This window comes from Podarcis gaigeae (genome assembly GCF_964106915.1).
Source record: "Podarcis gaigeae genome assembly, chromosome: 14".
NCBI lineage: Eukaryota > Metazoa > Chordata > Lepidosauria > Squamata > Lacertidae > Podarcis > Podarcis gaigeae.
Window position 1 is genome coordinate 14,120,618 of NC_139690.1, and position 125,265 is coordinate 14,245,882.

At 43.7% G+C, this 125,265-nt stretch overlaps 1 protein-coding gene across 1 annotated transcript; it reads right to left on the bottom strand.

Annotated features, from left to right (window-relative positions):
• Window positions 1-376: 376 nt before the first annotated feature.
• ATP8B4 (ATPase phospholipid transporting 8B4 (putative)) lies at window positions 377-114,351 on the bottom strand. Its single transcript, XM_083712493.1, has 29 exons — window positions 114,145-114,351; window positions 109,471-109,575; window positions 107,011-107,079; window positions 104,150-104,208; window positions 97,852-97,965; window positions 95,496-95,594; window positions 89,171-89,232; window positions 76,174-76,246; window positions 74,185-74,255; window positions 70,964-71,046; window positions 58,858-59,016; window positions 57,427-57,515; window positions 50,278-50,474; window positions 48,287-48,495; window positions 46,840-46,871; window positions 40,334-40,499; window positions 32,637-32,825; window positions 30,084-30,199; window positions 25,420-25,584; window positions 23,879-23,990; window positions 20,108-20,213; window positions 17,502-17,643; window positions 12,985-13,168; window positions 9,160-9,383; window positions 6,977-7,060; window positions 4,999-5,244; window positions 4,690-4,828; window positions 1,569-1,699; window positions 377-761 (listed from the first exon to the last, which is right to left on the bottom strand). Exons 3-29 carry the CDS (start codon window positions 107,036-107,038, stop codon window positions 483-485), a joined length of 3,558 nt encoding a protein of 1,185 aa, XP_083568619.1. The 5' UTR covers window positions 107,039-107,079; window positions 109,471-109,575; window positions 114,145-114,351; the 3' UTR covers window positions 377-482.
• Between the last annotated feature and the right edge of the window lie 10,914 nt (window positions 114,352-125,265).

Genomic DNA, 125,265 nt, shown 5'->3' on the forward strand with positions numbered 1-125,265 from the left:
GGGTCAGAGACAGAGGGTTGTTTTAAAGCAAGTTGAATGTGGTACAGATAAGCAGATGCAACAGCGGAAGAAGGAAATTGTATGTGCATCTTGTGGTGGAATAGATTTGGCAGGTTTTTGAAGCATAATGAAAACTTGCAATATCTAGTAATCAGAAGTAATAGGAATATGGGTGTAGATCCCCATATACCTCTCTCATATCCCCACCAACCTTCTGAAAAAAAAAAATACACCAAAGTATTAGGTCAGTGGCACACCACCTTCCTTGCCAGCAGAAGGTCCCAACTTCAAATGGGATGCTGGTGCTGAGCCTCTTGGGCTTGCTGATCAGAAGGTCAGCGGTTCGAATCCCCGTGACGGAGTGAGCTCCTGTTCTGTCACAGCTCCTGTCGATCTAGCCGTTTGAAAGCACGCCAATGCAAGTAGATAAATAGAGTGTAAATATTCTGTGCAACAATAGCACACTCTTTTGTTCCACATACTCAATGATTTATAGTCTTGGAGGTCTTTCTCAGCTGAATTTCACACTCCGATGTTCTCTTCCGCAAGTTCTCAATCCAGCTATTCTGCATCGTTTTTCCTATCCCAAATACTGAATGTATATTATTGACACGCATATTCTTTCCAGATGTTATAAGTTCCCCAAAGCCTTCTTGGTGAGAAAAAGCGTAAGCCGATCTCCGAGAGCTAGCTCTGTGCGTTTGGTGAATCTGGATCGGTAATGGGCTCTGTTTCTTCTGAGCCCTGTTCAAAACCTGTACCTTTAGGAAGGAGGGGGGAAACAGTTTACATTGATATGGAAAATAATCTTCCTTTTGTAAACACTGGCTAGTTTTCAGATCTGGATTATATTGGCAAATCCTTGACAAATCAGTTTCCAGTGAAAAGGCCGGCACCCTGTTGTTTGAGGAAAGGCCTAGGAAGCACAACTTCTGATTTCAGCCACACCTTTGCCAAACCACAATCCCTAAATTTAAATGTATGTTGTTGCCGCTGCTGCAAGGATTCCTTTCCCCAAATACACTGTTTTCACAACACTTCTGAAATGCGAAAGGATATTTTTATTAAAGCCGTTGGCATATTCTCTGCAGCATTTTCACCACTCTGTTATATATGTTCTGTATGCTCCAAAATAATATGCAATAGAGGACCTGGTGCACACATAAAATCACCACTGTAATATAATCAGGGTTCTCAAAACTATTTTAGGAACATCCCCAGACTGACATTAAAGGGAGGGCTTGAACGTGCATAATGTGGGAACCACTCCATGCTGGAAAATACGTCCACCACACTGTTGATATGAAAGCAATCTTCTCTTGGGCACCAAACTCAAAAGGGTCAAGTCCCCCCCCCCCCCCGTTTGAAGCAAAAGGGACTAGGCAACAATGATGTCACAAAGCACTTTTCTTAATCTTCCTGGAAAAGTTTTTCTGATTAAAAATGGTTTGGGACTTAAAAAAAAAAGTACTGTGTGATTATTTAATGCAACATCTGCCAACTTGAACCCAAAAGGTATACATAAAAGGGACTGGAATTGCTTTAAATGTTCCACTGCTGTGGCATACCTGATCACTCAACGTTGGGTTCAAATCCACCTTTAGAAAACGAAACGCTATCACGGGCGCAACGGAAGCCACAGTGGTCAAGAGAATGATGAGCCAAACGTTTATCTGCGCCAAGGAGTTCCAAGCATTTCCTGCATCAGTACAGAAGAAAAAAATATTTTGGTAGGAATACCAGTTGGGTGGTGACAGCTTGCAGTTGTGGGACAATGGGACATGCTAAGCAATCTTTAATTCCTTAGGTTAACACATGATTTTAATTCTGAAGTGCTTAGATTACACGAGCTATACAAAAATGCAGAGAGAGGGAGAGGGAGAGGGAGAGAGGGAAAGAGGGGGAGAGAGAGAGAGAGAGAGAGAGAGAGAGAGAGAGAGAGAGAATAAAACAACATGTTTTGGCAACATCTAAAAATGTGACATCATACAAAATACCACACATATTCCAGAGTATAATATAGATTTAGAGTTGGCATTGAGAAATATGTAGGACAGGGAAAATGATGTACACTCTGCTCATCAGCTTGCTTGCAATTACTCACTGCCAGTTCCATTTCTGTAGGAACGGGCAGATTTTCTCTGTGTTTCTTTTAAAACTTATGAAGACACATAGAAGAGGGCTACAAAATTATATCGGGATGGTGGTGGTGTTTTTGCCAGTTTACCTCTCACAGCTTCCTTCAAGGAATCCTGGGAATTTATGGTGCGGATATTACTGGGCTTAGAATTGTCTCTTAAATTCTCTCTTAAGAGGTCTCCCTCACAGAAATAAATTCCCTGAGTGGTTTAAGAGTCAATCCCTCTTCAAAGGGAACTCTGGTTTTTTTTTTTTTTGACTTAATAACAACACTTAGTACCCTGAAGTAACTACAATTCCGGGATTCTTTGAAGGAAGCCATAACTGTTTAAAATGATAAAATACAGTCATACCTTGGATCCTGAACGCCTTGGTACTCGGACATTTCAGCTTCCGAAAGCTGCAAACCTGGAAGTGAGTGTTCCAGTTTGCAAACGTTCTTTGAAACCCAAACATCCGATGGGGCTTCTGATTGGCTGCAGTCAATCAGAAGCCACACTTTGGTTTCCAAATGTTTTAAAAGTCGAACGGACTTCCGGAATGGATTCCGTTTGACTTCCAAGGTACGACTGTATTGCTTTAAATGCAAAGGGCAGGTGTGGCCACTGGGACTCTGGCAGAGGTGCCAACTTGAATTAAATATTGTAATATAACACGTGACGCGGGTGGCGCTGTGGGTTAAACCACAGAGCCTAGGACTTGCCGATCAGAAGGTTGGCGGTTTGAATCCCCGCGATGGGGTGAGCTCCTGTTGCTTGGTCCCTGCTCCTGCCAACCTAGCAGTTTGAAAGCACGTGAAAGTGCAAGTAGATAAATCGGTACCGCTCCGGCGGGAAGGTAAACGGCATTTCCATGCGCTGCTCTGGTTTGCGAGAAGCGGCTTAGTCATGATCGGCACATGACCCGGAAGCTGTATGTCGGCTCCCTCGGCCAATAAAGTGAGATGAGCGCCACAACTCCAGGGTCGGTCACTACTGGACCTAATGATCAGGGGTCCCTTTACCTCTACACATACACCATTTGAATGGGAATGGCCAACAATTTTGGGGGGCCCTGGCCCCTCAAATATTTTATTGTGGTGGCCGAAGCGCCCCTAGCCCCTAGGAGGTGGCTCCTATAGATCCTGGCATTGCATTCCCTGGCACTGCACTCACCTCTGGGTCCACCTTTGTTTCTGTTGCCCCTCACTTCCCCACCTCTCTTGCCCTGCCTCACCTTGGCTTTGGCCCTCCCACACCCCCATTTGACAGAACCGGGTACGCCATCCAACAGTGACCTCTCTCTACCATGGTTTCAGCGCACAATGAAAATAAAGCGTTTGGACACATGTTTGGACCCATCAGCCTATTTATATTTGTGTTGGGATGTGGTAGATACACACTTCCTAGCCTCCTCGGTGATCAAAGTCTAAGGGGAAAGGGAGAATGCATAAGCAAAGATGGACTGGAAGTTGTTTAAGGGAGCTTGGTCCAAGGTTTAGATAATGACAGGTATCCCTGTTCTGGAGGGTGTCCAGAAAGCCCCAGCTGTTCTCAGTGACATAAACTTGTTTATCTCAAGGCTTCGAATGGTAGGAGACGGTTCCAGGCATCCTCATTTTAAGGGAAGCATCTTTGCTTCCTGTTGCTCACTTTTGGCTACCAGAGCTACTTTGTGAAGCAACGGAGTCATCCTCTAACATCAGCCTAGTCCATCTGGGGCTTAGCGATTCCTGGCAGTGCCTTTTGCAATAAAGCTTTCGGGTGAATGACATTCTCCAACAGCATGTGGTCCTGACCGCACTGTATGCAGTCTTACTGGGCCTTTGGAGAAGCCTCCTCAGTGGCTGCCTCTCAGTGCTGGAAAAATTATCTTTCCTCGGGGACATGCCAAAATACAAGCCCAGGAACTTATTTATTTATTTAAACAAACCGGTGCCAACATCCAAGGATATGATAGAGACTAAACCACTGAGCCTCTTGGGCTTGCCGATCAGAAGGTCGGCGGTTCGCATCCCCATGACAGAGTGAGCTCCTGTTGCTTTGTCCCAGATCCTGCCAACCTAACAGTTCGAAAGCACGCCAGTGCAAGTAGATAAATAGGTACCGCTTTGGCAGGAAGGGAAATGGCCACATGACCCGGAAAGCTGTTTGTGGACAAACGCCGGCTCCCTCGGCCTGAAAGCAAGATGAGCGCCCCAACCACATAGTCGAATTTGACTGAACTTAACCATCCAGGAGTCCTTTAGGAGTCCATCCAGGCGAGCCAGTGTGGCGTAGTTGTTAAGAGCGATAGACTCGTAATCTGGGGAACCGGGTTCGCGTCCCCGCTCCTCCACATGAAGCTGCGGGTGACCTTGGGCTAGTCACACTTCTTTGAAGTCTCTCAGCCCCACTCACCTCACAGAGTGTTTGTTGTGGGGGAGGAAGGGAAAGGAGAATGTTAGACGCTTTGAGACTCCTTTGGGTAGTGATAAAGTGGGATATCAAATCCAAACTCTTCTTCTACCTTTTACCTTTCTATGGTTACCTGCATGAGCATTCCCCCCCCACTCAGTGCTTCTTTACTCACCTACGAAAGGGAAGTGGTTGGGAAATAAATAAAAAATGCCATCACTGTGCATCGCAAACAAAATGGCAAAATACACAGCGATGCTACCCCAGATGAAGAAGTGATTGATTCCTGTCCAATAGCTGGTATCGAGTGCAATCTGCAAAAGAAATAGTATGCATTTAGGCATGGAGGTAACAGTATTAACACATAAGGTTATTAGAGGACATTGGTCGTACATATTTATCTCAGCACTGTAATACCGCATACAAATTTGGAGGGAGGGGGAGTCTCAATAATTAAATGATTATCAGCCGTTTTTCTTTTTACCTGAACACTGACCACTATGATCAAGGAGGTTGCGACTGTGACTGCGAAAGACTGGTAGTCAGCAATATGGTTCCCATCTTCTCCAATTGCATCATAAAAAGCACCATAGGGGATGAAGAAAAGAACAACCGACGTGTAGATTCCATGCGCTATGCAGATGAAAAATCTGCGCTTGTTGAACAGGAGATTTAATTGCCCAGGTTCATACAGCTTTGGAAAACGGAGGCAGCTCTGCTCATTCACATCCTGCAAAATATGCATCGACTTGAGTTTTAACAGCATCATGACGTCCAATGATAAAGGAGTGTCTCCACCCCCATTGTTCTGCCTGGACGCTGAGGTCCAGCGCCGAGGGCCTTCTGGCGGTTCCCTCATCTCGAGAAGCAAAGCTACAGGGAACCAGACAGAGGGCCTTCTCAGTAGTGGCGCCCACCCTGTGGAACGCCCTCCCACCAGATGTCAAAGAGATAAACAACTACCTGACATTCAGAAGACATCTGAAGGCAGCCCTGTTCAGGGAAGTTTTTAATGTGTGACATCTTAGTGTATTTTTGGTCTTTGTGGAAGCTGCCCAGATTGGCTGGGGAAACACAGCCAGATGGGTGGGGTACAAATATTAAATTATTAAATTATTATTATTATTATTATTATTATTATTATTATTATTATTATTAATTTCAGTAGTTTAAAGGATGGGCATATCAGAGGCAAAAGGACTTTCATTTTCAGTAAGACCCCAGAAGCAAACCCCAATACCTTTTATTTACTCTTTTTAATATATCTGTCTGTCTGTCTGTCTGTCTGTCTGTCTGTCTGTCTGTCATCTAGTTATAATTTTTTATTGGATTTACAATTTAATTTTACATTCACACATATAATAGAATAAAAAAATTCTCCGAATTCTCGGACTTCCTTCCTCCCCTCTGTGGAGTCCGCCAATAACCATTTTCCACTGCATATCATATTATCCTCTATTTGTTCATAAAATTCTATTTATATCCATAGTTCTTTTCACACTGCAAGTATTATTTCAAGCCTGCTAATGTTTTTAACTGTTTACAGTGTTCCCTCAAATAAATTACAACCCCCCCCCCCAGTCCTTGTTAAAGTTTTTATCATCCCGGCTCCTGATTTTTCCAGTCATTTTAGCCACCACAGCATACTCTTTTTAATATCAATGTGCACATCTGATGGTCAAACTGGAGATTACATTAAATGTGTGTGTTATGTACTGAGCCTGGGTCCTAGAACAATAGGCTAGTAGGATTCTAGAAGGCAGCAACCTGATTGGCCTGCAGGAGCAACCCAATCAGGCCACAAGAGGAAGTGAATCAGCCTATCACTAGAACAATAGGCAGGGAGGACCCTAGAATGCTGCATCCAATTGGCCTGCAGGAACAGCCCAATCAGGCTCCAGGAGGAGAGCAGAATCAACCAATCACACGGGACCCATTGTGAAAATAGTGTATATAAAGCCAGAGGTCTTTGGAGGGGAATTCAATCACTGTTCCTATGAGCTGGAATAAAGAGTGAGGGATGGAATCTATTCTACCCAAAGCAGTTGCCATCAGCAGAGACAGATTTAGGGGAGCACAACTGATTTCATAACTGAAAGGAAAGGGAGACTGTGCTATACAGATCTCATGAGGCACGAATTCTTGCAATTAGACTTGCAATTGCCAGGTGCCAAGAACCTTCTGTTCCTCTGGAACCCAGACACCTTTAACAAACTGGCTGCATGCTGTATCCTTAATATCTGAAGCCTTCCACCACGCCAGATTGTTGTCTTAGTTTGTAATCTCAGCTCTTAAGGTTAGGCATAAACTGGGACTGTAACACCTGAGTGTTGACTCCAGATTCAAATCAAATCGGGCTTCTTTCCCTTCCAGAGCGATTGCTATATATATTCCTGGGCAGAGAAGTTGCTGGATGGTCTGTGCTGAAGGCAGATTAATCTAGAATATGCCAAAATGTGTACCTGATCAAACAATCCCATCGCTAGTACAGGCAGAGAAGTATATACAATGTTGAAGAGGGTGATAAACCACTGGTCATAAACAGTCTGAAAAGATAACACAAATAACAAGTTAAAAGTATGCCGAGAGATGTCACCTTTCAAATAAATAAATAGTACTGCCCCTTTCATATTTTATTCTTTTTCTTGTAGGCACAGAAGCAGAAGGGAGCCCAGATCCCCAGGCTTTGAGTTCTCCTACAAAGTTCAGCATAGACTTATGCCTAGGTCTTCTTAGCGTTTTGGTAAGCAGGGAGCCTAGCAGATAAAGTTCTACAAATCGCAATTTGTGATATTCTCTACTTTAGACATTCCATTCTGCGAGACGGACCTCCTAGGAACCAGTCTCGTAAAAGTCACAGTTACTCATATCTTTTACATTCCTGAAGTTGTAAGGGGATTTATAAACACATAAGAAGCAGCATTTCCATATAAATGGGAAGTGCCCTAATCATCTGTTTCCCATTTGGACAATTAGCAAAAAAATGCACTGGAGAAATGAACAGAGTTGAACAGCAAGTATTCTTTCTGAAACATTAGCCAGCCACTGCATTAACCAATGGCTTTGGGGAATAACACTGGGTGGGGTAAATGACTATTTCGCAGATAATCAGAATCTAGAAAGTTATCACAAACCTCTGAGAGTAGACAAGAACTCCCATGCTATTAAAATAAATAAAATAAAATAAAATAAGCTTTTCACCATGAGTTTTTATACGGTTTGGCTTTATTGCAATTAAACTAAATTAAATTAAAAACATATTCATGGACAGGATAATTGTTTCCACATTTTGTTAAGGAAACTTTTCCTTCAAGCCCTCTTTGACAATGGCATATTGTCGTAAATAAGATAAATAAAGCTGGGAGACAAAATACTTGTAATTGGCTTGAGACCTTACTTTCTGAAGATGCAGACAAGTGTATGGGACCAGGCAACTGATAAACTCTCATTAAGTTTAAGAGCATAGGAGGCAGGCAGGAGCACGTTGACACTACACATGTATACTGGTTTTTGACTGGTTTTAACTCATCATATAGTGATGTATGGAAGTGAGAGCTGGACCATAAAGAAGGCTGATCGCCGAAGAATTGATGCTTTTGAATTATGGTGCTGGAGGAGACTCTTGAGAGTCTCATGGACTGCAAGAAGGAAATCAGCCCTGAGTGCTCACTGGAAAGACAGATCCTGAAGCTGAGGCTCCAATACTTTGGCCACCTCATGAGAAGAGAAGACTCCCTGGAAAAGACCCTGATGTTGGGAAAGATGGAGGCACAAGGAGAAGGGGACGACAGAGGATGAAATGGTTGGATAGTGTTCTCGAAGCTACCAGCAGGAGTTTGACCAAACTGTGGGAGGCAGTTGAAGACAGGAGTGCCTGGCGTGCTCTGGTCTATGGGGTCATGAAGAGTCAGACACAACTAAACAACTAAACAACAACAACTCATCATAGCTTCTTCAGTGAACCAGAGGATTGTAGTTTGACAAGTGTGCTCCCAGCCTCTCTAGGTAAAGCTAGGAGACCCCTGTATGAGAACTGCTGCCAGCCCATGTAGGCAACACTGAGTGAGATAGGCTAAGGCAGCTTCCTATGTTCCTAGTCTGAGCAACAAGCAGACTCAGATCATTACTATTACAGTGGTACTTTGGTTCTCAAATGCCTTGGTACTCAAACGCCTTGGTTCCCAAACGCCAAAAACCCGGAATTAAGTGTTCAAGTTTTGGAACATTTTTCAGATGCTGAATGTCTGATGCAGATGTCAGCTATTGTTTCCTGCACCAATCAGAAGCTGTGCCTTGGTTTTTGAACATTTCAGAAGTCAAGCGGACTTCCAGAATGGATTAAGTTTGGCACTTTTGTTTTTGCTATTTATTTTGAGTTTTTGAGGCTTTTTCAGTTCATTTGTTTTTGTATGGAACCCAGTTCAGCTGCTGATTGATTGCAGGGGGGTGTCAACGCATGCAGAATTATTTATCTTAACATTACAATGTTATCTGAGTTTCAACGAAGCAACTGAACAATTAACTGTGTTTGTTTTCTGTCATCTACTAAAAAACCAAAAACAGGCTTTAAGAAACTAGTGCTATTAAACACATAGGAGGAAACGTTTTGTTTCCTGCTTTGTGAAGCTAAGCACTGAGAACCTACCTGGGCTGAAAAGCCACAGAAGAAGCCAAACCAGAAATGGACCAGAGTGAAGGCAACGTTTTTGTAGAAGAAGTAACACAAGAACTTGCACATCCGTAAGTATGACCACCTGCCATGAACAAGCAAGAGTCTTTGAAGGTATCTGAACTGAGCAAAAGAATAATCACTGTTCAGAATCGCCTGACTGCCTTCCTGGCCGCTGATGCCAACACCTATATGGGCACCTGCAAGCAAACAAACAACCAACAGGGAAATAAATGATAATGTGTAGCAATAAAAAAACCCCCAACAACCTGATACGCTGTATCTTTCTACTTTTGTCCTTCCAGGCTGTAACGTCTTAGTCAATTCTGTTTTCTTTATTTATTTATTTTTATCTTAGGCTGGCACCTTTTTTGGTTAAAAAATCAATTTAATTTTTTAAAATAAACAAAAAATGAGAAGTTACAGATAGGTAGCCAAGTTGGTCTGCCATAGTCAAAACAAAAAAAATTCCTTCCAGTAGCACCTTAAAGACCAACTAAGTTAGTTCTTGGTATGAGCTTTCGTGTGCATGCACACCTCTTCAGATACACTGAAACAGAAGTCACCAGACCCTTCTATATAGTGAGAAGGTGGGGAGGGGTATTACTCAGAAGGGTGGTGGGAATGGGTGATTGGCAGTTAAACAGCAGCCCCTGAACATATCTCAGGGGGTGGACCAGCATCTGCTTTTCCTGGGGAGGGGGAGAAATGTAATTCAGTTTGAATTTACACGTGAGCCTACCAAATTCATCCTTGCAAACCGAAACACAGCTACCCTTCAGAATTCACTCTCATTTTTGTTTAGCCACTCAACCATTGTTTACAAAAAATGCACATATTAGAAGGAAGTGTGAATAAAAATGAATATATTAGGGAAGATAACTCATGAAAAATACATTTTATTAGGAGAAATTGCTTGCAAGAAAAGGTGGATATTAATTCAAACATGCATGCAAAAATATGTTTCTTAGGAGAAATTCACACTACAGTGATTATGAATCTTCATGAGGATTCTGAAATAAGAAAAAAGATTGCTACAAAAATGTGGGGAGCTGAATTTAAGATCAGAAAAATGAGAAACTGACAGATCCTACCATCCTTACCTCCAGGTGGGGTAGGGCAAAGACTTCCTATCTGAAATCATGGAGAACAGTTGCCAGTCAGTTTAGGAATCAACACTGAGCTAGCAGACTGGATAAGTATAATACAGCTTTCTATGTTCCTATCTTTGTACCAGCAGCAAGCGGAATATTGCAAGCCTGCAATCTTATACCCACTTAGGGAAGGAGGATAAATCCTATTCAGTTCACATTTAAAGGTGAAACTCCCTAATTTGCCCTTTCTGAAACAATACAAGGACTGAAACACTGACATCCAAAATTTGCACTTCTTTGAATTTTGCTATGCAATTTTCTAGCCAAGTAATGTGCATGGAAATGTATGCACTGAGAAAGGTGCACATAAAAATGCACGTTTTTAGCGAAAATAACATACAAAATGCCATAAGGAAAATTGCTTTGCAAAAACTGCACACAAATGTGTATATTAGGACGAATTTTGTAGTAAATCACCTATGGATTTTCCTGAGGGCTTGCCTAAAAAAACTGCAAAGTGATGTTCTGTTTTTTAGCAAGAGAACAAACCATATTTCAGGAGCATTATCAGTGCTGCATATTAGGGGTTATTCTAATGATGATTACTTCCCATGGTACCTCATTATACTTTGGAATACTTCACCAACTGGAACATTAATCCCGTTTAATTTGGATTGCTTGTGTACAACTAGATGATACTCAAGAGGCTAGAGGTCATATTTGTAATGTTTGAAGTCCTATAGTTCACTAACATTCCTTTAGTTCTTGCCAATGTTGTTTTAGATGCCCAAGAATTTAAAGAACCTCTTTCTGAGCATTCTAACAGGGCAGATAATTCAAAGGAAAGATCACGTAGAAGAAGAATACTCTGTGGCAACCTCTCCATTCAAATCCACGCTGAAATTTAGATTTCAGAGGTTCTTAGTCTTCTCCTTGAGGTGTTAACTTCCCAGATATATAAGACTCATTTGACATGGAGGGGCATTCTGAATGGCACAATCCCAATTCCTATACATCCAACCAAACATATAATAATGAACAGAAAATAATCCTGAGGGTGTCCTACACATGAGCCCTTTAATTGGCTGTTTGATACCTTTATTTGCACAAAATGGCTATTCTTATTTGGTTTCATCAGAATTTCTCAGTTGGCAAACCCCATTAAAATGCATTTCAAAACCCACTTTAGGCAAAAAAAATTGTCAACTCTAGCAAACTAAAAACATGCGCCAATGCTTCCTTCATTCCCTACACAACATGCATCTCAGTCTGCCATATCCTCGCTAACTAATGGCATACCAATCCCAAATGCATTTACTTGGAAGTGAGTTCTAGGGCCTAATAGGTAAAGGTAAAGGACCCCTGGATGGTTAAGTCCAGTCAAAGGCGGCTATGAGGTTGTGCCGCTCATCTTACTTTTCAGGCTGAGGGAGCCTGCATTTGTCCGCGGACAGCTTTCCAAATCATGTGGCCAGCATGACTACATGGCTTCTGGAGCAACAGAATACCGTGACAAAAACCCAAGTATACGGAAATGCCGTTTACCTTCCCGCTGCAGCAGTACCTATTTATCTACTTGCACTGGTGTGCTTTTGAACTGCTAGGCTGGCAGGAGCTGGGACAGAGCAACAGGAGCTCACTCCATCGCAGGGATTTGAACCCCCAACCTTCTGATCGGCAAGCCCAAGAGGCTCAGCGATTTAGACCACAGCGCCACCCGCATCCCTAATGGATGCATATCGACCCAAGTTCTCCTGTGCTTAGCATCACTCCCTTCGAAAGCAAAGCAGAAGGGATTTTCTCCCCCAGAGTTTCACTATTCTTCACATGAGGGGATACTTAAGAAGTTTGTTGTGATAAATCTGCTCCACTTCCCAGTGGGGAGGAGTTGCGGTGGACCACGTGGCCACCCACTCCCCACCGGGGGTGGGGGACTTTGTTCCCTGTTGCCTGGGGGATCCCGGCCATGTCAGAGCCCGGCCAGTCAATCCGCTGGCTGAGGGGGCGTGGCCAGGGCCGTTTAAATGGAGGAGCGAGCCAGAGGACTTCCTCTTTGGCTCGCTTCCTCAATCACCCGCCCTTCCTCCCTATTCTTCAGGTTAGGCAGTGGCCTTGCTATGGACTTCGGTTGGTCGCCTTGGTTGTCTGAGGGGCCTGGTAGGAATTTTTCCACTTGGCAAATTGGCACTGGCCACTTGGTTTTCACCTACCTCGTAGCAATCGTCACAACTTTGTTAGGGTTGCGGTTAGGTATTGTTTGACCTTGTGTGGGGGAGGGGAGGTGTGGCCATCACCTGGCCCTCCATGCTTAAGGGTATTCCATTAAAGGAATCTGGGGGTGTTGTTCTAGTTTGAAACCCGGCTGGGGGGCTAAGGCCTGGACACGACCCGGACAGGAACACCAGGGGGAGCTTGAGTTGGTCCGCATCGACAGGGCTCCCCCTACCGGTGGCTTACCCTTACTGGGGACTTCCTGCACAACGGGCAGGAGTCAGATATAGTCAGGTCCAATCAATGCCTAAGCCAATACCGCTCCCATTCTGTAATTTCAATAAAGTTGTGGCCAAAATTTGCCCAATAAAACATAAACCTAATATCCGTGTCCTTGTGTGAGTTATTTCCAACGAGGGGGTGGCTGCAGGGTCTCGACACGCAAATAGCTGAACTTTCTCACCATTCCCAGCCAGGATACAGAATATCATCTTACTTTTTATCATGCCAATATCGTTGGCTCCATCTCCTATGGCCAAGGTGATGGCTTTCCTGTGCTTTTTAACCAGCTCCACAACCTGCGCTTTCTGTAAGGGAGTGACTCTGCAGCAGATCACAGTTTTACAAGCACATGCAACTTCCACGAACTCATTTTCCAGATCAGCCTCAAGTGCATAAGCCTGCAAAAAGAAAAGGTTACCCATAAAACAGCTGCAAATCAAGACCCCAATGACTGCTGCCACACCATCTTTTATTATTATTATCCGACATCATCATCATCATCATTGACCTGCATCTCCCCCACATATTTCCATGGTAATATATAGCAAGAAGAAATGGATGATGTACAATCATTGCAGAAAACATTTCCCTGCTTCTGGTCAAAGTCCTTGGCTGCCAATTTGTGCAGACACAGAAATGATGGGTTTGTTGCTGGGCCAGATTAAGACCTTTAGAGGCCCCGCACACTGAAAAGATTATGGCGTCTCTCACACGAATAATTCAAAATACTAAACCCTAAAATTCTAACGAATAAAAATAAAATACAACACATGGCAGGGTCTGATTTCCTTACATTATTTTGATCTATGTTAGTAGGACATCGCCAGGTTCACAAAGGGATAAGTTGCCGTATTGGCCTGAATATAAGCCTCACTTTTTTTTCAAATTCTGACTATGAGAAGTTAAATTCGCAACCTTACAAAAATTGGCTGCTGAAACAGACATATGGTAAAACAGAACAGGTGTGAGTGTCTGCAGAATTTTAAGGGAGTGGCTTATATTCGGGTATTGTCTTTTTTTCTCCCCCCCCCCTTGAATTTTAAAGGTGCAGCTTATATTCAGGTGCAGCTTATAATCGGGCCAATGTGGTATAAAATGAACATAGGAAAATGGGGCAAGATTGTGCAATGAAGTGAAAGGAAGTTCTGATTTTTTCCATGATGACTATTTGATTTTGATTTTTTTGAAATACCAAATGTAAATTAGATGATAGATAGATGATAGATAGATAGATGATAGATGATGATAGATATAGATAGATGATTGATAGATAGATAGATAGATAGATAGATAGATGATAGATAGATAGATAGATAGATAGATAGATAGATAGATAGATACCGTATTTTTCACCCTATAGAACGCACTTTTCCCCCTCCAAAAATGAAGGGGAAATGTGTGTGCGTCCTATGGGACAAATGCAGGCTTTTGCTGAAGCCTGGAGAGCAAGAGGGGTCGCCGAAGTCGCACAGCTCTTCCACGGCTTGTGGAGAGCTGCCTGTTCTGGGGGCTGGGGAAGCTCGGGCTTCCCCCGCCCCCGCCCCACGCCTGGGGGGGGGATATTTTTTTTTCTTTATTTCCCCCCCAAAAAACTAGGTGCGCCCTATGGGCTGATGCATCCTATGGGCTGAAAAATACGGTAGATAGATAGATGATAGATATAGTGCCCCTGCTTTGCTGGTGGCTCTAAGCACATGCTTTGCCTGCTTATTGGGTAATCCAATAAGTGATGACACTCCCTCCCTTATTTTTTTTGTTGCTTAGGGGTTTTTTTGCTATATATTGCTGGGGCTATGTGGGGGAGATATAAAAAGGCAAAGGACCTGGATGGTTAAGTCAAGTCAAAGGCAACTATGGGGCTGCAGCGCTCATCTCGCTTTCAGGCCGAGGGAGCCGGCGTTTGTCCATAGACAGCTTTCTGGGTCATGTGGCCAACATGACTAAACCGCTTCTGGCACATGGAGGACCGTGACAGAAACCAGAGCGCATGGAAACACTGTTTACCTTCCAACCACAGCGGTACCTATTTATTTACTAGTACTGGTGTGCTTTCAAAGTGCTAGGTTGGCAGGAGCTGGGACAGAGCAACGGGAGCTCACCCCGTTGCGGGGATTTGAACCACCGACCTTCCGGGACACAGGTGGCACTGTCGTCTAAACCACTGAGCCTCTTGGGGGAGATATAAGCCTCTAACAGGCACACATCCCTTGCAATGTCTCTCCAAGTAAAATCCAAGAAAGCCATTTCAGAGCCGAGGACCTTTAGCATAAGAACATGCAATGGGGCATTCTCGAAGTGAACATTACAATCAATCTTCTAAGCAAATGAAGTTAGATACTGAGTATATCCATGGAAAAGATGATAACAAAACATAATGATAAAACACATGCATACAGTGAAGACTTCTCCACTCTAGTCCACACACACCTTGCTTGTCCCTGATAGGGCAAATTCAAACTTCAGTTTGGTGGCCGGTTAGGGAGGCAAAGTCACCACAGTGAAGTCATTTCGCCCCCTGGGTTTGTGAGCAACTGCTGCACCGTGCCACAACTGCCACCCACCTCCTGACCAAGTAAGTGGCCATTAGAAACACACACACACAGAGGAGAAAAGAGCCAACCTACATGTTCAAGCCAATGTTCTTTTCCAGGTAGCAAAATATTGGTAGCAATCAGCCAAGCCATGCCTGATGCAGGACGCTGGTGTGTATTGTACACACTTTTCACTTTTATTTTTTAATTTTTTGGAAATAATTTTTATTTGATTTTTCAAGTATAAAGTTATAACAATACCAAATACATATCCATATTTCTCTGAATCTCCAGACTTCCTATTGTCAACCTTTTCAATTGCATATTATTTCATAATCCATACAGTGGTACCTCGGGTTACATACGCTTCAGGTTACATACGCTTCAGGTTACAGACTCCGCTGACCCAGAAATATTACCTTGGGTTAAGAACTTTGCTTCAGGATGAGAACAGAAATTGTGCTCTGGCGGCGCGGCGGCAGCAGGAGGCTCCATTAGCTAAAGTGGTGCTTCAGATTAAGAACAGTTTCAGATTAAGAACGGCCTTCCGGAACGAATTAAGTACTTAACCCGAGGTACCACTGTATGTTGTATCCATCCATATTGTCCATAGTGTTTGTTACATTACAGGTTTTATTAAAATCCTGCTAATGTTTTCATCTGCTTACAGTAGTACACTTTTCACTTTTAAAAGGCGTGCACAGGCAGGGTTGGAGCAGATTCAGATTGTGGAAATTGCATGAGAGAATGTGCAAATAACACCCCCCCCAAATCCTTTTTTAATTTAAAAACAAAACAGGATCTTGAGATACAAATTTCCTTCATCAGGTGTGGTTTGGCCTTCAGTTTGCCTACCACAAACACATAAAGGTAAAGGACCCCTGACCATTAGGTCCAGTCGTGACCGACTCTGGGGTTGCAGCGCTCATCTCGCTTTATTGGCCGAGGGAGCCAGCATACAGCTTCCGGGTCATGTGGCCAGCATGACTAAGCTACTTCTGGTGAACCAGAGCAGCACACGGAAACGCCGTTTACCTTCCCGCCGGAGTGGTACCTATTTATCTACTTGCACTTTGACGTGCTTTCGAACTGCTAGGTTGGCAGGAGAAACCGAGCAACAGGAGCTCACCCCGTCGCAGGGATTTGAACCGCCGACCTTCTGATCGGCAAGTCCTAGGATCTGTGGTTTAACCCACAGCGCCACCTGCATCCCTTTTCCACAAACACATACCAAACTGCTAAACCAGAGGTAGCCAATGTAACGGCCTCCAGATTTTGGCCATGCTGGCTGGGGCTGCTGGGAGATGGAGTCTAACAACATCTGGGATGCAGAAATGTAAGTTATATTTGGGGCTCCCATCTCCCACGCCTTTGTCATAACTCCTTCTTTTGGGTGCTTCTCGTTGGGTTGAGACCTTTTCCTCATATTCTGTTATTCCAAAGTGCTTAAAGAGATGCTTCTTTTATAAGTGTAAAAGGGAGGGCAAAAAGATCAAAGTGCTTGTAGCAAGTCCCCACCCCCGCCCTATAGAACAAGTTACATTCAGAGTTCAACTGCAGCTTTTTATGGTCTTTGCAATTCAGAAGAGCATTTCAGATATTTGTTCCAAGATCTGGAAGCTTACCAGCGTACAAGAACAGCTATAAAAGTAAGCTTTTCTTGTGTTATGACAAGAACCAGGTTTCTTAATCAAAGCCAAGTGTTTTGGTATCCCTGTAAAAGCTGATATTTAGAGAAACCACTTGAGGCATCTTAATGACATTAATTTGGTACAGTAATGACTTTCAGGTCAGTCTGTGCTCTCAAATAGCAGACATCAGGAATATATTCATCCTTACGCCCTTTTGCCTCTGCCTGTTGCTTTTTTTTTTTTTAAAAAAATGTAATTTGCAATGACTTGTGATATTCCCCTCATAAAAGTACTTAAAACAATACCAGTGGGTCAATTTCTAATCAAGACCATTAAAAAAAGGGGGAAAAGCTGCACTAAGTTACTAATTTGATTTCCATTACAAAGCCATCCAAAAGTTAAGATGTCATATCTAATTGGTCCTTACAGCTCAGTCAGCCCTTGTGTTTAACTTTCTTGTGAAATAATTTTGGAGTTCGGAGAGGAATCTGTCATGCTTAGAACACCAAAAGCACATGATTATTAGCAGCGGGAAAGAAAGTGGAAAAGTCCAGAAACGATTCACTTACAAGGCTATGTCCATTTATTACTAAGGCATAATCAGAAGCGACAGTTTCTTCCAAGTTTTGTGTTGCTTCTTGGAGCTTTTCATCATAAGCATGTCCATCAGAAATGTCCTTGCTCAGCCCCAAAATAAGATCTTTTGCTTTCCTTTAAAAAACAAAACAAAAAAAGCATCTATGAAACACATAGCCAGTGTGGTGTAGTGGTTAAGAGCAGTGGACTCGTAATCTGGTGAACCAGGTTCGCTTCCCTGCTCCTCCACATGCAGCTGCTGGGTGACCTTGGGCTACTCACACTTCTCTGAAGTCTCTCAGCCCCACTCACCTCACAGAGTGTTTGTTGTGGGGGAGGAAGAGAAAAAGAGATTGTTAGCCGCTTTGAGACTCCTTCGGGTAGTGATAAAGCGGGATATCAAATCCAAACAACAAACAGATACTTAGTTGCATGGGAGACTCTTGAAGACAGCCAGAAAGTTGCTTGATATTTTTGTCAAAGTAGTCTCCATCGTGGAAGAGACAAACCTTTGCTCAGTTTAAAAATGGCTTGCCTTTTTAGTACTAGGAACTGTGGTGAGAGAAAGAGTTAGCAGACATCTAGATAGACCACTTTCTCCCAAATTCACTTTTTTTAAAAAAAGATTCTAGTCAAGGTCAAAGTCTTCAAAGCAAAAACAGTAGAGGAATACATGCAAGTAAGCACTCTAGTGACATGACTAGATCTACTGAAGGGGGTGGGTTTTGTGTCAAATGGCAGGCGGAGGCCTTGCCTATCAATGGATCTATTCATGAACAACATCCCACAATATTTACACTCATTAGATTCTTATGTTACTTATATCCTCCACGAGCACATTCACTGTTTATTCCAATGTCTCTAACACAGGGCTTGAAATGAACTAATTCAGATTAACTAATTCAAATCAATTATATCTCAGTTGCACCTGAAAGCAGTTTCCATAATTTCCAGGTGCACTGAACATGAATTAAGTTTCTTTTATGGTGGAACTTTTGGGATTTTGATTCAAATTTAATTTTAATTCAGTTATACACACGTACACACGGATTGCATTGTATTTAACTCTGTGTTTGATTTGGCCACTGCATTTACCATTTTTACTTATCTGAAAAGTGATGCTGCTGTTTATGCATCAAGATTATAATTGTTGAGGAAAACAAACAAAACAATTGTTCATCTTACACTGTGGTTCTCTGTGTGTATGTGTCGAGTCCCACCCACCCCCCGCCTTCTTAAGTATATTTTATACTTAGCAGAGCAGCTTGTAAAATTCAAAAGGCGGAGGCAGGGGAACAAAATGCCAAGGATCATGTGAATGAATTGTGAGCTAAACTGTCAATTGAACTGAGGGTGAATTGGAGCTGACTCCTTTCGAAAATGAACTTCTCAAGCACTGCTTTTCTTACACTGTTGCGGATGATTATGAGAAATTGAGTTTGAGTTCCTCTGTAACCAGAAACCCATTTCTGGCAAAATTGGAAGTGGAACACCAATTAGGGACACAAACACCTTGACCAGATGTCCTACTCCACTAGCATTTTTTCTCAAGGCATACACAAAGAAAAATATGGTATGATAAAAAAAAGTTGGCCACAGCCTCAACCTTTGCAGCTATAGCCAACTTCATCAAATATCATAGAATTAGTTTGAAAAATCCACCATTAAACTATTGAAACTCAATATATTGTATATCAAAGTAAAAGCAAAACTAAAATCTTTTCTAGCTTGTAGCCCCAACCAACGGCCACTTAAGCCCAAGTCTGTTTTCCAGAAACCAGCAGGTCAGCAATTGCTGGCACAAGGAGAGGGAAGTTTCAGATACTGCAGCACGTGGCAAAAGTTAAATATACACGTGGATTCACGCTTCCAGTTTCCACCAATGTTGTTCTTTCCAAACAAGGAATTTGTGCATTTTGCACATGGAGAAATGTGTGGGCTCTCTAAATGTTTTAAGCCTGCATATCTCCCCATAAAGGATACATGCAATGATACATTCAATGATCAAGCAATGGTTCTTCAACATCAACTTAATTGGACTGGTCATGTTGTGCGGATGCTTGATTATCATCTTCCAAAGCAACTACTCTATTCTGAACTTAAAAATGGAAAGCGTAATGCTGGTGGTCAACAAAAGAGGTTTAAAGGGTCTCTCAAGGCAAATCTTTAAAAATGTACTATAAACACTGACAACTGGGAAACACTGGCCTGTGAGCGCTCCAGTTGGAGAACAGCCTTTACCAAAGGTGTCATGGGCTTTGAAGACACTCAAACTCAGGACGAAAGGGAGAAATGAGCTCAGAGGAAGACACGCTTAGCAAACCCTCACCATGATCAACTCCTGCCCGGAAACCTATGTCCCCACTGTGGAAGGACGTGTGGATCCAGAATTGGCCTCCACAGTCAGGAAGACAATCTTACTCTGCTACAAGTGATTGCCAAAGAAGAAGACGACATGCATTTTCCCTTTTCAGCTGAAGTTATTGTAACACCTGACACCACGTTGAACATTTAGGATTTTCTAGTGAGGAACAGGAGAACGAAGAAACAAATTAGATATTTTGAGTACAACCCAATAATTGCTTTATAATAGTTTTACCTTAGTTCTTCACATACTTCTGCTTTTGTGTGACCCTCTACTATGAAAATCTCATCCATGGCATCAGTAAGCATGTTGCAGGAATAACCAATGTTCATCGCCGTTTCTAAAAAAAGCAAGAAAGATGGGCAAGAAGAACTTGACTTTGGACAACATGAGAACCTGTGCATGTGTTTATCCTGATGCGTGTTATTTCATATATATATAAAATTTCAGTCAATGACCAGTAGAGAAGAAAAGAAGAAAACAAAGTACATAGAACACAACAAAATACGTTAAGAGTACTATTAAAAGTGGAGTTAAAAACAATGTAAGATATTTTTTAAAAAATGAGAAATATAAAATAATTATATTAAAATGGTTAAAATCAAGATAAGGTGTTGATAATTCTAAAATTAAGACAAGAGCCTGCACCGACAAGCTATTGCCACCACACAAAAACTAGTTACCTTGGCAGTGGTCTCTGGAAACTGGTCTGCCAAAAGATAATTGATATAAAACACTTCAGATCTTCCTGACATAGTTTGTAAAATTGGATTAATAAAATGGTGGCGGATATCACAGTAGGAGGAACAATACAATAAGACTTCACTGTCTGACTGACTGGAGGAAATTCTTATTCACCCCCAGGCAACGCAAAGAGTGCTGATCTGTAGCCTAATAATTTACACAGGATGAACAACCACATTTCTTTTTGTTTTTATGACTTAAACGGAGCAAGGAAAAAATTCCACCAGTTATGTGTGTCAATCTCCCCCCTCTTGTGAACTAATGGAAAGTGTAAATTCCGAGGGAAGTGTAAACCAAAAGGCTGCCAAATGGGACCATTTATGTGGTGGGACTCTGTATGCCAGCCCATAAAAAAATACAATGGAACGCACGAGAAGGTTGCAAAGTGAAATTCTAACCGCCAGCCTCTCTCCCTTTCCGCTGTGATGATTAACAGAATGAGACAAGGGAAGGAAGACGAGCAAGTGTTAGGACAGGTTAAATAATGTCAAAAATAGTTGGCTATCTCAAACCAATCTTAGCCAGTAGCCCCTAATATATCATGCCAGTGAGTGCCGCAATAAATGGTTGAAGGACTGGTTCACATGTTACTTTGGGCTCAAAGATCTCAAATTCTTTTGCCAGAGTGGGCTATGGATGCCCAGATTTACCAAAGATCCTTCCATGTTGTTGTTGGAGCACAGTGCTCACAGAAGGTGATAGTCAACTAAGGTTTACTCAAAGCAGACCCACTGAAATTAATGTACATGACTAACGTCAGTCCATTCATTTTGGTGGGTCTACCTCTGAGTAGAACTAACTAGTTTAAGTTTGCAGTCTAGATACACTTAAAAGAGAAATGGAGAAATGGCGAGAACAGGGTGTTTATTGATTTTTGCAACTGCTGTTGAAGTTGCAAAACAATGAACCACGGGACGGAGCAATGGAGAACTTTTGAAACAACAATAGGATATTAGCTCTGCCCAAGGCATGATGGATAGCACCAACAACCAGGAAGAGATAGACATAATATTTTACAAGGACAGGAAGAAACATCATGGACAGAATAATTGCCACACACAGGAAGAACAAGGATATTGTTTGAATGCTTCACCTGTAGTTTTATCAATCATTTAATGTGTCAATACAAATGGAAAGCGTGAATATTTCAGTTGTTGTATAAGGGGTTGTTATTTTGACTGGAGTGTAACTGAAATTAATAAGATTTTGGAATGCAGAATTAAAGTAAATCACCAAACCATCAATTCTAGCACCCAGGGGGCCACCTAAATTATATCATTTGGCATCTGAATGATTGGTATTAGTAATTGTAATATAATTTGGCATTGTTATAATGAGGCTATTATTGGATTATTGTAATTGAAAACTAATAAAAATTATTACAGTGGACCCTCTGGATATGTAACTTTCGGGTTGTGAACGCGGGAAACTCGGAAGTGTATACTTTCAGGTTTTGCTGTGTGCGCATGTGCACAGAAGCAGCGCTTCCAGTTACAGACTTTTCAGGTTAAGTACTGACCCCTGGAATGGGACGTGGGTGGCGCTGTGGGTTAAACCACAGAGCCTAGGACTTGCCGATCAGAAGGTTGGCGGTTTGAATCCCCGTGACGGGGTGAGCTCCCGTTGCTCGGTCCCTGTTCCTGCCAACCTAGCAGTTCGAAAGCACACCAGTGCAAGTAGATAAATAGGTACCGCTCTGGCAGGAAGGTAAACAGCGTTTCCGTGTGCTGCTCTGGTTCGCCAGAAGCGGCTTAGTCATGCTGCCCACATGACCCGGAAGCTGTACGCCGGCTCCCTCGGCTAATAATAATAATAATAATAATAATAATAATAATAATAATAATAATACTTTATTATTTGTACCCAGCCCATCTGTCTGGGTTTCCCCAGCCACTCTGGGCGGCTTCCAACAAAGATGAAAAGTACACTAAATTGGCACATATTAAAAACTTCCCTGAACAGGGCTGCCTTCAGATGTCTTCTGAATGTCAGGTAGTTGTTTATCGCTTTGACATCTGCTGGAAGGGCGTTCCACAGGGCGGGCGCCACTACCGAGAAGGCCCTCTGCCTGGTTCCCTGTAACTTGGCCTCTCGCAGTGAGGGAACTGCCAGATGAGCACCGCAACCCCAGAGTTGGTCACAACTCGACCTAATGGTCAGGGGTCCCTTTAACTTACTGACCCCTGGAACGAATTTAATTCGTATCCAGATGGTCCACTGTATTAAAAAGTTACACTTAAAAGAGAAATAGACCCTATTGCTCAAACTCTGCCCTACTCCTCCCTGTATTTTGTTCATATATTGCATTCATAGCATACCCCTGTTTCCATGGAGCTCATGTCCACACACACACAATACCCTATGTCAGTGGTTTACAACCAGTGCGCCATGGCACCCTGGGGTGCCTTGAAAGACAGTCATAGATGCAACGCTGGCCTCTGTCCCTCTTTCCGTCCCTCCCTCCCTCCTCTGTCCTTTTGTGTCTCTGTCTCCCAAAGGCTTGCACAGCTGTTTATTGCAGCAGCCCTGGTTATAAGCTCCGCAGGCGAATGATGCCTCTGGGAGGCAGCTCTCTTTGGGGCGGGGGGGGGGGCGGGGGGGCGGGGCAGCTCAGAGACCAGGCATGGCAGCAGTGGCTGCCCAGGGGAGTCCCAAGGAGAGGCGAGAGGAGAGGAGGCTGAGGGAACACTCCATAAGGGAGGGTGTTCAGAAAAGGGCGAGAGGCTGCCAGCTGCACAGGCAAGGGGTGAGGGTGACATAACTGGGCTCCTGAGCCCCACAGGGGTGCCGCAGAAAAAATGAAGTTGGTTAAGGGAGCTGTGGACTCAAAAAGGTTGCCCTATGTGTGGTTTAGGCTAAGAAATAATGAATAGCCTGTCTTCCAGTGAGCTTTATGTCCGAGTGGAGATTTGAATCTCCTTGGTCCTAGTCTGATACTCTAACCCTGTGGTTCCCAATGTGGGGCACCACATTTGATTTTTAAGGGGGGCAATTTGAGAATGTGCTATTCACACTGAATGGCCTTTTAGGCTTCCTCCACGTGAATAGGAGTTCACTTTTTGAATAATAAGAATTATATGTCAGAGGGTGGGGTGGGGCATCAGGATTTTAGAGATTCCTAGGTGGGGCATGGCCAAAAATGGTTGGGAACCACTGCTCTAACTATTGCACCACATTGGAAAATGACCACGTTCACTGAATTGAAGCCCTTCTGGTACCCCTCCACAGAGAATCAGTTGATACATAAAACTGAAAACCTACCTTGTTTGTCTCCCGTTAGTACCCAGATCTTAATGTTTGCTAGCGATAAGCGTTCAATGGTTTCTGAAACTCCTTCTTGCAATTTATCTTCTATAGCTGTGGCTCCCAATAGCTTCGTGAGGAAGCAGAATAGATCAGTTGAAAAAATGTTAACAAACAAGCATAAGCTCTGGGCAACATGTCTTTCATTCCTGATACAATTTCAAACTTCTCAGCATAATGTAAATTCCCATAATAACACCTTGAGTCTTACAGGGATATTTTATCCAGGTCCCTTGTATCTATATGTGGTGGCGTGGGGACTATTCTGGGTGACCAGAGGAGGTGACATCTATGGTACTCACTCAAAAATCCAAATGTGTTGATGGGCCTAAGATGATTGGCACCTCCTGGTTTAGATAATATTGAGCTAGGTGGAGCAAAGGTTCGACTCAGTGCAAGGCAGCTTCTTATACACAGGGACATCCAACTCACAAGAGACTGCAATCTACTCACAAAATAAAAAACTGGCAGTGATCTACCCCTTTTGGGGTGGGGGTGGGGGGTTCAGGTCAAAGTTGTTGAGCTTTTCTTAGTTTTAGGGAGGAAATTCAAACTTGCTGACCTTTTGTGGGGTTCAGGTCAAAGTTGTTGAACTTTTTTTACGGGGGAAAGAAAAAGTTGTTGACTTTTTTTAAAGAGACAGGCCAAATAATGATGAGCTTTCTTTAGGGGGGAAAGAAAAAGGAAGCTCACCAAAAGATCAGTCAGGAAACAAACAGCCTCGCAACGGAGACTCCGTCTTCCGTTCTAGCGATCATGAGCGAATGGAGAGCGGGGCGAGGGGGCGATCACAAAGGAAAAAGAGCCTGCGATCAACAGCGATCGACCCCAACCTCCTGGGGATCAACCAGTAGATCGCAATCTCCACAACAGGGTGAGCTCCCGTTGCTCTGTCCCAGCTCCTGCCAACCTAGCAGTCCAAAAGCATGCCAGTGCAAGTAGATAAATAGGTATCACTGTGGTGGGAAGGTAAATGGCATTTCCGTGCGCTCTGGTTTCCATCACAGTGTTCCGTTGCACCAGAAGCAGCTTATTCCTGCTGGCCACATGACCTGGAAAGCTGCCTGTGAAGAAACACTGGCTCCATCAGCCTGAAAAGCGAGATGAGCACCACAACTTCATAGTTACCTTTGACTGGACTTAATCGTCCAAGGGTCCTTTACCTTTTTTTTTTTACCTTTATCTTCTTACATTCTTAACCCAACTTGGAAATAACCTGTGATGCCCTATGTAAATCTGATGTCCTTTTTATTTGTTAAATATTTTCCAGTCCAAGGTTTGCCTAATAGGTCATGCCCATTCTGGACTTTAAAGTGATGATTCAGTGTTTTGGATGTTTATTGTTGTTTTGATTTTTTTAAATGTATTTTAATTGTTTCATTTATCTAAAAGAAATGTCACCTTGATCAATTTTTCTAATGGAAAAGCATCAGGCGGATAGAATAATTAACTCAAGTAAATACACAAAATATTTCCCCCTGCAAATTGACTTGCAATACCTTCAGGTCTCTCTCAATGCTTTCATATGCTGAAGCGAGCAGTTCATCCCTATTCTCTTGCAAACTGCTGGCCTTCTGATAAACTTCAAACCACTCCTGAAATTGCTCTTCATCCACATTTTTGTAAGCCAGAACTAAAGTCCGAAGGCCTTCTCCAGCAAACTCCTATTATTTGTCCAGAACAAAAATACAAACATGTTGTAAGATGTCTGCTAATTAAAACAGCCTTTTATTCCACACTCTTCCCTCCCCTCCTTTTAAGTAATGAAGTCACAAAAGATGCTAAATTTCAAGGCAATATCCTAGTTTAGGTTATTTTGATGTGAAACTGCAAAGACTCGCCCCCTTCCTACACCTACAGTTCCTTCAAAGTGGAACTTCAATGGTTGATTCTCGTTTTCTGTGAAAAACCGCACACGCAAAATTATGCTTAGTTCAGAACTGGGCTGCTAGGATCCAGATTTCAGCAGTCATTTGGGAAAGCTGAAGTCCCAGCAACTTGATTGGTAGAAACTGATTTATGTATTTATTTAATAAATTTCTACCCTACCAGTCTTCCATTCAGGGTTTTCCAGAAGTCAATCGAGACCGACAATGGAGACCAGTGACTAGTGAAGCCAACTAACTCAAGGTTTGTCTTCATCTCCCTCCCTACTGAGTTCTACCAGCGCAAAACTGTCTCCTGTTTGTCCTCGTGGACCAAACTCCACTGCTTCAATTAGAGAACTTGGGGAAACATACACAGGACACTCATTCAAGCAACAGCTAGCCTCACACCATCTTAGCTTCATCAAGGGATCGGCATCACATGCAAGGCCCTAGGTTTGCAAAGTTGGCTATTGCGGAGACTGAACTGTGAATCAGGAAGTCATCGGTTCATATATCACCTCTGCCACAAACTCTCTCAGTGGCTTTGGGGAAGGATGTCACATAGAGGATAAAATGATGTCACATAGAGGATGAAAGGATGTCACATAGAGGAGGGAGAAAGGTTGTTTTCTGCTGCTCCAGAGAAGCAGACACGGAGCAATGAATCCAAACTACAAGAAAGAAGATTCCACCTAAACATTAGGAAGAACTTCCTGACAGTAAGAGCTGTTCGACAGTGGAATTTGCTGCCAAGGAGTGTGGTGGAGTCTCCTCCTTTGGAGGTCTTTAAGCAGAGGCTTGACAACCATATGTCAGGAGTGCTCTGATGGTGTTTCCTGCTTGGCAGGGGGTTGGACTCGATGGCCCCTGTGGTCTCTTCCAACTCTATGATTCTATGATTCTACTCTCCTTTAGCCTCTCCCCATATCTGCAAAGCCTCTCCTCCTGCAGGAGGGGAGGGATTGTGAGCAGGAACAGTTTCCCGCGTTATGCAGGGGGCATGCCGGCCCCTGCCCTGCTCCATCGCTGGCACGCCATGCCTCCCAGAAGAACACCCAATCGGGTGGCAGCTTGGGGGCGTGGTTTAGCTACTCAAATGCAGCCACGCAAGCTCTCCCCGCCATTGCACTGCCGATCTCTTCAAGTCACCCACCTCCCACTCCCTTTAGGGCTTAGCTGTTCGCTTGACCTTGCTATGGACTTGTGGTTGGTCGCCTAGTTGCCTAGGGGGCCTGGTAGGAGTTTTTTTTCCAATTGGCAAATTGGCACTGGCCTTTTGTTTTTTTTCGCCTATCTCGTAGCAATCGTCACAACTTTCTCGGTATTTGGCGGTTAGGCATTGGAAAAGGTTGTTGGTGTATGGAAGGGCAAGGTGTGGCCATCGCCTAACCCTTCATTTTTGGGTATTCTGTTAAAGGAATCCGGCGGTCGTGGATCCTGTCCGATGCCCTGTGCGGCTGGGGGCCATGGCACGACCCTTGGTGACATCAGGGGAGAGCTTATAGTTGTATTTGCATCAACAGGCTCCTCCTACTGGTGGTTAGCCCTCATCAGACTCACCCCTGAGTGGGTGGAGTCAAAATTTGCGGTTGTCCAATGCCTAAGCCAATACCTCTCACATGCTGTAATCAATAAAGTTATGGCCTTTTCTACCCCATTAACCTAATATACTGTGTCCATGTGTCTTTATTATTCCCAAGTGGGTAACGGGTCCTCGAATCACAATATTAATATAATAATACTGACCTATCTTGCAGTGTGGCTGCAACGACTATGGTGAGATAAGGTACATGGAGTGCTCTGCACACTGTAAAGTTAGTGATTTCTATCCAAAATATTTTTTGTTTTATTTATTGAATTTATATACAGTGGTACCTCGGGTTATGTACTTAATTCGTTCCGGAGGTCCGTTCTTAACCTGAAACTGTTCTTAACCTGAAGCACCACTTTAGCTAATGGGGCCTCCCGCTGCCACCGAGCCGCCACTGCACGATTTCTGTTCTCATCCTGAAGCAAAGTTCTTAGCCCGAGGTACTATTTCTGGGTTAGCGGAGTCTGTAACCTGAAGCGTATGTAACCCGAGGTACCACTGTACTGCCCTATACCTGGGGGTTAGGGATAAAATCAAGATAGAAAACCACAAAACACCTAATAAAAACACCTAATAAAAATAAAAACAGAAACCCAATACCCCCCCCCCCCACAACACATTTTAAAAGGGCATAGGATGTAAATCGGATCAACCGAAGGCCTGGTTAAAGAACTTTTTGCCTGGCGCCTAAAGGTGTATAATGAAGGGGCCAGGCAAACTTCCCTGGGGAGAGAATTCCACAGATGGGGAGCCACTGCAGAGAAGGCCCCGTTCTCGTGTTGACACCCTCCGGACCTCTCGAGGAGGTGGCACATGAAGAAGGGCCTCAGAAGATGATCTCAGGGTCTGGGTAGGTTCATATGGGAAGAGGCGGTCCTTGAGGTATTGCGGTCCTGAGCTGTTTAAGGCTTTATAGGTCAAAACCAGCACTTTGAATTGGGAGCAGACACTAATTGGTAGCCAATGCTGTTGGACCAGGATCGGTGTAATATGCTCAAACCGTCTTGCTCCAGTGAGCAACCTGGCCGTTGAATTCTGCTAACTCACACATTCTGTTAGTGCAATGATTTCTGCTTGTGCAACAAAACCTTCCTCCAACTCTCCTCCCTCCGTCTGCCCTCTAAATCTGTTTGGGTAGTATCAACAAAGCCTTGGGAGCAGGTTTGGGGAGGGTGCACAGTGCATGCAGGGCAATGAGTTAAGTTTCCATTGTGCAAGCATTAACAGAATGATGGCACTGGATACCCCTTATCATTATCATTATTACAATAACTATTTCCTAAACATAAGAAACTTAATCTGAACTTGACAAATAGTATGTGAAAACTACACGAAGCAAAACACACACACACACACACACACACACACACAAACACCAAAGTCATGCATACAAATGTAAAAATCTGAACATCTGGTGCATTAAATGCTCAGAGATGCACGCCAGCTAATTTAGACCTTCTTCTATTGTATTTCCATTATAAAATTATGAATTCCCATAAACACCCATTCCTTATTTCTCGAACGCTGAGGTTTATTGTTCTGACAACAGTAATTTCACTTGGAGCCATCTTATAAACTGCAAATAGCAAGTCATTTTGTTTTATTATCCAAAATATATTTTGGCTAATTTAGATATAAACAGTATGAATTTCTTTCAAAACCTAGCAAATTTGGCTTTTGCTATGAAAATTGCAAACACATTGGATTTTGACCTTGCAGAGCTGAAAATGTGAATGGTTTGTAACACTCTATTAACATTTTTAGCATTTCTTCTTGTAATATTCAAAATTAATAATTATAAGAAAAGAGGAATCTGAACAAGGTAAAATATTATGGGCTAGAAAAAAGCCACAGAATCAATTTAGCTGGCTATGAAAACATGAGATGTCTGGAAGAGTTGATCTGTTTTCACAAAAATCTATTCCATAAACTTTGCTGGGTCAGTGTAAGAAAATTCAAGGTCTCTATATTTTAAATGCAAGATTCAAAATGTTTGTGATTTTAACCTTCATTAAAAAAAAATCCTGGAGAAGATTAAAACAAAGCCAAAAGAACTCCATTGCAGAGGAAAAAATGGTTCTGTTTGTAACCAATATTACTAAATCCACATATTGTATATTAAATGTCAAAGGCTTATTTTGGTTATAGAATTGTGGAATGGTTCATGTTAAATGTAGACACTTTAAAAAAAAATCCTTTTTCCTTTAAGAAAATAAGAACTTTTCAGGGGGGTTCTCCTTAAAAGATCATTTTAGTTCAGAAGAACTGAGCAAAAGGTGCTTTGAGGGGTATACTGAAAAGCAATAATTACAAATAAAAATTCCTACTCCAGAAAATCTTCAAAACTGTGCTTATGGCTTACTCTACTTTACCTGAGAATGCAGCAAAACTAAGTCTGGTCTATGCCACTTTAAGCTGAAGGCAAATAATTGTATGATTTAATGTCCCACAAAGGAATCCTGCACCTAGGAAGGATTTCTGGGAGAAGAATTCTAGGCTAGCCTTCTCCATACTATGCTAGGTTTTATGGACAGGTTGGACTGAAGGGGACAGCATTCAATCAAGTTCCTTCCCACGCCGGTCAGAAGAAACATGACCCAAAGATATTTTACCATCGGTTTGGGTGAAGCATGCCAAAGTCTTTTTCATTTATACTTAATACTTTAGAAGCCCTTGCATTGGCTTCTAAACAATATGGACCTACCGCAAGATGGTCTGAAGTTAAAGACTTGAGAGATTTGCTAGATGGATGAAGCCTTTCATATAAAATAGTATCTGCTCCCTTTGAATAAAGCATTATCTGTCCATCGGGGTTTCGAACTGGAAAATGAAGAGAGAACAACAAAAATAACTGTGAAGACTTTATGATTACCGTGGTGTGAGGAATATTGCATTGATCAGTTCATAGGTAAAGGTAACCCCTGACCATTAGGTCCAGTCGTGGCCGAGTCTGGGGTTGCGGCGCTCATCTCGCTTTACTGGCCGAGGGAGCCAGCGTACAGCTTCCAGGTCATGTGGCCAGCATGACTAAGCCACTTCTGGCGAACCAGAGCAGCGTACAGAAACGCCGTTTACCTTCCCGCCGGAGCGGTACCTATTTATCTACTTGCACTTTGACATGCTTTCGAACTGTTAGGTTGGCAGGAGCAGGGACCAAGCACAGGATCTCACCCCATAGCGGGAGATTCAAACCGCCGATCTTCTGATCAGCAAGTCCTAGGCTCTGTGGTTTAACCCACAGCACCACCTGCATCAGTTCATAAAGGTGGCTTAAAAAGTCACCATCTTCTATTCTTAATTTTCCTTCTTAGAACAGTAATTTTAATCAATTCCCACAAGTGGTTACTGTAAGGCAGGGGTGGGTACCCTACTATCTAAAGGAACAACCCCCCCCAAACACCATTCAGTTCAGAAACTAAAATTACCTAACTGCACCGTTGCAGTTTGATATGGTGCAAAGTTGTAGTTTTATGTGGTGCTAATTTACTGCTGTTAAGGGAACTTTCTCGATGTCGGGGGAAGAGAGGACACAAAGAAACAAGGGTGGGGTATATTTTGAGCCAGGCCAGTGTACAAAGATGCTTCCCCACTGTCAGGATAAACAAAGCAGCTGTTGGTTTATACAGAAGAGTCAGAGCCTGGCTCAGTATGGCAGTTTTCACTCTATATGCTATTTTTACACTTTGTTCTTTAAACACCACCAGCCATCAATTTGAAAGGAAGATTTCTCAGCCGTGACAGTTTGCTTGTATAGTTTATATCTTTAGGATAATTATCCAAACTTTTTCTTTCTTTCTTTTTTAAGGAAACAAGGACAACTGTGAGGGGTTTTATTATGTATTTATTATTCGTAAGAGATGCCTGTCACTTCTCTGCTATCACAATTCGGATAGCAGCGGAAAGCTTCCAGCATATTGCTAAAGAAAGTAATATGTCTTATATTATTATTTAACCCATGTGAATGATCTTTGCCCAGCTGATGTTTAAAGGCTTCCAAGATCCCAATGGTGGGATAAGAAACATCTGATGTGTCCCGTTTTTGTAGCCAAAAAGTCATGCTAAATGAAAGTCCCTTAATTGTGTACTTGTTCCACCAGCGAACTCTTTGCACCAGCAGAACATTGTTGTGCAAGAGAATCCATAAGCAGGTTTCTGGTAACTTTGCAAAGCCTAGTGTGCAGTTGTGCGGTTAAAGGGAAAGCAGTAAAAATCGAGGGCACCTCAAGAGCATTTTTGGGTCCAACTATGGCTTATATTATTAAAAGGGATCAAAATATTTAAAATGGAGGTGCATGGCAACTGGCTAGGCTCTCTCCAGAAACAGCAAATACATGGTTTAATTGCTGAGGCTTTATTTTGTATTTTATAAGATAAAAAAGGTAAAGGACCCCTGGACAGTTAGGTAAAGGTAAAGGGACCCCTGACCATTAGGTCCAGTCGTGGCCAACTCTGGGGTTGCGGCGCTCATCTCACTTTATTGGCCGAGGGAGCCGGCGTACAGCTTCCGGGTCATGTGGCCAGCATGACTAAGCCGCTTCTGGCGAACCAGAGCAGCGCACGTCCAGTCAAAGGTGACTACGGGGTTGCGGCGCTCATCTCACTTTCAGGCAGAGGGAGCCAGCGTTTATCTACAAACGGCTTTCCGGGTCATGTGGCCAGCAGGACTAAACTGCTTCTGGTGCAATGGAACACCATGACAGAAACCAGAGTGCACAGAAATGCCATTTACCTTCCTGCCACAGTGGTACCTATTTATCTACTTGCGCTGGCGTGCTTTCGAACTGCTAGGTTGGCTGGAGCTGGGACAAAGCAACGGGAACTCACCCTGTTGTGGGGATTCGAACCACCGACCTTCTGATCAGCAAGCCGAAGAGGCTCAGTGGTTTAGACCACAGCGCCACCCATGTCCCTATTTTATATTCAAATGCTGAGTACTATGAGCACCCACTTGTTGGAGAGTGATCTACAATAACAACAACATAGCCCTGCCTTGTTCCTGCCACCAAGTAATGCTACTCCAATAATGGCAGCCCCACTCCTTTGTCTCTCGAGACAGACAGATGCCAACAGTTCCCAGCCAAGTCAAGCCCTGCCCAACCTCTTTCATACGAATTAGGATCATGTCCACAGCTCTCATGTCATGCGCTGAGCAGGGAAATCACTCCTGGAGAAGTCAATGCTCTGTTTCCACCACCATGCTTTCAAAATACAAATATAAAACAAGGGGGAAGGGGGAAGGGGGATTTGCATTCGGTACCTATCACAGACATTCTTTTCCTGGTGTTATTGAAATCCAAAATTGCCAACAGCTGGTAAGTGACAACTTTGCCCATTTCTTCCACCGTGATGGTCTTAGGAGTTCGAGACTTGAAGATGAAACCAAAGTTCCTGGCAGCAGTCACCAGAGCGCCTTCGTCTGGCGATTGTGCTTGGTAAATCAATTCATCTAAAAGAAAAAGAAAGAAAACTCAGCCACTGTTAAAGAACACAAAAGACAAATTTTTAGCAAATTATTTTTTTTAAATTACTTATATACTGCTATCTCATTAAATATCAACATGGCACCTACTCTATTGCTGTTTTGCTGACATTCCTCTTTCAACCTGCCTTCTAAAAAATGTATCCGAGTTGGTATCTATCTTGTAACAGAATTGATTTTATGCATGTGCTGTTGTTTTAAACTGTTTTTTATATATGGAATTATGCAACTGTTTTTACATGTGCAACTGTTTTAAAATATGTTTAATACAGTGGTACCTTGGGTTACAGGCACTTCAGGTTACTGATGCTTCAGGTTACAGACTCCGCTAACACATAAATAGTACCTTGGGTTAAGAACTTTGCTTCAAGATGAGAACAGAAATCGCGCTGCAGCGGCAGGAGACCCCATTAACTAAAATAGTACCTTCAGGTTAAGAACGGACCTCCAGAATGAATTAAGTTCTTAACCTGAGGTACCACTGTAGTGGTATTTATTGATTAAGGGAAAATGCATTCAAGAATAACCATACAGGAAATGAAACATTCCCCTCCCCCCAAAAAAACCAAACTATTTAATAGATAAAAAATGGACTTAAGAACCTACTACTGACAGAGTTATCTGGGGTGAGGGACTGATTATTAAACCACTCTGGGAATTGTAGCCCTGCAAGGGGAATAGGGGGTCTCCTCACAACTTTCAGCACCCTTCACAAATCACAGTTCCCAGGATGCCTTGAGGGAAGCTGTGACTGTTTGAAGTGCCACTCTGGGGTCCCTCCAGGAGAAAGGGCAGGATATACATTAAAATGAAAATAGTGTTGATGGAGATGGGGCTTCAGTTGGCTAAAGCCCTCCTTTATGGTCACATAAAGTTTGACCAAACTGCGGGAGGCAGTGGAAGACAGGAGTGTCTGGCGTGCTCTGGTCCATGGGGTCATGAAGAGTCGGACAGGACTAAACGCCTAAACACCACCAACAACAAATGGTGGTGTTATGTACTGAAGTTCTCACCCTGGGCCAGCAGGGGGATACTGTAGATAGTTTTCACTCAGGTCCACATATGCAAATAAGGGATTGAAAGTGATGTTATTGATTGGATAGTTACAGAAAATGGTTACTGTTGCGTTCTAGTGGAGCTCTATATAAGCAGGCTGGCTGAACCCTTCAGTTCAGTTCTGTTCTAGCCTGTGAATAAACAAGGCCTGTGAAGAATCGCTGTGTCGTCTGATATGGTCACCCACAACTTAACAGGTCACATTTTCATATATATGTTACAATCACTTGAAGGGCATGTCACTATAAGAGAACTGCAGTTGCTTCCAGCCAGAGGCTTTGAGGGAAATGACTGGAAATGACCAGAGGACCTGTTCATTAAGCATTCGTCCTGATCTGTTTGCACAAAGGTTGGAGGAAGAAATGACTGTTAATGTTGCACAATAGTGTTCTAAATGCATGGTGCATATGTGACCAAAGTCACAGGGTGATTCTCTACCTCCGTCCAATCAAGCTGTACTGTAATTAATGGGAATTGTGGTCTTTTAATTTAAATTTAGATGCATGAGAGTACAAAGCACAAAAAAGAGTATCTGACTGATATTCAATGTGCAGGAACTAGGACGGTTCCAAACCCCACATGTGGGCGTCTCGCTATGTGGTAAAAAAACCCAGGCATGTGTTGCTGCAAGACGCAGAGCAAGATTTTTGAAACCACGCACTCTGATTCTACTGAAGTGATTCAGTAAATAAGCATAAAAAGATATCCTTTTATGGCTGAGAAACTGCATCTGTTGAAAGGTCAGGAGATTTCGTCTGAGATCTCGCCAATAAACAGATAAAAATGAGTAATTTCCTCAGTATCAAAGTTTAGTCATTGTAATATAAAATGTCGTTCTCAAGCACATTCATGTGATGGGCTCGGCAGTAGGGATTAATTCAAGCCAGGGCTCAACCCTGAAACTTATTTTGTTGCCAGGGCTTAATTTAACCTCGGTACATGTCAAATGAAATATAAATGAGTTTTTGTTTCGTACAGGGCTTCTAATCTGCAGCTCGCCTAGGGTGAGAAGGACACGTTGTCCAGGCGAGCACTCAAGCAGCAAATGGAACCTGTACTCTTCCTGCTAAAAGACAGGGCGAGAGAAGCCATGGAATGTATGGATGTGATGCATGGCGATGCTGGCAGCGCTGAAACAAGGGCATGCACCCACAGCTGGATTTCCCTTTCTTTCCAAGTCTCAATGGGCTACTGAAATGGGAGGAGTACTAACAGTAGAGGCAGACAGAGCAGGGAAGGACAACGGCCTCCTGAACCATTACAAAAGGACAATGGGTTATTATACCCAGTGTATTACTGATTTAGCGCGGGTGACGCTATGGGTTAAACCACAGAAGCCTAGGACTTGCCGATCAGAAGGTCAGCGGTTCAAAGCCCGGCGACAGAGTGAGCTCCCGTTGCTCGGTCCCTGCTCCTGCCAACCTAGCAGTTCAAAAGCATGTCAAAGTGCAAGTAGATAAATAGGTACCGCTCCGGCAGGAAGGTAAACGGTGTTTCCGTGCGCTGCTCTGGTTCGCCAGAAGCGGCTTAGTCATGCTGGCCACATGACCCAGAAGCTGTACGCCGGCTCCCTCGGCCAATAAAGCAAGATGAGCACTGCAACCCCAGAGTCAGCCATGACTGGACCTAATGGTCAGGGGTCCCTTTACATTATTACTGATTTAAAGTCACTTAGTGGTATACTTGCAATTGCAGAATGTGGTTTCACAAGAGAAAACAAAAGTGCATTCCCAAAGACTGTTTCACAGCAGATTGCACAAAACAATACGCTGTTGCACAAGGGGAAAACACAAGTACGTTACGAAAGATTGCACAACAGATTGCACAACAAGAATCAGCTATTGCACAACAGGCTCCCCCAACTCTGTGTCGGATTCTTTTGTTGTGCAATGTTTAAACCCTGTCATCCACCGGTGCAAGGGCTCTTGCGCTAGTGGATAGAGAATGTGGGCTGCAATGTGGCCAGAGGCAGGCATGGTGCACATGCAATTACACAATGTAAGACACAGCACAGCAATTTTGGGACTGGATAAGGCCACAACTTCATTGACTACAGATGTCAGATGGTTTGGGTGTAGGTATCAGGTGTGTATCCTGAAATCAATTAGCCTGACTGTTGTTGGTTGAATGGGGTTGACCAAGGTTTAGGGTCACCTTGTGACATGCACCGCATCCAGATGATTCCCATGATCACCAGGAGAGAGTGATAATAATAATAATAATAATAATAATAATAATAATAATAATAAATTTATTTATACTCCGCCCATCTGACCACAGCACCACCCGTGTCCCCAAAATGCTGAAGAAAATATACTGGAAAGTGTAAGAGCACACACTTTGACACAACATCATCTAACTTCCCGCAAACAAATAAGAATGAATGCTTGCTAAATAGCTGACTTTGTCTAAACTCTCTTGCAAACAAGTCAGGATGAATGATCAACAAACAGGTTGTCTGGAAGCATCCCATATAAGTACTGTATCTCCTTCTAAAGAATAGGTATCTTACTGCTACCAACTGACATGGAGGCTCAATTGTTTTTGGTAACTATTACCATTATTTTGTTACATTTATCTCCTGCCTTTGCTCCAAGATGCCCAAGATTGCTTACAGGGAAATGTCTCATTTTAGGCCTATGAGCATCATGAATGTGTAGACATTTGAATCCAGGTTTCCTTGGTCTAAGCCAGGGGTCAGCAAACTTTTTCAGCAGGGGGCCGGTCCACCATCCCTCAGACCATGTGGTGGGCCAGACAATATTTTGAAGAAAAAAAATATGAACGAATTCCTATGCCCCATTAATAACCCAGAGATGCATTTTAAATAAAAGGACACATTCTACTCATGTAAAAAACACGCTGATTCCCGGACCGTCTGCGGGTCAGATTTAGAAGGCGATTGGGCCAGAACCGGCCCCCAGGCTTTAGTTTGCCTACCCATGGTCTAAGCCAGGCATGGCCAAACTTGGCCGTCCAGATGTTTTGGGACTACAACTCCCATCATCCCTAGCTAACAGGACCAGTGGTCAGGGATGATGGGAATTGTAGTCCCAAAACATCTGGAAGGCCAAGTTTGGCCATGCCTGGTCTAAGCGTTACACCATATTGACCATGCTGTATTTTGAAGAGTGAATATAGAGAAGAAATTTGCACCACCCTACCACGGGCAAAAAATATGAGTCTGATCTGCAATGAGTGTTTTTAAAAGAGATATAACACCAAAGCACTACTACTAGCCAGCACAGCTCATTTATAATGGCTCAGTTTTTTCAAACTCAAAGACCCTGACTTTTGTTGTAGCCAAACATATTCATCAACTTCAATCAACTTCAAATCGGCAAGAAGGCTTTTAACCATGAATGGGAGACTTTGCGCTGTTTGAAGTGAAAAAATCTGCATCCATACAAACCAAAGCAAGACAATTACACATTATGAGATCATGTCTCAAAACAGATACGGGCAAGGGCAAGCCAAGACGTGTTGTATCTGAGTTAATCACTAGAGTACGGCCCATTTCTTTCTTGTCAAATCTTGTCATAGCAGCGGACTGCACAATACGATCCAGCCAAAGCAAAATATTCCTTTGTAGGCAGGCTTCAATCATCATCGCCAGCAACAACCCCACAATGCATGAGAATATATCAGCCATATTCAACACCAAAATAGTATGTTAGGGTTTGCATTTAACTCATGGCTTTAGGCACCAGGCAAAAACATTCATCTTCTTGCAGGCCTTTGGCTAATTAAACAATCCATGACCTTTTAAACTGGTGTGTGTGCATGTGTGTTTTCTTTGTTATTATGTTATGCATTTTTTGTGTTTTTATACTGTCAACTGCCCTGTGATCCTCTAACGAAGGTCTATAAATTTAATGATTAACATATAATTATTAGTAATGCATTGTGTGGGTTCCGAAAAGAATACAAAAATCCGTAACCATCTTATATTACAGTACCCCACTCTTTTGAGAGTCTCTTCCCCTTCCCCTTCTTTCTCCGAAATGCTTTTGGGCCACTTGTACCCGGGAGTACAGGTTAAGAGCAGATTTGGGGCTTTCATACTGCCGCTTCAACTCCCTTCTCGTTTTTCATTTGAGCTCAGAGGTTCTCTGGACCTGCTGGAGGAAGTCTACTTTTTAGCAGGGTCGCAAAATATTGTGTTCATTCAAGCACAGGATTCCCCACATTCACTTGGTACCTTCTCTCCATGATGAATGGAGTAGGAGAGTTATGGAGTAAGCCAAGAAGCCTGAGGGGAACCCACAACAGAATCCTAGGAGAATCATCTAAGCCAGTGGAGGCTGGGGACCTTTGAGGCTATTGGAACAGAAGGCTAGGAGGTGAACATTAGGTGGCACCAGAGAGCCACCTAATTCTGGTTTTGTTCCATTCTCCTCCTAGCTGAGCTCTACAAAGGTAACACAGAGATATTTATTGGAACAGTGTAGTTTTTGCAGCTGCTGTTGAAGTTGCAAAACAATGAACTACGGGACAGAGCAATGGAGGACCTCTGAAACAACAATGGGATATTAGCTCCGCCCAAGGCATGATGGAGAGCAGCAACAGCTGGGAAAAGATAGACATAACATTTTACAAGGATAGGAAGGAAAACCATGGACAGAATAGTTGTCACACACAAGAGGAATAAAAATATGGTTTGAATGCTTCACCTATAGCTTTATAAACCATTCAATGTGTCAAGACGAATGGATGTCGTGGATATTGCAGTTGTTGTATTGTTTTGTTCTTTAGTTATTTAGTCGTGCCTGACTCCTCGTGACCCCATGGACCAGAGCACGCCAGGCACTCCTGTCTTCCACTGCGTCCCGCAGTTTGGTCAAACTCATGCTGGTAGCTTCAAGAACACTGTCCAACCATCTCGTCCTCTGTCGTCCCCTTCTCCTTATGCCCTCCATCTTTCCCAACATCAGGGTCTTTTCCAGAGAGTCTTCTCTTCTCATGAGGTGGCCAAAGTATTGGAGCCTCAGCTTCAGGATCTGTCCTTCCAGTGAGCACTCAGGGCTGATTTCCTTCAGAATGGATAGGTTTGATCTTCTTGCAGTCCATGGGACTCTCAAGAGTCTCCTCCAGCACCATAATTCAAAAGCATCAATTCTTCGGCGACCAGCCTTCTTTATGGTCCAGCTCTCACTTCCATACATCACTACTGGGAAAACCATAGCTTTAACTATACGGAGCTTTGTTGGCAAGATGATGTCTCTGTTGTTGCATAAGGGATTGTTATTTTGACTGAAATGCAACTGAGAGATTTTGGGATGCAGAAACAAAGTAAATAATCAAACCACCAATTCTAGCACGCGGGAGGCCACCTATATTATATAATTTAGGATTTGAATGATTGGGATTAGAAATTGTATTCTAATATGGCGTTGTTATAATGAGGCTACCATTGGATTCTTGTCACTGAAAACTAATAAAGATTACTGTCAAATAGGTAACAAAGGAGGAGATGGTGACTGACAGCCAACACCAGCACCTGGACGGGATGTAAGTAAGGTGGAAGACAGGTGGAGGCTGACTGATGGCAGACTGAGTTTGGTGATATAGTCCTCATTTGCCCCCGTGAGCCAGACTCCAAAGATCTGAGCAAACCCCTCATCTTGGAGGACAAGGCTATCAGTCATTACAAGCCATGATAACCATGACCTGCCTCCATTATTGAGGGGCAGTATACCTCTGAATCAGTGATGCATGGCAGTGAGAGCTGGACCATAAAGAAGGCTGATCGCCGAAGAATTGGTGCTTTTGAATTATGGTGCTGGAAGAGACTCTTGAGAGTCCCATGGACTGTAAGAAGATCAAACCTAATCCATTCTGAAGGAAATCCGCCTGGAGTGCTCACTGGAATAACAGATCCTGAAGCTGAGGCTCCAATACTTTGGCCACCTCGTGAGAAGAGAAGACTCCCTGGAAAAGACCCTGATGTTGGGAAAGATGGAGGGCACAAGGAGAAGGGGAAGACAGAGGACGAGATGGTTGGACAGTGTTCTCGAAGCTACCAGCATGACTTTGACCAAACCGTGGGAAGCAGTGGAAGACAGGAGTGCCTGGCGTGCTCTGGTCAATGGGGTCACGAAGAGTCGGACACAACTAAACGACTAAACAACAACAATACCTCTGAAAAGCAGCTGCTGGGGATCAGAAGTGGAATGCTGTTGTGCCCCAGTTCAGCTTGCAAGATTCCCATGGACATTGTGAGAAGACGTTGCAGAACTGGTTGGGTCATTAGCCTGATCCAGCCAACTCTTTTTATGTTCAGATTTTATGATAAATATTTATTGTTTTGTTCCATTTTCTGTGGATTGTCTTTACATAACACCGCTTCGAAATCTGAATCACCAAGAGATATACAAATGTCCCACGTAAATTAAAGCATACATATTTATCTAGGTTACCTGGGGTTTTCTCTTCGGACATGACTGTATGGCAGAGAGAAAGCAGCCTAAAGAATTCATGGACTTCTGGGTCTCCCATTGTAATGGATTCAACTAGGCTGTGGTCATAAAAGCAAAATTTTCTGTCTGCTAGCCGATTGAATGAGAAATCCACAGGCGTTTTCTTCTGCGAAAGAAAAGCACATGGGGAAATGATAAGAAGAAAGTAAGGCTGGGGATCTTTCTTGCAGGAAACTGAAATACCTCAGCATTACAGTGGAACTTGCACAGCAAGATACAGTGGTGCCTCGCAAGACGAAATTAATCCGTTCCGTGAGGCTCTTCGTATAGCGGTTTTTTTGTCTTGCGAAGCAAGCCCATTGACAGCTTAGCGGATTAGCATTATTAGCAGTTTAGCGGCTTTTAGCGGATCAGCTGATAAGCGGCTTAGGGCTTAGGAAAAGGGGGGGGAGGGAAAAAACCCCGCAGGAACTCGCAAGACATTTTCGTCTTGCAAAGCAAGCCCATAGGGAAATTCATTTTGCGAAGCGCCTCCAAAATGGAAAACCCTTTCGTCTAGCGGGTTTTCCGTCTTGCGAGGCGGTCGTCTTGTGGGGCACCACTGTATAAAATAAAATATCTAGGGATCAGAGTGAACCTACCTTTTTGGCAGGTGTCACTGATGGGGCATGCAAGCAAGCAGGAGTCCCAGCAACTGTAAAACACTTTAAGTGGGGCTGCCATTGTATCTGGTCTGGAAGCTGCAATAAGTGCAGAATGCAAAGGCCAGACTGCTCAAAGGAGCGCATTACTAGTAACATGTCACTCCACTGCTGAGAGAGCAGCACTAGTTGTTAGAATTCCTGCTCCATGACTGCAGTCATGGGATTTTTGTCTATCACAGTAATGGAGTGATGGAGTGATGGAGACGGGATGTTTGTGTTACTGTGTTCCGTGAAGTGGGACTATTGTCTTTTTTTTCTTTCTCTTTGCTGTCTGATGCTAGAGAGAGAGGGAGCCATGTTGCAGTGCTCCATGTGTGTTTATATGTAAATAAAGTAGATTAGCTAAAATGCTGAGTTGCTGAAGTCTGTCACGCAGGCTGTGAAGACTCTGCAGATCCCTAAGTGTGCTGATATCTGTTGGCATTGTTCACTGTGATGTTCAGGCTGAAGAAAGCTAATGAAGCTCCCGAACGATCGACCAGGAGGGCATGTGTCTCTGCCAGGGTCCTACTAGAGTGTAGGACAAGCTCCTGACACTAGTTGCCCATTTGCTATGAGGTTGGGTTCAATGTGTAAAATTCACAAAGTCCTGTGCCCAGAGTAGCTTAAGGAGCACCTGATTCCTTATGCTCCATCTCAATAGGTAAAAAGGGAAAGGGAAAGGACCCCTGGATGGTTAAGTCCAGTCAAAGGCGACTATGGGGTTGCGGCGCTTATCTCGCTTTCAGGCCGAGGAAGCCAGCGTTTGTCCACAGACAATTGAGTTGAATTTCAATTCGCCAAGAGTCCTTAGCAATCCTCTAAAGCAGGAGTCAGCAAACTCTTTCAGCAGGGGGCCGGTCCACTGTCCCTCAGACCTTGTGGGGGGCCAGACTATATTTTTTTTGGGGGGGGGATGAACAAATTCCTATGTCCCACAAATAACCCAGAGACGCATTTTGAATAAAAGGACACATTCTATTCATTTAAAAACACGCTGATTCCTGGACCGTCCACAGGCCAGATTTAGAAGGTGATTGGGCCAGATCCGGCCCTGGGCCTTAGTTTGCCTAGTCATGCTCTAGAGCCTAAACTAAAGCAAGGGTGAGGAACCCTTTCGGTTAAGAATCAGCCAAATTGGACAGGTTGGGAAGGGCAATTAATTGATACTGCAGTGACATTAAGGGACCCCTGACCATTAGGTCCAGTCGCGGACAACTCTGGGGTTGCAACACCCATCTCGCTTTACTGGCCGAGGGAGCCAGCGTACAGCTTCCGGGTCATGTGGCCAGCATGACTAAGCTGCTTCAGGCGAACTAGAGCAGCACACGGAAACGCCGTTTACCTTCCCACCGGAGCGGTACCCATTTATCTACTTACACTTTGACGTGCTTTCAAACTGCTAGGTTGGCAGGAGCAGGGACTGAGCAATGACATTAGATGTAGGCAAAAAAGGTAAAGGACCCCTGGATGGTTGAGTCCAGTCAAAGGCGCCTATGGGGCGTGGCGCTCATCTTGCTTCTGGTGCAACAGAACACCATGAGAGAAGCCAGAGCACACGGAAACACAGTTTATCTTCCCGTCAAAGCATACCTATTTATCTACCTGCACTGGAGTGCTTTCAAATTGCTAGGTTGGCAGGAGCTGGGACAGAGCAACGGGAGATCCCCCGTCACGGGGATTCGAACCACCGACCTTCTGATCGGCAAGCTCGATAGGCTCAGTGGTTTAGACCACAGTGCCGCCCACGTCCACCTCAATAATGGAGATGGGGCATTTCTTGTGGTTCCCCCACTTGCCCCCGAGGTTAATTTGCCCTTCACTGGGTACTTTCATGTGGCAAGCCCTTTCACCATGAACTTCCACTTCCTTCTTTCAGAAGTCATCAGAAAACTGTACTGTTTAGACAGGCCTTCACAAGATGAAATTCTCTGTTTAACCAGCCAGTATTTACTGGTGTTTTCAATTATGTTTTACGGATATTTATGGATTGGTTTATTACATTTTTGCAGGTTATAAACCACCTTACTATAATTTATTAAAGTGGTTTTAAAAACCAAAACTAAACATTAAATAAACAAATAAAATAGACAGAGAAAGCTGGTTGTTGCTACTGGACCTGCACAGGAGAACAATCTGCCCTGGCAGGGGATGATTAGTAGTAGACCAGGTCAGAAGAGTAAATCAAACAGAGAACAAAGGCTAGCTATGAAAATGGATTAAAATTAATAGAAGAACGAGAAGGTGATTAAAGAAGAAGAAGGAAGTAGCCACATCAGGAAGAGATGGACATATGTTTGTAATAGGAGTGGGAAACCTAATTATCTTTTTAAAAAAATGTATTAAATTTAAATAATTTGGATTGAATTCTTAAAATCTGGAGAACTAATAAAAATTAATAATAAAAAGAACAGTAAATCATACAGAGATGAAGCAGGAACACTCATACATGCTGTGACTGGGTAACATTGCACACCAGCAGTTCTTTCCCAGCACACAGTTTGGAAATGACTGAGTAAGCAACTGAAAAATTACTGTAATTCTGCAAGAAGCAAACAAGACTTGGGAGTTTTTCTTTCCCCTGTGTCTACAAATCCAGGAAAACTAATCATTGGTGATGTGGCCGGCTGCAAAGTCTTGGCATCTGCGTCGTTGCACTTCACTTGATGAAAAAGATCAAGTGTTTGTTATTATCTTGCCTTTTAACATTTAGCCTGAAAGCCTGTACAAATTGCATCAGCAGTGACAACTTATTCCATTGGCCCTAGAAGTATATAAGTCTCTTTTCCTTGGCAGTTTTCACCCTGGTGGTTGATGGGGAAAGGGTGCCCTGGGAGCATATCTTTTACAGTAAGTTTCATCAGAGAAACGAAACACCCATGGAATTTCTAGTTATTGTTCCCAATAATGTTTCTCACTAGTGATATATGGAAGTGAGAGCTGGGCCATAAAGAAGGCTGATCGCCGAAGAATTGGTGCTTTTGAATTATGGTGCTGGAGGAGACTCTTGAAAGTCCCATGGACTACAAGAAGATCAAACCTATCCATTCTGAAGGAAATCATCCCTGAGTGCTCACTGGAAGGACAGATCCTGAAGCTGAGGCTCCAATACTTTGGCCACCTCATGAGAAGAGAAGACTCCCTGGGAAAGAGCATGATGTTGGGAAAGATGGAGGGCAGAAGGAGAAGGGGACGACAGAGGACGAGATGGTTGGACAGTGTTGTCGAAGCTATCAGCATGAGTTTTACCAAACTGCGGGAGGCAGTGGAAGACAGGAGTGCCTGGCGTGCTCTGGTCCATGGGGTCACGAAGAGTCGGCTAAACGACTAAACAACAACAATGTTTCTCACCTGCTTTCCATCGGCATATGGTCTGCCACTTTGAGAACAGGATGGTGGGCAAGCCAGGCCATTCGCCTGAGCCAAAACATCTTACGTTTTTGTGTTCCCATAAGTGAGCAGGATGCGGGAAAAGAGCTTTGAATAGTGGCGACCAGTGGGTTCAGGGAGTTACGTTGGCGGGTTTTACTCCTGTCCTCTACCCCAAATCTATTCACATCAGTTTATTGTTCCCTATTGTGGGATGTAACCAGTGCTTTTTTCAGGGGGGTACACAGGGGTACACATACCCCTAAACATTTTGTGAATCTAATGGGAGAAGAAACTATTTTTTAAAAAAAATTAATTTCTTCTCTAACACAGTGAACCGTCAGTTCCCCCTGATGGCGGCCTCCTTTCCTTTCCCAGTGTTTCCTGAGTCTCAGACAGAAGCGAGCATTATCAGGGGTCAGTAAACTTTTTCAGCGGGGGGCCAATCCACTGTCCCTCAGATCTTGTGGGGAGCCGGACTATATTTGGGGGGGGGGTGAACGAATTCCTATGCCCCACAAATAACCCAGAGATGCATTTTAAATAAAAGGACACATTCTACTCATGTAAAAACAAGCTGCTTACCGGACCGTCTGTGGGCCGGATTTAGAAGGCGATTGGGCCTTAGTTTGCCTACCCATGATTTAATGTGTCAAAATGAGAGCACCTCTAAACTTTTTTTAAAGAAAAAGAGCACCGGATGTAACACCACTCAAGCAGTCAAATACAACATTTCCTGTTTGCCCAGAGTGGACACACAGGGGAATGTTGCTCCAGCCAAGAGGACTTCCTGTCACACCTTGTCTGGCACATTCTCCTCCTGCGTGTGATCAGGTAGATGGGCGTGACCCTGGTAGACCCTATGTCTCACTTTCTTGACTATCTTGATGCCTTTTGCTGTGTGCTGGCTCTCAGGCAGCAGCACATGGGCGCATCCCTCACAAGAGGATGAACCCACACCTTTCTCTGTAACTGTAACTAAAAGCTAAATCCTGCCTTTGGGATCATACTGTGAACTGAACGTAAGTAAACCTTATCATTACTTTTAAAAGAAGATTGTTGTGTCATCATTGTTTTTAAGAGGGAACTAAAGGGGATTTAGGAGACACGGGTGGCACTGTGGGTTAAACCACAGAGCCTAGGACTTGCCAATCAGAAGGTCGGCGGTTCGAATCCCCGTGACGGGGTGAGCTCCCGTTGCTCAGTCCCTGCTCCTGCCAACCTAGCAGTTTGAAAGCACGTCAAATTGCAAGTAGATAAATAGGTACTGCTCCGGCGGGAAGGTAAACAGCGTTTCCATGTGCTGCTCTGGTTCACCAGAAGCGGCTTAGTCATGCTGGCCACGTGACCTGGAAGCTGTACGTCAGCTCCCTCGGCCAATAAAACGAGACGAGCACCGAAACCCCAGAGCCGGCCACGACTGGACCTAATGGTCAGGGGCCCCTTTACCTTTACCTAAACAGGATTTACCAGGAACAATCCAATCTGGACAAGCCAGACTGGACTGATTAACTCAAATGGTTCTAACGAATCCATCAACTAGCTTCTTGCTATGTACAAAGGAATGTACTCTGCTACTAGCTCACTAGCGTGAGTAAGGAAGGATAATATTTAATCAATATATCCTCTCCTACTATCCTCAACATTCCCACACCTATGAGGGAAGGTTGAATGAACTGCGTATGTTTAACCTGGAAAAAGATAAGCAGAATGATTCAAGCACTCTTCAAGTCTCTGAAGGGGTCATGCATAGAAAAGACCAAATATTTCTTTTCTGCTGGTCCAGAGGGTACAACTAGATCTAATGGACTTATAAGAAGGTAGATATCCACTGAACATTAAGAGAAACATTGGGATGGTAAGAGTAGTTTGACACTGGAACAAATTAGCTGGGGAGGTGGTGAGTTCTACCTAGGGATAAGGGAGAAATCTGACCGAGTTCACAGTTAAGGGCAAATCTACCTAATTTACCGTTTCTGAAACAATAGGACCAAAACACAGGCACCATTCGAAATTTGCACTTCTCCGAATTTTGCAATGCAGTTCTCCAGTCAAGTAATGTGTGCAAAATGTATATATTGTACTAGGGCAAATTGTCCATAAAAATGCATCATATTTGTGAAAAGTACATACAAAGATGCATTATTTTAGGGGAATTTGCTGTGCAAAAATGTGTCTATTAACTGAAAGTGCATACAAAAAGAGAGGATTTTAAAATCATATAGGGATGCAGCAGGGGCAAGAGGGAGAGAAACAGAAGTTGGTGCTTTAGGAACAAAAATTACAAAGCCTTGACGTATCTATATTAGGGCAACTGTTTCTGGTGTTGCTCAGATGGAAATGAAAGTTCAGTTTTACTATACCATTTAAGTAACTAGCAAAATAATATTTTACTTGCTCTTTTCACAAATCAGCAAAATTCCACAAGGCAAATAAAATATTGTACCACTGTACCTCATCGATTAGTGTTTTCTGGCCCACTTCACCTGGAAAAAAAAATATCAATTAGCAAACGCCAGAGAACATTCAATTTAAGTTCAAAAAGTGTCCAAACTAAAACCCCAACCCTAGTCACGTCTACTGAGAAGTAAGTCTCCTTTAATTCAACAGGGTCTGCTCTCAGGTTAATGAGGTTAGGGTTGCACCTAAGGCTGCAATCCTGTGTGTACTTATTTGGAGGTGAGATCCATTAAACCAATGGAACTGATGGAAAGGACTGGCAGAATCCGAAACCAGGGAGAGGAGATGGTGGAAGAAGACTGGAAAATTTAAAGTTTATATTTAGAAATATTGTAAAAGTAATGACTGTTAGAAAAATGGTGGAATGATATTTTATGGATTTAGCAGAAATGTTATAAGAAGTTAAGTATATATAAGTATTTTAGTCCTAATGGGAAATAAGGTTAAAAATATGTTATTTATAATATGATAGAAAATAGAGAAAGATGGAAAGGATTTGCTGAAACAATTAGTAGAAGTGGGATACAAAAAGGGAGGTGAGAGGAGGTCGAGGAAACAAGGGAATGAAGGATTGAGTATGGAAAAGGAGGGATGTTTTTAAATTGTTCTTGTTTTTGCTTTCTTTATGTTTAGTTTAATGGGTTTAGGTTGTGTTTTGTATTGTTTATATATTGTACTGTATTGTTTTTCTTTTTCTTTTTCTTCTCTTTTGTTTTTTCTTTTCTTTTTCTTCTCCTTTTTTGTAACTTTTAAAAGTAATAAATATATTTTTTTTTAAAAAAAGATCCATTAAACCAAATGGGACTTACTTCTGAGTATACATGTATAGGATTGCACTGTGAATGGCTTTCCTTTAGGGGGTGGGTTTCAGGAGGGTTAATACAAGACGGAATCAGGCACCTCATCAGACACAGAGCTTCAAGTTCAAAGTTGCACGTTCAAAAATATTGCGCTCAGACTAGTACTAGATTATTGATAAATCCCCGATAAAGTGGCAGCTGCCAATACTTTGATGGTCTTGTCATTAAGCCCCCTTTTGGCAGCTGAAAAAACTGTCCGTGTTGTGAACTACTTTATATAAAACAACCTTGCATTGGGTATTAGGACAATTATACAAGCAAGAAGGAGGCATACCGATGATCTTTCCCCATTTTTATTTAAAATAAACTTTCTTTTCATAAGCCTTTTTCCCATTAAAAGTTTGTCTAGAAATTTTATATTTTAACCTTTAAGTTTCATTAAAACATCATCACTGTCATTGATTACTGTTACACCATATGAACCCTTTGCACAAGTGCTTGTGAAACAGCACTGGTGATTATTTCCCCTTCCATTTGTGGTCTTTGGATCAAATTCAAAGTAATCTCAATAATACGAGCCTGAATTTGATGGAAATGCTATTAAAACGAAAAGTTGCCAGAATCACGAAACAGTAACTTACCATATACTTTCCCATTAATAGAGCACTTATTAAAAGTCATTATGTTTTGAGTGAGGGTCCCTGTTTTGTCTGAAAAAATGTATTCAATCTGCCCCAGTTCTTCACTGAGAGTTGTGGTCCGAACTTCAGCGGGTGTGTTTTCTTTGGAATAATACATTTTATTATCCCAGTTGACAAAGTAGCTATGTCCAAGCCGAATCACTTCCACACTTTGAAGGCAATGCAGACAGAAAGTGCTCTTCAGGAGGTTACAAAACTTACGCAAAGACAAAAACAGGTCAAGCAAGCAGTTGATTTCTATTATCGCTAATATCTGAAGTGAGTTTTTAACCGAGAGCTATTTTATCTCTTTGGTTGTTGGACAGATGTTATTTTATTCTGTTTTATTGTAATCCTGTGGTTTGTCGCTCGTTTGCGGCCCTGAACATCTAAATAAAATAGCAGGGTAAAAAGAATCTACTGTGTGTTTTGGAAAGTTGTTTGTCTGCTTATTGTACGATTTGAACGCTTCATTGCTGAGACCTAGCAGCTTTTGCCTATGTTTAGATTCAACGGGGTACCATTTTGAATCAAGTTAGTGGACTGGACCAAAACTGCACTCATTTTAAGCACTTTTTAAAATCTGCACTGACTTTTTTGGATTCTTTTTTAAATTTCCGAGCAACATCAGGTACAGGACTGCTAGCAATTAATAAATAAGCCCTTAAGCACTGCCGAAGCATTATGTTTCAACTAGCCAGAAATGGAATAAAATTAGGAGGTTCAGTGTAGCACTTGATATGCCATGTTAACTGGCAACACCCTTCCTTTTGGTCCAGATCCTTCTATATCCACATAGTTGCTTCAAAATAGCCTATTCTTACCACATCCATAGCAATTTGTGGTGGGGATTACTGATGCCAAACACTGTTGCAGGAAGCGGCATTATTCACTGTTTGACATTTTCAGAGTTTGAACAGGCAAAAAAGGGGAGAAACTTATACGGGGTTTATTCTGCCACGCAGCTGATTTTAAAAGTCAAATGTAATATAAAACAAATATAACTTTGCGTTAGATATTATAATCTGGCAGTTCTAACTAACAAGATGCCGTTGCTCATGAGTCAATGTCAGATGAATAAGCAATAATTTCGGTAAACCCATTATCATTGACCTAGTTACACAGACCTCAAGGTAAAACAGAATTCAAACTTCAATGAATTCTGGGGGGTGGGGTGAGGAAGGTTCTTACGCCAAATAAGATGGGAAGATGTGCTTCATCACTCATTAAGAACATACACTGGTATTCCTGGTACCTCGATGTGTCATCCAGAAGGCAGGATTATGCTTTTGGTTAGTATGAGATGCTATAAGTTTTCTTCAAGATTCAGTTCTCTTCTTGATATCTCGAGAAGTTACCGTATTTTTTGCTCTCTAAGACTCATTTTTTCCCTCCTGAAAAGTAAGGGGAAATGTGTGTGCGTCTTATGGAGCGAATGCAGGCTGCGCAGCTATCACAGAAGCCAGAACAGCAAGAGGGATTGCTGCTTTCACTGTGCAGCGATCCCTCTTGCTGTTCTGGCTTCTGAAATTCAGAATATATATTTTTTTTGTTTTCCTCCTCCCAAAACTAGGTGCGTCTTGTGGTATGGTGTGTCTTATAGAGTGAAAAATACGGTAAATCTTTTGAGCGGGGCATCAATGCATCTTATTTCATCCTTATAAATATACTCATATGAAGGCAAAGCTAAAGGACCCCTGGACAGTTAAGTCCAGTCAAAGGCGACTATGGGGTTGCGGTGCTCATCTCGCTTTCAGGCCGAGGGAGCCGGCGTTTGTCCACAGACAGCTTTCCAGGTCATGTGACCAGCAGGACTAAACTGGTTGTGGCACAACAGAACACCGTGATGGAAGCCACAGCACACGGAAATGCCATTTACCTTCCCACCCCTAACTGTCAGGGGTCCCTTTACCTTTACCTTATACATCATGCAACAGAATCTGACACCTTACCTTACATATAAGGAAATGGGCACAACCGAATTTAGTATGATAACGTATGACCAAAATGTCAGAAATCCTGAAAATATAGGACTTTTCACCACTGCACTCCAAGACAGGTAAATTCTGAAATGGGTGCCAATCTGATGCTCCCAAATTGAATTTCCTATTGCCAGAATGATTCCCATGAACACCAGTAGTCCAAAGATCTGAAATCAGAGCAATAAAGGAGGTTAGATAAGTTCACCTTCATCTCTCAACACTACTGTTTTGCCTCGAATGTATATGTGCAGTACTTGGACACAAAATCACCTTTCTACGTTGTGCATGCGTGACTATGAATAGAGCTATTGTCTAGGCTTAACAGAGCTTCAGAACAATAGGATTGCATTATAAACATTCTTATAAGAAAAAACGGCTGCTTTTCCCTTATGGCGTATTCCAGAGCCCGTATAGAGTTAAGTGAGTTCCCTATCGGTAGGAGAAAATAACAGAGGCCAGCCAGAGAATATTGAGAAGCAAAGCGGCTAGTAAGCCTGATCTTTATTCAAGGAATTGTTGCAAGAGGGTCCCCAGTCACCACATGCAGGAGGGAGGAGAACCCCGAACAATGGTGCACAAGCCCTTATATAGACTTTTGAAATTGCCCACCCTGTAGCCCAAGACCACTCCCCAAAACATCATAAATATGTGCAGTAAGAAATAATTAAGGGGAGGATAAGGCAAAATTTATAAATACATTTGAACTGGATATGCAGTAACAAAAAGATATGAAATAAATAACGGCAGAAGTGAGGGGAGGGAAGTTGAGGGGAAAGTAAATTAGATTTGTTGAGAGTTTGTTTTTCTGGGTAAAGTGTTGGTAAAAGTTGAAAATAAAAAATAAAATTCTTATTGAAAAAAATGGGTCTTGGGAGACATAGGGTACGTCCAGACTGTTACTATATTCCGTGGGATTCAATGGCACCCCACACATTCAATCAAATTCAGGCTTTGCAATTAAAGCTGATTTGGAATTCGTACAGAGCAAATCCACTTCCCCAAAGGACTGGACTTTAAATGATCAGGAAAGTGACAGAAAAATGCAGTGGAATGTGTGGGCCAACACTTCATGCAAAGTGATCTACCCTCTTGGCAACAAATTGAGAAGAATATTCATTAAATAGCAGGTGCTGTCTAATCTCTCCACAAACAAATCAGGTCTCATTTGCAGCTTTTAAGCCCTCCCCTGGGACACCTTGTTTTCTGGAGGGAGGACATGGGGAAAGAGAGAAATCTGAAACCCCACACCTCCAACCCAAGGCCAGGTGTTGGGGGGGAGCAAGTTTGTAAGGATGCTAAGAATAGGTTCTGTGCAAAGAACGACTTCTGATTGGCCGCGGGAAGCTCCTGTGCACTGTGAATATTGGGGGCATTTTATGAATCTTAAATCTTAATGATGATGATAATGACAATGATTATTATTACAATGGTATCTCGGGTTAAGTACTTAATTTGCTCCGGAGGTCCATACTTAACCTGAAATTGTTCTTAACCTGAAGCACCACTTTAGCTAATGGGGGCTGCTGCTGCTGCTGCACCGCCAGAGCACGATTTCTGTTCTCATCCTGAAGCAAAGTTGTTAACCTGAAGCACTATTTCTGGGTTAGTGGAGTCTGTAACCTGAAGCGTATGTAACCTGAAGCGTCTGTAACCCGAGGTACCACTGTATTTGTACCCCACACATCTGACTGGGTTGCCCCAGCCACTCTGGGCGGCTTCCAACATATACAAAAACATAATAAAACACTGCAAAATCAGTAGCTGCTGTCAGGGAACTGCCATCAGCTCAGAGGTGAGAGGTGGAAGGGCAGTTGTGTTATAGGGAACCTCCGAAAATCTTGCGAAGCAGTTCCTCCTCTGGCGAGGAGGAAGCCCCACCTCCAGTGGAAAGGAGATGCAGGGACCAGGAGATGCTAGGGAGAGCAAATCGGAGGGGAGGGAAATACCCCTTTGCCAGTGCCCAGTCTGCGCAGTAGGTTTCGGCGCAGGGAGGGGAGGAGAAGGTTGGGGGTCACGGGACTGGTATGCTGGGGGAAGTACAAGGACCGACCACTCCCAGATTCTGTTAGCGACTGAGCCAGACATGAACTTGCAACACTCCTCACTGTAGATAGTTTGCACTAAGAATAAAGGCTTCAAAAACAGGTCTGAGTCTTGCCTGTTTGCTCTCATGCAACCACACCAGCACCTGACAGCTGCAAAAACCTTATTGGGCCACTATAAACGCATCCCCAGTGCCCCTTACCCTAATATATAAAAAGCATTATTCAGAATCATGGTTTGCAGAACCCACTGTGAAATATAACAGTGCAATAAAAAATTAAAACAGTAACTATTTATTTAAGATCCAATTAAAACTATGTAGTTTAATTAAGTCAACAACAATGATGAACTCAATCTGGTGATTCCAGCTTTTCAATGTCATTTACACCTCCTGTGCCCCCCTGCCTGTTTGTGCCCCACTAGGTAATCCAACTGCCTGCATTGGGACCCACTGATTTTTGGTAAAGGTAAAGGGACCCCTGACCATTAGGTCCAGTCGTGGCCGACTCTGGGGTTGCGGCGCTCATCTCGCTTTATTGGCCGAGGGCCGCGTACAGCTTCCGGGTCATGTGGCCATCATGACTAAGCCGCTTCTGGCAAACCAGAGCAGCGCACAGAAACCCCGTTTACCTATAGGAGCGGTACCTATTTATCTACTTGCACTTTGACGTGCTTTTGAACTGCTAGGTTGGCAGGAGCAGGGACCGAGCAACGGGAGCTCACCCCGTGGCGGGGATTTGAACCGCCGACCTTCTGATCGGCAAGTCCTAGGCTCTGTGGTTTAACCCACAGTGCCACCCGCGTCCCACTGTTCTATAGACACCTACATAAGCCTCCGCCAAAATGGCACCCTTCAGCGGTGGTCCAAAAGAAGGAGCTTCCGCTCGCCGTTTTTTGCAGGGTTCCAAGGCCAGGCAGGAGAATTAAAGTCGCTGAGTTCTCTGCTCCGAATAGAAGCTTTCCCACTCTTTCTGTACTGGTTCCTTATATGGGATTGGCACTACATATTCCCTGTGCTTGCCAGAATGTTCTGGGATACATTCCTAAGACAAACTGTCTCCTTATATTCCCCTCTGGGGTGATGCAACGCCTTGCAGCCACCTACTAAAAGCATGGGCCTTGTGGCAGATCTCGGTCCATGGCACAGATTTCAGAATTTGGCCCGACATCTGTGTAATCCTATATTAAGCAAATATGTCAAATGCTGACAAAACAACGACCGCACACCACCCAACTTTCTATTGTTTTAGTAGCTAATTAAAAACCACAGCCGGTACTTATTGCAAATATTCTTACCAATGTCTGGTTCAAGTTGCATTTTTCTAACTTTATTGATTGGACTAATGGTCTGGAAAGTTTGCAGATAGCTCTGAAAATGCAAGTTGAATTTCTTTTTGCCCAACCAGGAGATATTTTGCTTTCCCTCTCTTTAAGACCTCTCTCTACATACAATGCCCTATTTCTCAATTCGATTCGCGTGAAAGATTGCAATGTTCCATGGTCTCGATTCACCCCACCCCCACCTTCTTGCCCCCGCAAAAGCATGCAGAGGGTGGCTTTCGATTGAAGAGAAGTACAGTGGTACCTTGGTTTCCAAACAGCTTAGTTGTCGAAGAAATCGGCTCCCGAAGGCCACAAACCCGGAAGTAAGTGTTCTGGTTTGCGAGTGTTTTTAGGAAGCCAAACGTCCGACGTGGCTTCCACAGCTTCCGATTGGCTGCAGGAGGCTCCTGCAGCCAATTGGAAAGTGCACCTTGGTTTTCAAATGGTTTTGGGAGTCGAACAGCCTCCCGGAATGGATTAAGTTCAAGAACCAAGGTACCACTGTATAGTCATACCTCAGGTTAAATATGCTTCAGGTTGAGCGCTTTCAGGTTATGCTCTGCGACGACCCAGAAGTAACGGAATGTATTACTTCCGGATTTTGCCGCTCGTGCATGCGTAGACGCTCAACATGGCGTCACGCGCATGCACAGATGCAGTGAATCGCGACCCGTACCCGTGCAGATGCGGGTTGCGTTCGCTTCAGGATGCGAATGGGGCTCCAGAACGGATCCCGTTCACATCCAAAGGTAACACTGTACTAGAGCTGCCATTTTGGGGTTACAATTCCTATTCACTGCAACAGTGCTGCTGTGATTGTGGAAACCATGGCTGCAAAGAAGCAGTAGTTATTTATGAATATATTAGTTCACATGAGGGGGTTTTTTGGGGGGTATCAGTTGACAACATTAACCCAGCCATATGGGAATCCCTTGCAGATGGTGGTAGCACCTGGAGACAATCCACAGCAGTGATTATAGAAGGAATGACCACTGGGAAGAGAGCAGAGAGAAGATACGCCATGGTGCATCTGGAGCAGCAAAACCACATGCCTTCACCTGCTCCCCCTGCAATGAAACATGTCTCTCCCATATCAGTCTCTGCAACCACAGCAGGCAAAGTCGCTCTGTGATGGTTTGACCGTTCCCTGAAAGTGCACTTTTCCATTGTCTCCCAAGACAGACGGATGCCAAGAACAAGTTGTTTTTCACTTTTAAATGTTTATATATAAGGTAAAAGGTAACGGTAAAGGACCCCTGGACAGTTAAGTCCAGTCAAAGGCAACTATGGGGTGCGGCACTCATCTTGCTTTCAGGCCAAGGGAGCCAGAGTTTGTCCACAGCTTTTTGGGTCATGTGGCCAGCAGGACTAAACTGCTTCTGGTGCAACTGAACACTGTGACAGAAACCAGAGCGCATGGAAACATTGTTTACCTTCCCGCCACAGCGGTACCTATTTATCTACTTGCACTGGTGTGCTTTTGAACTGCTAGGTTGGCAGGAGCTGGGACAGAGCAATGGGAGATCACACCGTTGTAGGGGATTCAAATTGCCGACCTTCTGATCAGCAAGCCTAAGAGGCTCAGTGGTTTAGACCACAGCATCACCCACATCCCTATCTATCATCTATCTATCTATCTATCTATCTATCTATCATCTATCTATCTATCTATCCATCTACAGTCTATATATATATAAATTTTAAAGCTGAGCAGTAATTTGAATCCAGATTTCCCTGTCCAACATTCTGTGCCATGCTGATTACTTGGGAAGCATGTCTGAAAATAAGAAATTCTCCCAAAAGGAGACAATTCAAGTTTTTAAAAAACTTAATAAAAATTTCTGAAAATCCATAGTGCATTCTATAGTGAAATCCACACTGAATGCCAACTTTGTCAGGACTGCTACAGGATTTCTCCTGAGACAGAGGGGTACACACCCATCCAGCCACCCACCCAGTGTTTTAATCTTAATCCCTTCTTTCTAGAGAATCCAGGAAATTGTAGTTCTGTGACCAAGTTTCAGGATTCTCTGAGAAAGCTGTGATATTTAGTCGGGTATGGAACAGATAGATTTTGTAATACAGATAGGAGCCAGCAGGGCCATGACAGGAAACGTGCCCATTTCAAGGAGGTTCTGGCATGTGTGTGATTCAGGCACACCACCACAATTGAGGGGCCTTTCAATATAGTGCCCTCTGGTGGGGTTCCTCCAAAACTGATGGCCTCCCACAAGTTGTGGTGGGCTTACCTGGTGGCATCAGCGAACGGCATCAGCACGACAAGGGCAATCATTTAAATTGCCTCAGTTGTCCTGGAACAACTTTATATCAGGGATACTGCAGGGCACTGTGGGAAATTTTAACAGTGGCTCCCACCTTTACCAACCCAGCTACTGGTACATCAGCATGTACGGAGGCAGTAATTTCCATTCTGACCTGTCTTCGTCACAGTTTGTTTGTTTGTTTGTTCATTGATTTACATTCATTCATTTATATTCCACCATCTTTCCCCTGAAGATATCAAAGCAGTATGCAGTGGTACTTAATTCGTTCCAGAGGTCCGTTCTTAACCTGTAACTGTTCTTAACCTGAAGCACCACTTTAGCTAATGGGGCCTCCCACTGCCGCCATGCCGCCAGAGCACGATTTCTGTTCTCATCCTGAAGCAAAGTTCTTAACCCGAGGTACTATTTCTGGGTTAGCGGAGTCTGTAACCTGAAGCGTATGTAACCTGAAGCATATGTAACCCGAGGTACCACTGTACACAGTTCCTCTCCTCCTTATCTTATCCTTACAACAGCCCTGTGAGGTAGGTTAGGCTGAGACTGAGTGACTACCCTGAGGCTACCTAGTGTGTTTCATGTCTGAGTGGGGATTCAAACCCTGGTCTCCCAGGTCCTAGTCTAACACTTTAACCTCTACACCACATTGGCTCTCAGTTGGCACTGTTTCTGTTCTGCTGCAGTTCAGGTTCCACCAAATACTAAGTTATTTGCTTTGCTGCCTGCTGTTTAATGTAGTTGACTTATAACTACTTAGGTAAGTTATGAATTTAACATAATTAATAACACAATTATTTCCACATCCTTTGTTCCAGTGCAAGGTAAAGAGGTAAAGGGCCCCCTGACCATTAAGTCCAGTCGCGGACGACTCTGGGGTTGTGGCGCTCATCTCGCTTTACTGGCCGAGGGAGCTGGCATACAACTTCCGGGTCATGTGGCCAGCATGACTAAGCCGCTTCTGGCGAACCAGAGCAGCACACGGAAACGCCGTTTACCTTCCACCCGGAGCAGGACCTATTTATCTACTTGCAGTCTGATGTGCTTTCAAACTGCTAGGTTGGCAGGAGCAGGGACCAAGCAACGGGAGCTCACCCCGTCATGGGGATTTGAACCGCCGACCTTCTGATCGGCAAGCCCTAGGCTCTGTGGTTTAACCCACAGCGCCACCCGTGTCCCCTCCAGTGCAAAGGAAACACAATTTAAAGGGGGAGTATTTAATTACGTATTCTTTGCAGACTGAAAAAACCAATGGATTGATCTTCAATCCAGACATGGGATAAATATGTCAACATCAACAACTTCCACTTCTGTTTCCATTTCCGTCAGAATTCTCCAAAATCCCTACTGATGCTGATGACAGTACAGGCATCCCTCGTCTTATTTTAAGGAATTACACCTTTATACATAATGTTCAAGGAAACTGTATTTAAGATGCCAGATTAAGTTTTGTGGTCCTACTGTAGTCACTTACCCACAATACCAAAGTATTCATCAGGCGATCAATGCTTGTTCGTTTCAATTCAGTTTTGCCACTGTTCTGCATTAACTTGGTGTCAGGGCCTATAAAAAAAGGAAAAAATTCTTTTTAAACCTCTAGCACACTATCTAAGTAGATTACTTTGCCACTGGTTTCACCCATCAGGTTCAAACTTTTCTATCCATCACTATCTTATTTTTACTCAGTTCTTCTGTTTTTAATCATGTTTTAGGCTGTATATTACTTGCAATCTCATACCGAATTACAGAAAACCAAAAAATCAGTGCAGCTTTCAAAAGTTGGGTCCACCCCTCTGGATGCAGGATCCGTTCCTTGATCAGAGGAGCCACCATGAAAAATTTGATTACAATACCTTAAGGCATCCAAATACATAGCCAACAGACAATTCTCCAAAAATATATAATAGATTAGCTGTTTTTGTTATTAGCATTCACTATTATTAGGTGATTTTACATACTATCAATATTAGGTAATGACCGCTCCCCGCATAAAAACAGGGGGCGCCCTTTGCATGGACACACGCAGCCCCTGGACCTGGAGCGGCTCCATCAGCATAGGCTTGGCTTCGCCTTCCCTCAGGTGGGATACCTGGAGGTCTCCGCCTACCTCAGTCAGTTGTCCAATCCCACCTGGGGGAAGCTTTGCCAAGGAGACCAGGCCAGGTATGGGAGGGACTACCTGCCCATGCAATAGAGGGAGGATCTTACCTGGGAATCCTCACTTGGCTCCAGAGCTTCTCCCACCCTACCCACCCTCAGTTAATGTCTTATTTTGCAGGTTAACGTTTCTTCACAGGTTTTGCAGGTTAACTTTTCTTCACAGGTATGCGGGCGCTGCTACGTTAAGGTCGCTGTTAAAGGGCCGGAAAGGAATTCCCCTGCATGGCAGGTCTCGCCTTTCCCATAGCAAAACATCACAACTTTGGCGGTATCAGGCCTTGGGCGGAATCCTTTAGTCCATCTTCCTCTTTGCAGGGGCGATACCAGGGTTCCCCATTAAAGGGGTTTCTGAAGGGAGGCTTTGACCATACGCCGAAAGGTCGTCATTGCTCTCCCCTGCAGCGGCGGCGTAACGGGGGCGGCTATCTCTGTTTGAACATATGTTCTCCAGAGCCGGCCCATCCCCCCCCCCCCACAAACACTGGATAACCCTGATGCTCCCTAGGTCCCCGGCTGGGGACTAGGGAGGGAGAACGCCCAATGCCTGAGCCAAGGTCTACCCACATTTGAAATTTAATAAAGTTGTGGCCAATTTAATCCCATAGCACGGTGTCTTGAGTCGTTATTCCACATGACGGGGGGACCGCTCGGGATCTGGGGACTCCGCCTGTCCACACAATGTATATAAGGACTGGGGGAAATGTTTTGTTGGTAAGATTAGAAATAATTAAAAGTTCATATTTACCTGCAAAAATAACCATTCCAAAGCACCACTCAGTGTTTCTCAACATACAACCTCGTAACAGCAGCATTTCATTATTAAGGCAGTATTTGTTAACATCCCAGGAAAGAACTCCTGCGTATCGATTCAGTTTTCCATTAGGAGGTTCACACTCAACTTCTCCTACAAAATGAAAATCAAAGAGGTTGCTTTATTGTGTTTTAGATACTATCTGCAAGTATGTCAGGTGTCCCACATTTTAACAAAGATTTCCTAGGGCTGATTCCCCCCCCCCCCCCAGTATTGAAGGGAAAAACACCTCGTACAACAAGCAGCATTAAATGTCTACATACATTAAGAGTTCAGTTCAATGTGACACAGTGTCATAAAACGACCTTCTTTTCAAAAACAGCATGTTCAACCCTCTAAGCCCAAATATTGCTTAGACCTACTACAGATACTGTCTGAAGCCTCAATTCACATGGTTATTCATGGTTGTTTGAATTTGATGTGGTAAAACAAGGCTGTGATGCTTAGGCACAGTTCACATGTCACAGTAAACCATAGCTTAAAACAAACTGTGGTTCAATGTGATGATCATTACCAGTAGCCTGCTTGTTCCCATTAAATCATAGCTTGTTTTGAATTATGGTTGCTGGTGATGCTCCTTCCCTGCTCCTGCCACATTGCGAAAACAATAAGCCACAATCCAGATTGCCAGGTTCTCTGAAAATAATAATAATAATAATAATAATAATAATAATAATAATAATAATAATAATATGAGCTATAAAGTGGTACCTTGCGTGTCGAACTTAATCCATTCAGGGAGTCCGTTCTACTCCCAGAACCTTTCGAAAACCAAGGCGTGGCTTCCGATTGGCTGCAGGAGCTTCCTGAACTCAATCAGAAGCCACATGGGATGTTCGGTTTCCGAAAAATGTTCTCAAACCAGAACACTTACTTCCAGGTTTGAGCCGTTCAGGAGCCGATTTGTTCAGCAACTAAGCTGTTCGGGAACCAAGGTCCCACTGTATGCCCAAATCAATGCTTGGTTACTATTCGTAGTTTGTTTGGCAATTGCTAGGCAATGAGGATATACAACAACATTATTGTTATGTACTGAAGTTCTCACCCTGGGCCAGCAGGGGGATACTGTAGATAGTTATGCAAATAAGGGATCGAAAGTGACGTTCAGTGATTGGATAGTTTTAGGAAATTGTTACAGTTACATTGTACTGGAGCTCTATATAAGCAGGCTGGCTGAACCCTTCAGTTCTGTCCTGTCCTGGCCTGGCCTGTGAATAAACAAGAGCTGTTTGAAGAATCGCTGTGTCGTCTGATATGTTCACCCACAACTTAACAATTAACTTGTGTGTCCCAGTTGTAATACCTATTTTTGTTTGTTTGTTTTATATAAATAAATATAATTTTTGTTATTTTTTTCTGTTTTACAATTTAGAATATTCATTTAAACAACCTTAACATATCAATGACTTCCCTTCTTCTCCTTCCATGGTTCATTTTGCATAACATAAAGGTAAAGGGACCCCTGACCATTAGGTCCAGTCATGGCAGACTCTGGGGTTGCGGTGCTCATCTTGCTTTATTGGCCGAGGGAGCCGGCGTACAGCTTCTGGGTCATGTGGCTAGCATGACTAAGCCGCTTCTGGCGAACCAGAGCAGAGCACAGAAACGCCGTTTACCTTCCCGCTGGAGCAGTACCTATTTATCTACTTGCACTTTGATGTGCTTTCAAACTGCTATGTTGGCAAGAGCAGGGACCGAGCAACGGGAGCTCACCCCGTTGTGGGGATTCAAACCGCCAACCTTCTGATCGGCAAGTCCTAGGCTCTGTGGTTTAACCACAGTGCCACCCGCGTCCCTTATTTTATATAAATAAATATAATTTTTATTAATTTTTTCTGTTTTACAATTTGGAATATTCATTTAAACAACCTTAACATATCAATGACTTCTCTTCTTCGCCTTCCATGGTTCATTTTGCATAACATAAACCCCCTGCGTATTTTACCATTCAGTATTCCATTATTATTATAGGGACGCAGGTCCCTATAATAAGTATTCCATTATAATTAATAAGTATTCCATTATTATTAATAATAATAAGTATTCCATTATAATAATAATAAGTATATTATTATTAATAATAATAAGTATTCCATTATTATTATAGGGACGCAGGTGGCGCTGTGGGTTAAAGCCTCAGCGCCTAGGACTTGCCGATCGAAAGGTCGGCGGTTCGAATCCCTGCGGCGGGGTGCGCTCCCGCTGCTCGGTCCCAGCGCCTGCCAACCTAGCAGTTCGAAAGCACCTCCGGGTGCAAGTAGATAAATAGGGACCGCTTACCAGCGGGAAGGTAAACGGCGTTTCCGTGTGCGGCTCTGGCTCGCCAGAGCAGCGATGTCACGCTGGCCACGTGACCCGGAAGTGTCTCCGGACAGCGCTGGCCCCTGGCCTCTTGAGTGAGATGGGCGCACAACCCCAGAGTCTGTCAAGACTGGCCCGTACGGGCAGGGGTACCTTTACCTTTACCTATTCCATTATTACATCTATCAAAACTTATTTACACTGTTGAACTTACAGGATCTTAATGCTGCCGATGTTTTCAAGTGTACACAATTCCACCCCCCATATATTCAATAAACATTTCCCAATCTTCTTTAAACGTGTGTTGTTGTTCCTCTTCTCTTCTTCTTCTTCTATATGTTAGATCCACAAGCTGTGCATATTCCATCAGTTGAAGTTGCCATTCTTCTTGAGCTGGGACCTAGCTCGCTTTCCATTTTTGTTTGTTGAGAAGGTATTCTGGTATGACTTTTGTTCAAGTAAATGCTAGAAATTGTTAAGGAAAAAACTTGGGCATCAAATGGCTCTGCGCTATCTACAACTGTGGGGGGGAGCAAAATGAACTCAGTATATAACGCAGCAAGTTAGAACCGCTTTCTTTATGTGTTAACCTTGCTAAAGTTCAGCAATCTTAACATTGTCTTGTGGAGTTCAGCTTCTGCAACTCAAGCTCAGCCAAGCTTTCAACCCTGAGGTCACGCAGATTAAGCACAGATGGACTACAGATTTAAAAGGCACGGCCAAAAACCAGGGGCGCGTGTGCTACTTTTGAATATATGTGGCTTCTTCTGTGTCCCTTTGGTGTCTGCGGCTATAGGATGCCATTCCTGTTTTCAATCTAAACACACTGATCTCAGCTGGCTGCAATGGGACTTGTTTTGCTTTATCCCAATGTACAAGAAGCCATTAATAGAGATCACATGTTCAGCGTTGCGCACTATGCATTCAATGCTTTTGTTGGACACACAGAGACCCTTTAAATAGGTGAATTTTCCAAGACCGATCAAACCTATGGGGGGGGGGAGGAATTGCTCCATGTTTACTGATCACTGTTACTGAAGCTGGAATAAACAGAGGTGGCCAGTGCAACCAGTTCCACCAACACTAGAGGGCGCTGCAGGGTATTGGAACCATAGAGTAGTGAATTGAGCAGAGAGGAAGGCGAGGGACAGGGGGGCACCGAATTTCGCACAGGGCACCACTGAAATTTTAAAGACCACTGCCACTGGAATAAAGCATAGGATTGCTGAAGATGACCTAGACCAGTGTTTCCCAAAGTGGCCGATACTGCCCCCTAGGGGCGCTGGAACAATCCAGGGGGGTGGTAATATGCTTTGGCGCAACTGGGAGTGTTGAATAAAAACAAGTCCTTAATACCATATGCACCTTTCCCTGCCGTTTTTAGGTAATTATGTATTTATTAACTTTCAGTAATTGTCAAAATAAGTCAATCAACTTATAGACCTTGATCTTTGCCCCCCTGCCCTGCCCCCCAAGAAATGACTGAGTCGATTAAAGAGTTTCAGATTTTATATAGGAATTGCTAGCATTGCTTAACTCATGGGTAGGCAAACTAAGGCCCGGGGGCTGGATCCGGCCCAACTGCCTTCTAAATCCGGCCCGCGGATGGTCCGGGAATCAGCTTGTTTTCAAATGAGTAGAATGTGTGCTTTTATTTAAAATGCATCTCTGGGTTATTTGTGGGGCATAGAAATTCGTTCATTTCCCCCCCAAAAAATATAGTCCGGCCCCCCACAAGGTCTGAGGGACAGTGGGCTGGCCCCCAGCTGAAAAGGTTTGCTGACCCCTGGCTTAACTCCTGCAACTCTATCTTTGCAACCTGTTTAGATTTAGCTTGCAGTTCCTTTAGATTTGTTATTTAGCATTTTTAGACATGAAAAGTGTTTTCCAGAGGGGAATATATATATCAGCCAGGCAACTCAATCAGCTGCCATTCCAATTACAGTCGATGAAAATATTACAGACCATTTTTTCATATTTAATACTAGGTTCATTTTTGTTGTCGTTGTATCTTCAGTTTTGGACTATGTTTCCCAAAGTGGGAGATACTGCCCCCTGGGGGTGAGCTGGAACAATCCAGGGGGGGTGATAGGATGCTGGGGTGCATTTGAGAGTGTTGAATAAAAACAAGGGGGTGGTGTAAGCATAAAAAAGAGCATTTTGAAAAAGCATTCTGTAATGGTTCTAGGGGTTGCTCGTGTGTAAATCGACACCAAACCTGGCTAGGTTACCTGGGTGAACCCTTTCTGTCTGGACAGCCTCTCACCCGTGGCTGTCTCAGTCGCTGGCAGAATCCGTCAGTGGGCGTTTCTTGAACTTCTTCCAGCAAAGAAGCTCTTTGACGCCTAGTCGCCGCCTACTCTCCCTGCGCGGAAGCCTTCTGCGCAGGGAGGGTGTTGGCAGCAAAGGACCCGTGCTCTCCCCGCTGGTCTCCGGCGAAGAGTCATGGAGCCACCTCGCCGATTCTCCCATCTGCCCCCCTTCTCCACTGGTGCTACGCTGAATTCCTTCCCCAGCAGATGGGCTGCTTCTCTCCCTCCCGGGACGCTCTCCTGAACCCCTCTGGAGCCCTCCCTCTCCCTCTGGCTCTGATGGCAGTTCCCTGACACATTCATACATGTTTCACCGGTTTTTGGCTTACCACCAAGTCAGGTGCTGTTGTGGGACGACAACATTGCCTCCAATGGTGGTTATGATGGAGCTGTGGGTTTTTCCCAAGCTTGGATGAATGCTTTCATCCTCACCCAGACTCAGGAAGTGGGTGACGCCTTGCCTGCCTATTTGGCCAATGACAGGCAGGCTGGGGCAGCATCACCGCCCCTGGGATGGATCAGACTACAGTGGTACCTTGGTTCTCAAACGCCATGGTACTCAAATGCCTTGGTTCCCAAACGCCACAAACCCAGAAGTAAGTGTTCCAGTTTTTGAACGTTTTTCAGAAGCCAAACGTCTGATGCGGCTGATGGCTATTGTTTCTGGGGCGCCTGCACCAATCAGAAGTTGCGCCTTGGTTTTCGAACGTTTCAGAAGTCAAACGGACTTCTGGAACGGATTAAGTTTGTTTTTGCTATTTATTTTGCGTCTTTGTTTCTGAGGCTTTTTCAGTTCATTTGTTTTTGTGACTGTGTGGAACCCAGTTCAGCTACTGATTGATTGATTGATTGATTGATTGCGTGACTGCGGAAATGGATAAAAGCCTCCATCCAAACAATGACTATTATCAGTGCAGGTAAGAAAAATAATATTTTTTTATTTTTATCATCTACAATACTGTCTTATTTATTTTATAGTACAGTTCATTGATTATTGTTTTCATTTTATGGATCAATGGTCTCATTAGATAGCAAAACTCATGTTAAATTACTGTTTTTAAAAGTCTGGAACAGACTAATCTGTTTTCCATTACTTTCTATGGGAAAGCGCGCCTTGGTTTTGGAATGCTTTGGTTTTGGAACAGACTTCTGGAACGGATTAAGTTTGGGAACCAAGGTACCACTGTATTCCTTTGAGTAAACATGCACAGGATTTAGCAGTAGGTAGAAATTGTAGGTAGACATATAGATACCTAAAAGAATGCAAATAGGTTTCTGCATCTCTCTTTTTGTTCACTTAAAGAAAGTAGATTTCTAGAGGGCACTGCATAATTTTTGTTTCTTAAAAGGGAGTGGTAAGCCAAATAATTTTGGAAACCTCTGGCCTAGATATCTGTTGGACCTGACAAAGGGAGCCTTTGAAAAGGGCAGAGAACTATATTACCTGGTCCTAAAAGTAAAGGTAAAGGGACCCCTGGCCATTAGGTTCAGTCGTGGACGACTCTGGGGTTGCGGTGCTCATCTCGCTTTATTGGCCAAAGGAGCCGGCATACAGCTTCCGGGTCATGTGGCCAGCATGACTAAGCCGCTTCTGGAAAACCAGAGCAGCGCACGGAAATGCAGTTTACCTTCCCGCCGGAGCGGTACCTATTTATCAACTTGCACTTCATGCTTTCAAACTACAGTGGTACCTCGGGTTAAGTACTTAATTCGTTCTGGGGGTCCGTACTTAACCTGAAACTGTTCTTAACCTGAAGCACCACTTTAGCTAATGGGGCCTCCCGCTGCTGCCACGCCGCTGGAGCACGATTTCTGTTCTCATCCTGAAGCAAAGTTCTTAACCTGAGGTACTATTTATGGGTTAGCGGAGTCTGTAACCTGAAGCGTATGTAACCTGCAGCGTATGTAACCGGAGGTACCACTGTACTAGGTTGGCAGGAGCAGGGACCAAGCAACAGGAGCTCACCCCGTCGCGGGGATTCAAACCGCCAACCTTCTGATCGGCAAGCCCTAGGCTCTGTGGTTTAACCCACAACGCCACCCACGTCCCTAATACCTGGTCCTACACACCTGCTAACTCTGGCCTGGCTGTTTAGTCTCTCAGACACAAACTGATTTTGCCCACACCTGTACAAATAAAATACTAACTAACAGGCTTTACCTAGTTGGTATTCCCAGCTGCTACTTGAGAAAATACAAATATTTCTGTTTCTTTTTGTTACTTTTGTAAAACATTTGACATGCAGAGATCAAATATATCTCTTGGGCTACAAAATGTAACACAGCACTGTTATCGGAAGGCATAAAATAAATACACAACGAAACAGCCCTTTGCCCCCACATTTGCTAACCATTCATGTTTTATATTTCTGCTTTTCAGTTGCAAAATGTGCTGTCAGGATGACCACAAGATACGGGATGTTTCCTATAAGGACTCCTGTTACTAAACCCTGTGCCACCCTGAGGCTTAACAGTCATGCAAAATATGTAAACTTGTCAGAAGTAGCAAGAACCAGACCACCGCAGCAGTCAAAAACTGAAGATACAACAACAACAAAAATAACCTAGTATTAAATATGAAAAAATAGACTGCAATTTTTTCATCAACTATAATTGGAATTGCAGCTGATTGAGTTGCCTGGCTGATTTATATATATATTTTTATCCCCTCTGGAAAACATTTTTATGTCTAAAAAGGCTAAATAACAAATTTAAAACAACTGCAAGCTAAATCTAAACAGGTTGCAAATATAGAGTTGCAGGAGTTAAGCAATGCTAGCAATTCCTAAATAAAATCTCAAACTCTTTAATCGGGTCAGTCATTTATTGGTGGAGGGGACAGATATCAAGGTCTATAAGTTGATTGACTTATTTTGACAATTACTGAAAGTTAATAAATGCATCATTACCTAAAAATGGCAGGGAAACTTAAAAGGTGCCTATGGTATTAAGAACTTAAATTGTTATGCTGGAAAATGTTATAATTGCTTGTAAATGTGTGTATTAGTCAAACATATAATGTGTGTTTTGGGGGGGAATATGCAGTAAAATGCCAATGAGCAGTTTTTGTGTGTGTGCTTTTTTAAGGCAAATTGCTACAGAAATGTTGAGAACTGGATGTAAGACTGGAAAAGTAACAAACTGAAATTGACATTAATCCATTCCTAGCGCAAGAAGCTAACGTCTGCAGCTGCAATAAATAAATGCAAGAGAGAAGACTGTGTCCAAGCTAGCGATGTGTCGTGATGCAACAGAGGAGAAGGCACTGAATGCTACAGCTTCATTCACAAGTAATACTAAGCCAAACTATGAATGCAAGGAAGGTAAAGGGACCCCTGACCATTAGGTCCAGTCGTGGCCGACTCTGGGGTTGCGGCGCTCATCTCGCTTTATTGGTCGAGGGAGCCGGTGTTTGTCCGCAGACAGCTTCCGGGTCTTCTGGTGAAACAGAGCAGCGCACAGAAACGCCATTTACCTTCCCACCGGAGCGGTACCTATTTATCTACTTGCACTTTGACATGCTTTTGAACTGCTAGGTTGGCAGGAGCAGGGACCGAGCAACAGGAGCTCACCCCGTCGCGGGGATTCGATCCGCCGACCTTCTGATCGGCATGTTCTAGGCTCTGTGGTTTAACCCACAGTGCCACCCACGTCTCTGAATGCAAGGAAACACACTGGTAAAACAGCACCCAGCAGATTTGAACCCTATCTGCTGACATAATCCAGTGACATCAGCTGGTTGACAGGTATCTGTGGTTTGGGGAAAACGGCCTCATGAGCTGAATTGGACCCCCTGGCAAGCCAAGACCTGGCCCCATGTTCTTCCCTCCTAACCTAAAAGAAAATAAGAGGCCAGTTGCATCTCAATAGTGAAGGAGTTCATCATGCGAGGAGCCACCACTAAAAAGCCCCCACACCTCAAACATAAGGCATCACCTGCTGGTCTAAAAAGCATTTAAAGCTCTCTTTTCCTCCATCGGGGGACTCAAGGCTGTATACACAGGTTTCCAAAGGTGGTTTTCTATCCCAGCACTGACAAGACCCAGGCCTGCTTAGTTTTATGCTGCATTTTGCGTCTTCAGAAGACAAGGCCCTTTTCCCATTGTACTGAACAATTAAGCAGCTCAGCTTATGTTACCTCCTCATAATGCTGCCTCATGACCTTTAAAACCAAAGATATCCTGATGGGGAAAGATGTGCAGAATATATTCAAATACCACAGTGAACTGCAAATAACATCAAAATCCTTTGATGCGTTCTTGTCATTCCATTCTATTACATGTGGAAAATTGGCGCTACAAATATTCCACTCTTTATTTTAAACAAACATTTGCTGGCTTCATATACTATTTACTTACAAACGATAATTTATGAGCTTTTTTATATATATAAAAAAACTACATTATGTGGAAAAAATGCCGTTTGTTGCGGCCAAACCAAAATATCACTTGGCCCATCCATTTAAAGTTTCCTTGCTATTCATCCGGCCTAAACAATCTAAATCCTTCTCAATCTGGAAGAATTCAATTTCTGAACATGAACGCTAGCTGTATTTAGTATTTCTGTTAACAAAAATTACCAAAAATATTAGCAGGTTCGAGAAAGATAAATGAAACTAGAGCTATAACACACAAACCTGGTCAACAACAAAAATTTGCACACCAGTCCGATTGGAATATTGAGAGCAGCCAAGAAAAATTGCTCTTTTTCTTGCGTTGCTGAAGTCTATGCAGTATCTTTGGAGGTTTTAGAAATTTCAGGAGGCATGAAAGCTATGATTCACCTCCAAATGTCAGTTCCTAGGAATTGCAAGTGGGGAGAGTGCTGTTGTGCTCATGGTCCTACTCTTCTTCTTCTTCTTCTTCTTCTTCTTCTTCTTCTTCTTCGGTGATCCCTCGTAGCTGAGTAAGATTGTCTTCCATGAACAGTAAGTCCATAAGTGACTGTGGAGGCCAGTTCTGGATCCACACGTCCTTCCACAGTGGGGGCATAGGGTTCCAAGTGAGGGTTTGCCAAGTGTGCCTTCCTCTTAGCATGTTTCTCCCTTGCATCCTGGGTTTGAGCGTCTTCAAAGCCCATGACACCTTTGGTAATGGCTGTTCTCCAACTGGAACGCCCGGAGGCCAGTGTTTCCCAGTTGTTGGTGTTTATACTACATTTTTAAAGACTTGCCTTGAGTGAGTCTTTAAAGCTCTTTTGTTGACCACCAGTATTACGCTTTCCATTTTTAATTTCGGAATAGAGTAGTTGCTTTGGAAGATAATAATCAGGCATCCGCACAACATGACCAGTCCAAAAAAGTTGATGTTGAAAAATCACTGCTTTGACACTGGTGATCTTTGCTTCTTCCAGTACACTGACATTAGTTCGTCTGTCTTCCCAAGCGATGTGTAAACATTTTTGGAGACACCTTTGATGGGAACTTTTGAGGAGATGGAGATGGCGTTTATAAGTGGTCCACGTTTTACAAGCATACAGTAGGATTGGTAGTACAATAGCTTTGTAAACAAGCATTTTGGTTCCCCTGTGAATGTCCCGGTCCTAACAGGATGCTAGACTAAATGAGTCTTTGGCATGATCCAGCAAGGCTCTTCTAATGTTCTGATCAAAAAAATCTCCTGCTTTGACACAAAGGTCTGGCCAAAGGTATCGGAGGGAGGAATTTGGTAAGCATTAAGCATACACTGGGCAGAAGAGGGAGCAGGTTGCAGATATGTGCCCAATGTGGGGGCGATAGTAGCGATTGTCATCAAAATTCTACTCAATATTGAGCCAGAGCAGAACTCTGATGTATAGTTAGCGGAGTAAAAACTTAAACACGTTGCAGGATTCCCCCAAAATAGACCAGCAGAGCTTTACTGCTACTGAAGGCAAATGATCATAATGGTCGCAAATCCAATACATTCAGGATTGGCACTGTCCATAAGAAATCCAGTTGCAGCAGACTTAATTGAAACTTACAAAAACTTATAATAAGACTAAACCTTAACACTATACAGTGGTACCTCGGGTTACATACACTTCAGGTTACAGAATCCGCTAACCCAGAAATAGTACTTTGGGCTAAGAACTTTGCTTCAGGGTGAGAACAGAAATCTCGCGGCGGCAGTGGGAGGCCCCATTAGCTAAAGTGGTGCTTCAGGTTAAGAACGGACCTCCAGAACAAATTAAGTACTTAACCCGAGGTACCACTGTATACAGAACACCACAACAGAAGGAAGAGAGATAGAAAGAGAAAGTGGTACCCATTGCAGGTATAAACAAGAAGAAGATCTGCAGAAGGGACATGGAAAAGACTTAAGACCCTCGAACATAAGATTACCAGGTTGATGGGTAGATGGAATGGACAGTAAGGACTGACATAACCCGAGACCATGAAGAAGAGACGTTGGATGAAGATTGGAAGAAAGTTTTTTAAAAAAATTATTTTGGGAAGTAGTGTAAAATTAACGAGTATTAGGAAAAATGTTGGAATGAAATTATTTGGCTTTAGTAGAAATGATATAAGGAGTTATGTATAAATAAGTATTAAGTTTTACGCTTTAAGGTATTTTATGGTAAGATAAGGTTAAAATAAATTAAGGTAAACTGAATGACAGAATATAGTGAAAGATGGAAAGGATTTGTTGAGTTAATTAATAGGTTAGGCTGTTAAGATAAATTACCCAATAAAAATTGAGAAAGATGGAAAGAATTTGCTGAAACAAATAACTAAACTAGAATACAAAAAGGGAGGTGTAAGGAGGTTGATGAAACAAGTAAATGAAAGATAAAGATATGGAATATTGGATGTGTGTTTTTTATTGTTATTGTTGTATTTTTTTAAAATGTATTTTTTATGTATTTTTTCCAGTGAGCATGCAGGGCTGATTTCCTTCAGAATGGATAGGTTTGATCTTTTTGCAGTCCATGGGACTCTCAAGAGTCTCCTCCAGCACCATAATTCAAAAGCATCAATTCTTCGGCAATCAGCCTTCTTTATGGTCCAGCTCTCACTTCTTTATGGTCCAGCTCTCATTACTGGGAAAACCATAGCTTTAACTATACGGACCTTTGTTGGCCTGGATCAAGGTAAATCAGGATCTGAAGGCAACCGAATGGGAGGATTAGAGATCAAGCCCCAAGTCAAGACCAATGAGCAATTGGGACCAGAGAACAAGCCAAGAATAAGGATCAAAGAGATGTCAGGATCAAACAGTAAACATGACAGCAGCTAATTTTTTGTGATCTAGTCTGGCAGACTAGACTGGCATTGTATGGAAACATGAATCATATTGCATGGCGACAATAACACGGTTACTTTTCAAGTAGTACCTGATTTCATACAGAGGAATTTCCACCGGGAATTTCTGACACAGCAAAACAAACGAACAAAAAACTTTAACCAATTAAGTTTCCAAAAATTAACTTTCGCTTCAGTGACTTACCATCAAATTCTGCAAGCCTGGTAATGTCATCTCCAAGTTCTGAGGTCACGGGTAAAGCCTGTCGCACTTTTAGGTTGGTTTCGCTGCAAAATTCATAATATACTATTTACACATCTCTCTGGAACTTAATACCATGATCTTGTATATTGACTGGAAGTAGACAATAAGGGTGTGTGTCCCCGCAAGAAACAAAAGAGTGCCAACACAGATATGTATTTTCCCCCATGCTCTGTTGTAACTCCTGGTGAAATTGTTTTTTGCAATAGCAGAGCAAAAAAGTTATAGAACAGCAAAAGAAATTAATGTACACATGATGTCACCAGCTTACCACCTTCAACCACTCTTAAAAATTACAGGAGGTTCCCTAGTTCAAGTCACTCAGGCTTGAACTAGATCAGTGGTGACCGCTGTGAAAATGCTTTAAAAAAGTTTTAAAATATATATTGAATTTGCCATTAGCTCACCATCGCCATCTAGTGTCACATTCGTATAATACATTTAAAACTCTTTTAAAATGTTATATTTGCAGCTGAATAGCTGAGTCCCTAGACTAGTCAAATTATAGGGAGAGAACTACCTAAACTGTATAGAAACTTATTCACGTACGCTACTACAGAGGCAAGAAAGGTACTCACTAAAAAATGGAAAGAAGCAGAAGTCCCAGCAAAAGAAGAATGGATACAAAAACTTATAGAATACGCAGAAGTGGCGAAACTTACCGGAAGAATAAGAAATCAAGATAACAAACTTTTCATAAAAGAATGGAAATGGTTTACTGAATATTTATAGATAAACTGTAAACAGATTGGCAGGATTATGGTAATAAGAGTATATATTTAAAGTAGATGATAAATGAGCAAATTAAGTTAATTTGGATATGCAGAAGATATTAAAAATAAATTTAAGTTACAGCAGAAAGAGGAGGAAGGAAGTCAAGTTTTGAAATGTCAAAATGACTGTAAAATGAGTGAAATGTATAAACCTGAAAAGCATAAATAATTTTTTTTAAAAAAAATAAACTAGTCGAATACAACCCATAATGACACGCTTGTAGCTGCATCTCTTCCCCTCTTCCCTGGTAATAATCAGCAAAACAGAACGTGATGTCACTGCATGGTGTGTCTGTGCCATGCATGACATCACACCAGACATTTTGGATTGGATTGCTACATCTTACTCTGCAAACAACAGTGTGCAGTTATGAGGGGCTAGGTGTTCAAACCCTTCAGACGTGGGTTTCTCTGGCAATTACTCGGAGTGCTCATTTTAGGAACACTTGCTTGGATCTTAACTTGCTGTTTGTGACCAGAGGCTTCGCTGTGATCTAAACCACTGAGACTCTTGGGCTTGCCAATCAGAAGGTTGGCGGTTCGAATTCCCATGACAGGGTGAGTTCCCCTTGCTCTAACACAGCTCCTGCAGTTTGAAAGAACACCAGTGCAAATAGATAAATAGGTACCACTGTGGCGGGAAGGTAAATGGTGTTTCCATGAAGCTCTGGCTTCTGTCACGGTGTTCTGTTGCGCCAGAAGCGGTTTAGTCATGCTGGCCACATGACCCGGAAAGCTGTCTGTGGACAAATGCCGGCTCCCTCAGCCTGAAAGCGAGATGAGCACCACAACCCCATAGTTGCCTTTGACTGGACTTAACCGTCCAGGGGTCCTATACCTTTTTTTACCTTCTTCCACCCACAGGTGGTGCAGAGATCCAACAGATCCAATGTACTGTAGTAGCACATTGTTTAAATGTATGCTGTGGGTGGGCCCTTGGTTTCAGTTGGAGAAAAACTAATTAACTTATCAGCCCAGAGAGAACTGCGGCTGCTGCTGACCAATGAAAAGGGGTCAAGTCTGCTGGGCGGGCTCTCCTCTCCCCCCCCCCCCGGGCATGACGCAAACTCACTTCCCACCGAACTAACTGGAATTGCACTGCAACAAAAGAGCTTTGGTTTTGTTTTGATTAAAAAGCTGGCATTGTAAAGGTTGAACATCTGCATAGCAATTATTTGTTTTGAGGCTCTGAAGAAAGAAAACAACAAATATGATTTAGTCAGGCTGCATCTAGACATCCCACACACAGGTTACTAAGTATAACAGGGCAAAACCACTGCCATCTGAAAGGAGTTCACACCAAACGCAGATGTTCATGCTGAGGATATTTTTATATTTTTTTGCACTTCAGGGGGAAATTAATATCATTTTACAGTAGCAGCAACCAAACTGTGAAACAGGGAATTTGAAATAGTTATCCCCCCACCCCTGAAAGGCCCTTGAAAGAGCCAAATATCAAATGTCTGTCTTAAACAGTAAGTACATGTTTAGTCCATGTTGCCATGTTTTTTAACATTTGAAAGCATTTGTGGTTCAGATTTCTAGGCACAGAGTGCATTCAGACAACAGGGTACCCCGGTCACTTCCTTGCTCTTTAGCAAGAAAAATTAACGGGCCCGCAAACTGTCTTGCCAGAGTGGTGCATGCTCTAGTTATCTCCCGCTTGGACTACTGCAATGCGCTCTATGTGGGGCTACCCTTGAAGATGACCTGGAAACTGCAATTAATCCAGAATGCGGCAGCTAGACTGGTGACTGGGAGCGGCCACCTAGACCACATAACACCGGTCTTGAAAGACCTACATTGGCTCCCAGTACGTTTCTAAGCACAATTCAAAGTGTTGGTGCTGCCCTTTAAAGCCCTCAATGGCCTTGGCCCAGCATACCTGAAGGAGCATCTCCACCCCCATCGTTCAGCCCAGACATTGAGGTCCAGCTTCAAGGGGCTTCTGGCAGTTCCCTCCCTACGAGAAGAGAAGTTACAGGGAACCAGGCAGAGGGCCTTCCTGGTAGTGGCGCCTGCCCTGTGGAACACCCTCCCATCAGATCATAGCTGTCAATGTTACCCTTTTTTAAAGGGAAATTCCCTTATTCCGAATAGGATTTCCCTTTAAAAAGGGGGAAAGTTGACAGCTATACATCAGATGTCAAAGAAATAAACAACTATCTGACTTTTAGAAGACATCTGAAGGCAGCCCTGTTTAGGGAAGTTTTTAATGTCTGATGTTTTATCGTATTTTTAATATTTTATTGGGAGCTGCCCAGAGTGGCTGGGGAAACCCAGCCAAATGGGTGGGGTATAAATAATAAATTATTATTGTTTTTATAATTACTGCCGGAGGGACCAGCACTTTACTAGGTTAAAGGCAAAATAGATTGAAAACATTCATACCCATCAAGCTCTGCGGTCTCGATGTAACACAGTCCATGTGGTTCACTGCTAGAAAGGAGTAACAGATCAGCCTATAAAGGGAAGGAATATTTTCAGCACTGTTAAAGTAACTGCACAACCGTATTTTATTTGCATATTCCTATCATCTTTGAAATGTTAGCAAACACCTATGATTAGGACATAGGGAATGGGTTGCAGGTAAAGACAGGGGAGAAACTGGATTTTGTTTGCATTTCTGTGAAAAACCACCTAATCTGTAGTTTTTGAATAAATATATGCTCAAAAGCACAGCTGTCCTTCACACTTCTCTGCAATGAAGTTCTCCAACCCAAAGGCGTGTACAAAAACGCATATATTAGCAGGCCAGGTGCACCAGATGCATATATTAGTGAATATAGCATACAAAAATGCATTTTGATAGGGGAAAATATATTAGTGAATATAGCATACAAAAATGCATTTTGATAGGGGAAATTGCTTCCAGAAATATATATATTGCACTGTGTTCGATAATGTGTTTGTAAGGTGAAATTCACAGGAAAAGCTGGTGAATTGTCATGTTCTTTAGCCATTCAGTAATAAGGAACCAGGGACGCAGGTGGCGCTGTGGGTTAAAGCCTCAGCACCTAGGACTTGCCGATCGAAAGGTCGGCGGTTCGAATCCCTGCGTCGGGGTGCGCTCCCGTTGCTCGGTCCCAGTGCCTGCCAACCTAGCAGTTCGAAAGCACCTCCAGGTGCAAGTAGATAAATAGGGACCGCTTACCAGCGGGAAGGTAAACGGCGTTTCCGTGTGCGGCTCTGGCTCGCCAGAGCAGCGATGTCACGCTGGCCACGTGACCCGGAAGTGTCTCCGGACAGCGCTGGCCCCTGGCCTCTTAAGTGAGATGGGCGCACAACCCCAGAGTCTGGCAAGACTGGCCCGTATGGGCAGGGGTACCTTTACCTAATAAGGAACCATCTATTTCTTCTGCGACTGCTAAGCTTTCTCATGAGCTTTTGGTGAAGGAATATAAAGCTTTCTGAAAATTCAAGTAAATACAGTGGTGCCTCGCAAGACGAAAAGAATCCGTTCCGCGATTCTCTTCGTCTAGCGGTTTTTTCGTCTTGCAAAGCAAGCCCATTGACAGCTTAGCGGATTAGCGCTACAGCGGTCTAGCGGCTTCTAGCGATCAGCTGTTAAGCAGCTTATCAGCGGATCAGCTCTTAAGCGGCTTAGCGGCTTAGGAAAAGGGGGGGAAGCGGGGAAAAACCCGCGGGATTTTTCCCCACAAGATTTTTTCTCGCAAGATTTTTTCGTCTTGCGAAGCAACCCCATAGGGAAATTCATTTTGCGAAGCGCCTCCAAAACGGAAAACCCTTTCGTCTAGCGGGTTTTCCGTCTTGTGAGGCGTTCATCTTGCGGGGCACCACTGTAATACCTGCTCAGATAAGGCCTATCCACATGCTTGATAAAACTCACAAAGAACTCTTAAAGCTCAGTGAAATCAGACTAACCATCCCAGGAGCCATGCTGTTCCTTCTTCTCTATCAAGGGCAGTGTGGTGGTGATGTTTTTGAACTGCAACTCCCATCATCCCTTAACAGGCTATAATGACCAGCAGCGATGGGAGTTGGAGTCCAACAACAACTAGAGGACACCCCTCCCCCCAAAAAAAACCACACACCCTAGGACACCTATATATGATCATTTTATTTATAATAATGCTTTCCACCGATTTATCCAGAGCTGATATTCCGCTAATTAATTATGATACAGTGTCAATCATCAATGAACCATGTTCACCTTTAGAAGAATAGTTTGAAATCAGGGTAGAAGCTGTTTTGCACACCCTGCTCGTCACCCATGCAGGCAGAATTAAAGCTAACCCAAGGAGAGGCGCTTTAGGCAAGAAAGAGGGGTGACCTGCTTCCTGTTTCCTAACCAAGTTTAGGACAAGATATCGTTCTCTGTGATACATATTCTAAAGGAGTAAAGTTATAGGCACTTACCACCACAAACTGGTCATTTTCCAATTTAATGATGTCTCCAGCTCTCACATTCATCCATTTTTCATTCTGCAATCTACAGTGAAGGAGAATACGCATTATACATTTTTAACATTTATGTGTTGTGGGAAAGGGTCTCTCGAAATTCCTTACGGAAACATAATCCTTTATGAATAGGTAGCGGTATCTTATTGACATTGGTGGCTGTGTTCATTGGGGCTGGTGGAGCTGAAGAGTAGAAGAAGAGTTTGGATTTGATATCCTGCTTTATCACTACTCCAAGGAGTCTCAAAGCGGCTAACAATCTCCTTTCCCTTCCTCCCCCACAACAAACACTCTGTGAGGTGAGCGGGGCTGAGAGACTTTGAAGAAGTATGACTAGCCCAAGGTCACCCAGCAGCTGCATGTGGAGGAGAGGAGACGCGAACCCGGTTCCCCAGATTACGAGTCTACTGCTCTTACCCACTACACCACACTGCCACAGCCAATGATTTTCAGAGCCGCTCCCTGACTGGTTGCAAGAAAGAGGGCAGGCCGAGCCTGGGAGGTGGGCAGCGGCCCATTTGCCTTAATGGACCAGCCTCGGCTGATTCTAGATTAATTAGTAGAGAAATTAAATAATGGAGGAAAATAACTGCTCACAGGTCTGGCAATGGTCAAGGTTTGTGGCCAGGCATGCAACCACATCGCCCTCCAGCAGCCATGCCACTCCACTGGCAGTTGGCTCTGCCCACCCCTATTGGTCACCGCGAAGTTGTTTTGGGTTCCCTGCCAAACTCCCTCGTTCAAATCAGCCAATCCGCAGTGGCCTGGGGGGTTGGGCAAGAGGAGAGGACCAGGAATGTGCAGTCTTCACTCCAGTCCACTCCTAAAGGATAAAAACGGGCCTGCACTGACGCCAGTGGCGCAGTTGGCCCCAGAGCATCACCCACCCAGCCCTCGCTCTAATTGTATCATCTCCAACTCCTCAAAAGACTCCATCAATGGTGTCTCTGAAAAATGTTGCACATCACTTGGGAAGACAGGCGAACTAATTCCAGTGTACTGGAAGAAGCAAAGATCACGAGTGTTGAAGTGATGGTTCCTCAACATCAACATTGTTGGACTGGTCATGTTGTGCAGATGCCTGATCATTGTCTTCCAAAGCAACTACAGTGGTACCCCGGGTTACATACGCTTCAGGTTACAGACTCCGCTAACCCAGAAATAGTGCTTCAGGTTACAAACTTTGCTTCAGGATGAGAACAGAAATTGTGTTCCGGCGGCATGGCAGCAGGACGCCCCATTAGCTAAAGTGGTGCTTCAGGTTAAGAACAGTTTCAGGTTAAGAACGGACCTCCAGAATTTTTACATTGAATTCAATGTAGAAGTAATAGAAGGTAAAAACAAAACCCTATCTAGAATCTATGACATACTTTTAGAGTGGTATACAAAGGACGAGGAGGTGAAGGAGGCAATGATTAAATGGGCAATTGACTTTGGTTATAACATCGATTTTGAAAGGTGGCTGGAAGTGTGGAATTGTAACATAAAGTTTACAGCATGTATGTCTCTGAGAGAAAATGTTTGGAAGATGCTATATAGGTGGTACCACACCCCTGTGAAGTTGGCCAAAATGTATAGACTAAAAGATAAGAAATGCTGGAAATGTGGGGAGGTGGAGGGTGACCTATATCATCTATGGTGGACATGCAAAAAGGTGAAAGGCTTTTGGGAATCGGTTTACAATGAGCTTAAAAGAATATTTAAATACACTTTTCCCAAAAGACCCGAAGCCTTTTTGCTGGGAATGACGGGTAAAGATATTAAGAAAGAAGATAGAACGATATTCCTCTATGCCACCACAGCAGCGAGAATTTTATTGGCACAATATTGGAAAGTGGAAACTATCCCCAATATAAATGATTGGCAAATTAAAATGATAAAATATGCTGAGCTTGATAAATTAACAGGTAAATTAAGAGACCACGATGAACAGAAATCTCTGAAAAATTGGAGTAAATACTGGAACTATATTGGAATAAATGCTTAATGTGATTGGCGGGGTCAGAACAAATACTACCAGCGTGTGAATTTAGGCCTATAGATTAAAAATCAAATACGTAATTGGAAGCAGATATTTGATACTTACCAAAAGGATGGAAGGAAGTCCAGGAGGCGGTTTCTGTGGGTGTTTTTTTTTTTTAATCTTTTACTGTTTTGTGAAATAGCCAGATTAATCTATCTTTGTATAGTTAGAGAGAGGAAAAAGTTGGCTTGTATATCTTGACTCTCTTTTTTGTTACAATTTTTTCTTTTGTATTTGGTTGTATGTTTGTTATGTGTATAACCTTAATAAAAATGTATTTGAAAAAAAAAAAAAGAACGGACCTCCAGAACGAATTAAGTACTTAACCCGAGATACCACTGTACTCTATTCTGAACTTAAAAATGGAAAGCGTAATGCTGGTGGTCAACAAAAGAGGTTTAAAGACTATCTCAAGGCAAATCTTAAAAAATGTAGTATAAATGCCGACAACTGGGAAACACCGGCCTGAGAGCACTCCAGTTGGAGAACAGCCTTCACCAAAGGTCTCATGGGCTTTGAAGATGCTCAAACTCAGGATGAAAGGGAGAAACATGCTAAGAGGAAGGCATGCTTGGCAAACCCTCACCGTGATCAACTCCCGCCTGGAAACCAATGTCCCCACTGTGGAAGGATGTGTGGATCCAGAATTGGCTTCCACAGCCACTTACGGACTCACTGTTAAAACTGTGTTTATGGAAGACAATCTTACTCGGCTACGAGTGATTGCCAGAGAAGAAGAAGATGTATCTTTTCTTCCAGGCTGACCTTTTCCTTTCCAGGTTCATGGGTATTGCTACAGTCAGATGATGGTTGCTATTTTTCACAGCTGGGAAGAAATTTTCCCTGCCCTTCAGGTTTTGCCTTCCCCCTAGCAATTGTCAAAACTTTGGTGGTTTTAGACCTTGGGCAGAATCCTTTAGTCCAACAATCAAAGAAGGGGTGTTGCAGTGACTCACTCCTTTCTGCGGTGGAGATATCAGGGTTTCCCATTAGAGGGGTCCTGAGGGGAGTGCTGGCAGTGGGACATAGAGCTTCCCTCTATGTTTTGCAGTGTCCCCATATTCCTGATTGACCCTGTATTGCCTCAGACTTCCAGCTAGGTGCCAAGAGGGATATATACCGAATGCCTAAGCCAAGGTTCCCTTCATTTGAAATTTAATAAAGTTGTGGCCATTTTAATCTCAAATAGGTTGTCATGTGTTTTCCTCGATCTGAGGTCCAGCTACAGGATAGAGGGGGGACTGCCGCTGGGGCACTCAAATAGAAATTGGAAAAGAAAAGGACATAAAATTGTTTTATGATATAAGAAATGTTTTATTGCTTCAGATGGGAATGAAGGATAAAAATAAGCCAGGGGATAAATATTTATGATGAGACAAGTGGGCACATTGTTCTGGTATTGCAAGGAAGCTATTTATAAAACAGCTACACAGGCCTAGAAGTTTAGTAGAGGGAACTTTTGAACAGTAAAGTTATAGCAGAACTGGGAAACCATATTATTTTTTTAAATAATATTTATTAAAGTTTAAAGAAGTTACAAAAGTAGAAAGAAAGAAAAAAGAAGGGGGAGAGACAGAACTGGGACACCATAGAAAGAGATAAATTTGGCTGCAGTGAGGTTAGCAAGGAGGAGGGGTTGGTTTGGCCCGTTTTGCTTGTGCCCCTTTCTTCTCATGGCCACAACTTTTGAGAAAGCAAAAGGCACACAGCCTTAAGTGCAATGTACAAAACTATAATGGGATCCCGTCAACGCTTCTGAGAGACCTTTCCAAAGCTGTAGATTGGCACAGAAAGATTGGCCCAAACAGCATTGTTGGAGGGCAGGTGGCGAAATCGTTTTGCTAAGCTCAGCTAGTCTGGGTCTGCAAGGCAACCTGGGAGCCCATGAGCTTTGCCCTTGAGGGCAGTCGCTTACTGTCAGAGACCATGCTGAGGAGGTGTGCTCTGAGGAGGAATGGTGGGAGCCTCCCCCTGCTCCTGATCAGGATGCTGAATCGTCCCAGGAGCAGGACAGTATAGATTTGGAACAGTGGTTTGCAGAGGGGCATGGTTCAGAAGGCAGAAGCTGGGAAATACTGGATGGGGAACAGCTAGGAGAAGAAACACTGGAAGAGAGGGGGTTAACAGACTCCCTTTTGCTGGAAAGTGTCCATCCGCTCAGCCCAAGGTCAAAGAGAGCAGATAAGGTGGCAGAACAGAAAGCCCAGTGGTAGAGAGATCAGGTTGAAAGATGCGGAAGTGACGGGGGTGACTAAGGAGGAAGTGGGTGGAACCCTTAACTGGGAGCACCTTCATTCTGAGGAATGGATTCTTTCTTCTCTTGCTGTGATCATTAACATTTCTAACTGGTAAGAGACTCCTTTTGCTTTGTTATGCTTATCTACTGCCGGGGGCGGGGGCGGGGAGCAAGCTGATTCCTTGAAGCCTGACACTTACTGACAGAGCAGATGCTCTGAATGCAAAAGGTTCCAGTTTCAACCCCCAACATCTCCAGCTAAGGCTGTAAAAGGCCTGTCTGAAACCCTGGACAGGTGCAATATTAAGCTAGGTGCACCAGGGTCTGACTTGGTATTAGGGAGATTCCCATGTTCCTGCGATGGGGGAAAGGCAGGATACAAAAGTACTACATGAACAATTGGTGCCTCGGACACTTTAAAAAAAACTAAGCCATCTTATATCATCAGCCTATCAAATTTTCTTTTTAATTAAGATGATACAGCGTTAAATAGCATGCATCTTGGCACTTGTATACAGTGGTACCTCCGGTTGCGGACGGGATCCGTTCCGGAGCTTGGGTCGGATCCTGAGGTTTCCGCAACATGAGGACCACTTCTGCGCATGCATGCGTGGCAAAACCCAGTAAACTACTTCCGGGTTTGCAACTTTTGCATCCCAAAGTTTACGTAACCAGAGGGTACTGCTGTATTGCTCGTTGTTGTTGTTTAGTCGTTTAGTTGTGTCCGACTCTTCGTGACCCCATGGACCAGAGCACGCCAGGCCCTCCTGTCTTCCACTGCCTCCCATAGATTGGTCAAACTCATGTTGGTAGCTTCGAGAACACTATCCAGCCATCTCATCCTCTGTCGTCCCCTTCTCCTTGTGCCTCCATCTTTCCCAACATCAGGGTCTTTTCCAGGGAGTCTTCTCTTCTCATGAGGTGGCCAAAGTATTGGAGCCTCAGCTTCAGGATCTGTCCTTCCAGTGAGCACTCAGGGCTGATTTCCTTCAGAATGGATAGGTTTGATCTTCTTGCAGTCCATGGGACTCTCAAGAGTCTCCTCCAGCACCATAATTCAAAAGCATCAATTCTTTGGCAATCAGCCTTCTTTATATTCCAGCTCTCACTTTCATACATCACTACTGGGAAACCATAGCTTTAACTATACGGACCTTTGTTGGCAAGGTGATGTCTCTGCTTTTTAAAATGCTGCCTAGGTTTAAGTGACTACAGTAAATTTCATGATGTGGGTTACTCTACAACAAGGTGATCAGGGTCATTTATTTTTATTTAGTTAGTTTTTTTAATCCACTTGTTCTATAGAAAAGCAGCTTACATATTTATAGAACCATGAGAAATGCCCTACACCATCATTTGGCCTGGTCATTTGGCTTATACATCGGACGACTTTCGTTTTAATGTCAATCCAAGTACATGCTGTCCCGGAAAGTTTTCAGCTGCAGCATTTTCATCTAGAGCCAGAATGCCCCTATTCTTCCATGCCTATTCTCTTCTGCATTTTATCTCGCTCGGTGCAGAAAACTGTATTAGTGGTAACAGACACACAGCCTAGTTCCTGGCATCTAAACAGCTGTGTGTGCAACATGAAGCAAACCGTTTTAAGCAAATAGGCCTCCAGTATTGACTGTGGACGTGCACACAACATACTTTCAAAGGACATTTAAAGCACATCTCTGCTCCCCAAACAAATCCTGGAAACAGTAATTTGTGAAGGGCGTTGGAACTGTAGCTCTGTGAGTAGACTACAATTCCCAGGATTCCTCAGGGACTGTGCTTTAAATGTATGGTGTATATGCACTTTAAATATACTATAGATTGTAGAAAGTTCTTTGTTTTCTAATTGCATTTTGACACTTCTTCGGATACTTATTGCAACCAAATTTTGCATGATGGTTTCTGAGATCAAGGAACAGGTTTTCATCTTATGCTTGGATACAAGAAACTGGGCTTTCCAAATACAGCCTATGAAGTAATTTGGTGATAACATCTCTGGTCTGTTACTATAATAAATCAATTCATTCATTCGTTTGGTGATAAGTTTCTTTCTGCTTCCAGGAGGGAAAGCAAATGTATGGAGGAATCAACTCAAAACATCAATAATCACACTTCCACACATGCCAAGAACATAGGATGCATACCAAGTGCATAAAAAATAAATAAAAGTTCCAATGATGTTTGGAAGTACACTAAATCATCCCTCTTGGGTAAGACTCCTGCTCTCCTTTGAGTTTGTTTTGCAATAACACTCAACATGATGTTGGTGTACTGCAATAGGGTTGTTGTTTTTTAGAGACTCAAACAGTATGCTCTCTCTTGACCTTCTCTAGCCCAGGGTGATTGGATAAAAGGCTCACTTGGGACCTCTGAAGGCTAAACTAATGTAGCCTTGTGTATTGGTACCAGGCCTGGTCAGAGAATTCCCTTCCGTAGGGAGTAATATTGTTCTGTGCTAGTGTTTTTGAAGTCCTGAATTCTTGAAAACACATCTTGATAATCTGGTGGAGCTTGTTTTCTAGGCCATGAGTACTTTGAGGTTGTTTATTTATTAGTCTTACTATTACCTGCCAACGATGCTATAATAAGAATATTTCATCCTATTACAATAGAGTGATGATCTCTGCCTATATGGAAAGATTTTTGGCAGAAGGTAACTGAAACTATCAACAGAACTGTACAGAACAACCTTATATTTACAGAGCAAAGTATCCTCTTGAATTATATACCCAGCACATGCAACCTTACAAAAGGACAATATGAGTGGATTCTCCATGCCTTTACAACAGCAAAAAGACTGATCTTGATGAATTGGAAAAATGAAAATGTTTCTCCCTTTCACAATTGGATTGAAGACTTATACAAACTCACAACATATAAACAACTTGCAAATAAATGCAGACTTGCCATGGACAAATTCAATGATATTTGGAAATCATTCTTACAAATACTGTAATAGGTTAAGATCTGGTAAAGTATAATAACAACCTTGTAAAATATACAGATTTGGGTTTTCCTCCTCCCCCCCCCTTTATTTTCTCTTCTACATGGGTTCTGTTTCTCTTTTTCTCTCTTTTATTTACGTCTCACCATGTTTAGTGCACATATAGGTAAAGGTAAAGGGACCCCTGACCATTGGGTCCAGTCATGACCGACTCTGGGGTTGCGGCGCTCATCTTCCTTTACTGGCTGAGGGAGCCAGCGTACAGCTTCCGGGTCATGTGGCCAGCATGACTAAGCCGCTTCTGGTGAACCAGAGCAGCGCACGGAAATGCCATTTACCTTCCTGCTGGAGCAGTACCTATTTATTTACTTGCACTGGCATGCTTTTGAACTGCTAGGTTGGCAGAAGCTGGGACCAAGCAACAGGAGCTCACCCCGTCATGGGGATTCGAACCGCCAACCTTCCAATCAGCAAGTCCTAGGCTCTGTTGTTTAACCCACAGCGCCACCCGCATCCCTTAGTGCACATATAGTTGTGTACTTTTTGAACTTTCAGTAAAGATGTTTAAAGGGGGTATAAAGATCTCTGCCTAATAAAGTGCTGACTACAACCCAGAATATGAAACGAAAATCACATCCTGGTTTGACTGATATACGGGTTTGTGGTAAGATACTAAACCATGGTTTCCCAGTTCAGATATAGCAGGAAACTGTGGTCTAATGTTATGGCAACAGATAGACAGGGAGCACAGCAACATAAAAGTCTAATACAGGGGTCAGCAACCTTTTTCAGCTGTGGGCCGGTCCACCGTCCCTCAGACCATGTGGTGGGCCGGACTATATTTTGGGGGGAAAATGAATGAATAAATTCCTATGCCCCACAAATAACCCAGAGATGCATTTTAAATAAAAGGACACATTCTACTCATGTAAAAACACGCCAATTCCAGGACTGTCCATGGGCTGGGCTGAGAAGGCAATTGGGCCGCATCCAGCCCCTGGTCTACCCCTGGTTTAATAGAACAAGATTGTTATGTCTGCTTCTTGTTGCTTTTATAATTTTGTGGCTTTTAGCTTATTTTTTAAATAATGATGTTAATTGTTTTATCCATTTTGCAAACCATCTTGAGAATATGATTGAGAGGGTAGTGTCGTAATACATAAATAAAAGAAAATGAATGTCTGAAAAAATGCCAGTGAGTTAATTTTCCTTGCCATTTACCTTGCTGTGCCAAAAGTGACCGAGAAAACAGGGCCATTTTCTATACCCAGGAAAGCTCCAACACATTCTTCTTTCTTTCTTTCTTTCTTTCTTTCTTTCTTTCTTTCTTTCTTTCTTTCTTTCTTTCTTTTTTGGCTTGTGTAATCTGAAAACTTTTCACATTTCATGGCAGGAATTGCAGATTTGCAGCTGACTTTATAGTTGACAGGGGACTGTAGCCAATCATGGCTGCATTTATTAGCATACATATATGAAATCAGGGATTTCACATTCACACATGACATCTTTAAGTGTACAATCAACATAAAATGAAGTGTACACCTTAAAAAGGCCGTGCCTTAATTCACCCGTACTCTGACGGTCTTTGAAAAACTCTATGCCAAAAAGCATATTAGATATTGCACAATGATGGACAGTGGATCATCACAGCCATTAACAGATTCTTCTTTTAAAAAAGAATCTGTGTTTGTTACAGCTGCAGTATGTTAATGCTATATTTACAATCTTAAATCCCATTTCAAACAAATGAAATCTCAGAAAATGATGTTTATTGCTAAACATGCTATTCAAAACAACCTAAAATAGAAGCTTAGAGTTCAGTTTAAAGAAAGATCATCTCTGTCATATTCAAAGCTGGGATCAACATTCCTCACTTCTATGTTAGTTTCGCAAAGCACAGAGTTGCAGAAAAAAATGTGCAGAAGGTTTGGTGTCACCATCTACAAGCCAACACACTGCAAAGGAGACCCACTAGCACCTTACAAATGCACAGAAATTTACACGCCTGTAGATCAGGTGTGGGGAATCTTTGGTCCGCCACAGGTTGCTGAACTACAACTCCCATCAGCCACAGCAACCATGGCCAGGGATGATGGGAGTTGTAGTTCAACAACACAGAGAGCCAAGGATACCCCACACCTGGGAGCCAGTGTGGTATAGTGGTTAAGAGCGGGAGACTCGTAATCTGGTGAACCGGGTTCGCTTCCCCGCTCCTCCACATGCAGCTGCTGGGTGACCTTGGGCCAGTCACACTTCTCTGAAGTCTCTCAGCCCCACTCACCTCACAGAGTGTTTGTTGTGGGGGAGGAAGGGAAAGGAGGATGTTAGCCGCTTTGAGACTCCTTCGGGTAGTGATAAACCGGAATATAAAATCCAAACACTTCCTACTGTGGATGTACAGAACCAGCCAGACTATGCCATGGCTAAGCTGAATAGGAAATATTCCTCATAGCTCACCACAGAATAAAAGTGGGTCGAGCCACTTGGCGTTCACAGATTTCTCAGACTAACAAAGTTGCCCATTGCTCATTAAAAAAAAGTTGTGCATAATGTCATTTGTCAACTTGCAGGGAGATATTTTCTGTTCCAAAAGAAGAAAGGAAAAGTACAAGAAAGAAAATTGTTCATAATGATCTCCCCAGCATGCATCCTATTTACTTCAAATTTCACTTGTATGAGGCATAAGATATAATTGCAGCTATGACAACATTAAAAAGTTATGAACGGACTGCTTCTCATTATTGCTCCATGTGCGACTTGCATGTGTCACTAATAAAAACATGATGATATTTACTGGGGCACCAATTGCCAAGGCGTTCTTGAGTAGAGTTCTGAAAGGGAAACTTTGGCCACCCCTCTGTTTGTCATTTACCCACACATTTGGTGTTAATATTCTTTAGGCTGATTAACATGTGTATGTATATCGCTCATGATTTCAACACTCAACGTTGTATTCCTACATTCAGCTGAATTGTGAGAATGTGTCGTTTGTTGAAAGCTGCAAGGCTGAAAGTGATGTCACTGTATCACTGGTGTAGAGTCCCATATTAGAATGCTACCATATAGCAAAAGCTCCATGCATGTAGAAAGCTAGCACATCAGGGAAAAGGTTTTAGTATATCCTCCGCAGTGATGTTCTAATTCTTATTCGTGTTTGTAAGCACCTGCATTTTGAACTGGTATAATCCAGAATTCTATCACTACAGACCATCATCCAATTTTGCCATGGGTGTACAGTCGTACCTTGGTTGACGAACACCAGTTGAATGGTTAGGCTCCTGAACACTGCAAACCCAGAAGTGAGTGTTCTGGTTTGCGAACTATTTTTGGAAATCAAATGTTCCATGGCTTCTGATTGGCTGCAGGAAGCTCCTGCAGCAAATCGGAAGCTGTGCCCTGGACGTTGAACGTTTTGGAAGTCGAACGAACTCCCGGAACAGATTCTGTTTGGCTTCCAAGGTACAACTGTAGTAGACTGGCCTATGGCCCTTTTTTCCAGGGGCTTTCCAAACACAGTCACTCTGTACAACAATCCCAAGACTACATTTGGTTTCAGTCTGCTAATTCCTATCCTCTATTCCATCGCTAAAGAGTTCTGACTGATGCTTCCCAAATCTCAGGTGGCAATCCTCTTTCTCAGGGTTAGATTGAATGAGACAACTCTCCTGATCCAACCCATTACACAGAGGGAAGAGTGTATGCGTCTGGCTGGCTCCTTCTCACCCACCAGGCGTGCACAGGTGGGGACTAAATGCCTGAATACCAGCTACAAATGTACAATACTACATATGCAGGTGAAAAAAGCACATGCTTTTCTTTATTTTATTTAAAAGCACTTTAATACTTTAAAAGGTCTAAGTGGTAGGTAAAAGGTAAAGGTAAAGAACACTTGGATGGTGTCAAAGGCAACTATTGGCTTGTGGCGCTCATCTCGCTTTCAGGCTGAGGGATCCAGCATTTGTCCACAGACAGCTTTCCAGGTCATGTGGCCAGCAGGACTAAACTGCTTCTGGCACAACTGGACACCGTGACGGAAGCCAGAGCACACGGAAATGCCGTTTCCTTTCGCGCTGCAGCGGTACCTATTTATCTAATAATAATAATAATAATAATAATAATAATAATAATAATAATTTATTTATACCCCGCCCATCTGGCTGAGTTTCCCCAGCCACTCTGGGCAGCTACTTGCACTTACTGATCAGAGTTCAAGGGCACATTCCAGCCGGGCAACAATAGTAACATAGGAAGCTGCTTTATACTGAGTCAGGCCATAGGTCCATCTACCCTATCAATTGTTTGTCGCTATCTGGCAGCATCTTTCCAGGGCTTCAGGCAGGAGATCTCTCCCAGTCCCACCTGGAGATGATGGGGGCTGAATCTGGAACCTCCTCCATGAGCACAGATGCTCTACCATTGAGCTATGGCCCTTCCTCCAGCCCTAAAGGATGGGTTTGCTATAAGAATTTTAAGGTCTCAAATATAGCATAAATATTCATAAATGCACACATATATAAATATATGAACCATGTGTCTGAAATAGTATGGGAGAGCAATCCTGGAGCCATTGTGACTCTCCCAATGACCTCAAATATTCCTCTGCGGTAAGGGAGGCAAATGAGGAAAGCCTTCCCACTGTCTTTTTGCTTGCAAATCCTGTCTTAATAATAATAATCAAATCTTGTTTTTTAAAAAAATTAATTAAATTTAATTAATTTGAATTTTATTTATCTCCCGCCCTCCCCAGCCGAAGGACGTATTTGTGTATGAATAGGGTGAGCCTGTGACCTGCATTCAGGAACTAAAGTATTTACCATCACAATAGAATGGCCGGACTGCCCTGGTAATGTAATCAGTTATCATTATCAGGTATCCTGGCAGGCAGGATTTTTGCTGTAGACCACCTCCCTCTGTGATGCATGTATGATGTTTTGGGGTGGTGGTCTTGGGCTACAGGGTAGGCAATTTCAAAAGTCTATATAAGGGCTTGTGCACCATTGTTCGGGGTTCTCCTCCCTCCTGCGTGTGGTACGAGGGCCCCTTTCACAACAGTTCCTTGAATAAAGATCAGGCTTACTAGCAGATTTGCTTCTCAATATACAGTACTCTGGTTGGCCTCTGTTACTTTCTTCTACCAACAGGGAACCCACTTAAGGACTCTATACGGGCTCTGGGAATACCCCATAAGGGAAAGGGAGCAGTTTTTCCTACAACAGGTTGGTACGTGCCAACCACAGAGCCTAGGACTTGCCGATCGGAAGGTCGGCAGTTTGAATCCCCGCGATGGGGTGAGCTCCCGTTGCTCGGTCCCTGCTCCTGCCCATCTAGCAGTTCGAAAGCACGTCAAGTGCAAGTAAGATAAATAGGTACCGCTCCAGCGGGAAGGTAAATGGCGTTTCCGTGCGCTGCTCTGGTTCACCAGAAGCGGCTTAGTCATGCTGGCCACATGACCCAGAAGCTGTCTGTGGACAAACGCCGGCTCCCTCAGCCTATAGAGAGAGATGAGCACACAACCCCAGAGTCGGTCACAACTGGACCTAATGGTCAGGGGTACCTTTACCTTTACCTTTACATGCCTGGGAAAAGAAGCTGCAGCTGAGGGCAGAAGAGACTGGGAGGCATGTGGGACTCCCCACCCCTGTTTTAATACTTCAATGTCAGGATTCTGCATTTTGACAAATGCCTAGTAATTTCCATAACTGTCTACTGGCAAGAGATAATTGCATGCGGAAAATTATAAAGGCGTGCTTCTTACTTGCCATCAATGAGTACTTGAGCCTGCCGGTTGTTCACCTGGTTGTCACTTTTGTGGCGAAACTGCAAAGGGTTAAAAGGAAGAAGAAAAAAACAGGCCCAGGTAAGTGTGGTACACAGTACTCTGCAATTAGGTTCCAGCCAGACTACGTTTTTTAAATGAAGTTGACTTGCAGCAGAACGTAAACAAGTTGCTTGGAACAGGAAAGTAAAATGGACTTAGCTAGGGGTTCCATTTGCAGATTTCCACATTGCTGTTTTGCAAGCCAGGAGCAGAAATGTAAGGACAAATATAAATCGTTTTCCAGATGTCTCTTTACGGGCTTTCCTGAGCGATGAGTGAGACTGAGAGTTGAAGTGAGGAGGCGACATCAAGGGAAGAATGCCGGAAAAGCCTATAGCTCAGGAGCACAAAATTAGGAGCTGCGTGGGAATGTTCTTTATTGGTTTATTGATCTGCAATATTTCTTATCCACACTTCTCCATAAGATCTCAGGGTCAGATACAGGAAGAGAAAATAGGGTTAAAAACACAGATAACAGCATTACAATTCTAAAATGCGTAAACCCTTTCCAAACAAAGCAGAACAATATAAATTATTGCCCATACCCAAAAAAGGTGCGCCCACAAAACACGTTAAGTGTAAAGAGGTGTGTCATCAGAATATGGCAGAAGTTGTACAATGAAGATGGTAGATGCACTTCCGTGGAGAAGGGGTCCCACAATTTAGGGACCATCTTGAAAATTAGAGGCTTTTGCCCTCGTGATATATTGCAAAGCTGCTACTTAAAGCTTTAGGAAGTTAAATGTGAAAAGACTGGGGAGAAAATTGCTCCCCAAAGTGCTGTTTCCAGAGTGGGCAAACTCTAGCGGCTTCCCTTTTCTAAACTTGAACTTTCAGACACATTTATTTCATCTATGAATCACTTCCCATGAAGCATCCCAAAGCAATTTGCAATATAACAAAAACACATATAAAACACTTACAAATGTTAAAAACAGCTAAAACAATTGCATATACAGCGAGGTCAAACTGGCCAGCTTGTGGTCAACCTTCAGCAACAATAATCCTCAGAGCCAGTTCAAGGCTTTTTGCTGCCTGAGGCCAGGCAAAAATTGTCAGCCTCATCTATCATGGAGCATGGTACCCAAAGCAGGCCGATGTATTTGGGCACCTAATGCAGAAAACAATAATAATCAGGAATCTTTGCTAGCTAAGGAGTAAGGTCTACTCATGAGGGCACTACTCCTCACAAGGGCACCATCCAGCAGGTGGAGACATGAGGTCCCCCAATAAAAATTCAAGGAGGGAGCCGGGACCTCTCAATACCCCAGAGCCACAGCAGGCTCCACTGGACCTACCCACACCTGTGACCGGCCCCACTGGGGGCTCTCCTGTAGCTGTGACAGGCCCACTAGACCTACCCACAGCCACAGCAGGCCCCCTCAGGCCTCCCCACGGCTGTGGAGAGTCCCATCGGACCTCCTCCTGCCATGAGATGCCACACACACACACACACACAGAGAGAGAGAGAGAGAGAGAGAGAGAGAGAGAGAGAGAGAGTTGGGCAGAACCCAGTGTGTGTGACTCCTCATGTGTAGTTTGTTACTCTGAATGAAGTCTTAGCTTTTGGACAGGCACTCTAGCACCTAACTACAGCCTGATGTTGTTGCTGCTGCTTCGGCGATCCCTCGCAGCCGAGTAATATTGTCTTCCATAAACATGGTTTTAACAGTGAGTCCGTAAGTGACACTGGAGGCCAGTTCTGGATCCACACGTCCTTCCACAGTGGGGACATGGGGTTCCAGGCAGGAGTTCATCATGGTGAGGGTTTGCCAAGTGTGCCTTCCTCTTAGCATGTTTCTCCCTTTTGTCCTGAATTCGAATGTCTTTAAAACCCATGTCACCTTTGGTGTTCTCCAATTAGAGCGCTCGCAGGCCAGTGTTTCCAAGTTTTCAGTGTTTATACTACATTTATTTTAGATTTGCCATGAGAGAGTCTTTAAACCTCTTTTGTTGATCACCAGCATTATGCTTTCTGTATTTTAAGTTCGGAATAGAGTAGTTGCTTTAGAAGATGATGATCAGGCATCTGCACAACATGACCAGTCCAACGAAGATGATGTTGAAGAATCATTGCTTCAACACTCGTGATCTCTGCTTCTTCCAGTACACTGGCATTAGTTCACCTGTCTTCCCAAGCAATGAATAAAAATGTTCGGAGACACGGTTGATGGAATCTTTCGAGGAGTTGCAGATGGTGTTTATAAGTGGTCCATGTTTCACAAGCATACAGTAAGGTTGGTAGTAAAGGTAAAGGTAAAGGTACCCCTGCCCGTACGGGCCAGTCTTGACAGACTCTGGGGTTGTGCGCCCATCTCACTTAAGAGGCCAGGGGCCAGCGCTGTCCGGAGACACTTCCGGGTCACGTGGCCAGCGTGACATCGCTGCTCTGGCGAGCCAGAGCTGCACACGGAAACGCCGTTTACCTTCCCGCTGGTAAGCGGTCCCTATTTATCTACTTGCACCCGGAGGTGCTTTCGAACTGCTAGGTTGGCAGGCGCTGGGACCAAGCAGCGGGAGCGCACCCCGCCGCAGGGATTCGAACCGTCGACCTTTCGATCGGCAAGTCCTAGGCACTGAGGCTTTAACCCACAGCGCCACCTGCGTCCCTAAGGTTGGTAGTACAATAGCTTTATAAACAAGCATTTTGGTTTCCCTGTGAATGGCCCAGTCCTCAAACTCTCTACAGCCTGACACTAAACCTTCATGTGCCAGTGCTCTCTTGGGCTTGGGCATGGCTCAACTTCCATGTCTGCCTCTGAGCCCTCAATAGCAGCCAAATGGAGCTGAAGTACCACAATGCCTAACAGTCCTGGTTCTGCCTCACTGTTGCCTAACCTCACCTGTCCCTCAGTATCATGTGTAGGGAATCTTTGGCCCTCCAGATGTTGCTTAACTACAGCTCTCATCAACTTCAGCAAGCATGGCCAAGGCCCAAGGATTGTGGAAGTTGTTGTTCAGCACGATCTGGAAGAGCAAAGGTTACCTGCACCAGTTCCATATGTTTCCCTTCAGGAAGGATGAGGTCGTCCTCTGAAGTAGACTCCTTTAGTGGGTGCCTGATATGCACCATAGAAAGAAAGAAAGAAAGAAAGAAAGAAAGAAAGAAAGAAAGAAAGAGGGAGGACCCACAAGGTAACCAAGAATTACTCAGGCACAATGTGGAGTCTTCTTGCAAGCAAGAATTGAGGGACAGATGCAGGCTGATGAACCATTGAGACACTAATCACTCAAGCAGCCGCCAGTTTAGTTGTTGACTGCAAGGCCCTCATTTCTATTGCTTTGCAAGATCAAAGGTTTGCCCTGTTGCAATGCCAGAGAATATTTCGCAAAACCACAGAACTGTTTCCCACTGGAGTCAAGCCAGTGGATGCGAAAGAAAAATAACCCCACCTTCCTCAGTTTTAGCTCCACGTTGCTCATCTGCCCTAGAACCTTACTAAATATTATCAGAATATGATGCAAGATCTTTTTAAGAAGAAAGACATTTAAGAATTTTCTTAAAAACCAAACGTGTGTTTCTTCCACTACCCACTGTTGTCTGGAAATGCCCTAGCAAAGAAAAAGACCAAGGATTTTTTTACTTTTAATGGTTTCCTCTAACTCGCTTCAATTTGATGTATGTTTATTAATGGAATCCTCAAAGCCCCGGGGAGGATTCAGTGAAGAATTCAAGTTTCTTCATCTCCCGCTGAACTGTTTCACAACATCCAAAAACTCCCAGAGAAATCTCCCAATGAAATGCCTGTTTTTGCAGAACTCCTACCCTGGTGCAAAAAACCAGAACACCCTCCAAACAAAACCCAGAAACATGCTGAACTACAGCTCCCACCAGCCCCAGCAAGCTTGGCCAATGGCCTAAGAGTTGTAATTCAGCAACAACCAGAAGACCAAAGGTTACCCCCACCTACTATAGACTATGACTCCATCTGAACTTATATACACACCCACACATACACACCCATATCCATCATCTATCTATCTATCATCTATCTATCATCTATCTATCATCTATCTATCTATCTATCTATCTATCTATCTATCTATCTAATCTATACACACACACACACACACACACACACACACATTTGTATTGGTTTTTTTAACATATCATTTCCAACAATCATTTAACATAACTTCTTATCTTACACAATATTGTGACTTCCGTCAGCAACTTTTGAAGATTTTCCGTTCTTTATCGCTTGTTCTGCATGTCTTAATTTCTCTATTACTTTTAATTGTCCTTAACTAATAATTCTCATCATAGTCTTTCTTGCAATGTTTCAAATAATCCTCCTTACAGAACTTCTTGCAATCCTACTAGCGTAATCTGTTTATTACAATTGCATTTCAAATAGTTCAAATACTTACTCGTCTTCTAAGAATCTCTGATCCTTCAGGTTTCGAATCCTTCCTGTTAATTTGTCTAATTCTGCATAGTCCATTAATTTCATTTGTCATTCTTCTTTCGTCAGTAATTCTTGACTCCATCTGAACTTCATCTACACTACTGAGTTCTCTGTGAACGCAGTATTCTGGCTGATCCCAGCAGGCTTGCTCTGACCGCCACTCAGCTGATCCGTGGAGAAAGCAAAACTCCTTTGCCAACACACAATCAGAAGCACACTTTAAGGCTCCCAATTGTGCATTGGCAACTGTAGGCCTGTCTCTCCCATTCCTGATTTCACTCGTGGCATCAGGTGCAAGACAGGTGGGTGTGGTTTGCGGTAACTGTGCCCCTGAAGGACCAGGTGCGCAGCCTGGGAGTCATTTTGTACTCACAGCTGTCCATGGAGGCGCAGGTCGATTCTGTGTCCAGGGCAGCTGTCTGCCAGCTCCATCTGGTATGCAGGCTGAGACCCTACCTACCCACAGACTGTCTTGCCAGAGTGGTACATGCTCTGGTTATCTCTCGCTTGTACTACTGCAGCGTACTTTACGTGGGGCTACCTTTGAAGGTGACCCAGAAACTGCAACTAATCCAGAATGCGGCAGCTAGACTGGTAACTAGGAGTGGCCGCCGAGACCATATCACATTGGTCCTGAAAGACCTACATTGTCTCCCAGTATGTTTCTGAGCACATTTCAAAGTGTTGGTGCTGACCTTTAAAGCCCTAAACGGCCTTGGTCCTGTATACCTGAAGGAGCGTCTCCATCCCCATCATTCAGCTGGACACTGAGGTCCAGCGCTGAGGGCCTTCTGGCAGTTCCCTCCCTGCAAGAAGTGAGGTTACAGGGAACCAGGCAGAAGGCCTTTTACGAAAACTATACCATTCAGTATTCCATTATTACATCCATCAAAACTGTTGAATTTAGCTTAACAAGCCCTTACAGACGGCCTTTCTTGAAGTGAGACAATAACCTATTCCACTTTTTTTTTAAAGACCAACACAGCCACCCCCACCCCTGGTAGGGGGTTTGTGTAAGAAGGAAGGAAGGACCAGACTGGTCTTTCATTGTGGGTGTATTCTGCAACATGTTCTTTACACAACAGTAGTACGTTTGTGGTAGATTTATTCTGCTTTACTTTGTTCTGCAATGCTACCATAGTAGTGTTTTTTGGAGGTGCTATAGCACAAAAAAATCCGGCCAAAAATAAACCACAACATTTACAGCATAAGAAGTTACATTAAATGCTTGTAGTTTAATGGTGATTTTTTTGGACATAATGGAGATGTAAAAGATTTGGATTATTATAAGAGATGCAGGAGGAAATGATTAACAATAGGACCCGCAAAGGTTGTATGTTGGATATGTGATTGTAAAACTGTAATTTGAAACACACACACAGACAGACACACACACACACAAGTTACCGGATTTCAGCAAGAAGTTACAAGATGCCTACTGACTGAAAGTGAAGCAGTCTGACTGCCCCCAAAACATTTGCAGAAACAATATTGAGGGCAGGATCCTGACAGCATCAGGAGCACAAATCATCCCAACTGCCCAATGAAAAAATATGTCAGGAGGGAAACATACTCTATGATATGTCATAACCGTTTTTTCATCAGTATCTTTTTTTTGTGCAAAAGCAGAACATTTTTGAGATTTTCACTCTTCTTAAAATAAAAAGACACAGAGGGGAGAAAGACCGCATAACATTGCAAACTAAAACCTTGCTGTGAATCCCACTGTCAAAATCAGTATACAATGGTTAGGGTATGGATACAGAGGTGCTATACCTTTTAGGCAGCCATCTTGTGATAGTGCATGCAATACAAAAAGAGGGGGGCACCAGTAAATTACTGCAAAGACTTACGTAGTCGTCTGTGGCATCTTTGACAGCTGTAATGGTTAAAACCAGCGCTAAAGGAACAATGGTAGCAAACCATGATAAGGAGGATACATCTGGAATCAACTGTAAGAGAATGATTAAAGGGTTTTTTACGTGAGGACAAGTAATATTAAGAAAGCCTCCTATAGTTTCAAAGAAATCATAGAATTCTATGAATTCACCAATTCATAGAAATTGGTGAAATGCCAATTTTCACCTAGAGAGTGAGCCTGTGTACATACCGTACATTTAAAGCGCACCACACACCCAGAAGAATAATGGGTACTTTAGGTCCGTTCACCTTTTATCCGGTGGGCGGCATTGCACCCAGTCAACTGAGCCTCAACAGTTTTCCGGCGTAGGGGTGGAGGTGTGCGGCCTCCCCTTACCTCACATCACAGCTGGCTATGTCATCTGTGCTGCGGACAGCCCTAGCTAATCTGCTGCCTGGGTGGGTTTGGCCGCAGGCCATTTAATGGTGAGACGGCCGGCCGGCACCCTCTTTGTCGCCCCTTCACCAGATCACCCTACCCACCCACCCACCCTCTTTTCATGCTTTGCTCTGGTATGACCTTGCTATGGCAATAGTCGGTCGCCATGTTGTTGGGGCCGGGTAGGAATTTTTTCCACTTGGCAAATTGGCACCGGCCATTTGGTTTTCACCTACCTAGGAGCAATCATCACAACTTTTATAATAATAATAATAATAACTTATTATTTGTACCCCGCCCATCTGGCTGTGTTTCCCTAGCCACTCTGGGCGGCTTCCAACAAAGACCAAAAATACACTAAAATGTCATGCATTAAAAACTTCCCTGAACAGGGCTGCCTTCAGATGTCTTCTGAATGTCAGGTAGTTGTTTATCTCTTTTGAAATCTGGTGGGAGGGCATTCCACAGGGAGGGCGCCACTACCGAGAAGGCCCTTTGCCTGGTTCCCTGTAGCTTTGCTTCTCGCAATGAGGGAACCGCCAGAAGGCCCTCGGCGCTGGACCTCAGAGTCTGGGCAGAATGATGGGGGTGGAGGTTAGACTTTTGTGAGGTTAGGCACTGGGTGAGCCTTTGTTTGGTTGGAGGGGAGGTTGTTGCCTCGCCTGCCCCTCCTCAGTAAGGGTATCCTGTTAGAGGCATCTGGGGTGTGAATACTTTCCGAAGCCTGGACATGGGTTAGGGCCATGCCACTACCCCAACGGGGAACCCCTCAGGGTGCCCCTATTTGATGTAACTCATAGGACACCCCCTATTGGTGGTTTACCCTTAAGTGGACTCCCTGTAGACAGGCAGGAGTCAAGATATAGCCTGGCTTCACCGCAACACCTAAGCCAAACCACTCAACATCTGTAACCAATGAAGTTGTGGCCTATTTGAACCCACAAACCAAAATACTCTGTGTCAATGTGATTTATTGTTTTCCTGGGAACTTGGCTTGGGTGCCTTGGCACGCAATTGATCACCTCACAGAGCTACAATTCCCAGCACCCTCAACAAACTACAATACTCGGGCCCTTTGGGGGATCATCAGCATCTAAAAGAGTGAGCTAGGTTGCAATAGCCACAGGTAAGTGATGGAGAGCAATAGGCCAAAGTTTGGCATAGCGAGATGTGGGAGTGGGATGGAAGAGGCAGGCTGGAAGTTGGGGACAGAGAGATATGTCTTGTTCTGTGCTGGATCCTAAGCTGTGACTAACGGAGACACAAGGTCTTTTGGGGTGTTAATGCTGTAAGCCCCTCCACCCTCAGGTTGTTAATAAAACCGTATGTACTGAAGACACCAGTCTCCGCTGACCTTCATTCCAAGGAAACTGAACCCTGGATAAGGAATTGGAACCTCTGGAGCAGTGTTTCCCAAACTTGGGTCTCCCACTGTTTTTTTTAGACTACAATTCCCATCATCCCTGACCACTGGTCCTGCTAGCTAGGGATGATGGGAGTTGTAGTCCGAAAACAGAGGGAGACCCAAGTTTGGGGACCCCTGCTCTTCACTCAGAGTCTCATCACTCAAAGATCAGGGTGGCACATAATAATATACAGTAGTACCTTGGAAGTTGAACAGAATCCATTAAACTTCCGAAACGTTCGACTTCCAAAGTGCAGCTTCTGATTGGCTGCAGAAAGCTCCTGCAGCCAATCAGAAGCCACGGAAGCCCCGTCAGACGTCCGGCTTCCAAAAGAACATTAGAAAACCAGAACACTCACTTCCGGTTTTTGATCGTTCAGTCAGGATTTGGAACGTTCGACTCCCAAGGCGTTTGGGAGCCGAGGTACAACTGTACACAGTTTTCTCTTTTATAACCATTGCCATTAAATTTGCCTTTGAAATAAAAACAGATATTTAATATAACCTGTAAAATCAGGAGGAACACGAAATAGGCGTTGGCAACCCGCTTGAACTGCTCAAACAAGTTGATAGGCAAAAAGGTCAGAACGTTGTACTTGGATGTTTGGATGCGATTGTTCTGAAAAATACGCAAGAATAGGGGTGTTGGAGATTTAAAACTTATTAACACGGGAGAGCAAAAAATGTATACATTAAACAGATAAGTCAGAAAATGTACCCTCATCCAACTCTACAATTTTTATGATTCTGCACCAAAGTTTGGCAACTGGCTAATGGTTATAGACTTAACGATAAACATAATAAAAATGTAATTCTTAATTTATGCATTTACTATTTTGCATATAAAAAGCCAAAGCACTGAGCAATACAAAATTTACAAAATATATAATATATAAACTTTAATCATCATTATCATCATCATCATTTATAAAGTCCCTTAACAGCTAGTGTCAAGACTGCCACAATATAGGGAAGGGTTAAATGTCCCCCTCCTGCTGTGGTTCTGATAAAAATTGGGGGGGGGGTAGGAACAGTAGCAGAAACTGCTTGTATTCTCTTGTTTGATTTCCATTTCTCAGACAAACATGTGAATTGTGGCAATTTCTGCTTCTGTTTCCCACAGAGCTCTCCAACATCCCTAATTACGAGTCCAGCATTATTTCCCCCAGATACCAGAGGTCAATTGTCAGAAGAAAGCCCGATTCCTGTATCACCAGACCCTTCCTTTGCTAAAGCCGCCTCCTTTCCTCCTGTTGGCAAGCCTCTGCCCTCATAGAAGGTGCTTGACAACAAGCTGTGTGCATACCCTCCAAAATTTCTCCGATGAAAATAGGGGTGTCCTAAGGAAAAACAAACCTAGACAGCATCTTAAAAAGCAGAGACATCACTTTGCCGACCAAGGTCCATATAGTTAAAGCTATGGTTTTCCCAGTAGTGATGTATGGAAGTGAGAGATGGACCATGAAGAAGGCTGATCACCGAAGAATTGATGCTTTTGAATTATGGTGCTGGAGGAGACTCTTGAGAGTCCCATGGACTGCAAGAAGATCAAACCTATCCATTCTGAAGGAAATCAGCCCCGAGTGCTCACGGGAAGGACAGATCCTGAAGCTGAGGCTCCAATACTTTGGCCACCTCATGAGAAGAGAAGACTTCCTGGAAAAGACCCTGATGTTGGGAAAGTATGAGGGCACAAGGAGAATCGGACTACAGAGGACGAGATGGTTGGACAGTGTTCTCGAAGCTACCAACATGAGTTTGACCAAACTGCAGGAGGCAGTGGAAGACAGGAGTGCTCTGGTCCATGGGGTCACGAAGAGTCGGACACAACTAAACAACAACAACAACAAGGAAAAGCAGGATATCCCAGGATCAAATTAGAAACCGGGGTGGCTTCTGTAAATCTGGGACGTCCCTGGAAAATAGGGACACTTTAGCCCAGAGATGGAAAGAAGAAACTATCCCGACCAAGAAAGAATAGCAAACCAAGTTGATGGACTATGCTGAAATCTCAAAGTTAACTGGAAAGCTCAGGAACCAAGAAGACAAGAACTTTAAAAAGAGAATGGGGGAAAATTATAATTTATTTAGGAGACCATTGTAAGCAGATGAAAGCATTAGCAGGAATCTAATCTCACTTGCAAGGTAACAAAAATTATGGATATCTCGGATGGATAAAAAAACGTGGCTAATGGAAAGATATGCAGTTGTAAATGTTGATATTAGGACCCACAGAAGGGATTGGGGTGGGGGAGTCTTGAGATTCAGAGCAATCTCTTTATATGGATTTGCAGCTGAATTTGTTGTGTATTTATTTCTTTTTAAAATCAAATAAAAATATTTTTAAAAGAAGAAGAAAAGAAAGTAGGGACACTTAGAAGGTATGTTGAGCCAGCACTGACAGCTTAGACCAGGGGTCAACAATCTTTTTCAGCAGGGGGCCAGTCCACTGTCCCTCAGACCTTGTGGGGGGCCAGACCATATTTTTTGGGGGGAAATGAACGAATTCCTATGCCCCCAAAATAACCCAGAGATGCATTTTAAATAAAAGCACACATTCTACTCACGTAAAAACACCAGGCAGGCCCCACAAATAACCCAGAGATGCATTTTAAATAAAAGGACACATTCTACTCATGTAAAAACACGCTGATTCCTGGACCGTCCATAGGCTGGATTTAGAAGGCGATTGGGCCACATCCAGCTCCAGGCCTTAGTTTGCCTACCCCTGACTTAGACTCAAACCCCTTGGAGGAGTGGCTGTTTGTTTGCCCAGTCCAGGGACTCCTCTCGCTTGATGTGATAAAACTGAGCCTGCTCAGATCTTCAGTCCCAAGGAGGCACATTGCTTGTTGCATCAGCATCTTGGCATACGCATTCCACCTGCTGTCACTTTTATCCCTTGCCTAGTCTATGTGCTGCACTGATTTGAGCCACTCTTGTCAAAGATGAAGGGGATCTAAATGTAACCAATAACAGATTTTTATCAGGAAAATATATCCCAAAGCCAAATCTAGTGGCCCCACCCCACCCTCTACTCCCTGGTAGCTCATAATAAATCCACCCAACCACTACTTTCAGACTAGACTATCTTGATGCTGTTTCTCATCTAAATAATCTAAAGCACTTTTAGGAAATTAAAAAGACTATATCCATGATCAACAGTTGGACTTAAGGTTACGCAAAGCTTCCGCAGCCGAAATAAATGTCTAGACCTAGCAAAGTGCAGAGATAATTGGCCTTACAGACTCACTTCGGGATTTGTCGGGAACAAACGCGGAAATCTGGCACTGGCTCAAGCGATAGTACAAAGAAATCTGCACATGTTATACGTGCTCAGAGTAGCCCCTGTCTTCAGAGTCGGCACAGTGATTTAATTTCCTTTAGGACATCTGGTCTTTTAATGAGAATGTAGTGATGTTGCATGAACCGGTTTTACAAGCTGCCTGGTATGGCGTGTTGCATAACAGACTTCAAACTCTATGGACTTCGTTCCAATCCTCACTCAACGATGAAGCTTACTGGATACATTGGTGTCTCCCAGTCAGTGGCGTAGCGTGGGGGGGCGGGGGGGGCGGCCGCACCGGGCGCAACATCTGGGGGTTAGGGTTAGGGGGCGCAAATCCACGGGTTAGGGGGCACAAATTACTTGCCTTTGCCAGGTGCTGACAACCCACGCTACGCCACTGCTCCCAGTTACAAACTAGGTCATGGGGCAGGAGGGGGCTGTATATTGGGTTGCTGCAAGCTCGTTAAAGGAAGTTGGGGTGCAAATGTAATGAATAATAGGTAAAGGACCCCTGGACAGTTAAGTCTAGTAAAAGGCAACTATGGGGTGCAGCGCTCATAATAATAATATAATAATAATTTATTATTTATACCCCGTCCATCTGGCTGAGTTTCCCCAGCCACTCTGGGCGGCTCCCAAACAAGTGTTAAAAACAGTAGAGCATTAAATATTAAAAACTTCCCTGAACAGGGCTGCCTTCAGATGTCTTTTAAAAAAAAAGATAGCTGCTTATTTCCCTCACATCTGAAGTGAGGGCGTTCCACAGGGTGGGCGCCACTACCGAGAAGACCCTCTGTCTGGTTCCCTGTAACCTCACTTCTCACAATGAGGGAACTGCCAGAAGGCCCTTGGCGCTGGATTTCAGTGTCCGGGCTGAACGATAGGGGTGGAGACGCTCCTTCAGATATACAGGATCATCATACAATCATCTTGCTTTCAGGCCAAGGGAGCTGGCATTTGTCCACAGACAGTTTCCGGGTCATGTGGCCAGCACGACTAAACCGCTTCTGGCGCAACAGAACACTGTGACAGAAGCCAGAGCACATGGAAACGCTATTTACCGTACCTTCCCATCACAGTGGTACCTATTTATCTACTTGCACTGGTGTGCTTTCGAACTGCTAGGAACTGCTTTTGAATCCTGATGAGCAGAGCAGGATTTAACTCATCCTCTCACCTCAGTATGACTGCACACCCCTGATGGGAACAGGCACAGGTAGCCAACATGACTTTTAAAGAGAGAAGTGAATAAATAAAATACACTGTTACAGGGAATAGATTCCGTTTTCAGGATTCTCGTCTAGAGAATGAACGTCTAAGATGAAATAACTTCCGAGAGGCCGGGTTTGTGGTTTTTCCCTGAAGTGTTGTGTACATATGCCTTACTAAACTTGAAGAACTTCCCTTTGAAAAGAGGTTGCAGCACTTGAGACTTCTTAGTTCAGAGGAAAAGTGAGTTAAGAGGTGAGATGACAGAAGTTTATAAATTTATTCAAGGCTTTGGAGAAAGTGGTACATGCCCTGGTTATCTCCCCCTGGTTGCAGCTTCAATCCCTGTGTGGGACAGCTACATATTCCTGTTGTTCTAGATCAGTGGTTCCCAACTTTTTTTGGCCATGCCCCACCTACGCATCTCTAAAATCCTGATGCCCCCACACCCCATGACATATAATTCTTATTATTCAAAAAGTGAACTCCTAATAATAATAATAATAATAATAATAATAATAATTTATTTGTACCCTGCCCATCTGGCTGGGTTTCCCCAGCCACTCTGGGCGGCTTCCAACAAAGATTAAAAATACATTAAAATGCCACACATTAAAAGCTTCCCTGAACAGGGCCGCCTTCAGATGTCTTCTAAATGTCAGGTAGTTTTTTATCTCTTTGACATCTGATGGGAGGGTGTTCCACAGGGCAGGTGCCACCACCGAGAAGGCCCTCTGCCTGGTTCCCTGTAACCTCACTTCTCGCAATGAGGGAACCGCCAGAAGGCCCTCGGCACTGGACCTCAGTGTCCGAGCTGGATGATAGGGGTGGAGACGCTCCTTCATTCTTGAACTGCCCCTCTTAAAAATAAAATTACCCCATATTATGAACCATGGTTCTAGATGATTCTCAGGGTCCCTTCCACCTCTACAATTCTATGATACTTTTGATCAGCAAAAGGGGGGGGGGGGTTTCAGCAGAAAAGCTAGCTGACCTTAGCAGTTCACCTTCAGCCTACAAGATTTTCAATCAAGTAAGAAACACTAGACTAATTCTAAAAAATGCCTTGACTCTTAAAATGTCTGGCCAGTCCAGTCACAAAACTCAAATAAAAACAGAACCATTAATGCTGCAGTTCCCAACTGGTGGTCCACGGACCCCAGGGGATCTGGATAACCCACTCAGAAGGTCCGTGGCACCATGCACATAACTCGTGCTTTTTTCCTTTAAAAAAATGTTTAGGGGTACTCTCATTTTGGCTCAGGAAAATCACCATTTTATTGTTCAAATCAGGGAAAATTAATACAGTAAATCGGGTCCTCCCTTAAAGAGGGCACGTGTTGTGGTGAGACCTAGCAACCAAACCCTGCGTTGTGGGTAGGTAAGATTGGATAGCGACAACACCCAATTGGTAGGTCCCTTGAAGCTGGGTGCAATCTGGCCAATGGGATGTAGTCCAAACAGTTTGAGGGACCTATTTATGCCCATGCACGTGACCCAGAGCTTCCTCTTTCGGCGCGTGCATTCGGAACACCCGCCCCCTCTCCCTATTTTTAGGGCTGTGTGCTTGACCTTGCTATGCCGTCGTGTGTCGTCTGTCATTGGGACAGGGTCACAGCAGTAATTTTCCCCACTTTGCTGATTGGCTGTTACCATTTGGGTTTCGCCTGCCGCGTAGCAAATCGTCACAACTTGTAACGTTGCGGATAGGCTCTGGTTCAGGTGATGGGGATGGGAGAATGCTCCTGCCATCCCTATGTGAAGGGTATTCTGTTAAAGGAACCCAGGGACTCGATGGTTTGGTCAACCCCTGTGAAGGGGTTTTGCCCATGCCAGAGTCCAGGGGGGCATTTGGGTGGCGGAGATAGCCTGTTTCTGGCTTTCTGCTTATCCAGGTGTTCACCCTTGGCTGACCTATGATGGAACCCTGGATCAGTGCTACCTGCATGGCAGGGAGCTAGTCGAACCAGAGCCTATGCAACCAGTCACTTTCTGTAATCAATAAAGTTGTGGCCTAAATTCCGCCAAAAACCAAACCAAAATTTGAGTCTTGTCTGAATTTATTTAAGGGGGAGGTTTAAAGGTCTGAACATGCAAATGGACAAAAGGCAAAGATTCACAAAATGTTTAGGGGTATGCGTACCCCTGCATACCCCCCAGGAAAAAAAGCACTGCACATAACAAAAGCTACCATAGAGATATCAACATTTTCAAAAGTAGCTTGAAAAACAGGGAGTCTGCAATACTTAGCTAATTGGAAACCACTGACTGGTGGATGTTTCCACTATCAAAACACTGTACTTACTGCATACTGAAATTTTTCATTATATTCACGATTATTGGCTTTCACTCTCCGCTTCTCCTCTGAAAAATTAAAACCCATGAAAGCATAAGAAGGCAAACCAGAGTACAGTTTCTGTAAAGAAAAGTTTTCTTATTGTTTCCTATTCTTCCATCCTTCCTTCCTTTTAAATAACTTTGTCGGTTGCTGGGCTGCCACTCAACCTCAACCATCAACCTCAACCAGTTCCATGCTGGCTGGCACTGATGGGAGTTGTAGTCCACTGCGACTGAAGGGCACTTGGTTTGGGAAGGTTTGGGAAGGCTAATTTAAAAACTCAAATTGCTCTGCAAAAATAGTTTCAGTTTTTATTTCTCATGTGCACCAGGAGATCTGCAGTAAAGAAGATAAAGGGAAATGTAAAGAAATGAAACCTAAAACTATGAGTGGGACAAGAAACACACACACACACACACACACACACATCTTGCCAAACTTGTGGCAAGAAACATTGTGGTGAAAGGTCTGAAGGACATGGGAGATAATTTCACAAGTTGAAAATGAATGTCTAGATGAAATAACCTCCGAGAGACTGGGTTTGTGGCTGATAATTTCAGCACAGCCAGAATATATAAATAGTGGTAGTCATATAATTTTTGAAACATTTAATTGCATTGGATGTTATAATAAATATTGAATTTTATAACAAAATGATCACCACTTTTAACCTGTGGCCCTCCAGATGTGATTGGACTTAAACTCCCATCAACTCTGAGCACGACCTTTTTCCATGTTTAAGATGTTCTGGCTTCAACATGCTTTGTGGAGCCAGTGTGGTGTAGTGGTTAAGAGTGGTAGACTCGTAATCTGGTGAACTGGGTTCGCTTCCCTGCTCCTCCACCTGCAGCTGCTGGGTGACCTTGGGCCAGTCACACTTCTCTGAAGTCTCTCAGCCCCACTCACCTCACAGAGTGTTTGTTGTGGGGGAGGAAGGGAAAGGAGAATATTAGCCGCTTTGAGACTCCTTCGGGTAGTGATAAAGTGGGATATCAAATCCAAATTCTTCTTCTTCTTTGAGGCCAAATGAAGGCATTAGCCTTGGACTCTAATAGGCTGTTGCTCAAGGGAACCATGTGGTACCATCAACCCTGGTCAGAGTTTATTTACTTGTAGTTTTGTCCACCATTCCTGCCTTCCATTGTCACAGAGACAGAAGCGGAGATCGGAACCTGTGGCCCTTTATATTCATCGGACTACAGTTCCTATCTGCCCCAATGCTCAGGACTGATGGTCTCACTAGAAGGCAGGTGCTAACAATGATGTTGCCTCTGTGTTTTTAGTTGGCACTGAGAAAACATCACTGTCAGCACCAGCTTTATTATGGGATGTGGGAGAACATCCTACAGACTAGGCACCACTACAGAAACGGCCCTTCTCCATAAGTGGGGTTTTGATGGGGTGGAAGGTTCGCAGGCTAGGAAGGACTTGCTCACAAATTTATTGACAGCTGCACGAATTATTACAGCGAGGAAGTGGAAGGGGCAAGCAGAATATAAAATGGAAGAATGGTATAAAGAGGTGTAGGACATAGCTATTAATGATAAATTACAGTGGTACCTCGGGTTAAGTATTTAATTCATTCCAGAGGTCCATACTTAACCTGAAACTGTTCTTAACCTGAAGCACCACTTTAGCTAATGGGGCTTCCTGCTGCTGCCGCACCGCTGGAGCACAATTTCTGTTCTCATCCTGAAGCAAAGTTCTTAACCTGAAGCACTATTTCTGGGTTAGCGGAGTCTGTAACCTGAAGCATATGTAACCTGAAACGTATGTAACCTGAGGTACCACTGTAAAGGTAAAGGTAAAGGACCCCTGACATTTAAGTCCAGTCACGAATAGCTCTGGGGTTGCGGCGCTCATCTCGCTTTACTGGCCAAGGGAGCTGACGTTTGTCCGCAGACAGTTTTTCTGGGTCATGTGGCCAGCATGACTAAGCCGTTTCTGGCGAACCAGAGCAGCGCATGGAAATGCCGTTTACCTTCCCGCCAGAGCGGTACCTATTTATCTACTTGCACTTTGACATGCTTTCAAACTGCTGAGTTGGCAGGAGCAGGGACCGAGCAACGGGAGCTCACCCCTTTGCAGGGATTCGAACTGCCAACCTTCCGATCGGCAAGCCCTAGGCTCAGTGGTTTAGATCACAGCGCCACCCGATAAATTAACATGCGCTATTAAGGTAAGACAGGGAATACACAGGAGAAATGATTTTGAGGAGAATTTGTAGAATTTGTACTGTTAAAACGGAAAGGGATCAAACCATCACAAGAGGTGTTGGAATTTTGGGAGGTTGGATAGCTACAATGGAATGGTCTCGGTGGTGGGGTGCACATTTTTATTCTTATTTATTTATTCTTATTAGTTTGTCAAAATTAAAAAATGTATAAAATGTAAATAAATGCATAATAATAATAATAATAATAATAATAAATTATTTATTATTTATACCCCGCCCATCAACGGAGTGAGCTCCTGTTGCTCTCTCCCAGCTCCTGCCAACCTAGCGTTCAAAAGCATGCCAGTGCAAGTCACAGAGTCACAGGCCTCTTATTCATGATCTTAGCAATATGCAGTGGGTTTTTTTTTCTTACAAAAATGTTTAGGGGTACTCTCATTTTGACTCAATAAAATCACCATTTTATAGTTCAAATCAGGGAAAATAAATACAGTAAATGGATAAAAGTACAATGATTCACAAAATGTTTAGGAGTATGCGTACCCCCAGGAAAAAAAGCACTGGCAATACGTAATTTCAGTCACATTTCTTCTGCTGACAACTATACAGTTTCTTATACCACACGCACAAACATATTGAACGGATTACATACCTACAAATTTCTTCTTTCTACAGAGCATTATAACACCAGCTTATTTTCCACAGGGTCCCAGTATCTGCCCTGAAGAAAAACAGTACGATTTCAGAGGCTGGCAATATTCAGGAAGAAAAACTGTAACGCCCGAGTTCTGTGCAATGAGAGTACCTTGAAAAGTTATTTGCTTCTGAGAATCAAAAGTAGAACATTAGCTACTTTGAATTTTGCTTGTTTTCTTAAATTGGCACCCTTAACTTGGATTCCAAAATCTGCACCTTTTGTTCTTTTAGTGCTGTTATCTTGGCATAACAGCACCAAGGGGCTTCTGGCGGTTCCCTCGCTACAAGAAGCCAAGTTACAAGGAACCAGGCAGAGGGCCTTCTCAGTAGTGGCACCCACCCTGTGGAACACCCTCCCACCAGATGTCAAAGAGAAAAATAACTATCAAACTTTTAGAAGACATCTGAAGACAGCCCTGTTTAGGGAAGCTTTTAATGTTTAATAGGTTATTGTATTTTGGTGTTTTGCTGGAAGCCGCCCAGAGTGGCTGGGGAAACCCAGCCAGATGGGTGGGGTATAAATAATAAATTATTATTATTATTATTATTATTATTATTATTATTATTATTATTATTAAACATAGCGAAGGAACCGCCAGAAGGCCCTTGGTGCTGGACCTCAGCATCCAGGCAGAACGATGGAGGTGGAGACGCTCCTTCAGGTATACTGGACCGAGGCTGTTTAGGGCTTTAAAGGTCAGCACCAACACTTTGATGTTTTGTCGTGTTTTTAATATTCTGTTGAGAGCCCCCAGCCAGATGGGTGGGGTATAAAAAATAAATTATCATCATCACCACCATCATCATCTTGCGTGTTAGGATTGAGGGCAGTGTGGGGCATGTACCTGTGTGTGTGTAAACTAGCCTACTGTACAATGGTAAAATCTGCAATCATTAGCCTGTTGGGCTAAAGAAAGTTCCCTACTATTTATGCTCTGCTTGGCTTGTTTTGTTTTTTATAGAAAATAACCAGAGATGACCAAAAGTGTTCAGTGTGTGTGTGTGTGTGTGTGTGTGTGTGTGTGTGTGTGCACTGAGATGCTTTTAATAGAGCAAGCCAATGTGTTTTCCAAGATGGGTCATACCATCAGAAGATACTCAGAACTGTGGTAAAGAAATGGTCCTGCTCTGCGGGTGACCTGATCCGATTTTCCACAGTTAAGCTTGACTCTTCTTTGAAACATTTTTTTTAACAGTTCTTGGTTATTAGTGAGGGTTTTTATTGAGAGTTTTTTCCAACCTTCAACATTTAGGAGTTTAATCATGGTCGGCTAGCATGTAATCAGTTTATTTCTTAGGAAACATTTATAATATAATTTTCTGGCTGCGAGATCAAAGTTAGCTTCTATTCAAACCTCAATTCTGATAATAAGTTCATTTGCTGCAAAGTACTTCACATTTGGATATACACCAGGCTAACAACCCTTCTCACAACACCACACAAACAGTTACTCCTTCAGGATAGCAAAATATTTATATATATTGATCATTCCAATTATTCACCAACAACATCTGATTGGCCACTGTGAGAAAAGGATGTTAGCTAGACTGGGGTGGGCTTTTGTTCTGAGCCAACAGAGCTTTTCTTATGTTCCTGAATTCCATAGAGGGAAACTCATTTGCAGCACGCACTCTTTGGATCAAGGCAGAACGCTTCAATTCCTGTGAATATTGCAAGTGTGGCATAATAATTAAGAAGGTTGGACAAGGACCTGGCAAAGCACAGGATTTGAATCCCCTCTCAGCCATGAAACTCACTGGGTGACCTTGGAGCCAGTCACCATCTCTTAGCATAACCTACCTCACCGGGTTGTTGGGAGGGTGAAATGGGAAGGAGTAGAACCATGTACAGTGGTACCTCAGGTTAAGTACTTAATTCGTTCCAGAGATCCGTTCTTAACCTGAAACTGTTCTTAACCTGAAGCACCACTTTAGCTAATGGGGCCTCCCGCTGCCGCCACACGATTTCTGTTCTCATCCTGAAGCAAAGTTCTTAACCTGAAGCACTATTTCTGGGTTAGCGGAGGCTGTAACCTGAAGCGTATGTAACCTGAAGCGTATGTATGTAACTGTACAGTGGACGCTCGGGTTGTGAACGTGATCCATGCAGGAGGCACGTTCGCAACCCACAGCATTCGCAACTCGCAGCGCCACATCTGTGCACGCGTGGGTTGCGATTTGGTGCTTCTGCGCATGTGCAAAGCACGATTTAGCGCTTCTGCGCATGCGCGAGCACCGAAACCCGGAAGTAACCCATTCTGGTACTTCTGAGTTCGGCATGGTGCGTGACCCGAAAACACGCAACCTGAAGCGCCTGTAACCCCAGGTATGACTGTACCTTGAGCTCCTTGGAAGAAAAAAGGTGGCCTATATATATATAATGAATAAAGAAGTAAATAATAAATAAACAGCTTACCAAAGCAATCTAGATGGCTCTGTAGAGAAAGCTCTCCAATGCCATGCCATGAGGACAACATCTCCTTCACTTTTCAGAGATCTTCTAGTTTCCAAAAGGTCCACCCTAAGCAAGGAGAGGAAAGGAAAGTTATCGTCTGTTCAGTAAAAGCCCTGCTTCTACTTCTTACATTTCTGCAGTATAAAAACTGAAAGTGCTACTGGAGAGAGAGAGTGCAAAGTGTGCACTTGAGTCCAAGCATGTTGTGGTGCCCTGCTCCAAAATAAAACATTTCTGAATTGTCCTTCCACAAATTGCACACAAAAAATGGCATAAAGCTTACACACACACAATTCAGCACCTCTATGCCACCTTTCTGGTGTTCCGAACACCATATTATTATCTCAATAATAACCTTTTATATATAGGGGGCCTACATTCTGCATGTGCAAATGGCTTTAGATAGCTATTAGGTCCATAAATTACCATATACCATATATTTAATACATAAAAAACAGTGACAATTTGTTGTTGATAAAGGACAGCTGGACATATAAAGGGCCCCATTACCTTCAGTAGCTTAGGGCCTCATCAAACCTAAATGCGGCCCTGACAGGATTGCTCCGCACAAGTGCTATCCCATAGACATTTCCCTGGGAGCAAATCTTGCTGAACCTGACAGGGTTTACATGTGACAGAGTAAGTGGGATATATAAAGGTAAAGGGACCCCTGACTATTAGGTCCGGTCATGGCCGACTCTGGGGTCGTGGTGCTCATCTCGCTTTATTGGCCAAGGGAGCCAGCATACAGCTTCTGGGTCATGTGACCGGTATGTCTAAGCCGCTTCTGGCGAACCAGAGCAGCGCATGGAAATGCTGTTTACTGGAGCAGTACCTATTTATCGACTTGCACTTTGACGTGCTTTCGAACTGCTAGGTTGGCAGGAGCAGGGACCGAGCAACGGAAGCTCACTCCGTCGCGGGGATTCGAATCGCCAACCTTCTGATTGGCAAGTCCTCGGCTTTGTGGTGTAACCCACAGCGCCACCCGCGTCCCTAGAAGTGGGATATATACCTTTGATGAAATGAGGGTTCCCTGCATTCACACACCTGAGATAACATGTGCTGCATTTTGACTGTGAGACAACTCTCACACTTTTTCACCTGCTCGGTCCTCCATTAGCTTCATGGACAAGCTCCACCAAGTTCCATTGTTTGTTTGTTTGTTTTAAGTTTTTATTTATACTTTTCAAATTCATGCATTTCATTAATTTTACAACCATTTTAACATTTCCAAGTCTGACTTCCTTCCCCCTCTTTCTGCGGTTCCTTAAATTTATTTTTTAATACCTTCTGTATATCCAAATTCATTCAATTTGCTCATTTAATTATCTACTTTAAATATAAATTCTTATGAAGTTGCAGGTAATTATTACAGTAATCCTACGATATGCTGAGCTCCATTGCCGCCCCTTGCAAGAGTTTTCCAACTCCCCATTTTTTGTGTTGTGAATTTCTTACGCCAACAGCCCTGTCTGTGTACAAATGATTCTTTCAATGAAATATGGATTTACTGGAGGAAGGGAAGAATAAAGCCTTCTGCAGTTTTGTCGCATACATATTTCAAACCACATCTCTTCTTTTTTTCAACAGGTGACTAACAGCACGACCTTAACCTACTCATAAGGAAGTCCCACTGAATACACTAGGGATTACTCCCAGGTAAACAGGGCTAGGACTGCAGCCTACATCAACAAAGGCAGCCCATTACAATTATAACTCACCGAGAATTAATCAACCCAGTCTGGAGGACACAGTCCTGTGCAAATACAGTCAAGTAATTACAGGTGAGAAGGAGCAGCTGTAAGCTAGGCTGACATGGGGATTAGAGGCAGAGCAATTAACTTGAATTGACTACAAGGCAGCAGGTGTTAGACCCAGAGGTCTCATTTCAGGGTTTGGGGAGGGGGGCAACAAAGAGATTTCAGGAAGTAAGAAACAATTCCAAACAGGGAAGAATGGCAAGGTAAAATGCTAGATTATGCCAAAATGGCAAAACTAACTGGGACCATAGCTGTCAACTTTCAGATTTGAAAATAAGGGATCAGCAGACCACAGAGCCTAGGACTTGCCGATCAGAAGGTCGGCAGTTCGAATCCCCGCAACGGGGTGAGCTTCCATTGCTCGGTCCCTGCTCCTGCCCACCTAGCAGTTCAAAAGCATGAAGTGCAAGGCGATAAATAGGTACAGCTCTGGCAGGAAGGTAAATGGTGTTTCCGTGCACTGCTCTGGTTCGCCAGAAGCGGCTTAGTCATGCTGGCCACTTGACCTGAAAGCTGTACGCCAGCTCCCTCGGCCAATAAAGCGAGATGAGCACCGCAATCCCAGAGTCATCTGCGACTAGACCTAACAGTCAGGGGTCCCTTTACCTTACCTATGTCACCCAGCCACAGTGGTTTGTTAAGGGTGCTAGGAATTGTAGCTTTGCTAGATCCCAGGATTCGCTGCCAGGTTCCCTGTAACCTCACTTAGAACCTTTTATCAGATTTGTTCCACTGTAACATCAGGCCCTTCCTCAAAGGACCTTGGGAATTGTAGTTTAGTCAGCAATAAGCATGTCAAGACCTTTCCATGATTAGACATTTCAAGCACTATTTACAGAAGCGCTGTTCCCATGGTGCTGTGGTAACTATTAAACTGTTTGTGCCTGCAGGGTAGATATACCTACAGACCATGGTTTCTAGAAGAGCTGAAAGAAGTAAACAGAGACGTTGTTGATTGCAGCAAGCACACGGACTTCATTTCTCCCCCATCAAAAAATATTTCATGATGAAAACCAGGTTTGGTAGTGGTTTGTGAATGCATAGCAAACTGCCCCGTACACTGAGTTAGACCATCTAGCTCAGTATGGTCTACACAGATTTGCAGCTGCTCTTTAGGGTTTCAAAAAGGTACCCTGCTCATCCCTACTGAGTGTTCCCACTAGGACAATAGCTGTGTACGCACTGTGTCTCAGTCTAAAGCACATTCCAAGCACATGTACCCCCTTTAAGAATTCTGGGCAATGCAGTTCACAGAGTTACCATTCCAAGCAAACTACAGTGCCCAGCTCCAGGTTGCGAGCGGTGCTGTGGTCTAAATCACTGAGCCTCTTGGGCTTGCCAATCAGAAGGTCGGCAGTTTGAATCCCCGCGACGGGGTGAGCTCCGGTTCCTCTGTCCCAGCTCCTGCCAGCCTAGCAGTTCAAAAGCACAGCAGTGCAAGTAGATAAATAGGTACCACTGGGGCGGGAGGGTAAACGGCGTTTCCGTGCGCTCTGGTTTCCATCATGGTGTCCTGTTGCACCATAAGTGATTTAGCCATGCTGGCCACATGACCCGGAAAGCTGTCTGTGGACAAATGCCGACTCCCTCGGCCTGAAAAGCGAGATGAGTTCTGCAAGCTCATAATCGCCTTTGACTGGACTTAACTGTCCAGGGGTCCTTTACTTTTTTACCTTTACAGTGCCCAGAACTCTTTGAGGGGTAGGAAGATGCTTTCAAAGTAAAGTGTGTGCTGCAAATATCTGTTTCTCCACTTTTATTCTTAAAGGTAAAGGTAAAGGGACCCCTGACCATTCGGTCCAGTCATGGACGACTCTGGGGTTGCGGCACTCATCTCACTTTACTGGCCGAGGGAGCCGGCGTACAGCTTCCGGTCATGTGGCCCGCATGACTAAGCCGCTTGTGGCGAACCAGAGCAGCGCACAGAAACACCATTTACCTTCCCGCCGGAGCGGTACCTATTTATCTACTTGCACTTTGACGTGCTTTCGAACTGCTAGGTTGGCAGGAACAGGGACCGAGCAATGGGAGCTCACCCCGCCACGGGGATTCGAACCGCCGACCTTCTGATCAGCAAGTCCTAGGCTCTGTGGTTTAACCCACAGAGCCACCCGTGTCCCACTTTTATTCTTAGCCCACCTTAAATTACTTTCCTATACCTTAAAAGAAAATTTAAAAACTGGGAGCATAGGACAAACAAAGGAAGCTGCCTTCTACCACTGGTCCAGCTATTTCAATATTGTCAACTTTGACTGGCAGCTGCTTTCCCTATAGGCCTTTAGACAGGGTTGTCTCCAATCTCTACTTGGAGATGTCAGGGCTGAAACCTGGGATTTTCTACATGTGGAAGCGGTTGCTTTCCCACTGAGTTTTGGCCCTTCCCCTTAAACTGTAATCAAAACCAAGCTGGATGGAGGACAATGTAGCAATTCTTCCGGAAACTTAATAAGGGGAGATATTGTAACTTAGTAGGAAAGCTCATGCCTTAGACCCAGAAGGTCCCTGGCATCTCCTGGTCCGTGGTATCTATCCAGGGGAAACCCTGGCATCTCCAATTAAAAAATCGCATCACAAGTTACAAGAAAGACCCTTTGCCTGAGACTGCCAATTGAAGACCACAAGACTGGCCGGATTTGTCCAGAAGATGGACAAATCTGGTATGGAATGAGGCAGTTTCCTACACAATTGGTCTTAATTGCTATCAAGAAGTATGGGTGTTAGTTTTAATATATAGATATATAGGCACATCAAAGTGGCTTCATAAAAATAAAACATACCTCTCTCTGTCTTTCTGTCTCTCACACACAAATTCTGGGTCTGGAAGGCATAAACTTTAAAATAAGGAGATGTGTGGGTTGTTTTTGCCACTTACCACTGGAGAAGCGCGTGCAGGAACCATCCTCACCTATCAACAGACCAAGGGCTTTGGTTGCAAGAGAGCAACAACAGGAAAGTACAAGGCTGGATGCGAGATTAGAAAAAGGCAGATGTGCCGAGCGTGGAGGGACAGCTGTTTCCCACGCAGCTGCAGTTGGCACTCGGCGGTTGCTCATAGTGCCTCACCTGCTGCTAACAACCCACAGAGTGTTTCAGGAAGCATGCCCTGGGAGTTCCTTTTGTTCCGACGCCAAGCGCTCAGTGTATCGCCCGCAGCACAGCTTTTCTGCACAGAGTCCGGCAGAAACTCAGCCAGAAGATAAGAAACCAGGGATGCAGACAGGTGGGGACCCTCAACCTGCTAATTAATTAACTTGTAGCGTTTGCTGGAAGACATGTTTCCCCCCAACCCCACTTCCTCCCACCCAAAAAAAGTGTTTACCAGAGCAAACGGAGAAATTGCAAGCAGGAACAAAGGCAATAATGATGTGCAGCAAACTAATTGAATTATGCCAACTCTCTCGCAGAGGGAGGCATTAATCCTTTTCTCTGGCAACGTTTTCAGCAATACTCTCAGACCTGGGTTTATCAGTCCTGTTTATTCTGCTGAAAGCCATTCAATAAGGAGACTGCTCAACTGAAATATTAAGGAATTGCTGCCTGCATTGAGTGTAGAAGAGCCGCCCGTCTGGGCCCACCAGGTGGGTGATAACAATAAGCCCTGCTCCTGTCTCCAGCCTGGCTCATTCACTGCTGAAAGATTACTGTGATGTGTTATATGTAGGACTGCCTCTGAAGACGGTTTGGAAACTTCAGCTGGTGCAGAATTCAGCAGGCAGGTTGCTCACTGGAGCAAGACAGTTTGAGCATATTACACTGATCCTGGTCCGACTGCACTGGCTACCAATTAGTTTCCAAGCCCAATTCAAAGTGCTGAATCATCTTCTGAAGCCCCCTCCTCGAGAGGGTGACAACACAAGAACGGGGCCTTCTCCGCAGTGGCTCCCCGTCTGTGGAATTCTCTCCCCAGGGAAGTTCGCCAGGCACCTTCATTATACACCTTTAGATGCCAGGCAAAAATGTTCCTTTTTAAACAGGTCTTTGGTTGATCCAATTTGCATCCTATGCCCCTTTCAAATGTGGGGGTTTGGGGGGGGGCTATTGGGTTGTTTTTGTTTTCATTGGGTATTTTGTGGTTTTATAGCATGATTTTATTCTGTGAACTGCCCTGAGACCCCCGGCTATAGGGCGGTATCTGGAAGGACAGATCCTGAAGCTGAGGCTCCAATACTTTGGCCACCTCATGAGAAGAGAAGACTCCCTGGAAAAGACCCTGATGTTGGGAAAGATGGAGGGCACAAGGAGAAGGGGACAAGAAAGGATGAGATGGTTGGACAGTGTTCTCGAAGCTATCAGCATGAGTTTGACCAAACTGCGGGAGGCAGCGGAAGACAGGAGTGCCTGGCGTGCTCTGGTCCATGGGGTCACAAAGAGTCGGACACGACTAAACAACAACAATAATGTCCTAGACACAGAGGGAAGGGTGTGGTGCAGTGGTGAAGCATACGTTTTGCATGCAGAAAGTTCCAGATTCAATATCCAGCACATCCAGGTAGGACTTGGAGAGACTTCTACCTCTCACTTGGGTCAGGAAGCATACAAATGACTGGTCTCACCCCACTCTATAAAAATAGAGCCGGCGCTAGTCCCTCAGCCTGAAAGTTTTCTGGGTCATGTGGCCAGCAGGACTAAACCACTTCTGGTGCAACGGAACACCGTGACAGAAACCTGAGCGCATAGAAATGCCACAGTGGTCCCTATTTATCTACTTGCACTGGTATTCTTTTGAACACTAGGTTGGCAGGAGCTGGGAGAGAGCAAGAGGAGCTCACTCCATCGTGGGGATTCGAACCACCGACCTTCCAATCGGCAAGTCCAAGAGGCTCAGTGGTTTAGACCACAGCGCCACCCGCTTTACCTGTAACCTGTATCCTAATGCTTAGGCCAAGTGCCAACATTGTCAATAAAACGTTCAGGTTTCCTCAAGTGGTGAGTCCAGTGTCCAAAGGAGGGAGCCAGGACACTGGGCCAAGATGCATCTGAACCTAACCTCCTGATGTAGGAATATAGGAAGCTGCCTTCTACCAAAACCATTGGTTTGTCTAGCTCCATATTGTAGACACTGATCAGCAGCAACTGTCCAGGGTTTCAGACAGGAGTCTGGAGATGGAGGGAGGTTGAACCTGCAACCTTTTTTCATGTAAAGCAGGTGCTCACTCTCCGAGACACGGTTCTCTCCCTTCCCAAAGGGCAGAGACCATTTGAGCAGCTTGGCTAAACGCTTTCTGAAATTTCCTATTATTAAGATTTAATAATGGCAATATTCTAATGCGACTTTTATGGACTGCAGAAGGAATGAGGCTTTGCCTACGCCAATAGAATGAGGTAATAATCCGAGTATTTACATCTGGCAGCAATTGTACATAGGTCCCAGTTTTGTAGAATAAAGGCCGTACCGAAGAGCAAGACCACTATATATGTGCTAGATGGGTGAATGCGGACTGCCTAATGTAAACCACAGATATAGGTTAGTTTCTGGAAAGGATAGAATCCAAAATGTGAAATGAGAAAGCATAACTTCAAACGCAAACACATTCTTGCACTCACAAGAGATGCTCAAGGATTTTGTTCATTACTCAGTTTTAGGTTATTTTTCTTGTAAACCAGTGTATACTGGTGAGAGTGTCAGGGCTGGACCTGCGAGACCAGTGTCCAAATTCCCATTCAACCATGAAAGAAAATTTCCCAGGATTCTTTGGGAAGAGCCATGATTGCTTATAAGATTAGTATCAATGTTTGTTGCGGTATGGCTCCAATGTGTCAATGAGACTACAGTGATACCTTGGTTCTCAAACGCCTTGGTACTCAAAACTTGGAACCCAAACACTCCAAACATGGAAGAACAGTGTTATGTACTGAGTTGAATAGGATCCAAACTGCAGCAGTCTAATTGGTCCTAGAACAATAGGATCCAAAATGCAGCAGTCTGATTGGTCCTAGAACAATAGGATTCAGAATGCAGCAGTCTGATTGGTCCGGTTTGCAAACTTTTTCCGGAAGCCGAACATGCTCCATTTTGAGTATTACACTTCCGATTTGAGTTCCACACTTCCATTTTGAGTGCCCTGCTTCCATTTTGAGTGTTACGCTGAGGTCTGTTTTTGCTATTTATTTTGTGTTTTTGCAGCTTTTTTGTTTTGTTTTTGTGACTGTGTGGAACCCAGTTCAGCTACTGATTGATTGATTGATTGTGTGACTGCAGTACATTGTTTATTGCTTTCATTTTATGGATCAATGGTCTCGTTAAATAGTAAAATTCATGTTAAATTTCTGTTTTAGGGGTTGTTTTTAAAAGTCTGGAACGGATTTACCCGTTTTGCATTACATTCTTTGGGAAAGTGTGCCTTGGTTTTAAAACACTTTGGTTTTGGAACGGACTTCCGGAATGGATTACGTTTGAGAACCAAGGTACCACCGTACAATGTTCAACTCACCCAGCACGGGGCAATAATTTTCTCTTCCTTCCATTTTGCAGCTGTTACCTGTCAACACAGCAAACTTTATTTTCCTAATAATCTACCCCTCGTTTTTTAAAAAAAGCCTTTACCTATGCAAAATAATACAGGGGTGAGGAAATAATTCATAGTAGAGGTACTGAAAGGACAGGAGAAAACAAAAAAAAAAGCTACAGTGCCAAGAATTGTTTGAGGTTAACAGTAGACTACAAATTAGCTAGGGATTTCCAAAATGGTATTTAATTAAGGCGGCACAAGCTAGTGCAGCTTGGGTTTGTGAACGCAAATCTGGGAGGCGGCTGCTTTTGCTATTAAGAAATATGGTTTTGGCAAGGGCCTCACGGTCAGAAAGTTGCATTGTATTCAGCATCCGAGATGGAAAAACTGGACCCCATTGGGAGAGGAGCGATGGCTTTTGTGGTGAAAGGGAATGATTTATTAGCTGAAGAGAGTCGAATCTGCTAAAATGTATGTTTTGGCTGAGCATCTGTAAGGGCGGGGACACAAGTGTTGAAGGGAGAAGTGATACAGGGGACTGTTGTTGTTTTTAGGGGGAGGGAGGGAGGGAGGGAGGAGGAGGACGACGATGAAGTTGGCTTCAAAACTCTCCTGCTTTTGGATAATGTTTATGGAATTTGATGCAAACCAAAGTAACCTAGAAGCAGTTCTGCTTCTCACACTTTTGGAAGCTGAGCTAGATAGATAAATAAACCTTTCCCTCTCACTTCCATATATGTAAAACCTATGTATTACAAAGAATTGATGCTTTTGAATTACGGTGTTGGAGGAGACTCTTGAGAGTCCCATGGACTGCAAGAAGATCAAACCTCTCCATTCTGAAGGAAATCAGCCCTGAGTGCTCACTGGAAGGACAGATCCTGAAGCTGAGGCTCCAATACTTTGGCCACCTCATGAGAAGAGAAGACTCCCTGGAAAAGACCCTGATGTTGGGAAAGATGGAGGGCACAAGGAGAAGGGGACGACAGAAGACGAGATGGCTGGACAGTGTTCTCGAAGCTACTAGCATGAGTTTGACCAAACTGCGGGAGGCACTGGAAGACAGGAGTGCCTGGCGTGCTCTGGTCCATGGGGTCATGAAGAGTCAGACATGACTAAATGACTAAACAACAACATTACAAAGGCACTAAGGCAGAGACCCGCCAACAAGATAAGGAACCTCTCAGCAGAGACCACCTGAATCCAGAGCATTTTTTCTCAAATTTCTCCTATCAGTAGAAAGACAGCCGTAACAAAACGGTGCTGGAACCTGGGAGTATTCACTAATAGAAGAAATTATATTTCTGGGCTGCCTCTGGCTGCATATCCAACATTTTATTCCAGAATTGAGAGTGGGTGCTTGTCTTTTTCTGCATAGTCCACACACAATCTAGATCCATTGCATATTTTTTGGCACGGGAAAGCACTTCTTAAGAAACTGTTTGAGACTGCATTACGCCACAGTGTGTCCGTTTGAAAATAGGTGAAAATAAATCCATGCAAATGGTGGCAGGGGGCTGTATCCACCCCTGTCCAATAACGTTGTGGGTGGGCATATGCCAAGATTGCAACCACCACTCCCTTCTTCATTCACCCAGGGCATCTACAGGGAGGAAAAGGCAGAGGGTTTTCAAATGTGCATCAAGTAATCCAGAATCAATCTAGATTGAGGTGAAAATGACTGGGAAAATCAGAAACCAGGAAGACCAAGACTTTAATAAAGACTGGAGGAAATTTATATTGTATAGTGGGACCTCGGGTTACAGGCGCTTCAGGTTACAAACTCCGCTAACCCAGAAATAGTACCTCGGGTTAAGAACTTTGCCTCAGGATGAGAACAGAGATCGCGCGGCGGCAGCGGGACGCCCCATTAGCTAAAGTGGTACCTCAGGTTAAGAACAGTTTCAGGTTAAGAACAGACCTCCAGAACGAATTAAGTTCTTAACCCAAGGTACTACTGTACTTAGAAGATCACAGTAAACAATTGAGCTCTTTTAAAGGACTTAAGTAGCGCTTGTGAGTTAACAGAGACTTAAGATATAAATGATAAATGGAGGACATATGCAACAGAATGGGATAAACATGGAAACCGTGGAAAGGTGGAGGGAGGTCCAAAGATTCGAAAGAATCTTGTATCTGTTTTCTTCTTTTTTCTCTTCTTTATGCTTGATGAGAATGTTAACAATTGGAAAATTAATAAAACTTTTAATTAAAAAAAAATGCAATCCATCTAGATTGAAAGCAGCATGTTGAGGATGAGCATGAATGATTCTGGACTGAGGGAAACCCACATTTTTGTGCCACAGGCGTGCTGTTGGGTTTGCAGCTCCTTTTACAGTTGAAGATTTTCCTGCTGGATTTCTGCATGAATGGAAGGAGTCGATTGAATTGGCTTCGGCAGCCGGGTGGGAAGTATAAATTGAGGACAAGCTAGGAAGAGAGCCCACTCCAAGAGCAACAGGGTACCCCCAGCGAGAAAACACCAAGGCAACAAGCAAGTTTGGCAGTGTCAAGATGAAGATCTCCCAGTTTCGAAAATCAGGCTATTCATTTCCATTCTGAAGATTACCCATGCTTTTTTTTACCCATGCTCATGCCGCCGCCGCCGCCCAGGTGCACACTTTGCGCAAGCACAATACCTACACAAACTATAAAATAATCCAGCCTGGAATTTTTTCACATTGTCCTGATTATTATGATGCTAACCATGCATGCTCATTCTTCGAGTTTAAGTAAATAGGACCACCCCCTTTGCTTTTACAGTAGTGCTTATAGAAACCATGTGTCTGGCACACAGTATAATAAACTACAAAAGGGAGAGAGAGAGAGAGAGAGGAGCAGTGATTGCTAAGACTGCCACCCTCTTTCCTGGCAAACATGGTAGTTAAGTCGGTCAACAAGTAAAAAAAGGGGGGAGTTTGAAGCCCATAGGAGGGAGACAATTGTGATGGGATGCTATGATTCTACACATGACTGTGGCCTGATGGGAAGTCTTGCACATGACTATGGCCTGATGGGAAGTCTTGCTCCTAAGCTTCGCTTCTGTACATAATGCTGCACAAACCATTCTAATACTAAGACATTCACTCACCACCTTAGAATGTTCAGTTCACATTGAGTTCAGGAAAACATTGTACCTGACCCGTTCTTAATGCATAGTTGACCACATCTACGGATGAATGCTATATCAATCACTAGTAAAAGTTTAATAAGGAGGTTTTCACTCCTGTCCAATTCTGTGTTCCCTTTCCCACCCTTTAATCTATTGGTGATTAATGCTTATATGCAACCCTTGTATTGTATTTGTGTTAACCAATCAGCAACAAGCACATACGTGACAATGCCGTAATATTCAATAAAAGGGACTCCCCGAGACATGCTCGAGAGGTGCCTCCCATATGACGCTCGCTACCTGTCTGTCGTTATTTCAACCCAACACAATTGGGCAAGTGGTCAGACTGCCATTCACTGCCCTCCCTCTCAGGTCCCTATATGCTGTACAGCAGCGGGGGGTGGCATTCAGAAGAGCTCCCATATACAACGGCTACCTCCATTTTAAATCCATAGAACATAATGCCGTGGCCCATAGACCTGTTAAATGTATTGATCCCATAGAGAAACTGCTGCATCGTTGCATACACAATGCAGGAACTTGTCCTCGGAACATGTTTCCATCATGGTGAGCTAATTGATTAATAATAATGATGATGATAATAATTTATTATTTATACCCCGCCCACCTGGCTGGATTTCCCCAGCCACTCTGGGAGGCTCCCAACAAAATATTAAAAATACAATAAAACTTCCCTAAACAGGGCTGCCTTCAGATGTCTTCTAAAAGTCAGATAGTTGTTTATTTCCTTGACATCTGATCGGAGGGCGTTCCACCAGGTGGTCACCACCACCAAGAAGGCCCTCTGCCTCGTTCCCTGTAGCTTCACTTCTTGCAGTGAGGGAACCGCCAGGAGGCCCTTGACACTGGACCTCAGTGTCCAGGCTGAACAATGGGGGTGAAGACGCTCCTTCAGGTATACTGGGATGTGGCTGTTTAGGGCTTTAAAGGTCAGCACCAACACTTGAACAGTGCTCAGAAACGTACTGGGAGCAGATGTAGGTCTTTCAGGACCAGTGTTATATGGTCTCGGCGGCCACTCCCAGTCACCAGTCTAGCTGCCGCATTCTGGATTAGTTGCAGTTTCCGGGTCACCTTCAAAGGGAGCCCCATGTAGAGCGCATTGCAGTAGTCCAAGCGGGAGAGAACCAGAGCATGCACCACTCTGGAGAGACAGTCTGCAAGCAGGTAGGGTCTCCGTCGGATTACCAGATGGAGCTGGTAACTGTGTGGGCATCATGTGGGCATTCTTGCCAAGCACTCCTGACTGGTGGGTTATGTTAATTTCCTGGGATCTTGGGGCGATATCGGCCGTGGATCCCCGTTTGTGGACTGCTCTCCCCAGGGAAGTTCGCCTGGTGCCTTCATTATACACCTTCAGGCACCAGGCAAAAACGTACCTCTTCAACCAGGCCTTGGGCTGATTGACATCCGATGCCCTTTTAAATGTGTTGTGGGAGGGGGGATTATCAGTTTGTTTGTGTCCCTATTTTTATTATGTATATTGTGTTTTTATATTGCAATTTTATGGTGTGAACCACCCTGAGATCTACAAGTGAAGGGTGGTATACAAATACAAAGGGCAGGATATAAATAAATAAAATAAAAAATTTAATTTTTTAATGCAACTTTTGTATTTTCTACTTGTGCGTTTTCCCCTTTCCTTCACAGGCTGGTTCTGTACCGGATACAGTGGACATTTTGTTGGCATAGTGGTGCTACAGCTCTGCTGTTTTCAAAATATGAGTATAGGATTGGTCTGGAACAGCACTGTATTTTGCATTATTCTGCTAGAACAAAACAAAAAAGTTATGAAGAAGCAGCACTGGTTTAGTGGTGTAGTTCCTGAATACTATCAAAACATTTGCCAAATTATATAGGTGGATTTGAGGCACAATCTACTCCAAAGAGAAATACTGGATCATATTTTGATTATTCTTCCTTTAAAACTACTCCCCTTAAAATCACTCTTCTCTGAATATTTGTCACTGATGTTTCTCTGCCATCTAGTGGATATTAAAAACATCAAAATAGATATTTTATTCTTTATGAAAGATAATACCCACCAGCATAACCACATAATCCTATGCATGTCTACTCAGAAGTAAGGCCCGTTTTGAGTTGCATGAGTCTGCCAGGTAAATGTGTATAGGATCGCAGCGTAAGTACGTGTGACGTGTAAATACAAAGAGACAGGCTGGAAGGATCCAGACAGAGGAGTCATTCAGAGCAGAGCAGGAAAAGCAAATCCTTCTGACACACACAAAGCACAGAACGATGTCAACCTTTAATGATGCGATTTTCTTCCTACAATAGGCTTTCTAATCAAAACAGATATGCAGTATGAAACCTTGTGGCGAATGCGCACAGAAACTTGGGGCTGTATTCAGTGTGAGTCCTACTCAAAGTAGACCCCTTGATCATGACTAATGCCTCAAGGTAGAATCTCATAACAGCTCTTGGCACCTAGTGCTTTTTTCCTTTAAAAATGTTTAGGGATACTCTCATTTTGACTCAAGAGAATCACCATTCTATAGTTCAAATTGGGAAAAAGAAATACAGTAAATGGACAAAAGTACGAAGATTCACAAAATGTTCAGGGGTATGCATACCCCCAGGAAAAAAAGCACTGTCGGCACCCATCACAAACTACACTTCCCAGGATTCCTTGAGGGAAGCTATGGCTGTTTAAAGTGGTACAGTACTGCTATAACTATACAGTGCAGATTGTGTCTAACGTAGGCCCATTAATTTCATTGCGTCTACTCTAAGCAGAGCTTAGGTACATCTCATAATTTCATGCGCCCAGTAGCTGAAATCTTTTTGGTAGTCCTTGTGCAATATTTTGTGCTGTTATTCCAAAGTACACAATTGTTAGGAAGCATTGGGCTACGCCAGGAGCTTTCAACAAAGTACAATAACAGATCCCTGAGTGCTCACTGGAAGGACAGATCCTGAAGCTGAGTCTCCAGTACTTTGGCCACCTCATGAGAAGAGAAGACTCCCTGGAAAAGACCCTGATGTTGGGAAAGATGGAGGGCACAAGGAGAAGGGGACGACGGAGGACGAGATGACTGGACAGTGTTCTCGAAGCTACCAGCATGAGTTTGACCAAACTGCAGGAGGCAGTGGAAGACAGGAGTGCCTGGCGTGCTCTGGTCCATGGGGTCACGAAGAGTCGGACACAACTAAATGACTAAACAACAACAACATGTATACAAGAGCAGGCTTGCAAATAGCCACTCGCCTGGTAGCATGTGATGAGTAAGAATTGTTTCCAGCTGACCACGCAGAGAAGTTCTGTAAACTGGAAGAGAGCTGGTTCTCTCTCCTCCCCAGATCATTGATATTCCACAAATAATTACTAAGGCATGTGTGGACACACAGATGAGCAAAGATTTCTGTGGGCTAGTAACTTTGATGGACTTATTTTCAAGGTAGCAGCATGAGAGCATCTCCAATATCATCCAACACAATCACCCACCGGTTCATAGCTTGATCAAAGTAAAACTGCTACCCTATAAATATATGGCAAAGTTAGAAAATAATATGGATAAAATTGAGTAATATGAAATTTAGGTGGTGAAATAATATGCAGTTGAAAAGGCTGATAATAGGACCCTTGGAGGGGAAGGTGGGAAGTCTAGAGATTCAGAGAAATCTCTAAATATGGATATGCATTTTGCATTGTCATAACTCTACACTTGTAAAAGCAAATAAAAATTATTTCGGGGGGGAGACAAATGAATGAATGAATGAATGAATGAATCTTTGTTTGCGTCAGCCATCAACCATAGTGATAAAACAACAATACGATGTACAAAGAATAGAAATAAGAAGTCCATTATATAAAATACTGTCAGGGGTTCAGAAGGAGAGACACAGGAGGGGGAGCAAATGGAGAGTGAGGAGGAGGAGTACGAGGGGGGCGCAGGCAGTGACAGTGGCCAGAGTTATTCCACAAGCCTCTCTAGCGAATCGGAGGACTCACAGAAGGGAGCGCCGGTGGCCAGAGCAAGGGAGATTCCAAGGGAGAAACCTCAAGAGGGAGGGGCCAGCGGGGAGTCCCTGAACAGCAGCTGGAGATCAGGGCCAGCGTCTCCACCAGAGCGCAGTGGGGAGGGGGAGTCCCAGGAGTCGGGACCAGTGTCCTCACCACCAGAGGGAGGAGAGGAGTCAGGTTTGGCAACACCCACATCAGGAAGCGGGGAAACGGTCAGAAGGAAAGTCACCGGCTGGGCGCGCGCGCCAAGTTCAAATGTACAGGAGCGCGGCACAGCGGGGAGCCCGGGAAGGGAGCCAGGTCCTAAAGCCCGCCGGAGGGAGGGGCAAGACTCAGGAGGCTCCGCGTCAGAGGAGTCCAGGAAGGAGGGAACCCCAGAGGGCAGAAGGACCCAACGCAGGAAAGAGCAGCGCAAGAGGTGGAGCCGGG

Coding starts and splice junctions, on each gene's coding strand:
- ATP8B4 (XM_083712493.1), bottom strand. CDS start 107,038: ATGCTCTGTAGAAAGAAGAAATTTGTAG. Junction 89,233..95,495: donor AAGATGCCACAGACGACTAC/GTAAGTCTTTGC, acceptor AACCCTTTGCAG/TTTCGCCACAAAAGTGACAA. Junction 71,047..74,184: donor GAGACCGCAGAGCTTGATGG/GTATGAATGTTT, acceptor TGAATTTTGCAG/CGAAACCAACCTAAAAGTGC.